Source organism: Chiloscyllium plagiosum, unplaced genomic scaffold (genome assembly GCF_037043375.1).
Source record: "Chiloscyllium plagiosum isolate Xiang-an unplaced genomic scaffold, Cpla_swu_hap1 HiC_scaffold_36, whole genome shotgun sequence".
Classification (NCBI taxonomy): domain Eukaryota; kingdom Metazoa; phylum Chordata; class Chondrichthyes; order Orectolobiformes; family Hemiscylliidae; genus Chiloscyllium; species Chiloscyllium plagiosum.
Window position 1 is genome coordinate 22,090,870 of NW_028270174.1, and position 136,521 is coordinate 22,227,390.

Sequence of the window (136,521 nt, forward strand, 5' to 3'; positions counted from 1 at the left end):
TACCTTACCTACATATGCTGCCACCTTCAGCGATCTGTGGACCTGCACACTCCGATCCCTCTGCATATCAATACTCCTTCGGGTTCTGCCATTCGCTGTATGATTTTCACCTGTACTTGACCTTCCAAAATGCATCACTTCATATTTGTCTGGATTAAATGCCATCTGCCATTTTTCTGCCCATGCCTCTAACTGATTTATGTCCTGTGACAATCCTTCTCATTATCCGCAACTCCACCAATCTTTGTATTGTCTGCAAACTAACTCATTAGACCAGCTATATTTTCCTCCAAATCATTTATGTAGATCACGAATAGCAGAGGTCCCAGTACTGATCCCTGTGGAACACCACTAGTCACAGCCCTCCATTCTGAAAAGCGTCCTTCCACCGATCCCCTCCGTCTGCTAGGCCTAAGCCAGTTCTGTATCCATCTTGCCAGCAAATCTGCCATGAAGGACCTTGTGAAAAGCTTTACTGAAGTCCATGTAGACATCAGTGTTTTTTCTTTATCGATCATCTTCGTCACCTCCTCAAACCACTCCACCAAGTTAGTGAAGCACGACCTACCCTGCACAAAACCATGCCGGCTATCGCCATTAGGTCCATTTGCTTCGAAATGTGTAGAGGTCTTGTCGCCTATTTTCTAAGGATCTGTATCCCTCTGCTTCCTGCCCATTCATGTATCCGTCTAGATATATCTTAAATGATGCTATCATTACCATCTCTACCACCTCCACTGTTCCAAGCCCCCACCACCCTTTGTGTAAAGAGCTTTCCACACATATCTCCCCTAAACCTTTCCCCTCTCTCTTTGAACACATGACCCCTAGTAATTGAGTCCCCACTCTGGGGGAAAAAGCTTCTTGCTATCCATCAAGTCTATAACCCCTCATCATTTTGTTGACCCCAATCAGGTCCCCCCCTCAACCTCCATCTTTCTAATGAAAATAATCCTATTCAACCTCTCTTCATAGCTAGCGCCCTCCATACTAGGCAACATCCTGGTGAACCTCCTCTGCACCCTCTCCAAAGCATCCACATACCTTTAGTAATGTGACAACCAGAACTGTACGCAGTACTCCAAATGCGGCTGAACCAAAGTCTTATACAACTGTAACATGACGTGCTAACTCTTGTACTCAATACCCCATCAAATGAAGGAAAGCATGCCATATGCCTTCCTGGCCACTTTACTGATCTGCGTTACCACCGTCAGGGGACAATGGACCAGAACAACCAGATCTCTCTATGTCAATTTTCCCCACTATTTACTGTACAGTTCACTCTTGAATTGGATCTTCAAAAATGCATCACCTCGCATTTGCCTGGATTGAACTCCATCTGCCATTTCTCTGCCCATCTCTCCAATCTATCTGTATTCTTTGACAGTCCCCTTCACTATCTGCTATTCCATCATTCTTAATGTCATCTGCAAACTTGCTAATAGGAAAACGATACCTTGCTCCAAATCATATATATATTTACAAACAACAGTGGCCCAGCATAGATCCCTGTGGAACACCACTGGTCACAGGTCTCTAGTTGCTCAGCCAGTTGTCTTTCCATTGAGCTAGAACATGCTGGACCCCATGCAACTTCACCTTCTCTGTCAGTCTACTATTGGAGACCTTATCAAACACCTTAAAGTCCATGTATATGACATCTACAGCCCTTCCCCCATCAATCAACTTTGTCACCTCCTCAAAGAATTCTATTAGGTTTGTAAGACATGACCTTCCCCACACAAAACCATGCTGTCTATTACTGATAAGCCCATTTTCTTCCAAGTGGGAATAGATTATACCCCTCAGTATCTTCTCCAGCAGCTTCCCTACCACTGACGTCAGGCTCACTGGTCTATAATTACCTGCAGTATCCCTACTATCCTTCTTAAATAAAGGGACAACATTAGCAATTCTCCAGTATTCCAGGACTGCACCCATGATCAAGGTTGCTGGAAAGATGTCTGTTAAAGCCCCAGCTATTTCCTCTCTTGTTTCTGTCAGTAACCTGGGTAGATCCCATCTGGACCTGGAGACGTGTCTACCTTAATGCCTTTTAGAACACCCAAAACTACCTGCCTCTTTATGCCGACTTGACCTAGAGTATTCAAAGATCTATCCCTAACCTCAACATCTGTCAGGCCCCTCTCCTTCGTGAATATCGATGCAAAGTACTCGTTAAGAGTCTCACCCATTTTCTCTGACTCCAGGCATAACTTTTCTCCTTTGTCCTTGAGTGAGCCAACCCTTTCTCTAGTTACCCTCTTGCTCCTTATATATGAATAAAAGATTTTGGATTTTCCTTAACCCTGTTTGCTAAAGATATCTCATGACCCCTTTTAGCCCTCTTAATTCCTCGTTTCAAATTAGTCCGACATTCCTGATATTCTTCCAAAGCTTTGTCTGTCTTCAGTCGCCTCGGCCTTATGTATGCATCCTTTTTCCTCTTAGCTAGTCTCTCAATTTCACCTGTTATCCATAGTTCCCTAACCTTGCCATTTCGATCGCTGATTTTCACAGGAACGTACCTTTCCTGAACTCTAATCAACCTCTCTTTCGAAGCCTCCCACATATCGAATGTGGATTTACCTTCAAACAGCTGCTCCGAATCTACATTCCCCAGCTCCTGCCAAATTTTGGTATAATTGGCCTTCCTCCATTTTAGCACTCTTCTTTTAGGACCACTCTTGTATTTGTCCATGAGTCTTCTATAACTTATGGAATTGAGATCACTATTCCCAAAGTAATCCCCTACTGAAACATCAACCATCTGGCTGGGCTTATTTCCCAAAACGAGGTCCAGTATGGCCCCTTCCTGAGTTGGACTATTTACATACTGCTCTAGAAAACCCTCCTGGATGCTGCTTATAAATTCTGCTCCATCTAGACCTCTAACACAAAGTGAATCCCAGTCAATGTTGGGAAAATTAAAATCTCACATCGCCTCCACTCTGTTGCTCATACATCTTTCCAAGATCTGTTTACATATTTGCACCTGTATCTCGCTGTTGAGAGGTTTGTAGTACAGACCCAACATTTTTGCTGCATCCTTCCTATTTCTGAGCTCTGTCCATATTGCTTCACTGCTCGAGTCTTCCATAGTGCCCTCCTTCAGGCACAACTGTGATATTTTCTTTGACCAGGAATGCAATTCCTGCACCCCTTTTATCTCCCATGCTATCCTGCCTGAAGCATCAATATACTAGGATGTTTAGCTGCCAATTGTACCCTTCCCTCAACCAAGTCTCAGTAATAGCAATAACATCATGCTCCCAGGTACTAATCCAAGCCCTAAGTTCATCCACCTTACCTACTACACTTCTTGCATTAAAACAAATGCACCTCAGACCACCAGTCCCTTTGCATTCATCATATGCCCCTGCCTCTTCTTCCACTTCTTTCCCTTAGTTACGCTAACTTCAGTATCGAGTTCCTTACAGGCTTTAGTTACTGCTTCCTTACTGTCCTCTCATCTCATTTGGTTCCCAACCCCCTGCCACATTAGTTTAAATCCTCCCCCAACAGAATTAGCATAAGCGCCCCCCAAGGACATTGGTTCCAGTCCAGCCCAGGTGTAGACCATCAATTTGTAATAGTCCCACCTCCCCAGAACCAGTCCCAATGTCCCAAAGGTCTGGACCCCTCCCTCCTGCACCATCTCTTAGGCCATGCATTCATCCTACTTGTTCTATCATTCCTACTCTGATTAGTGCATGACACTGTTAACAGTCCTGAGCTTACTACCTCTGAGGTCCTACTTTTTAACTTAGCTCCTAACTCTGCTTGTAGGACTTCATCCCATTTTTTTACCTATATCGTTTGTGCCTATGTGCATCACGACAACTGGCTGTTAACCCTCCCCCTTGAGAATGTTCTGCAGCTAATCCAAGACATCCCTGACCCATGCACCTGGGAGGCAACATACCATTCGGGAATCTTGTTTTCGACCAGAGAACTGCCTAACTACTCCTCTTACAATTGAATTCCATATGACTATAGCCCTTCCACTCTTTTTCCCGCCCTTCTGTACAGCAGAGTCAGCTACAGTGCCAGAATACCCTTCACACCCACACTGACTATGAAATCCACTTCCAGAATGCCAAACAGTGACAACTCAGCACCCAGTGATTGGATGAAATTGAACAATATCCAGGTATGAGCTGGTAAGTGGCAAGTAACATTTCTGTCTAACAAGGGCTGGCCAATGACCATCTCTGACAAAAAAATAATCTAACTATCGCCCTTGCAATCCCATTGCTGAATTCCCTATTGTCCAACAGCTAGGAGATTACTATAGACCAGAAACTGAACGAGATGAGCCAAAACTGTGACTAAAATACTGGATCAGAGGCTAGGAATTATACTGTGATTAACTCATTATCTGTCTCCATTACATCTATTCCCCATCTCCAAGTCAGGAATATATTGGAAAAGTGCAGGCCCAACAACACTCAAGTAGCCTGACATCATCCAGGTCAAAACAGCCCAGTTGATGGGCATCCTATTCACCACCTTCAATATTCACTTCCTTCACCATTGATGCAGTGGCAAAGTCTGTAATATCTACAAAATGCACTGCAGTAACTCACCAATTATTCTCCAACAGTACATTCAAACCTGCTGCTGCCCTCACCACTGAGACTCATTAGGGCTGTATTTGCATAGGAATACCACTACCTGCAAATTTCACCCCCCTCCTGCCCAACCCCAGTCACACACCATCCTGTCTTGGAACTATAACTCTCTTCCTTAACTGCCACTGGATCAAAATCGTGGAAGTCAATTCCCAACAACACTGTGGATGTACCTATACCCCAAAGATTGCAGTGATTCACGAAGGTAGCTCTCCACCATCTTCTCCAATTTACGATTGGCAATAAATTGGTGGCCTAGTCTGTGATGCCCAAATCCCATCAATGAATTAAAAAACGTTTTGCCATGTTCAATGATTTATGCGTGGCTACATTCAGGTCCCTCTCCTGCTGCATCCTTTTTAGAGTTATGCCCTTTTGCTTCGAGTGATGTGTGTATGGAGTTTGCACATTCTCCCTGTGTCTGCATGGGTTTCCTCTGGGTGCTGTGGTTTCTTCCCACAGTCCAAAGTTGTGCAGGTTGGGCGGATTGACCGTGCTAAATTGCCCATAGTGTCCAGGGTTGTGCAGATGCAGGATTACTGTGATAGGGTAAGGGGTGGGGGGGATTCTGGGTGGGATGCTCTTTGGAGGGTCAGTGTTAAGTGGATGGGATTATGACTTGCTTCCACACCGTAGGAATTCTATGATTTTATACTGTCTTTCTGCACACTTCCAACCAAAATTAATAATTTCATGCTTCTCCGCATTTCAACACAGTGCAAAGCTTCAAAATGACAATCTGCTGAGACTGTACCAACCATCTGATGACAACTTCCAACTGTGCATGCTCACCTCCAATTTTTAAAAAATGTACATGTGCATGCACAATATAAAGCTAATTTTTAAAAATTAAAAGAAAAATTCTACTTTACAGTTTTTCTCACCTTATTTCTCACATTCTGGGCGGCACGGTGGCACAGTGGTTAGCACTGCTGCCTCACAGCGCCAGAGTCCTGGGTTCAATTCCTGCCTCAGGCGACTGACTGTGTGGAGTTTGCACATTCTCCCCGTGTCTGCGTGGGTTTCCTCTGGGTGCTCCGGTTTCCTCCCACAGTCCAAAGATGTGCAGGTCAGGTGAATTGGCCCTGCTAAATTGCCTGTAGTGTTAGGTTAGGGGTAAATGTAGGGGTATGGGTGGGTTGCGCTTCGGCGGGTCGGTGTGGACTTGTTGGGCGGAAGGGCCTGTTTCCACACTAAGTAATCTAATCTAATCTAATCTAATTTTCAAGTGTTGGGTTTTTAATCATTCCTCATTTCAATTGATTTCAGAGATTTTGCTGCTGCAACTTTGGCAGTAAATGCTTTGACAGCCATCTGCTTAACAGTTCACAATACTTCCAGGCTTTGCATCCACAAATTTTGAACTTGTTTCCCTGAATCTGACGAAGCAACTGAAAGGACAGTATTGACTGCCTGAGACGGAGTCTCCTAACTGTCCTTTGGCCCAAGCATAAGACTCTAAACTAGAAACATTTTAAAAAGGATTGGTGGGGAGTAAAATTTTCAGAAAGAAGATGTAATTAGCAAGAAAGCAAGGAAAACAATGTGTTGTCTAACATCAAGTGTTTGAAAGAAATAGCTGCATTAAATATGGAGTTGTCAAGATTTGATTCCAAGTGTTGTTAATATTTTGTGTATTAGCAACATCAAGTGGTACAAAATTGTCACTACAGCATTTTCTTTTTCTATTCCAATTTTTTAAAAAGGCCTTGGATTTTTTTTCTTTCAGTTCAATTTTAAATAGTTTCTGTGAAAAGATGGTAAAAGTATTGAAAATTGCTTAGGAATGGATATTTAGCATTTCACCCACAGGTACAGAGAAATACTGGTTCCTTTTCAGCAGGACTTGTACACTCAATGGTAAGGTCCTAGAGGGTGTTGCTGCACAAAGAGACCTTGGAGTGCAGGGTCATAGCTCCTCGAAAGTGGAGTTGCAGGTCGATAGGATAGTGAAGAAGGCGTTTGGTATGCTTTCGTTTATTGGTCAGAGTACTGAGTATAGGAGTTGGGAGGTCATGTTGCGGCTGTACAGAACATTGGCTAGGCCACTGTTGGAATATTGCGTGCAATTCTGGTGTCCTTCCTATTGGAAAGATGATGTGAAACTTGAAAGGGTTCAGAAAAGATTTACAAGGATGTTGCCAGGGTTGGAGGATTTGAGATATAGGGAGAGGCTGAACAGGCTGGGTCTGTTTTCCCTGGTGCGTCGGAAGTTGAGGGGTGATCTTATAGAGGTTTACAAAATTATGAGAGGCATGAATAGGATAAATAGGCAAAGTCTTTTCCCTGGGGTGGGGGAGTCCAGAACTAGAGGGCATAGGTTTAGGGTGAGAGGGGAAAGATATAAAAGAGACCTAAGGGGCAACGTTTTCACACAGAGAGTGGTACATGAATGGAATGAGCTACCAGAGGAAGTGGTGGAGGCTGGTACAATTGCAACATTTAAAAGGCATTTGATAGGGTTTATGAATAGGAAGGATTTGGAGGGATATGGGCCAGGTGCTGGCAGGTGGGACTAGATTGGGTTCGGATACTTGGTCGGCGTAGATAGGTTGGACCAAAAGGTCTGTTTCCATGCTGTATATCTCTATGACTCTATGTAAAAAAACAGGCACGATTGAATTTACACATCTGAGTAATCATAACTTGGTGTTTTGTTGCAAGGATCCAACTTGGTTATGAATGATCCTTTCAATTGTCCTTATAGCTGTGACTGATAGCTTGGTAAAGGTAGACACACGAAATAATCAGGATGTTTTGCAGTGAAGATACAAAGAGTGATTTGCAGATGAAGCAAAATCTTCTGATAATCTTCATTCTATGTTAGCGAATATTTAATCTTGTGGATTAACCTTCAGAAAAACAAATGAATTCTTGCTAAAATTCAGTCCAGCTGCATAGTTAGTCTTTGCTTCTTGTAGTGTGCTTTCAATTTGCATATCCCAATCTAAACTGCTTTCCAAAAGCAGTGAGGGTAGACACAGTGTGTCTACATATTCTTTCTGCCTGCCAAGAACATGGCCTTTTATATTAATATATGTAGGTTCCTGTACATGCAAGTACATGCTACTGTGCAAGCCCAACTGACAATCCTAAATTTGTTGTCAGCACTGTTACTTACACATTCACAGTTATCCAACAAATGTTGTCCTTGCATCACACCAGCACTGAAACTCAGGATGCCAGGTCTGTAAGCCATACATCCCAATGACTGATGGATCATATCAAAGAGCATGTCCCTTTGGCTGTTTGTAACAAGCAAGGAACTGACTGCTCAATCAGCCTGTGCTGGTAAAACTCTCAACAGTTTCTAAGATGAGATGTAATTCTGCAATTGGACATTTGCAGTTGTACATGTACACACAATGAATCTGGTTCAATTTAACAAATTGGTGACAGCTATTTGTTGATTCATTTTTCAGGACTATGCCCACTTGATTAATCAGTATCAATCTGCCTGGTTTAAGATTAAAACAAAATTTGCTGTTCATGGTAAATCAGCATTATTGAATGCATTCTCCATGCCAATGTCTCTACCAATCAGAATCTACTTGCCACCTACTCAACACTCTCTTTTCATAGAGTAACAGTCATACAGCAAGGAAACAGACCAGTCCATGCCAAACCTAGTCCCACCTGCCTGTTCTTGGCCCATATCCCTCTAAACCATTCCTTTTCATGTACGTATCCAAATGTCTTCAAAATGTTGTAAGGTACCCACATCAACCACTTCCTCAGGAAGTTCATTCCACACATGAATTACCCTCATGTAAAACAAATTGCCCCTCATGTCTGTTCAAATCTTTCTTCTCTACTTTAAAAATGTGCCCCCTAGTCTTAAAATTCCCTCATCCTGGAGAAAAGACAATTACCATTAACCCTGTCTATTCCCCTCATAATTTTATAAATGTCTGTAAGGCCATCTCTCAACCTCCTAGTGAGAAAGGTCCCAGCCTATTCAACCTCTCCATAGAACCCAAGCCTTGCATACCTGGCCACATGCTGGTAAATCTCTTCTGAACCCTCTCCAGCTTAATATCCTTCCTATAACTGGGTGACCAAAACTGGACACAGTATTCCAGAAGAAGCCTTTCTCAGACAATGAGACTAAAAACTGCACACACTATACAAGGTGTGGCCTCACCAAAACCTGTATAACTACAGCAAGACACCCCAACTCCTATACTCCTCTTGCTATGAAAGCCAGCATGCCATAGCTTTCCTCATTACCTGCTGCACCTGCATATCAACCTTCAGCAACTATTCCACCAGTGAGGGTGTAGTCCTCAAAGGAGGAAAGCAAGGACATTCTTGCATGTTGAGGGAGTCCAGCTAAAGTGCACCAGACTGATTCCAGAGATGGCAGAACTGACATATGAAGAAAGTCTGGATTAACTGGGCTTATACTCACTGGAATTTAGATGAATGAGTGGGGATCTCATAGAAGCATGTAAAATCCTGATGGGACTGGACAATCTAGATGCAGGAAGAATGTTCCCGATGTTAGGGAAGCCGAGACCTGGGACTCAAAGTCTAAGAATAAGGGGTAAGCCATTCAGAACTGAGATGAGGAACAATGTCTTCACTCAGAGTTGTGAACCTGTGGAATTCTCTCCCACAGGAAGTGATTGGGGCCAGTTCATTAGATATATTCAAGGGGGAGCTGTATGTGGGCCTTGTGGCTAAAGAGACCAAGGTGTATGGAGAGAAAACAGGAGTGGGATACTGAGATTGCATCAGCCATGATCATATTGAATAATGGTGCAATGTCAAAGGGCCGAATGGCCTACTCCTGCTCCTATTTTCTTTGTTTCTATCTAATGTAGAAAACAAGTTAAGAATTAAGTTCAACTCTGTGGGCTCTTGCACATAGGCCTGGTTTTTTTGGACTGCTTGGCTGTCATTCATCCCCTCTCTGCCTGCACATTCCGAAACTGTGGTGTGACCACCTTTCTAAACATGTGGTCTATGCAGGTCTGTGTCTTTTGGATCGACCACAGTGAGTCCAGCTGCCAATTGAGTTCTGAAACCCAGGGCTCAAACTTATGCAGTTGCCGACACTGCCTGCTGATATATTTGTCAAGGATACAAGATTTGTCCTTGATTTCCCCTGGATTACTCACTCCAACTGCCCTCCTTTACCTTAATTTTACAAACTATTTAATATAACAAAACTCAAGTTTTGTTGACAAAATACATGTTGTTGAAGCTTTTCATCTGCTCTCATCAGGAGATAAATTCATACAGTATAGACGAAGCCCATCAAACCTATACCACCAAAATACATTACTAGCCAAACTTTCCTGCAATAAGTGTATAGCCTTGAATGCCATGATACTTCAACTGCTCACCCAAGTACTTTTTAAAACTTGCGATGTTTCCCACCTCAACTACCCTTACAGACATTCCAGACCCCCACCAATCCCTGGGTGAAAAAACATCCTCTCCAAACCTCCTACCTTTCACTTTAAAAGCATTTAGATGTCTTAGTAAGAATAGAGAAAATGGTAAAAGAGGGGGTGGTGCGGCACTATTAGTCAAGGACAGTATTACCATTGCAGAAAGGACATTTGAGGACTCAACTACTGAGGTAGTATGGGCTGAGATTAGAAACCGGAAAGGAGAGGTTATCCTGTTAGGAGTTTTCTATAGGCCTTCAAAAAGTTCCAGAGATATAGAGGAAAGGATAGCAAAGATGATGATCAATAGAAGTGAGACTGACAGGGTAGTTGTTAAGGCCCCCCATAACAACTTTCCAAATATTGACTGGAAATACTATAGTTCAAGTACTTTAGATGGTCAGGTTTTGTCCAATGTGTGCAGGAGGGTTTCCTGACACAGTATGTAGACAGGCCAACAAGGGGTGAGCCACATTAGATTTCGTACTGGGTAATGAACCCAGGCAGGTGTTAGATTTGGGAGGGAGGTGAGCACTTTGGTGATAGTGACCACAATTCAGTCATGTTTACTTTAGTAATGGAAAGGGCAAAAGTTATAGCTGGGGTAAAGGCAATCACGATGCAATTAGACAAGATTTAGGATGCATAGCATGGGGAAGGGAACTGCAGGGGATGGGCACAGTTGAAGTGTTGAGCTTACTCAAGGACAAGCTAGGCAGGGAGGACATTGTCAAGCGTGAGAGCCATGGTTTACTAAGGAGGTTAAATCTCTTGTCAAGAGGAAGCCTTCTTGGCTTATGTTAGGATGAGATGTGATGGCTTAGCTGGGGCGCTTGAGAGGTACAACTTAGCCAGGGAGTCCTAAAGAAAGAGCTAAGAAGAGCCAGGAGGGGACATGAGAAGTCATTGGCGGATAGGATCAAGGAAAACCCTAAGGCTCTATAGGTATATTATGAATAAAACAATGACATAGGGCCAATAAAGCATAGTAGTGGGAAGTTGTGCGTGGAGTCAGAGGAGATAGGGGAAGTGCTAAATGAATACTTTTGTCGGTATTCACACTAGAAAAAGGCAATGTGGTCAAAGAGAATACTGAGATACAGGCTACTAGACGAGATGGGATTGAGGTGCATAATTCTGGAAAGTGTAAAATATAGATAAGTCCCCTGGGCCGGATGGGATTTATCTCCGGTTTCTCTGGGAAGCCAGGGAGGAGATTGCTGAGCCTTTGGCTTCGATCTTTATGTCGTCACTGTCTCCAGGAATAGTGCCAGAAAAGTGTACAGCAAATGTTCCAGAAGGGGAGTAGAGACAACCCTGGAAATTATAGACCATTCAGCCTTACTTCAGTTGTGGATAATGTGTTGGAAAGGTTTATAAGAGATAAGATTCATAATCATCAAGAAAGGAATAAGTTGATTAGGGATTGTCAACACGGTTTTGTCAAGGGTAGGTTGTGCCTCATAAACCTTATTGAGTTCTTTGAGAAGGTGACCAAACAGGTGGATGAGGGTAAAGCAGTTGATGTGGTGTATATGGATTTCAGTAAGGCTTTTGATAAGGTTGCCCACAATAGGCTATTGCAGGATATACGGAGGCATGGGATTGAGGGTGATTTAGCTGTTTGGATCAGAACTTGGCTAGCTGAAAGAAGACAGAGGGTGGTGGTTGATGGGAAATATTCATCTTGGAGTTCAGTTACCAGTGGGGTACCGCAAGGATCTGTTTTGGGTCCACTGTTGTTTGTCACTTTTATAAATGACCTGATAAGGGCATAGAAGGATGGGTTAGTAAATTTGCAGATGACACAAAGGTCGGTAGAGTTGTGGATAGTAACGAAGGATGTTGTAGGTTACAGAGGGACATAGATAAGCTGCACAGCTGGGCTGAGAGGTGGCAAATGGAGTTTAATGCTAAAAAGTGTGAGGTGATTCACTTTGGAAGGAGTAACAGGAAGCACAGTACTGGGCTAATGGTAAGATTCTTGGTAGTGTAGATGAGCAGAGGGTCTCGGTGTCCAGGTACATAGATCCTTGAAAGTTGCCACCCAGGTCGATAGGGTTGTTAAGAAGGCATACGATGTGTTAGGTTTTATTGGTAGAGGGATTGAGTTTCGGAACCATGAGATCATGCTCCAGCTGTACAAAACTCGAGTGAGGCACATTTGGAGTATTGTGTACAGTTCTGGTCACCGCATTATTGGAAGGATGTGGAAGCTTTGGAAAGGGTTCAGAGGAGACTTACGATGATGTTGCCTGGTAGGAAGGGAAGGTCTTACAAGGAAAGGCTGAGGGACTTGAGGCTATTTTCGTTAGAGAGAAGAAGGTTGAGAGATGACATAATTGAGACATATAAGATAACCACAAGGTTAGTTAGGTTGGACAGTGAGAGCATTTTTTCCTCGGATGGTGATGGCTAGCATGAGGGGACATATCTATCACCCCTCAATTTAAAGCTAAAAGGACAGACGTCAGAGGTAGTTTCTTTACTCAGAGTAGTAGGGACGTGAAACACACTGTCTGCAACTGTCGTCAACTCGCCAACTTTAAGGGCATTTAAATGGTCATTGGATAGGCATATGGATGAGAATGGAATAGTGTAGGTTAGATGGGCTTCAGACAGGTTCCACAGATTGGTGCAATATCAAGTGCCATAGGGCCTGTAATGCGCTGTAATGTTCTATGTTCTATGTAACTTGAAGCTCAGGGTCATTTTTGCAGGCAACTTAGGTGTTCCACAAAGTGATTGTTTAGTCTGATCTTCATGTCCTCAATGTAGAGGAAACTACATTGTGAGCAGCGAATATAGTAGATCAGATTGAGTGAAGTGCAGGTCAATTGCCGTTTCACCTAGTTAGTGTGCCTGGGACTGCTGATAGTGAGGAGGGAGGATATAAACAGGAAGGTGTTACACCTTTTGCAATTGCGTGGGAAGGTGGTGTGGGGATGGGTTAAGAATGGAGGAGAAAGGACTAAAGTGTACCAGTGGTAATGGTTCCTACAGAAGGTTAATAGGGAAGGGAAGGGAATATCTATTTGGTGGTAGCATCCTGTTGAGAAGTTAAGTGAGGACCGGGGGACTGTATCACTGTTGTGAGGGGGAAGAGAACGGGTGAGAGAGTGCAGGAAATGGGTCAGACACGATTGAGGACCTTGTCCACGATGAGAGTAGGAAATCCTCAGTTGAGGAAGAAGGTGGATATTTTGGAGGCCCCCTTGGAGATGGTGGCATCATTGGAACAGATGAGACAGAGGCAGACTCTTTATGGGAAGCAGGGTGAGAGTGGTAGAGTCGTAGAGTCATACAACATAGAAACGGACCCCTCACAGTGCCAGGGACCCAGGTTCGATTCCAGCCTCGGATGACTGTGTGGAGTTTGCACATTCTCCCTCCCCTGTCTGCGTGGGTTTTCTCCAGGTGCTCCAGTTTCCTCCCACAGTCCAAAGATGTGCAGGTCAGGCGAACTGGCCATGCTAAATTGTCCATAGTGTTAGGTGCTTTAGTCAGAGGGAAATGGGATTGGGTGGGTTACTCTTCGGAGGGTCGGTGTGGACTTGTTGGGCCTATTTCCACACTGTAGGGAATCTAATCTAATCATAATCCCAAACTAAACTAGTCTCCCCACCTGCTTCTGGCACATATCCCTCCAAACCTTTCCTATTCATGTAATTACCAAAATGTCTCTGAATGTTGTTATTGTACCCACATTCATCACTTCCTCAGGAGATTCATTCCACATGCGAACCACCTCTGCATAAACAAATTGCCAACAAGAGTGTGGTGGTGGTAAAGCACAGCAGGGCAGGCAGCATCCGAGGAGCAGGAGAATCAACATTTTGGGCATAAGCGCTTCAGCAGATTGGAATACTGCCTTCGAATACTGCCTGACCTGCTGTGCTTTTTCCAGCACCACACTCTTGACTCTGGTCTCCAGTATCTGCAGTCCTCACTTTCTACATTAAAAAAAAGCCCCTTGGCTTTTTAAAATCTCTCTCCTCTTACCTTAATGTGTCTCCTCGTCTTGAAATCCCCCATCCGAGGCAAAAGACAATGACCATTAACCTTGTCTATACACCTCATTATTTTATAAACTTATATCAAGTCGCCTCTCAACTTTCAAACCTTTCTTCACTGGAGTGTCGGAGGTTGTAGAGATGTTGTTCTTCTTCTTCTCTTCACAGGTTGGGAGTGTAAGAAGAAACCTCTACAAAGTCTTTGCCAAGAACAGATATCCCTGCAACTTTATCCACAGATGCTTAGCAGACAAACAAAGTGACGAGGAGATGCCACAACCTAACTCACTAGCCACGCTATCGTATATAAAAAACATCTCAGAACTAACAGCCAGACTCCTCCAACCACTGGGGTTCATGATAGCCTATAAACTGACAGCCACACTCAGATGACAATCCACCAGAACAAAAGACCCAATACCCATCATGTGCAAGACAAATGTGGTTAACAAGATTCCATGCAAAGACTGCATGAAATACTATATCGGACAAACAGGCAGACAATTAGCAATCCGCATCCACAAACTAGATATAAACGCTACGACCTAGTAGCCATACATACAGATGACAAGGACTTCAAATTTGACTGGGACAACACTAGGATAATAGAACAAGCCAAACAGAGGACAACCAGGGAATTTCAAGAAGCATGACACTCAGCCATGGGCTTCAACATTAAACACATTGACCTAAATCCAATATATCGAACATTGCAATGAAAACTGGAACTGACAACCGGAAGCAGCAGGAACAGAACCAAATAAATTCCAAACAGACAGTACAGCAGTGCTTCAGAGGAGGCTCCACAGCACTGAAGATGTCACCTCGTCAGGGGACGAAATGTCTGCAAATCAACTTCCCAGCATAGCGAACATACCCACAACTACAACAGCCGGCACCCAAGCTACAAATCTTTACACAAATCTTGAACCCCTAGGTCCCTCTGTTTTACAACACTACCCCAAGGCCCTACCATGAATTGTATAAACCTTACTCTTGTTTGTTGTACCAAATTGCAATACCTCACATTTTTCCAGATTGAACTCATCTGTCATTTTTCAGCCTATTGACCCATTTGATCAAGATCCCTTTGTAACCTTAGAAAACCTTCTTCACTGTCGACTATGCCACCAATTCTTGTGTCATCCACAAATTTACTAACCATGCCTCCTAGATTCTCATCGAAATCATTTAAATAAATCACAAACAAAAGAGGACCCAGAACCAATCCCTGAGGAACACCGCTGGTCACAGGCCTCCTGTCTCCTGCCATTAAGCCAATGTATCCAACTGGCAAGCTTACCCTGAATACCATGTGACCTAACTTTACTAATTAGTCTACCATGAAGAACCTTGTTGAAGGCTTTACTAAAATTCAAATCAACAACATCTACTGATCTGTCATCATTAATCTTTTTGGTTAGTTCTGCAAAAACAATCAAGTTTGTCAGACACAATTTTCCTCACACAAAACCATGCTGACTATCCCTAATCAATTTCTGCCTCTCTAAATGTCCATATATCCTACCTTATAAATTTTTAAATCATCTCCAACAATTTACCCACCACTGAAGTCAGACTCACAGCGCTATAGTTCCCTGGTTTCTCCTTACAACCTTTCTTAAACAAAGGTACCACATTAGCTCCCTCCAGTCTTCAGGCATCTCACCCGTAGTGATAGATGATGCAAATATTTCTTGATTCGAGGTAACTGTGGGATTCGTTGGATTTGTAGTAATTATTGGTGGCCAGCCAGTCCTCCGAAATGGAAACAGAGATGTCGAGAAAGGGATGGGAGGAGTCAGAGATGGACCAGGCAAAAGTGACAGCGAGGGGAAGTTAGAAGCGAAACTGATAAACTTTTCTAATTCTGAGTGAAAGAAGGAAGTAGCACCGATAATGTCATCATTGTACCAGAGAAAAAGTTGTGGGTGGGAGCCCGAGTCAAAATGGAACAAAGAATGTTCCACCTCCCCACAAAGAAACAAGCATAACTGGGGTGCCCATGGTGACACCATTGGCCTGAAGAAAGTGAGAAAAGTTAAAAGAGAAGTTTCCTTATGTTCAATGGTGTTGCCATCACTGAGCTCCATACTGTCAACACTGTGGAGGGGTTACCATCCAAAAGCTTAACTGATTCAGCTACATATATACTGTCTCTACAACAGCACGCTCGGCATTCAGTGGCGTGTAACTCTATTTTAGCAATGTTGCCCAGCATCTACAAGGTGTAAGTCAGGAGCACGAAGGAGAATTCCGCTCTTGCTTAGATAAGTGCAGCTCCAACACCACTCAAGAATCTGGATTCCATTTAGCACACAGCAGCTGTTTGATTGGCACCCCATTTACCATCTTCCACATTCACTACTCGTGGAGAGTGGCAGCAGTGGCAGCCACCAACAAGATTATCTGCCTTGTCTCACCAAGGCTCCTCCACCAGCACTTTCCAAGCCTATGACCACTACCAGCTAGAAAGACATGGGCAAAAGACAAATGGGAACAGTACATCCTGTAAGTTCCCCTCCAAGTCACACATTACCCTGACTTGAAACTGTTCCTTCATTGTCACTGGGTCATGGTCCTAGAATTCCCTTCTTAACACCATTCTATTTGTCACTGCACTACAGTGATTCTTATTTTTAAACCCATGATTTAAAAGAATGAAAAAATAGGCTGGGTTTGTTGTCCTCAGTGCAGAGAAAGGTGAGGGAGAACCTGATTGAGGTACACAAAGTTGAGGGGCGTAGACAGGGAGAAGCATTTCTCCTTAATAGAGAAGTCAATCAGCACAACTTTAAAGTAAGGAACCTTCCTCTTATCCCCTTCTCCTGCCTTCCCTTATCCCCTACCCCTGCCTCAATGACCTCCTTCCCCTGCCATCCCTTACTTCCTTCCCATGCCTTCCATTACCCCTTGCCCAGCCTTCCCTTACTCCTGTGCCTATCTTCCTCTGTACCCACCTTCCCCCACCCATCTTCTCTTCACCACTTCCCTTGTCTTTCTTGTGATCCCCCATGTCCGCCTTGCCCTACCCTCACCCTTGTCCTCACATTTGTGCCCTTCCCTGCCCTCTCCTATGCCCTCCCTCCCTCCCTCTTGTCCCCCTTTTTTCTCTGGTCTTCCCCGCTATTACTGTGCTTGGCATCTCTGACCTTGCGCCCTTTCCTCTTGACCTCTTTTACCTTTTCCCCTTAGTAGAGGAGTCAATAACCTGGAATGCAGTAAGGAGTTTAAAGTAAGAAGCAACAGATTTAGATGGATTTGAAGAAACATTTTTCACTCAGAGGATGGTGGGTATCTGGAACTCATGCCTAAAAGATGGTTGAGGCAGGAATTATCAAAACATTTCAAAACTATTTAGATGAACACTTAAAACACCAGAGCATACAAGGCTACAGGCCAAGTGCTGGAAAATGGGGTTAGATCAGAGAGACAGATGCTTTATGACTGTTTGCAGTCAAAAAGGGCCAAGGGGCCTTTTTCCATGAATTAAAAACTCTATGAGAATAGGACAGGAGAATGAAAAAAAAGCTATGGCCAGCAGGTTTGGAGTAGTGTCATGTAGTAGAAACTGGTACCCAGAAAGGCTTCAACTTAATGAAGAGAGGTAAAAGTGGCTAAGTGGCTCCAGTTGAATTGCTATTTGCACACAGTCAGCAGCTGTCACTATTATGTTTTTTTTAATCAGGTAAAAACAATGACTGCAGATGCTGGAAACCAGATTCTGGATTAGTGGTGCTGGAAGAGCACAGCAGTTCAGGCAGCATCCGAGGAGCAGTAAAATCAACGTTTCGGGCAAAAGCCCTTTATCAGGAATAAAGGCAGAGAGCCTGAAGCGTGGAGAGATAAGCTAGAGGAGGGTGGGGGTGGGGAGAAAGTAGCATAGAGTACAATAGGTGAGTGGGGGAGGGGATGAAGGTGATAGGTCAGGGAGGAGGGTGGAGTGATAGGTGGAAAAGAAGATAGGCAGGTAGGGCAAGTCATGGGGACAGTGCTGAGCTGGAAGTTTGGAACTAGGGTGAGTTGGGGGAAGGGGAAATGAGAAAACACATTGATGCCCTGGGGCTGAAGTGTTCCGAGGTGGAAGATGAGGCGTTCTTCCTCCAGGCATCTGGTGGTGAGGGAGCGGCGGTGAAGGAGGCCCAGGATCTCCATGTCCTCGGCAGAGTGGGAGGGGGAGTTGAAATGTTGGGCCACAGGGCGGTGTGGTTGATTGGTGCGGGTATCCTGGAGATGTTCCCTAAAGCGCTCTGCTAGGGATACCGCATCGGGAGCAACGGATACAATAAATGATATTAGTGGATGTGCAGGTAAAACTTTGATGGATGTGGAAGGCTCCTTTACGGCCTTGGACAGAGGTGAGAGAGGAGGTGTGGGCGCAAGTTTTGCAGTTCCTGCGATGGCAGGGGAAGGTGCCAGGATGGGAGGGTGGGTCGTAGGGGGGCGTGGACCTGACCAGGTAGTACGGAGGGAAAGGTCTTTGCGGAAGGCGGAGAGGGGTGGGGAGGGAAATATATCCCTGGTGGTGGGATCTTTTTGGAGGTGGCGGAAATGTCGGCGGATGATTTGGTTTATGCGAAGGTTGGTAGGGTGGAAGGTGAGCACCAGGTGCGTTCTGTCCTTGTTACGGTTGGAGGGCTGGGGTCTGAGGGCGGAGGTGCAGGATGTGGACGAGATGCGTTGGACGGCATCTTTAACCACGTGGGAAGGGAAATTGCGGTCTCTAAAGAAGGAGGCCATCTGGTGTGTTCTGTGGTGGAACTGGTCCTCCTGGGAGTAGATACGGCGGAGGCAGAAGAATTGGGAATACGGGATGGCATTTTTGCAAGAGGTAGGGTGGGAAGAGGTGTAATCCAGGTAGTTGTGGGAGTAGGTGGGTTTGTAAAAAATGTCAGTGTCAAGTCGGTCGTCATTAATGGAGATGGAGAGGTCCAGGAAGGGGAGGGAGGTGTAATGAACCTGTTCAGATGTGCGACCACACACCTTTGGAGCTGGATACAGTGGACATGGAGGAGATGCTTCTATTAGTAAGAAAAACCACAATACAAAGGCACAGCCTCAAAATTACAGGACAACCCTTTAGAAATGAGATACAGAGGCATTTCTTCAGCCAGAAGGGAGTGAATGTGTCGTGCTCAATGCTACAGAATTCATAACCTTGAAGGCAGAAATAGATAGATTCTTGAATAGTGACAGAATTGTGGATGAGGGCAGGAAAATGGCATTGAGAAACACATCAACCATTATCCAGTGGTGGTGCAGACCTGATGGGCTGAATGGCCTAAATCTGTCCCTCTATCTTAATGTTATCTTTAGCTGGTGGTAGCTGAACCTGGGACTTGTGGTTCAGAGGTAGGGCAACTACCACTGTACCACAACTGCCTCCACATTATGAGTGAGGGAATTACTGAAGATTTCTGTTGTGAATAGTTTTGAACAACCCCTTTCTAACACGTTGTGATACTGCTCTGGGAGTGGTGGGATTCCTATCTTGGATATATGGACATTACTACGAAAGCCCCAGCTGTCACAATTTGTAAAGGAGATTAAAAACAAACCGTTGCTCCAAATAGTGGACAGCGAAGAGGGTTACCTCAGATTACAACAGGATCTTGACCAGATGGGCAAATGGGCTGAGAAGTGGCAGATGGAGTTTAATTCAGATAAATGTGAGGTGCTGCATTTTGGGAAAGCAAATCTTAGCAGGACTTATACACTTAATGGTAAGGTCCTAGGGAGTGTTGCTGAACAAAGAGACCTTGGAATGCAGGTTCATAGCTCCTTGAAAGTGGAGTCGCAGGTAGATAGGATAGTGAAGAAGGCATTTGGTATGCTTTCCTTTATTGGTCAGAGTATGGAGTACAGGAGTTGGGAGGACATGTTGCGGCTATACAGGACATTGGTTAGGCCACTGTTGGAATATTGTGTGCAATTCTGGTCTCCTTCCTATCGAAAAGATGTTGTGAAACTTGAAAGGGTTCAGAAAAGATTTACAAGTATGTTGCCAGAGTTGGAGGATTTAAGCTATAGGGAGAGGCTGAACAGGCTGGGGCTATTTTCCCTGGAGCATCGGAGGCTGAGGGGTGACCTTACAGAGGTTTACAAAATTATGAGGGGCATGGATAAGGTAAATAGGCAAAGTCTTTTCCCTGGGGTAGGGGAGTCCAGAACTAGAGGGCATAGGTTTAGTGTGAGAGGGGAAAGATATAAAAGAGACCTAAGGGGCAACTTTTTCACACAGAGGGTGGTATGTTTATAGATTGAGCTGCCAGAAGATGTGGTGGAGGCTGGTACAATTGCAACATTTAAGAGGCATTTGGATGGGTATATGAATAGGAAGGGTTTGGAGAGATATGAGCCGGTTGCTGGCAAGTAGGAGTAGATTGGGTTGGGCTATCTAGTCAACATGGACGTGTTGGACTGAAGGGTCTGTTTCCGTGCTGCACATCTCTATGACTCTATGGTCAGTATGGACGGGTTGGACCGAAGGGTCTGTTTCCGTGCTGGACATCTCTATGACTCTATGGTCAGTATGGACGGGTTGGACCGAAGGGTCTGTTTCCGTGCTGCACATCTCTATGACTCTATGGTCAGTATGGACGGGTTGGACCGAAGGGTCTGTTTCCGTGCTGGACATCTCTATGACTCTATGGTCAGTATGGACGGGTTGGACCGAAGGGTCTGTTTCCGTGCTGCACATCTCTATGACTCTATGGTCAGTATGGACGGGTTGGACCGAAGGGTCTGTTTCCGTGCTGCACATCTCTATGACTCTATGGTCAGTATGGAGGGGTTGGACCGAAGGGTCTGTTTCCGTGCTGCACATCTCTATGACTCTATGGTCAGTATGGACGGGTTGGACCGAAGGGTCTGTTTCTGTGCTGCACATCTCTATGACTCGATGGTCAGTATGGACGGGTTGGACCGAAGGGTCTGTTTCCGTGCTGCACATCTCTATGACTCTATGGTCAGTATGGACGGGTTGGACCGAAGGGTCTGTTTCCGTGCTGCACATCTCTATGACTCTATGGTCAGTATGGACGGGTTGGACCGAAGGGTCTGTTTCCGTGCTGCACATCTCTATGACTCGATGGTCAGTATGGACGGGTTGGACCGAAGGGTCTGTTTCCGTGCTGGACATCTCTATGACTCTATGGTCAGTATGGACGGGTTGGACCGAAGGGTCTGTTTCCGTGCTGCACATCTCTATGACTCGATGGTCAGTATGGACGGGTTGGACCGAAGGGTCTGTTTCCGTGCTGCACATCTCTATGACTCTATGGTCAGTATGGACGGGTTGGACCGAAGGGTCTGTTTCCGTGCTGCACATCTCTATGACTCTATGGTCAGTATGGACGGGTTGGACCGAAGGGTCTGTTTCCGTGCTGTACATCTCTATGGTCAGTATGGACGGGTTGGACCGAAGGGTCTGTTTCCGAGCTGCACATCTCTATGGTCAGTATGGAGGGGTTGGACCGAAGGGTCTGTTTCCGTGCTGCACATCTCTATGGTCAGTATGGACGGGTTGGACCGAAGGGTCTGTTTCCGTGCTGCACATCTCTATGGTCAGTATGGACGGGTTGGACCGAAGGGTCTGTTTCCGTGCTGCACATCTCTATGGTCAGTATGGACGGGTTGGACCGAAGGGTCTGTTTCCGTGCTGCACATCTCTATGGTCAGTATGGACGGGTTGGACCGAAGGGTCTGTTTCCGTGCTGCACATCTCTATGGTCAGTATGGACGGGTTGGACCGAAGGGTCTGTTTCCGTGCTGCACATCTCTATGGTCAGTATGGACGGGTTGGACCGAAGGGTCTGTTTCCGTGCTGCACATCTCTATGGTCAGTATGGACGGGTTGGACCGAAGGGTCTGTTTCCGTGCTGCACATCTCTATGGTCAGTATGGACGGGTTGGACCGAAGGGTCTGTTTCCGTGCTGCACATCTCTATGGTCAGTATGGACGGGTTGGACCGAAGGGTCTGTTTCCGTGCTGCACATCTCTATGGTCAGTATGGACGGGTTGGACCGAAGGGTCTGTTTCCGTGCTGCACATCTCTATGGTCAGTATGGACGGGTTGGACCGAAGGGTCTGTTTCCGTGCTGCACATCTCTATGGTCAGTATGGACGGGTTGGACCGAAGGGTCTGTTTCCGTGCTGCACATCTCTATGGTCAGTATGGACGGGTTGGACCGAAGGGTCTGTTTCCGTGCTGTACATCTCTATGGTCAGTATGGACGGGTTGGACCGAAGGGTCTGTTTCCGTGCTGCACATCTCTATGGTCAGTATGGACGGGTTGGACCGAAGGGTCTGTTTCCGTGCTGCACATCTCTATGGTCAGTATGGACGGGTTGGACCGAAGGGTCTGTTTCCGTGCTGCACATCTCTATGACTCTATGGTCAGTATGGACGGGTTGGACCGAAGGGTCTGTTTCCGTGCTGTACATCTCTATGGTCAGTATGGACGGGTTGGACCGAAGGGTCTGTTTCCGAGCTGCACATCTCTATGGTCAGTATGGAGGGGTTGGACCGAAGGGTCTGTTTCCGTGCTGCACATCTCTATGGTCAGTATGGACGGGTTGGACCGAAGGGTCTGTTTCCGTGCTGCACATCTCTATGGTCAGTATGGACGGGTTGGACCGAAGGGTCTGTTTCCGTGCTGCACATCTCTATGGTCAGTATGGACGGGTTGGACCGAAGGGTCTGTTTCCGTGCTGCACATCTCTATGACTCTAAATGGTTTGCGCCGTCGATTGTCTGACGATGAGAACGGGCGGCCCCACCGCGCAGGCGCAGCTGGTGATCGTCTCTCGATTGCTTCAGTTTGGGCCGGCCGATTGACTCTGAGATCGATACATTGACCTCTCGCCGTAACGTCCACCGCTTTCAATATGGCGGCAGCGGCGGAGACAGCGGCGGCAGCAGTGACAGAGATCGCACTCGGAAGAAACTTCCGGAGAGCGGCTCGGAGTTGAGCACCGCGGCCCTGCCTACCCGAGGCTGATGGATGGGTCGCGACCTGAGCAAATAAGCGGCGCCCCAGGCGGGACCCAGCCAACTGGCACTCGGCTTAATGGCGACCCGAGCGATGCCCCGGGTCCCTCTCCGTCCCGGAAGGTTCGACTCCAGGCCCAGGACCGGGCGGCAGGTGAGAGCTCAGGGCGCCGCCATCTGGCTGTAGTTTTGCGGTTAATAACCGGAGTTGGCTTACTAACCTTCCCCCCCCCCCCTCCCCCTGTGACCCCCCTATCCTCCTGTGACCCCCCTATCCCCGTGTGACCCCCCTATCCCCGTGTGACCCCCCTATCCCCCTGTGACCCCCCCTTCCCCCTTCCCCCTGTGACCCCCCCTTCCCCCTTCCCCCTGTGACCCCCCCTTCCCCCTTCCCCCTGTGACCCCCCCCTTCCCCCTGTGACCCCCCCTTCCCCCTGTGACCCCCCCTTCCCCCTGTGACCCCCCCTTCCCCCTGTGACCCCCCCTTCCCCCTGTGACCCCCCCTTCCCCCTTCCCCCTGTGACCCCCCCTTCCCCCTTCCCCCTGTGACCCCCCCCTTCCCCCTGTGACCCCCCCTTCCCCCTGTGACCCCCCCTTCCCCCTGTGACCCCCCCTTCCCCCTGTGACCCCCCCTTCCCCCTGTGACCCCCCCTTCCCCCTGTGACCCCCCCTTCCCCCTGTGACCCCCCCTTCCCCCTGTGACCCCCCCCTTCCCCCTGTGACCCCCCCCTTCCCCCTGTGACCCCCCCTTCCCCCTGTGACCCCCCCTTCCCCCTGTGACCCCCCCTTCCCCCTGTGACCCCCCCTTCCCCCTGTGACCCCCCCTTCCCCCTGTGACCCCCCCTTCCCCCTGTGACCCCCCCTTCCCCCTGTGACCCCCCCTTCCCCCTGTGACCCCCCCTTCCCCCTGTGACCCCCCCTTCCCCCTGTGACCCCCCCTTCCCCCTGTGACCCCCCCTTCCCCCTGTGACCCCCCCTTCCCCCTGTGACCCCCCCTTCCCCCTGTGACCCCCCCTTCCCCCTGTGACCCCCCCTTCCCCCTGTGACCCCCCCTTCCCCCTGTGACCCCCCCTTCCCCCTGTGACCCCCCCTTCCCCCTGTGACCCCCCCTTCCCCCTGTGACCCCCCCTTCCCCCTGTGACCCCCCCTTCCCCCTGTGACCCCCCCTTCCCCCTGTGACCCCCCCTTCCCCCTGTGACCCCCCCTTCCCTTCCCCCCCTTCCCCTGTGACCCCCCCCTTCCCCCTGTGACCCCCCCTTCCCCCTGTGACCCCCCCCTTCCCCCTGTGACCCCCCCTTCCCCCTGTGACCCCCCCTTCCCCCTGTGACCCCCCCCTTCCCCCTGTGACCCCCCCTTCCCCCTGTGACCCCCCTTCCCCCTGTGACCCCCCTTCCCCCTGTGACCCCCCCTTCCCCTGTGACCCCCCCTTCCCCCTGTGACCCCCCCTTCCCCCTGTGACCCCCCTGTCCCCCTGTGACCCCCCCTTCCCCCTGTGACCCCCCCTTCCCCCCTGTGACCCCCCCTTCCCCCTGTGACCCCCCCTTCCCCTGTGACCCCCCTTCCCCCTGTGACCCCCCCTTCCCCCTGTGACCCCCCCTTCCCCCTGTGATCCCCCCTTCCCCCTGTGACCCCCCCTTCCCCCTGTGACCCCCCCTTCCCCCTGTGACCCCCCTTCCCCCTGTGACCCCCCCTTCCCCCTGTGACCCCCCTTCCCCCCTGTACCCCCCTTCCCCCCTGTGACCCCCTTCCCCCCTGTGACCCCCCTTCCCCCCTGTGACCCCCCTTCCCCCCTGTGACCCCCCTTCCCCCTGTGACCCCCCCTTCCCCCTGTGACCCCCCCTTCCCCCGTGACCCCCCTTCCCCCCCTTCCCCCTGTGACCCCCCTTCCCCCTCCCCCTGTGACCCCCCTTCCCCCTCCCCCTGTGACCCCCCTTGCCCCTCCCCCTGTGACCCCCCTTGCCCCTCCCCCTGTGATTCCCCCCTTCCCCCTTGCCCCTCCCTCTGTAATTCCCCCCTCCCGCTCCCCCTGTGATTACCCCCTCCCGCTGCCCCTGTGATCCCCCCTCCCGCTGCCCCTGTGATCCCCCCTCCCGCTGCCCCTGTGATCCCCCCTCCCGCTGCCCCTGTGATCCCCCCTCCCGCTGCCCCTGTGATCCCCCCTCCCGCTGCCCCTGTGATCCCCCCTCCCGCTGCCCCTGTGATCCCCCCTCCCGCTGCCCCTGTGATCCCCCCTCCCGCTGCCCCTGTGATCCCCCCTCCCGCTGCCCCTGTGATCCCCCCTCCCGCTGCCCCTGTGATCCCCCCTCCCGCTGCCCCTGTGATCCCCCCTCCCGCTGCCCCTGTGATCCCCCCTCCCGCTGCCCCTGTGATCCCCCCTCCCGCTCCCCCTGTGATCCCCCCTCCCGCTCCCCCTGTGATCCCCCCTCCCGCTCCCCCTGTGACCCCCCCTTGCCCCTCCCCCTGTGACCCCCCTTGCCCCTCCCCCTGTGATTCCCCCCTTCCCCCTTGCCCCTCCCTCTGTAATTCCCCCCTCCCGCTCCCCCTGTGATTACCCCCTCCCGCTCCCCCTGTGATCCCCCCTCCCGCTCCCCCTGTGATCCCCCCTCCCGCTCCCCCTGTGATCCCCCCTCCCGCTCCCCCTGTGATCCCCCCTCCCGCTCCCCCTGTGATCCCCCCTCCCGCTCCCCCTGTGATCCCCCCTCCCGCTCCCCCTGTGATCCCCCCTCCCGCTCCCCCTGTGATCCCCCCTCCCGCTCCCCCTGTGATCCCCCCTCCCGCTCCCCCTGTGATCCCCCCTCCCGCTCCCCCTGTGATCCCCCCTCCCGCTCCCCCTGTGATCCCCCCTCCCGCTCCCCCTGTGATCCCCCCTCCCGCTCCCCCTGTGATCCCCCCTCCCGCTCCCCCTGTGATCCCCCCTCCCGCTCCCCCTGTGATCCCCCCTCCCGCTCCCCCTGTGATCCCCCCTCCCGCTCCCCCTGTGATCCCCCCTCCCGCTCCCCCTGTGATCCCCCCTCCCGCTCCCCCTGTGATCCCCCCTCCCGCTCCCCCTGTGATCCCCCCTCCCGCTCCCCCTGTGATCCCCCCTCCCGCTCCCCCTGTGATCCCCCCTCCCGCTCCCCCTGTGATCCCCCCTCCCGCTCCCCCTGTGATCCCCCCTCCCGCTCCCCCTGTGATCCCCCCTCCCGCTCCCCCTGTGATCCCCCCTCCCGCTCCCCCTGTGATCCCCCCTCCCGCTCCCCCTGTGATCCCCCCTCCCGCTCCCCCTGTGATCCCCCCTCCCGCTCCCCCTGTGATCCCCCCTCCCGCTCCCCCTGTGATCCCCCCTCCCGCTCCCCCTGTGATCCCCCCTCCCGCTCCCCCTGTGATCCCCCCTCCCGCTCCCCCTGTGATCCCCCCTCCCGCTCCCCCTGTGATCCCCCCTCCCGCTCCCCCTGTGATCCCCCCTCCCGCTCCCCCTGTGATCCCCCCTCCCGCTCCCCCTGTGATCCCCCCTCCCGCTCCCCCTGTGATCCCCCCTCCCGCTCCCCCTGTGATCCCCCCTCCCGCTCCCCCTGTGATCCCCCCTCCCGCTCCCCCTGTGATCCCCCCTCCCGCTCCCCCTGTGATCCCCCCTCCCGCTCCCCCTGTGATCCCCCCTCCCGCTCCCCCTGTGATCCCCCCTCCCGCTCCCCCTGTGATCCCCCCTCCCGCTCCCCCTGTGATCCCCCCTCCCGCTCCCCCTGTGATCCCCCCTCCCGCTCCCCCTGTGATCCCCCCTCCCGCTCCCCCTGTGATCCCCCCTCCCGCTCCCCCTGTGATCCCCCCTCCCGCTCCCCCTGTGATCCCCCCTCCCGCTCCCCCTGTGATCCCCCCTCCCGCTCCCCCTGTGATCCCCCCTCCCGCTCCCCCTGTGATCCCCCCTCCCGCTCCCCCTGTGATCCCCCCTCCCGCTCCCCCTGTGATCCCCCCTCCCGCTCCCCCTGTGATCCCCCCTCCCGCTCCCCCTGTGATCCCCCCTCCCGCTCCCCCTGTGATCCCCCCTCCCGCTCCCCCTGTGATCCCCCCTCCCGCTCCCCCTGTGATCCCCCCTCCCGCTCCCCCTGTGATCCCCCCTCCCGCTCCCCCTGTGATCCCCCCTCCCGCTCCCCCTGTGATCCCCCCTCCCGCTCCCCCTGTGATCCCCCCTCCCGCTCCCCCTGTGATCCCCCCTCCCGCTCCCCCTGTGATCCCCCCTCCCGCTCCCCCTGTGATCCCCCCTCCCGCTCCCCCTGTGATCCCCCCTTCCCCCCTCCCCCTGTGATCCCCCCCTTCCCCCCTCCCCCTGTGAACCCCCCCTTCCCCCCTCCCCCTGTGAACCCCCCCTTCCCCCCTCCCCCTGTGAACCCCCCCTTCCCCCCTCCCCCTGTGAACCCCCCCTTCCCCCCTCCCCCTGTGAACCCCCCCTTCCCCCCTCCCCCTGTGAACCCCCCCTTCCCCCCTCCCCCTGTGAACCCCCCCTTCCCCCCTCCCCCTGTGAACCCCCCCTTCCCCCCTCCCCCTGTGAACCCCCCCTTCCCCCCTCCCCCTGTGAACCCCCCCTTCCCCCCTCCCCCTGTGAACCCCCCCTTCCCCCCTCCCCCTGTGAACCCCCCCTTCCCCCCTCCCCCTGTGAACCCCCCCTTCCCCCCCTCCCCTGTGATCCCCCCCTTCCCCCCCCTCCCCCTGTGATCCCCCCCTTCCCCCCTCCCCCTGTGATCCCCCCCTTCCCCCCTCCCCCTGTGAACCCCCCCTTCCCCCCTCCCCCTGTGAACCCCCCCTTCCCCCCTCCCCCTGTGAACCCCCCCTTCCCCCCCCTCCCCCTGTGAACTCCCCCTTCCCCCCTCCCCCTGTGAACCCCCCCTCCCCCTGTGAATCCCCCCTTCCCCCCTCCCCCTGTGAACCCCCCCTCCCCCTGTGAATCCCCCCTTCCCCCCTCCCCCTGTGAACCCCCCCTCCCCCTGTGAATCCCCCAATCCCCCCTCCCCCTGTGATCCCCCCTTCCCCCCTCCCTGCCTCCCCCCCTTCCCCCCTCCCCGCCTCCCCCCCCTTTTCCCCCCTCCCCCACCCCCTGTGTTTCCCCCCTCCCCCACCCCCTGTGATTCCCCCCACCCCCACCCCCTGTGATTCCCCCCACCCCCACCCCCTGTGATTCCCCCCACCCCCACCCCCTGTGATTCCCCCCACCCCCTGTGATTCCCCCCACCCCCTGTGATTCCCCCCACCCCCTGTGATTCCCCCCACCCCCTGTGATTCCCCCCACCCCCTGTGATTCCCCCCACCCCCTGTGATTCCCCCTCCCCCCTCCCCCTGATCCCACCTTCCCCCGCTCCCCCTTCCCCCCTGTGAAGCCCCTTCCCCCCATGGACCCCCCCCCCCCGTGGACCCCCCCCCCCCCCCCCCCCCCCCCGTGGACCCCCCTTACCCCCCCCCCCCGGTGGACCCCCCCTTACCCCCCCCCCCCCCGTCTCCCCCTCCCCCCGTCTCCCCTCCCCCCCCCCCCGTCTCCCCTCCCCCCCCCCCCGTCTCCCCTCCCCCCCCCCCCCCCGTCTCCCCTCGCCCCCCCCCCCCGTCTCCCCTCCCCCCCCCGTCTCCCCTCCTCCCCCCCCCCCGTCTCCCCTCCCCCCCCGTCTCCCCTCCCCCCCCGTCTCCCCTCCCCCCCCCGTCTCCCCTCCCCCCCCGTCTCCCCTCCCCCCCCGTCTCCCCTCCCCCCCCGTCTCCCCTCCCCCCCCCGTCTCCCCTCCCCCCCGTCTCCCCTCCCCCCCGTCTCCCCTCCCCCCCCGTCTCCCCTCCCCCCCGTCTCCCCTCCCCCCCGTCTCCCCTCCCCCCCGTCTCCCCTCCCCCCCGTCTCCCCTCCCCCCCGTCTCCCCTCCCCCCCGTCTCCCCTCCCCCCCGTCTCCCCTCCCCCCCGTCTCCCCTCCCCCCCGTCTCCCCTCCCCCCCGTCTCCCCTCCCCCCCGTCTCCCCTCCCCCCCGTCTCCCCTCCCCCCCGTCTCCCCTCCCCCCCGTCTCCCCTCCCCCCCGTCTCCCCTCCCCCCCGTCTCCCCTCCCCCCCCCGTCTCCCCTCCCCCCCCGTCTCCCCTCCCCCCCCGTCTCCCCTCCCCCCCCCGTCTCCCCTCCCCCCCCCGTCTCCCCTCCCCCCCCCGTCTCCCCTCCCCCCCCGTCTCCCCTCCCCCCCCGTCTCCCCTCCCCCCCCGTCTCCCCTCCCCCCCCGTCTCCCCTCCCCCCCCGTCTCCCCTCCCCCCCCGTCTCCCCTCCCCCCCCGTCTCCCCTCCCCCCCCGTCTCCCCTCCCCCCCCGTCTCCCCTCCCCCCCCGTCTCCCCTCCCCCCCCGTCTCCCCTCCCCCCCCGTCTCCCCTCCCCCCCCGTCTCCCCTCCCCCCCCCGTCTCCCCTCCCCCCCCGTCTCCCCTCCCCCCCCGTCTCCCCTCCCCCCCCGTCTCCCCTCCCCCCCCGTCTCCCCTCCCCCCCCGTCTCCCCTCCCCCCCCGTCTCCCCTCCCCCCCCGTCTCCCCTCCCCCCCCGTCTCCCCTCCCCCCCCGTCTCCCCTCCCCCCCCGTCTCCCCTCCCCCCCCGTCTCCCCTCCCCCCCCGTCTCCCCTCCCCCCCCGTCTCCCCTCCCCCCCCGTCTCCCCTCCCCCCCCGTCTCCCCTCCCCCCCCGTCTCCCCTCCCCCCCCGTCTCCCCTCCCCCCCCGTCTCCCCTCCCCCCCCGTCTCCCCTCCCCCCCCGTCTCCCCTCCCCCCCCGTCTCCCCTCCCCCCCCGTCTCCCCTCCCCCCCCCCGTCTCCCCTCCCCCCCCCCGTCTCCCCTCCCCCCCCCCGTCTCCCCCCCCCGTCTCCCCTCCCCCCCGTCCCCTCCCCTCCCCTCCCCCCCGTCTCCCCCTCCCCCCGTCTCCCCTCCCCCCCCGTCTCCCCTCCCCCCCGTCTCCCCTCCCCTCCCCCCCGTCTCCCCTCCCCTCCCCCCCGTCTCCCCTCCCCTCCCCCCCGTCTCCCCCCGTCTCCCCCTTCCCCCCCCCCCCGTCTCCCCCCTCCCCCCCCCGTCTCCCCCTCCCCCCCCGTCTCCCCCCCCCCCCCGTCTCCCTCCTCTCCCCCCCCCGTCTCCCTCCTCTCCCCCCCCCGTCTCCCTCCTCTCCCCCCCCCGTCTCCCTCCTCTCCCCCCCCCGTCTCCCTCCTCTCCCCCCCCCGTCTCCCTCCTCTCCCCCCCCCGTCTCCCTCCTCTCCCCCCCCCGTCTCCCTCCTCTCCCCCCCCCGTCTCCCTCCTCTCCCCCCCCCGTCTCCCTCCTCTCCCCCCCCCGTCTCCCTCCTCTCCCCACCCCCGTCTAGCTCCTCTCCCCACCCCCGTCTAGCTCCTCTCCCCACCCCCGTCTAGCTCCTCTCCCCACCCCCGTCTCCCTCCTCTCCCCACCCCCGTCTCCCTCCTCTCCCCACCCCCGTCTCCCTCCTCTCTCCCCCCCCCCCGTCTCCCTCCTCTCCCCACCCCCGTCTCCCTCCTCTCCCCCCCCCCCGTCTCCCTCCTCCCCCCCCCGTCTCCCTCCTCCCCCCCCCGTCTCCCTCCTCCCCCCCCCGTCTCCCTCCTCCCCCCCCGTCTCCCCCCCCGTCTCCCCCCTCCCCCCCCGTCTCCCCCCTCCCCCCCCCCCCCGTCTCCCCCCTCCCCCGTCTCCCCCCTCCCCCCCCCCCCGTCTCCCCCCTCCCTCCCCCCCCGTCTCCCTCCCCCCCCCCCCCGTCTCCCTCCCCCCCCCCCCGTCTCCCTCCTCCCCCCCCGTCTCCCTCCTCCCCCCCCGTCTCCCTCCTCCCCCCCCGTCTCCCTCCTCCCCCCCGCCTCCCTCCTCCCCCCCCCCGTCTCCCTCCTCCCCCCCCGTCTCCCTCCTCCCCCCCCGTCTCCCTCCTCCCCCCCCGTCTCCCTCCTCCCCCCCCCGTCTCCCTCCTCCCCCCCCCGTCTCCCTCCTCCCCCCCCCGTCTCCCTCCTCCCCCCCCCGTCTCCCTCCTCCCCCCCCCGTCTCCCTCCTCCCCCCCCCGTCTCCCTCCTCCCCCCCCCGTCTCCCTCCTCCCCCCCCCGTCTCCCTCCTCCCCCCCCCGTCTCCCTCCTCCCCCCCCCGTCTCCCTCCTCCCCCCCCCGTCTCCCTCCTCCCCCCCCCGTCTCCCTCCTCCCCCCCCCGTCTCCCTCCTCCCCCCCCCGTCTCCCTCCTCCCCCCCCCGTCTCCCTCCTCCCCCCCCCGTCTCCCTCCTCCCCCCCCCGTCTCCCTCCTCCCCCCCCCGTCTCCCTCCTCCCCCCCCCGTCTCCCTCCTCCCCCCCCCGTCTCCCTCCTCCCCCCCCCGTCTCCCTCCTCCCCCCCCCGTCTCCCTCCTCCCCCCCCCCGTCTCCCTCCTCCCCCCCCCGTCTCCCTCCTCCCCCCCCCGTCTCCCTCCTCCCCCCCCCGTCTCCCTCCTCCCCCCCCCGTCTCCCTCCTCCCCCCCCCGTCTCCCTCCTCCCCCCCCCGTCTCCCTCCTCCCCCCCCCGTCTCCCTCCTCCCCCCCCCGTCTCCCTCCTCCCCCCCCCGTCTCCCTCCTCCCCCCCCCGTCTCCCTCCTCCCCCCCCCGTCTCCCTCCTCCCCCCCCCGTCTCCCTCCTCCCCCCCCCGTCTCCCTCCTCCCCCCCCCGTCTCCCTCCTCCCCCCCCCGTCTCCCTCCTCCCCCCCCCGTCTCCCTCCTCCCCCCCCCGTCTCCCTCCTCCCCCCCCCGTCTCCCTCCTCCCCCCCCCGTCTCCCTCCTCCCCCCCCCGTCTCCCTCCTCCCCCCCCCGTCTCCCTCCTCCCCCCCCCGTCTCCCTCCTCCCCCCCCCGTCTCCCTCCTCCCCCCCCCGTCTCCCTCCTCCCCCCCCCGTCTCCCTCCTCCCCCCCCCGTCTCCCTCCTCCCCCCCCCGTCTCCCTCCTCCCCCCCCCGTCTCCCTCCTCCCCCCCCCCCGTCTCCCTCCTCCCCCCCCCGTCTCCCTCCTCCCCCCCCCGTCTCCCTCCTCCCCCCCCCGTCTCCCTCCTCCCCCCCCCGTCTCCCTCCTCCCCCCCCCCGTCTCCCTCCTCCTCCCCCCGTCTCCCTCCTCCTCCCCCCGTCTCCCTCCTCCCCCCCCGTCTCCCTCCTCCCCCCCCGTCTCCCTCCTCCCCCCCCCGTCTCCCTCCTCCCCCCCTCCCCCCCGTCTCCCTCCTCCCCTCCCCCCCGTCTCCCTCCTCCCCTCCCCCCCGTCTCCCTCCTCCCCTCCCCCCCGTCTCCCTCCTCCCCTCCCCCCCGTCTCCCTCCTCCCCTCCCCCCCGTCTCCCTCCTCCCCTCCCCCCCGTCTCCCTCCTCCCCTCCCCCCCGTCTCCCTCCTCCCCTCCCCCCCGTCTCCCTCCTCCCCTCCCCCCCGTCTCCCTCCTCCCCTCCCCCCCGTCTCCCTCCTCCCCTCCCCCCCGTCTCCCTCCTCCCCTCCCCCCCGTCTCCCTCCTCCCCCCCCCGTCTCCCTCCCTTCCCCCCCCCCGTCTCCCTCCCTCCCCCCCCCCCCCCCCCAATCTCCCTCCCGCCCCCCCCATGTGCTCACCCCTCACCTCCCCTCCCCTCCCCCGCCTTGCGCTACCCTGTTCCCTTGCCCCAACCCCCTTTGCTTCCTTCCCCACATTGTGCTTGGCACCTCTGCCTTGTATCCTTCCCTCCTCTTCTCCCCCCCCCCCCCCCCCCCCCCCCCCCCCCCAACCCCTTGACCTCTTCCACCTTGCTCTAGTCCATATTTGACCAGTAAGCCTTAGTGAGTGAATTTACTGTGTTGCAAATTTAGATGCATGTATGCAAATGGTAGTGGCAAATATTTATCTGAAAAATGTAAATTAATTCTTGATAAGCAGCTAATAAGAGGAAGTTGTGCAGTGTTCTGCTTCAATGTGAATGTTATTTTGACATTTAATTTGTGTAAAAATGCTCTGAAACTCATTGGACAATAAATCGATTCTGTTATTTGTCGATCGTGTCAGTGTATGACAAGTGTTATGACTGGGTGAAGCCAAAATGATTTGGCTCTCTTTTTAAGGTCTTTGGTCAGTGACAACAAATACTTTTTCACACAGCTCCTGCACTTCATTTAAAAAGTAGCATTAGTCAAAATTAAAGAGCCAATTATAAAGTTTTCTAGAATTAAAGCAAGTGAAATGTTATTATCTGCTGACTGGATTAATGGTAAACCTCAACATTATACATACGCGCAGACTTAGGTAATAAATTTAAAAGAGATACTGGATATAGATGGGAAAAATGAAGATGCTTAGAATTCTTGAGGGGTTAGATTTTTAATCTTACACCGCAGTTGTTGAATTGTTAACTCATCCTCAGTAGTGGCAAAATTTGCAGATGCCTTTGAAGTCTTGTCAAATGTTTGTTTCCCCAATTTGATTTTCTTCTGAGAGGCTGATAGACTTTCAGTTCTTTTTGCAAATTCTTTCTTTATTTCTGTACTGTTGCTCAGAAAAATGTAAAATATGATATTTCCATGTATGGTTCAATTGTTTTCACAAGTTGAACCGTTGTGGGCAGCCTTTGTCTTGTACATGCACTTATCTAATTAAACTGACTATTACATGATGTGAATTTCTTGATGCTGATGAGTTACTTGGTCTCCATGTCTTGAGGTAAAATGTTAATTTCTGGGCAGACAATTTATTCTATTCTGGTTTCTTGAACTTGTCTCAGTCCGTGATCAGGTAATCATAGAAACCACTTTAGGTCAGTATGTATCTTTTTAAAAATATTTGCCCACTAAAAAGTTTTGGTATTATAATCAGATGATTTAAATTAAAATTTGATAGTCCACGTTTTCTGCTATAATTTATCACCAAGTTATAACTTTTAAAAAATAAATCCAAATTCCTTAATTATTGAGAAATTCCTTCTTGAAGTTTTACTGATTATCCTGAAACCTTTGTCAAGTGATGAATTTAAAATGGCTGTTTAAAAAATCTGGAAAAGTTGATATTCAAGGTCCGGTGACTGTATAGATGTGAAAGTTCGCTGACACAGAGTATAAAGTTCATTCCAGTTTGACACTTAACCATTAACTGTCTGCCAAGAATCAGTATTATATGCATGATATGGGCTTGGGTGTGAAGTGTATAATTTGTAAGTCTGCAAATGGTTCACAGTTTGAAAAATAAATCAACAATAAATTAGATAGCATGAGTTATTGACTGGTTAAAGGACAGATAATGTGACAAATAACAACAATTTAATACAGAGGTGTAAAGTGACATAATTGGGAATGGCAATGAGGAAAAGCAGTACAAAACAATGATCAACTTTTTAAAATATGGGAACAGGCACATGAGCAGCTTAGAAACGCAAATGTTGAAATGTGATGAGACAAAATAAAAAAGTTCTTAAGCTTTTGTTGTCTGTAAGTATAACATATCCCTTGGTGTTTATAAAGCTGTAGAATGCAAGGAAGTTGTACTAAAGATTTACAATTTTTTTTCTCATCAATTCTGCATTAGAAATCTCAGAGGATGTTTTTACCAAATTATATCAATGGCATGGAGCAGCTAAATGGAGAGAGGGGAGAAGTAAGACCTCAGTTATGCTGGAGAAAATATTTCCTCTTAGGGTTGTCTATCAATAAAACCTGCAGCTAGTTTTGTAACCACCTCAGGTTATGCCCTTCAAGAAGTTCTCCTTCAAATAAAGACGATTTAATATCTATGCTTAAAATTGAGGTGTTTCGAGAGAGTTCTTAGGGCAAAACTGTTTGCACTGCCAGATGGATCATTAATCTGAGGATGTAGTTCTTAGGTCATTGGCACTGTAGCCAAGGTTTGAAGGGGGTATGGAAAGATAAAAGGTTTTCTTTTAATTCAGCCAGTTATGATCTAGATACATTGTCTGAAAGGATGCTGGATGTAGTTTCCATGTGACTTTCCAAAAGTAATCTTACCTACTATATTTGAAAGTAAATATTTGGAGTCTACGAAGAAAGTTCTGGGGGCCGGGACAGATTTGTAATTCTTTCAGAGAGATGGCTAATGTAAAATTGGTCAAGTGACTTAGTTCTGTGGCTCTTCTTACCCTGTGACATCCTGATTCAAATTTTGTGCTATAAAAACATGCTTTGCTCAACTAGTCTGTGCCAGTGTCTACGCTCCAATTGAGCATCCTTAATCTTTTATCATTTAAGTCTACAATTATATCTCTTTTTCTTTATCCCTCATGCTTGATAGCTTCCCCTTAAATGCATATTCACTATTCATTTCAAAAACTCTGTGATAACAGATTTGAATTTTTAGATTAGATTCCCATTGCTGCACAAGTCCACACTGACCCTCCAAAGAGTAACCCACCCAGACTCATTCCCCAATCCGATACATGCCCCTAATACCGGGCAAGTTAGCATGGCCCATTCACCTGACCTGCACATCTTTGGATTGTGAGAGGAAACCGGAGCATTCGGAGGGAACCCACACAGGCACGGGGAGAAAGTGCAAACTCCACACAGTTGTCCGAGCTGGGTATTGAACCTTGGTCCCTGGCACTGTGAGGGAACAATGCTAACCACTGTGCCACCATGCTTCCCCAAATTTTTTGATACCTATCATATATTCATAGCTCTAGTTATGCTGTTCCTCCCAGAAGAAAAATTCCCTCTTAGATATATGTATCAACAATAACTGCAACCATTTTCATATCCACCCCAGCTTTTGTCCTTCAATGGCAGAGAGTTCTATCTTTGTAAGTTCGACTTCAGTGTGAGACATTTTGAAAAATCCATATGTGTTCTGCTAACTGGCTACTTTTATTCTTAGTTTCTTCCAAACAAAATTAACTTTATTGGTGGAGGAGACCACTCATTGATACTAAAAATCTAAAAGCCTCTCATATTACCAGGTAGTTATCGAGCTATTTCAAATTTTCTTTTCATGTTATCAAGCATTTTTCCTATTGCTCAAGGCAAGTTTGATTCTATAAATTTGATGTGTTGCCATTTTTGGCTATTGTTGTATTAACATCTTATCAGTCTATGAAAAGAAACTCTTGTGACATCATTAAACTGTTAAATGAATAAAGAGTTCAATTTGCAGATCTGACAAATTAGAATGTCCTCATCTTCTGTCTAAGGTTATACCTGCATCCATATTTACAAAAATTAAGGGTCTAAATTTGAGTACATAGCATCCAAGGACAGGGTCAGGGAAGATTGGTGAAAAGCAGATATTTGAAACCTGAATCCGTATTGTTTCTTGTACATGAAGTGCAGTTCTTATTGGGGGAGATGGGAAGTGCTGATCACAAGTTTAACTTCCTCATTGACAGATAAGATAATGGAGGATGTAGTTTGCAGTTGTGACCCACTGTACAGGAAAAGGAGTTTGAGAAGAATCTGTTTAGAAAATAACATTTTTGTAACTTTTGAAATTGAATGAAAAATTCTAGTTGTTGAATTGGCACTGATGAACAGGAGCTCATATCAGGGTTAACTTTAAAACAGATTTGAGCAAAAACCATGTTTGCATCAACTATCTGTTTAAAATGAGGATTTTTGAGAAAGTATACTATGTTCGTCATCTCACTCTTCAAGAATATTGCTGGGCAAATGGGACACTTTCTGCTTCAGTATTCTTGGCCTGATGCAAAGTGTCCTCACTTTCTATTCTTTTCAATACTACTGTGAGCATTTTTGTTTTCCAAAACTTTACCAAATTCATTTAAATTTTGGCAATTTTACACTTGGACTGCATCTTGTAAACACTGCATTCAGATATTTCCAGCAGGCTCCATCTATAATTGTCATTGTTCAGTTTGATTTTTTCCATTATACTGGGCTGGATCTGAAAGAACTGGCATTTGGTGTTATCATATAGTCTTGCTCAGCTTATTTCAAATCAAATGTCTTTCTTTCTCTAACTTAATTACTGTCAAAAATGATAGGAATTCCTTGCTGATCTGCAGTGAATGTTGTTTTGATGTTTATTAATATTTGTTTCCTAATTATATATTCAGAAGGGAAGTATGCCAAACATTTTTGCAGTTTAGCAAGACAAAAGAAAAGCAGCTGCTTTGCAATAGCTATTTTTAACTTGCTTTAAAGATATTTTTTGCAGCCCTTGGAGGATTACCAGAGGAGCTAATTGTGTACATTTTAGCATCACCTTTAATTTTTTTGACTTCTTTCATATCTATGATTCTCTTTATAATTCAAAATATTATTTATTTTTCTAGGAACTTATAGAAACCCACCTAGGATACTGGAAGGAAGAATTTGCACGGACTTCACGACCCCTGCTGGGCAGTGTGTCAACAATTGTGAAGTTGTGAATTTACAGAACTGTGATGTAAAGGCAATGTGGTCTTTATCTGTACCAAAATACAAGCACAATTTGCACTGCTCTAGGTATGAAGACAGTAATAGCCTTAATTCTGAAGACTCTGGCATTCCCACGTTAGAAATTGGAAATCCAGAACCCATCCATTGTGGTGTATTGAATGTTAGAACAAACCATGCTGATTCATCCCAGACATCTGGATTGGCACCTGACAAACATGGACAAGGTTCAGGAAGTCTACCACCTGGCATGTGTTCACCGGCTGTACGTCTTGAGACTGACAGCGCATTGCGAAAATCTTCAACATTTCCGCGATCTGGTTATGATAATGTGAAGCTTTGCAGTCTTTCAAACAGAGGAGCAAACAAGGCGGATGAGATATCTGTAAGCAGCGTTTCAAGCTTGAGCACGGAACTGTCCACAACTCTGTCTGTTAGCAATGAGGATATTCTAGATAGTTTGGTTACCAGTGACTCGAGTGCAATTGTAAATCTGGAAACTGATGAGGCACAGTTCACTGACATCAGTTTAAATTCTTCCAGAGACAGCTACAATCAAGCTGACAGTCCTTTGGAACAAGAGACCAAATATAAAAGACTGGGCACACTTGCCAACTTTTTTACCAGGTATCGTGTGTTCCAATTAAGTATATTTTTGAACGTTTTTCTTCTTTTCTGGAAACAGAAGGAGGGGTGGGGCTGGTGTGTTTGCTGTCGATATATTTTTGTTAACATAGTTGCCAGAGAAGGGTAATGGCTTTTCTTCTTGAGCTACTGCAGTCTCTGTAATGGAAGTTTGCCCACAAAGCTCTATTTTTATTCTTTGTTAATATGCATAATATTTCTGTATTTGTTTTGTTTTTGTTCTTTTTGTGGGATATGGGTGTTACTGGCTAATTCCTTGTGAGAAGATGGTAGTATGTTTCCTCCTTTTAACCACTGCAGTCAATGTGTAGGTGTACATAGTGGTATTAGGAAGAGAATTCCATGTTTCTGACAGAATGAAGGAATAACAATGTTGTTCCAAATTACAATAGTGTACCACGTGAAGGAGAACTGAAGTGGTGTTCCCATGAATTTAGTACCCTTGTTCTTCTGTGTGATAAAGATGGTGGATTTGAAAGGTGCTGTTTTAAGGCAAGGTTGGCAAATTGCTGCAGTTCATTTTGTATATGATCTTGATCGTGGATAGAGTGAATATTTAAATGGTGGGCGAGATGCTGCATGTCTCATTAGGGAAAGATAACTGGTGGTGGTTTAACCTGAAAGTCACCACGTCTCCGTGAGGGGGAAGGTTGAGAAGGAGTGTTCTTCATGATGACTTCAACAGGTGCAGGAATTGAACCCACTCTGTTTCACACCGCGTTGCTCACTGGTTGCCTAACTAGAATTAAAAACACAAACAGATCAGCCATTATCTTATTGAAGGTTTGAGGGGTCAAATGGCCAATTCCTACTCCTAATTGTATGTAAAAGTAATGGTAAATGTAACTTCTGGGTGTAGTCTAGATCTTTCTGTTGGCACAAACTGTTTCATTATTTAAAGAATTACAACTGTGTAGTGTTCTGATCTTGTGATCAAAAATAATTCCCCTTTTGACCTTATGTTGCAGAAAAGTTTATTGGGAATTCATTTGGTCCCAGAGCACTGTTCGAAGGAGCCTCCCACAGCATTGTTCTAGGGCGAAGATCATTGATTTCCAAAAATTGCAATTTTGTGAGACATGACTCATGAATTCCAAAGGTTTACAGGACTTTAAGTCAAGAAATCTCTCCTTGTCTTAGTCTTGAAGGAGTCATTGACCCCTTTATCCAAGACCCCAAGTTCCAGAGCACTGATAGCAAAGACATCTCTTGGTGTTTGCTGAATACTTAAGAATTTTCAATTTTGAACTCCGGGGCGATGTACCTAGAGCATGCTGCTTTCTTAATGAATTCATTTACAGGGAGGAGCATCCAGATAAGGCAACATATATATTGATTGGGTGTCTATTACAATCAGCGAGTGTCAATAGCAAAGATTAAACCATCTGCAGTTACACAATGAATGTTCTTAATTTTAACTGGCTTCACATAATACTTTTCACCTTGTTAAACTGACCTTACGTACTGAATGCTTCCAATATTGTTAAATGGCTCCACATAATTAATGCTTTTCCACCTTGTTAACCTATTACCCTTGCCTCCAGCACACCATTGTTAACTGCTAGTTCTTATCTGATCTGAGTCATGCTCAGCTGAACCTCTTGTTTCACAAAACTCAGAACTTAACTCTTTCCCTACCTGCTCATACCCTATACACATTCTCAATTGTTTTTGTATTAATTGTATTAAGTATAATGTTGTTCCAGTGCTTGCAATTAGTAGCATACCCCATAAATAGTAGAATTACATCAGGAAAGTTAATGCAATTTTAGCATTCATTTTGAGTTCTAGAACCTAAGAGCAAGGATGTACTGCTGAGGCTGTATAAGGCTCTGGCCGGACCACATTTGGAATATTGTGAGCAGATTTGGACTCTGCATCTGAGGAAGATGTGCTGAACTTGAAGAGGCCCAGAGGAAGTTCACGAATGATCCTGGGAATGAAGGGCATGTCACATGAGGAAAGGTTCAGGGCTTTGGGTCTGTACTCAATGGAATTTAGAAGGATGAGAGGTTTCTCATTGAAACCCTGAGGATACTGAGAGGCCTGGACAAAGTGGATGCGGAGAAGATGTTTCCACAAGTAGGAGACTATGACCGAAGGGAACAACTCAGTGAAGGACAACCCTTTAGAACTGAGATGAGGAATTTCTTCAACCAGAGGATGGCAAATCCATGGAACTCAGAAGGTTGTGGAGGCCAAGTCATTGAGTCTATTTAAGGCATAGATTCTTGATTAAGAAAAGTATAAGGTTATGGAGGGAAGGCAGGAGAATGTAGCTGAGAAACATTGATTGAATCTGTTCCATGATTTGATGGGCCAAATGACCCAATTCTGCTCCTACTTTCTAAGGTCTAAACCAGTTTGCTGCTTAGCAACTTTGAAGTTGCAAAATGTTTGCATTGCACAACTTATGCAAATTCATCTCTTGATCCAAGAGGTTATAGGCTCAAATCTCTTTTGTGCTGTGTTTTTGCTGCATTATAAGAGATACCATTGATGCAATATGGTTACCGTATCTCATCACAAAGCAGTAACTGCATAATAGTTTGGTGATTATTTTCCAGAGTTCAATAGATTCGGGGTCGGTTCCCGAGGATTGGAGGGTGGCTCATGTTATACCACTTTTTAAGAAAGGTGGGCGAGAGAAAGCAGGTAATTATAGACCAGTTAGTCTGACCTCAGTGGTGGGAAAGATGCTGGAGTCTGTTATAAAGGATGAAATTATTGCACATCTGGATAGTAGTAACAGGATAGGACAGAGTGAGCATGGATTTATGAATGGGAAATCATGCTTGACTCATCTTCTGGAATTTTTTGAGGATGTAACTATGAAGTTGGACGAGGGAAATCCAGTAGATGTAGTGTACCTGGACTTTCAGAAAGCTTTTGATAAAGTCCCACACAGGAGGTTAGTGAGTAAAATTAGGGTGCATGGTATTGGGGGCAAAGTACTAGATTGGATTGAAAATTGGTTGGCTAATAGGAAACAAAGGGTAGTGATAAACGGCTCCATTTCGGAATGGCAGGCAGTGACCAGTGGGGTACCGCAGGGATCCGTGCTGGGACCACAGCTTTTTACAATATATGTTAATGATATAGAAGATGGTATCAGCAATAACATTAGCAAATATGCTGATGATACTAAGCTGGGTGGCAGGGTGAAAAGTGATGATGTTAGGAGATTACAGGGTGACCTGGACAAGTTAGGTGAGTGGGCAGATGCAGTTTAATGTGGATAAATGTATGGTTATCCACTTTGGTAGCAAGACCAGGAAGGCAGACTACTACCTCAATGGAATCAATTTATATAAAGGGCCAGTACAGAGAGATCTGGGTGTTCTTGTACACCAGTCAATGAAGGCAAGCATGCAGGTACAGCAGGTAGTGAAGAAGGCTAATAGCATACTGGCCTTCATAACAAGAGGAATTGAGTATAGAAGCAAAGAGGTGCTTCTGCAGCTGTACAGGGCCCTGGTGAGTCCACACCTGGAGTACTGTGTGCAGTTCTGGTTTCCAAATTTGAGAAAAGACATTCTGGCTATTGAGGGAGTGCAGCATAGGTTCACGAGGTCAATTCCTGGAATGGCAGGATTACCTTACACTGAAAGACTGAAGCGACTGGGCTTGTATACCCTTGAGTTTCGAAGATTGAGAGGGGATCTGATTGAGACGTATAAGATTATGAAAGGATTGGACACTCTGGCAGTAGGAAACATATTTCCACTGATGGGTGAGTGCCGAACCAGAGGACACAGCTTAAAAATACGGGGTAGACCATTTAGGACAGAGCTCAGGAGAAACCTCTTCACCCAGAGAGTGGTGGCTGTGTGGAATGCTCTGCCCCAGAGGGCAGTGGAGGCCCACTCTCTGGATTCATTTAAGAAGGAGTTGGATAGAGCTCTCAAAGATAGTGGAATCAAGGGTTATGGAGATAAGGCAGGAACAGGATACTGATTAGGAATGATCAGCCATGATTATATTGAATGGCGGTGCAGGCTTGAAGGGCTGAATGGCCTACTCCTGCACCTATTGTCTAAGTACTTGGGGCATTTCTTAGCATTGTGATAAGTTATCCAAAAATGTGCAGGTTAGGTGAATTGGCCATGCTAAATTGCTTATAGTGTTAGGTGAAGGGGTAAATGTAGGGGAATGGGTCTGGGTGGGTTGCTCTTCGGCGGGTCGGTGTGGACTTGTTGGGCTGAAGGGCCTGTTTCCACACTAAGTAATTTAATCTAATCTAATAAATGCAATGTCTTTTCTAATGGCAGCTGCAATTTATCCTCCTTTCATCCCCAAGTCTAGGATCAGTCTGTTCATGATTCTTCATAAATAAGAATTTTATTTTTTCCTCCTGATAAAACTAGGGTCAAAGGATATTTTGGTGGTTGGATATTTTATTTGCAGCTAAATTTGCTGATTCAACTGCTATTCTAAAAGCAACCACATATCAAGTAGTGCATTAACAAGTGTGTGCATTACATGGAGTAATATTTCAGATGTGGTCTTGTCTCATGGAGCTTAGAAAGTCTTATCTGCAGCTACGGGTTCTTTTCGAAACATTGTTTGGGCCAGACGTGTTTCAGGTCCATCTAAGTAGGTAGTAATGTAAGTGGAAGCTGAAATTCATAAGGAATCCTCTTGGACTATCATGCTACTGTGCTAAGTTTATTTCTGGCTTGAATTCAAATAGTTCGCCTGAAACGCCAATGCTTTATGCACATGTTTATCCTGCTGCAGCTTATTAAACTGCTGGCAAATATGTGTGCACTGCAAAAGTTGGCATATTTGTGGAAGTGTTTTGAACTTAACCTAAAGTGAGGACTTAAGCATAAAGGTATGAGGTCACTACTTGTGCTTTGTTTCTCAGCTATCATCTGTATTGTTTACTGTACTGTCAAATGCAGGCGTGGTTAGATTTACATAGAGATCTGAGATGTGGTTGGTTAATTTGTATCATTCGAGGTGAAAGTGAGGTCTGCAGACGCTGGAGATCAAAGCTGAAACTTTATTGCTGGAACAGCACAGCAGGTCAGGCAGCATCTAGGGAACAGAAGATTCGACGTTTCGGGCACATGCCCTTCTTCAGGAATGAGCAGAGAGTGTTCAGCAGGAGAAGATAAAAGGTAGGGAGGAGGGACTTGGAGGAGGGGCGTTGGAAATGTGATAGGTGGAAAGAGATCAAGGTGAGGGTGATAGGTCGGAGTAGGGTGGAGGCGGAGAGGTCAAGAAGAAGACTGCAGGTCAGGAAGGCGGTGCCGGGCTGGAGGGATTCGGCTGAGACAAGGTGGGGGGAGGGGGGATGAAGAAACTGGTGAAGTCCAAGTTCATCCCCTGTGGTTGGAGGGTTCCCAGTCGGAAGATAAGACGCTCCTCCTCCGACCGTCGCGTTGTTGTGGCCTGGCGGTGGATGAGTCCAACGACCTGCATATCCTCGGTGGAGTGGGAGGGGGAGTTGAAATGCTGTGCTGCAGGGTGATTGGGTTGGTTCGTCCGGGTGGCCCAGAGGTGCTCTCTGAATCGCTCCGCAAGTAGGCGGCCTGTCTCCCCAATATAGAGGAGGCCACACCGGCTGCAGCGGATGCAGTAGATAATGTGGGTGGAGGTGCAGGTGAATCTGTGGCGGATATGGAAGTTTCCTTTGGGGCCTTGGAGAGAAGTGAGGGGGGAGGTGTCGGCGTAGGGTATGTGGAACTTTCTCCAAACAAAAGGAGTAGCCATGGGCACCCGCATGGGCCCCAGCTATGCCTGCCTCTTCGTAGGGTATGTGGAACACCTCCATCCCCCATCACGAAGGACTCAAAGCACTCCGCTTCTTCCTTTCCCGCCGTACCACCCAGTACCCTACCACCGACACCCTCCTTCGACTGACTGAACTGGTCCTCACCCTGAACAACTTTTCTTTCCAATCCTCCCACTTTCTCCAAACAAAAGGAGTAGCCATGGGCACCCGCATGGGCCCCAGCTATGCCTGCCTCTTCGTAGGGTATGTGGAACAATCCATCTTCCGCAACTACACTGGCCCCACCCCCCATCTTTTCCTCCGCTACATTGATGACTGTATCGGCGCTACCTCGTGCTCCCACGAGGAGGTTGAACAGTTCATCCACTACACTAACACCTTCCACCCCGACCTCAAATTCACGTGGACAGTCTCGGACTCCTCCCTCCCCTTCCTAGACCTTTCTGTTTCTATCTCAGACGACCGAATCAACACGGACATCTACTACAAACCGACCGACTCCCACAGCTACCTGGACTACACCTCCTCCCACCCCGCCCCCTGTAAAAACGCCATCCCATTCTCCCAATTCCTTCGTCTCCGCCGCATCTGCTCCCAGGAGGACCAGTTCAAAATACGCACAACACAGACGGCCTCCTTCTTCAAGGACCGCAATTTCCCCCCCGACGTGATCGACGATGCCCTCCACCGCATCTCCTCCACTTCCCGCTCCTCCGCCCTTGAGCCCCGCCCCTCCAACCGCCACCAGGACAGAACCCCACTGGTCCTCACCTACCACCCCACCAATCTCCATGTACAGCGCATCATCCGCCGTCACTTCCGCCACCTCCAAACGGACCCCACCACCAAGGATATATTTCCCTCCCCTCCTCTATCAGCTTTCCGTAGAGACCACTCCCTCCGCGACTCCCTTGTCAGATCCATACCCCCCACCAACCCAACCTCCACTCCCGGCACCTTCCCTTGCAACCGCAGGAGGTGCAACACTTGCGCCCACACCTCCCCCCTCACTTCTCTCCAAGGCCCCAAAGGAAACTTCCATATCCGCCACAGATTCACCTGCACCTCCACCCACATTATCTACTGCAGCCGGTGTGGCCTCCTCTATATTGGGGAGACAGGCCGCCTACTTGCGGAGCGATTCAGAGAGCACCTCTGGGCCACCCGGACGAACCAACCCAATCACCCTGTAGCACAGCATTTCAACTCCCCCTCCCACTCCACCGAGGATATGCAGGTCGTTGGACTCATCCACCGCCAGGCCACAACAACGCGACGGTCGGAGGAGGAGCGTCTTATCTTCCGACTGGGAACCCTCCAACCACAGGGGATGAACTTGGACTTCACCAGTTTCTTCATCCCCCCTCCCCCCACCTTGTCTCAGCCGAATCCCTCCAGCCCGGCACCGCCTTCCTGACCTGCAGTCTTCTTCTTGACCTCTCCGCCTCCACCCTACTCCGACCTATCACCCTCACCTTGACCTCTTTCCACCTATCACATTTCCAACGCCCCTCCTCCAAGTCCCTCCTCCCTACCTTTTATCTTCTCCTGCTGAACACTCTCTGCTCATTCCTGAAGAAGGGCATGTGCCCGAAACGTCGAATCTTCTGTTCCCTAGATGCTGCCTGACCTGCTGTGCTGTTCCAGCAATAAAGTTTCAGCTAATTTGTATCATTATCAAATAGTGTTGTTCATAGTAATTATTCGCCATTCCTCCGTTTTATTTACTTTCCTTCCAAATACAACCCTTTTCAGCTGAATATTTTTCATGTAATTATGACTAGAGAACCTGAGTGTTGCTTTGTCAAAATATAACTTTAAATTTCATTATCCAGGAACTTCGATCCTAACAGCATTGTGGGTGTATCTACACCAAATACATTGCAGTGGTTTGAAATGATAGCCACTACCTTCTCATGGGTAAGGGGAGATAAAAAAAAAAATCATGGCCCAGCCAGCAAAGTCCACTTCCCGTGAATGAATTTTTTAAAAATTAGAAACCCTAAAATCAACAACACAATGTCTCTTGATAATATCGACTGTAGGGTCCTTGGACGGCATGGTGTCTCAGTGGTTAGTACTGCTGCCTCACCACGCCAGGGACCAGGGTTTGCCTCCAGCCTTCGACGATTGTGTGAATTTTGCACATTCTCCGTGTCTGCATGGGTTACCTCCAGGTGCTCTGGTTTCCCCCCTCAGTCCAGAAATGTGCAGGTTAGGTGGATTGGGCATGCTAAATTGTTGATGGTGTGCAGGCTAGGTGGGTTACCTGTGGGGGATGCAGGGTTACAGAGATAAGGTAGTTGCGTAGGTCTGGGTGGTGTGCTGTTTGGAGCATCGGTGAGGACTCAATGGGCCAAAAGGCCTGTTTATTCACTTTAGGGATCCTTTAGGATTATAGGATGGGGCACTTGCCTTGCCAGCCCCTTACCTATATTTTTTTGGATGCCAAATTAGTCGTAATCATTGAGTCATAGAGATGTAAAGCACGGAAACAGACCCTTTGGTCCAATTCATCCATGCTGACCAGATATCCTAACCTTATGTAGTCCTGTTTGCCAGCACTTAGCCCATATCCCTCTAAACCCTTCCGATTCATATACCCATCCAGATGGCTTTTAAATGCTGTAATTGTACCAGCCTCCATCACTTCTTCTCATTACATACACTCATCCTCTACGTGAAAAAGTTGCCCTTTGGGTCCCTTTTAAATGTTTCCCTCCTCAGCCTAAACCTATGCTCACTAGTTCTGGACTCCAACTCCACCCCTTCCCCCCCCCCCCCCCCCCCCCCTTCAAACCCAGGGAAAATGCCTTGTTTCTTTACAATATCCATGTCCCTCATGATTTTATAAACCTATCAGTTCACGCTTCAGTTTCCAATGCTCCAGGGAAAATAGCTTCAGCCTCTCCCTATAGCTAAAATCCTCCAACCTTAGCAACATTCTTGTAAATCTTTTTTGAACACTTTCAAGTTTCACAACATCGATCTGATGAGAGAGAGACCAGAATTAAATCCAGTATTTCAAAAGTGACCTAACCAATGTCCTGCAACGTAACCTCCCAACCTTTTCTAGGAGGTTTCCCTTTAAACTGAAAGGCAATTAATGCACTGTCCATTATTTTGTTTTTAAAATACGTAACTGATCCAGATAACTCGCATACTGATTAGATTGAAGTTAGCATTAAAGGAGTCACTTAAAGAAATAATGATGGATGGCATTTATGACTCATTTGATTGAGCAGGACATTTCAATGTGGTTTCAAGAAAACTTCGTTCTTGCGTATTATTTGAAGAACTCACCATGACGTTAAGGAAACCTCAGTTGAGTTTCAAAAGGATTTTGACAAGTTACCTCTTGAATCTTTTGTCTAATTAGCATACTTGGTCCCTCAAAGTTTGTATCTCACCTAAAGGTCCCAAGTCAGAATTGTGATGAATGCTCACCCTGTATAAATCTAACGAGCAATGCTCGAGGCTTAATGTTAACCATGATAAAGAAGTTGATAAATAGCCCAGCCACTGGACTAGTGCGGCTGCAGTAAGTGCAATGTTCATTATTGTGAAAATAGAATCTGACAAAGTTTAATTGAATCAACTAAAGTATTAGATTTTGAATGTTCTGCAGACCATAAGAACCGGTATTCTAAACTGAAAAAGAAGCTTAGTTGTATCATTGTGGCCATTGGGAATAGAGAAAGTGAAAGACTGATGGAACCAATAGCATTGTAACAATATGCTAGGGTTACTTCTACAATCTACCATCACAAACAAGTCATCCATCTGCCTTTCAAAACTGTTGCAATATCTATGAGGTACAAGTCAGGGAAATATTCTCCTCCGTTCCAACAATGCTCAAGAAGCTGCTCATCATCCAGAAATTGATTGGGATCCCATCTATCTTTAAAGATTCACCCAGTCTACCACTGGTGCACCCTGCCTGCACTGTACCATCTGATGCACTGTAACAATTCAAGAATTCTGAACAGCATCTCCCAAACTTGGGGCCTTCACCACTAGCAGGGGAAAGGTAGCAGATGCATGGGCATAAAATCACCTGCAAGGTCCCCCCTCAAGTCGCACAACATTGTGACTGGGAAATAATCATAAAATTCTTGCTGTGTAGATAGGGGCTTTTCGGCCCATTTAAGTCTCTACCGATCCCCAATCCCCCCCAAAGCACCTAACTGAGATCTCTTCCCTTCCTATCCCTGTAATCCCGCATTTAGCCTGGCTGATCCACGTAACCTGCGCATCTCTGGACACTACGGGACAGTTTAGCATGGCCAGTCCACCTAACTTGCACATCTCTGTATTGTACTATTATTCTTTCATTGTTGGAGTGTCAATAATAAAATACCCTCCCAAACAACAGTAGGAGTACCTTCACTGCATGGACTGTACCATTTCAAGATGGCTCCCCACCACCTCAAAAATATTTAAGAGCGTAAGACCAAGACCAGGTATGTGCAATTCAGCCTCTTGAGTCTTCTCCGCATTTGATATGATCACGGCTGATCTCCTCTTGGCCTCAACTCCACTTTCCTGGCAACTCTCAGCCCTTCAACCCATTTCTAACTCATCAAATTTACTTGGGGAAAGGCAAATAAATGCTGGGCTTGTCAGTATTCTGATTCCAATGAATCAATTTTACAAAAATGTAGTGTGCGTAGATGATAAGTTCTATTCCATCATAACTTGAACATGCAAGTTCATTCCATCATTGCTGGGTTAGAATCCTGGCATTATTATGTAAATTGTACCATCAAAATTGCTGCAACAGTTCAAAAAGAAAGCCCACCATTGTTTTATGTCCCATGAATAAGTGAAAAGAAAATGTGACATTAGCAACAGGAAGCCACATCCAGTTTTTAATATATATAAAGTTAATGACTTCTGGAAACCAGTCAGATAGCTTTGCATGTTTCTTATGTATTAGGAACTTTGACAAAAGCCTTCTCTTCGTTGAAGGAATTAAAATACGTACTTTAATCACATGATGCATCAGAGTCCAGAAGTGTGCATCAAAGTTATGAGAAATCTTGATTTTCACTTCTGATATGTTTATACAGCTTTTGAAAAAATCTTTGTCTGAAGAAAATATCAACAACATTTGAGAAATATCTACAATTGCTCGTCTCTCGTGGGAACTCAGAATTGATTGCAACATTAGAAGTTTAATTTTCGACAGATTTATGCATGATCGCAGACTATTTTAAGAAAGTGTTAAGTTCAGTTTAAATTGCTGAACAGATGTTTAAAAGCAATGCAAAGAATAATTCTGATCTGTTAACGTGCACTGGGAATTAAATCCCTCACTATATGAAAATAAGTGATACACACTTAGAATAAACACTCAAGCCATCCTGAAGAGGGTGCAGAAGTACCTCAAGATCTCTTTCCTAACTGTATAGCCTCCCTTGACTGCACATGTTTGTTCAGGAACTCAGTAAAGACATTGAGTAAAAATGCTTGAGTATCATTGAAAATGTTATTTCTTCCAATTCTCTGTTCTTTATTAATTTTTTTCACTTTCTGCCTCAAACCTGGGCTATTGTGATGGAAATAAAACCACCTTTATGTTTACAAAAAACTTCCAAATGGATTGTAAAGTCATTTCAAGAAGTTAGTCAAAGTCATAGAGATGTACACCATGGAAACAGACTGCCAAGTAACTCTTGTTTGTAATTTTGGAAAAAAAATTACATGCCAGACCTGTCTGCTTTCAATATTAAATATTTGAGCATAACAGAAGAAATATGTGCAGGCATAGATGAGGTGACCTGCCTATTGCAGAATTCCATGCATTCATGTCTCCAGTCTCAACTTCACAGCATGAAACATGCCAAGTTGTAGCTGTACAGTACGTTGGTTAGGCCAGTGTTGGAATATTGTGTGCACTTCTGCTCTCCTTCCTATCGGAATGATGTTATGAAACTTGAAAGGGTTCAAAAGGATTTACAAGGATGTTGCCAGGTTTGAAGGATTTGAGCTAGAGGGAGAGGCTGAATAGGCTGGGGCTGTTTTCCCTGGAGCATCGAAGGCGATGTGGTTCATAAAATCATGAGGGGCATGGATAGGATAAATAGACAATTTTTTCTCTGGGGTGGGGGAGTCGAAAACTAGAGGGCATAGGTTTAGGGTGAGGGGGGAAAGATATCTACAAGGTGCCGAAGGGGCAACTTTTTCACGCAGAGGGTGGTGCAGGTATGGAATGAGCTGCCAGAGGAAGTGGTGGAAGGCATCTGGATGGGTATATGAACAGGAAGGGTTTAGAGGACTGTGGGCCAAGTGCTGGCAAATGGGACTAGATTAGGTTAGGATATCTGATTGGCATGGACGAGTTGGACTGAACAGTCTGTTTCTGTGCTGTACATTCCTGTGATTCTGACTGTATTGGGCTGGGTAAATCATTTAAGCAGAAAAGCTGTGAAGGATGTGTTTGAGGAGCTGTCTTACTGTTTTCTAGACCAGCAAGTTGAAATGCTTACTAGAGGGCAGGCTTTTTTGGATCCAGTAATAAGTAATGAAAAAAGGGCAAATTATTTATATTTAATCATGCACATTACATTTTTAACCTTTGGAGATGTGTGACCACAATATGTAGTGGAAGTGCTGGTGCTGGATTGGACTGAGCAAAGTCAAAACACTGGTTATAGACCAACAGGTTTATTTGAAACCACAATGTCGGAATTGTACATTGAATTTGAAAATGAGGTCGTTCAATTTGAATAAGGGAAATAATTAAAGCCTGAAGCACAAGTTGGCTGAGCTGGGTTGGGCAAATATATTAAATCACGATACTGCATATAAGCAATGGATAGTCATTAAAGTACTATTACATGGCTTACAGCAATTACACATTTCCTTCAATGTGCAAAAGCCCAAAGGTTAGTCAACCATTGCTGACAGAGGAAGTGAAGGATTTTATAAGATTAAAAGAAAAACCTTACCAAATGACCAGATTAATAATAAATCTAAGGGTTGTAAAGATGTTATAATAGGCAAAAGAGGGCCAATAAACTGATAAGGAGGAACATGCAACCTAGCAAATGGGGTCATGGAATTTAAAAGCCTTTACAGGCAGGGGAAAAAAATTGAAGGTGAATGAGGATAAATTAAAAGCACAGAGCAGGGAGAATTTATGAAGTGAATTAGAAATAACAGAGAACCTAAATGGTGACTTATTTGCTTTTACTGAGCCAGGTACAGCTCCCAGAATTAGAAATCTAAGTGACTCAGGAGAACCAACATTTGAAGGAAGTTGGTATCAGGAAGAAAGTTGTACTGGAGAAACTAATAGAACTGAAACTTGATGAGTCCTCAGGACCTAATATATACAACCCAGACACTTGAAGGAGGTGGCTATGGAGATGATCAATGCAATGGTAATCATATTCCAAAATTCCATAGATTCTGGAATGATTCCAGCACGTTGGATGTGTGCAAATGACACCCGTTTATTTAAGAACAAGAAAGGAAAAAAATTGTGATCTGACCCTACAGCCGTAGATCTATAGGAGGGAAAATACTAGAATTGTTAAAAAGAACATGGCAAATGGACATTTGGACTAAATACAGTGATTGGGTATAGCTTGATTTGTGAATTGTAAAACCATGTTGTAACAAACTTGAGTTTTTAGGATATTACTAACAAAATTGACAAAGATGGGGGCATTAGATGTAATATATTCAGAAGGCTTTTGATAAGGTTCCCCACTGGAGGTTGATTATCAGAATTTTTTAAAATGCTCAAGGAGATAACGTACTTGGAGTAAGGAGTGGTTACCCTATAGAAAACAACAGGAACAAATGAGTCAATGTCACATTGACAAACCGTGACTATTGGGTTATCGCAGCTGTTCACAATATAGATCAATGTACATTAGGGACCAAATGTAATATATCTAATTAACAGAAATTAATGTTGTGAGGAAGATGTAAAACGTTTTCTAGAGGATTTGGGTAGGCATAATGATTAGGCGTGGATATGATAAATGATGTAAAATAAGAGTTTTCCTCTTTGGTATGAAGAACAGATGTGCAGAGTATTTTTAAATGGTGAGAGGTTGGAAAAGTATAGATGTACAAAGGTGTACTTAAGTCAATAAGTCACTGAAGGTTAACATGCGGATATAGCAAGCTATTAGGCATATGGAATATTAACCGATATCACAAGAGAATTTGACTACAAGAGTAGTGAGTCTTGGCTCCAATTGTATAGTTTAGTTAGCTAAAGTTTGGAGCTTAGTTAGCATGCATTTAGAATACTGTGTGCAGTTTGGTCATTATGTATCAAGAAAGATATTTTTGCCATGGAGGGAGTGCAATGAGTGTTTATCAGATTGTTTCCAGAATGGCAGGACTGTTCTATGAAGAAAGATTGGACAAATTGGACCTGTATTTTTAAAGTTATGATGAATGAAAGTGATCTCATTCAAAGCTGTAAAATATCTTTTAGGGAGAGACAGGATAAAATGCAGAGAGCGCATTTCCCCGTCTTGGAGTCTTGCACGAGTGGGCATTATGTAAAAGCAAAGCGGACCAAGATGAGTCCTTTTGAATCAGAGGGTTGTGGATCTTTGAAATTCTCTATGCCAGAGGGCTGTGGAAGTTTAGTTTATTTAAAGTAGAGGTTTTCTTATTACAAAGGCAAAAAGGATTGAGGCGATAGTGAAAGTAAAAGGGTTTGATCAACCAGTGATGTTGTACATTTCTATGACTATGATTAAGTAGTGGAACTGGTTTGATAGGCTAAAAGACCTTCTCCTGTTCCTGCATTCATGTATACTTAGAAGTTAAACAGACTTATTTTCAGTGAAACCAGAACCTACTTTTTCCCCTTGAGTTTTTTGAGCTGTCCCAAATCCAATAAACTGCAGAAACAAAAACAAGTTGCTGGAAAAACTCAGCAGCATCTGTGCAGAGAAATCAAAGTTCACATTCTGGGTCCCATGACCCTTCCTTGGAACCAGTTCTGAGGAAAGTCACTGGACCTGAAAGGTTAACTTTAGTTTCTCTTCACAGATGCTGCCAGACCTGCTGAGCTTTTTCAGCAACTTATCCCTTTGTCACTGATTTACGGCATGTGCAGTTTTTTCACTTTCCATTAAATTGCAGGGCCACCATGGTACTAAATGGAAATGTCAGCATCTGATTAAAAGGGATCATAATGTCTTCACACATTGCAGATTTTTTTTAATCAACCTGTCCAGTGATGTTGTTACTTATCTGAGGAGCAGATGGGACTTGAACACAAGCCTCCTGGACCAGAGGTCTGGATACTACCACTGCACCACAAGAGTCCATCATACTGTGGATACTCCATCTATATTTCTAATCACAACATTAGCAGGAAAGTAACACTGAAAGATGTGTCTGGCAGTATGCTCCAAAACTAGATTTTCTTAGCAAATCAAAAGCACAATTGCAACTATGAGTAAGTTGTCTTCCCAACTCTTTCCATTGTATTTTTTTCAAACGGAAAAGGGATCCGGAGCCAGTTTGTTGCACTATAAATAAGTTACAGTGGATCCTTGGTAAATTATCAATGCGCTGCTGTATTATTTTAATTTCTATGCAAGTTTTTTTATTAGACCATCTTTAATAAGGAAAGAATAACATGAGACTTGTGTAACAACATTAAATATTATAACGAGACAACTGTTAGCTCTTTCCTTTCCCCATCCTCCATGTTTACCATTCAGCTCCATGTCACCTCTGGTTACAGATTACAAATCTTGAAGATCCCTGGCTCAAGCTACTCTGACAGATCTGTACAAATACTTACAAGGCACAAAATATTAACTATAAAGTTAGTTTAACTGCTTTGGTAATGATTGTCAAGAAAGTAATGTTATGCCTGAACTGATCTGTGAGTAAACTTAAACTTTCCTTGTCATTAAAAGCCAGTGAAGAAATTGCAGTTTGTTCTTTGCTACATAAAGTACTTAATTGCCATAAAGAAGGAAGTTTTATTTGTGTTCGAACCAACATTCATCTTGCCACATAATGATAAGCAGATCAAATATTTTGTCTGCAGGGTCAGGTTCAATGTAGAATTATGATTGAACTTCAAAAGTAATTTAGCCGCGTGCAGCATTCTGAAATATCCTGAGGACATGGTTCAAGTTCCCAATTCATTCTGTTTTAATTTGGACTTTCAGGGAAGTAGGTTCTCCAAGGCAAAATCTAGAGTTATTGAACTTTGTGGTTGAAGATTGCCAAATTTGTGTTAGACACTGGAAATTAAAACATAGAAGCAGTGCATTCCCTCTAGTTTACCATCTACCTGAGCAAGCAGTTTTTATTTTTCTACATAATTCTTGTACTATTTTATTCCATTTTTCCTTTCACCAAAGTATTCTAATCACGAATGCTGGCACAGTTTTTGTAACAGTCCCAACCCTGGAAGTTAATATCTCAAGATCAAGAGTGTCTGTCTTGGTGGCAGAAAAAAAAAAGTACTGTTCTCTGTCCTAAATCTTGTGTTTAATCTTTATGGATGTGACATTATATTCTAAGCATCTGTCCACATATCTACAATGTCACATCCTTGAATAGTGTTTAAACTGTTAAACATATTATAGTCTTGTATTCCCACCACAGCCCCTCTCCCCATGCCTCCCAATCTGAGATTTTGTATTTCCTCATAGCAGGTATTGGTAAGTAGAGGTAGCCTTTTCAAAGATGAGAAGAAGAATATGCAAAACTGGTTAAACGTAATTATATTGTAACTGCTGACATCTGAAACAAAAACAATGCTAGAATCTCTGTACCTCAGGCAGTAGCCACAACGAGAACAGTTTTCAGGCATGTTTTCTTCAGGGCTTCCTAAACATGTTGTCCCTGAAGGCTCACTGAGTCATTACAAGTTACTCTTGCTTTCCTTTGTTTAGCTGATCTTTAGGGAAATTTTACTCTTTATATGACTGCAGTATCATGGTTCAGAATTATCAGGAAGATAGTTTAATATAAAACTTCCTCATTCAGGACTTGTTTTGGCAGGTATCTGCCATCCCCATCTTTATGTCCAAGGATTTGGGAATGTTTTGGTCTGCAGTATATCTAAATTTCCCTACAATCAGTCGTTCAAGAATGCTGTCTCTCCATTCTTCTTGAAACTGACTAAGTGTTGAAGGTTTCTGGATAAATGCAGAATCATTGATTGTAATCTGACACCTGTGAACAGCTTCATTTGAAAATGAGTTTCAGTGGAATTGTATTGCAATTAGCCACACCCAAAGGCATGATACAATTTTGCCCTGTCTTGAAAGACAGCGCTGGCTGCTTTGAAGGTATTGACTAAGCTTAATATTATTTTCTATATTGGAGTTCATGAATGTGTACCAGATCACCAGTGGGCTGAGATTCTACAGTTTTCCATACATAATATTTAGGAGAATGATAACAATCAACAGGATTGATTTTACTAACAAAAACTTGGCTGCATTTTCTCTACTCTTACAAATTGACAGGTACAAAGTCTCCGTGGATGTATAATACCCTACGCATTATTGAGTTTGAGTACGTTTGTTAATGCATGACCTAAATTGTATCATTGGATCTGATATAAGCGCAGTAGGTATGGTTCTAGTAACGAACGATATTAATGTTTGCGAATTCTGGAGTTGAGTTTCTCCAAACTAATTTAATTTTTTTTTATTATTGCACAAATGTTAGCATAGGAGATAAGTATTTCAATATAGGTAGTTTCAATGAAAATTAAGGTGGTGCCGTAGTGCTATTGTTACCCAGAGACACCGGTTTAAAACCTGCCACAGCAAATGGTGGAATTTGAGTTCAGTTTTTAAAAAAACATTTATAGCTCTTAACCATGTAGGATAAATGGGCCCGATGGATTACTGAACAATTACTGGATTTGGATTCTTTGCATGATTTGAATCATTATAATAAAAGCAAAATTCTAGCAATACCCAAATCCAACAGAATTTGTAGTGAGTAAGATTTCAGTTGTAACCTGAACATGAGTTGTATTTGCTTAATTTCTTTGAAAAATGAAATAATCTTATCTTTGATATCTATAATTTTTCAATAACCTTAGTATAATATTCAGCAGTTTTTAAGATCCAAAAATTAAAATTTGAGAACAAATTGTGTAAAATTGTCAAAGCAATAAAAAAATTGGATTTAATGAATAGGGGCATATAAAAAAGAAATTAGCACATCGGTTTTACTTCAGTAGTATCCCACTAAAGGGCAAATTTAAGCCGTACATTGCCTTTATCTTACGTTTTGTTCTGGGCATGCACTTTTAAAAAATTTTTACATCTGTATTGGGTGTTGTGTCTTTATAATTTGTCACTGGGTTAGCAAGTAATAAGATTGCTCTTTCTTTCACTCGAGCCTTTCGACTCCTGATTTGATTCCGGTCAACTAACAAACCACATTTTTGTTGGAGTGGTATATGGCTGTACGTTGAGGAAAATCAAAATGTTGTGGCGAACCAAAGATAGAAGAGAGGATCTGATTCACCCCTCTTCACCTGATCTTAACAGTGTTAATGGAAATCACTTAAATTCAGTATGAACCTCAGTTCAAAGTTGAAATTAGATTGCTGTGTCCATTTTCAGACCCACTGGTAAAATTGATTGAATGTTTTTGCAAGTGTTGACTAAACTTTTGACGCAAATTAGAGCAGAATCTATACATCTAATGGTCCGGTTTTGTGGAGTGTTGCTGAACTAAGAGACCTTGGAGTGCTAAGTTCATTTCTTGAAAGTGGAGTCGCAGGTAAAAAGAATAGTGAAGGTGGTGTTTGGTAAAAACAATGACTGCAGATGCTGGAAACCAGATTCTGGATTAGTGGTGCTGGAAGAGCACAGCAGTTTGGTATGCTATCCTTTATTGGTCAGTGCATTGAGTATTGGAGTTGGGAAGTCATGTTATGGCTGTACAGACATTGGATTGGCCACTTTTTGGAATATTGCACATAATTCTGGTCTCCCTCCTATCAGAAGGATGTTGTGAAACTTGAAAGTGTTCAGAAAAGATTTACAAAGATGTTGCCAAGCTTGGGTGATTTTAGCTAGAGGGAGAGGCAGAATAGACTGGTTTAGGGTGAGGGGGAAAATTTAAAAGGGACCTAAGGGGTAACCTTTGCATACAGAGGGTGATGTGTGTATGGGATGAGCTGCAAATGTTGGAAGCTGGTACAATTATAACATTTAAAAGGCATCTGGATGGGTATATGAATAGGAAGGGTTTAGAGGGACATGGGCCAAGTGCTGGCAAATGGCACGAAATTAGACTGGAATGTCTGGTCAACATGGATGAGTCAGACCAAAGGGTCTGTTTCTCATCTCTGACTTTGTACAAGTCTGTACCCATCCTCTTGTGACTCAACCACCAACACCACCTCTTCCAAAAAATAAGGTCATGGGAATATACAATCTGTCGCTTCTATGCTCCACACATCAGATTGTTAGTTTGCAATGTCAGTTGACATTTGTTTGCATTATTTCAAGTTTATATTTATTTTCCTTCTTGTATACATCTCGTAGCTTGATAGCTCAGCCTTTAAATGTATGCCCTTCTGAATAGCTTGTAATGCAACAGAGTTAGAACACATATACATTGAAATAATTCCACACACAACAAGTCTTCTAGTGCTTCACTCAAACAGCCATATGATATAGCTCGGTTTTTACTATCATGGAATGGTGAGAGAATTTTTCTTGCTTTGCAGAGCCAAGCATGTACTTGCAGCAGAGAACACAGATAATGGTGAGAACCTTGCCCAGAAGCCATGAGGCCAACATAGACTTGTGTTGAGACTGACACTTAATTTGAATATTTTTAACCTGGATTGGTATTGGGTGCAACATTTAATGTGAATGCTCCAAACTGATGAAATTACACCAAAAAGATCAATTTTTGTGGGTCCTTAAGAAGGCAGCTGAATACCAAGTCTTTGGTATTTAGCTGTAAATCCCTTCTGGTTCAGAAGGGTCTAGGTTTAAGTCCCATTCCGGAAACTTGAGTGCAAATTCTGTGGTGATGCTCCTATATTATACTGGAAAACTCTATCAGAGTGCCTTCTTTTAAATAAGGTATGAAACGGGGGACTGATCTGCCCTTCAGTGGATCGAAAAAGTACCACGAAACTATTGAGAAGGGTTTTCTTGCTGGTGTTCAGGCCAACATTTATATGATTTCAGTATGACCTAGATATATTGTCTACCAGTTCTCACATTGCTGGTTCTGGGATCCAAGTTGGCTGGTATATTTCCTGCATTATATATAATCTTGAAATGCTTTAGACTGTAATGGTTTTACTTTGTGCTTGGGTGAGTGTTTGTGAGTGTGAGTGTGTGAGTGTGTGTCTGTAAGTATTTTTCAATCTATAGGTAAAAATGCATTGTAGATTGTGGATTTGGATGACTGATATATTGGCCTACCCTTCATATAATTTGTGTAAGATGATGTCATGCAGTCACAATTCACTCTGTTTTGCACAATCTCTAATTAGTATAGCTATCAGTAGCAATTTGAATTAGAGGTGGAGGTTTATAAAAACCATATGTGTTCATTTGAATTCTGCTTTACTGGACTCAAATTGTTACTTGGATCAATGGAGCATTTACATTTTTTTTATTAACTTGTTTTTACTAACAATATGTTGCAGCTACAATCGTAACATTTCTCAATGTAAAAAAAGTTGCTGTCAACATTTCAACACTTTAAGAATGTTGGTGTTTTATGATAATTTGAATCTTTCAATTGAACTATCTTTGTCTTCACTAATAGTCATAGAACAGTTCACAAAGGTGTTTCCAATAAATCATAAAATTTCACTGAGCTGTGAAAAGATTATTATAATCAGTGATCTGTTCTTTGTTCAGATGTGACTTGAGATGGATGTAAGATGTCAGCCTGTATAAAAAGTACAAAAGTCCTCATTGTAAAGCCAGACCTGTTCTGTAATGTTAGCACACTACTTTCAAATCTACAGTATTTATTTTGTAGTGAGATTAGTTCCAGAGCGTGCACAACAGAAGAGTTGTTTGTGTGTAAATTCAATGTATTAGTTCTGATTGTGAACCTTTCCTGATGTTTAGAAAAAGGTCTACACTGGTTAGAAAATGTATAGAGTTAGTACAGGCACACTGGACTGCCTTGTCTACCCACAGTCTGTGTAATAGAACAGTCAGTAGCACCGAAAAGGCCAAGTTGAATTTCAGCAATTGAAGTTTCTTCTCTTAGAATATTCCAAATTGGTGTTCTGCTTCTCTTCACATTATGGTTTAATTTGTCTCCTCTTTACCAATTGATGAACCTGTTGTGTATGACTGACACATTCTGACTATTGCTTTTAGCTTTTCATCATTCGCAGTCCAGAGATGTGGAAGTTAAGCGGATTGGCCATTGTGAATTACCCCATAGTGTTCAGGGATGTGCAGGCTTCGTGGACTAGCCATGGTAAATGCAGGGTTATAGAGATGGGGGTTAGGGGTTATGGGAGGGTTGGTGCAGACTCGGTGGGCTGAATGGCCTCTATCTGCACTGTAGGAATTCTGTTATGCTTATTCACATGTATTTGCAGCATTTGTGCCATAGACCAAGCAGGGAAACTGTCTTTTGAATTGGTTTTCAACTGCATCAGAGTTTTTATTGCATCTTACACTGTTGAAGTTAAGTGTAATGCAAATATAAATTTTTGTTTATTTTATGTTGTTGTTCAGATACGAGTCATCAATTTGCAAATCGGGTAATTCTAACTAATATCTGTTTGCTCCCATTTTACAGGAGTTTGTTTACAAAGAAGCTTAAAGATTCCATACCATTAGAGCAGAATGTTCAAGGTTGGAAATTATTTGGGAGGATGCCTGCCAAGGAAAGCCCTCTAAAAGAGTCCAAGAAAGTTCAACAGGTAGATAGTGATAATACACAAAACTAAGCTTGCTTGCCTTTTTTAAAGTAAATTGTACTTCAAAATGCTATTAGTCATTAGTAAGAAAGATCATCTTTTAGAAAGACAGTTTTAAACAAAGCATATACTGATCTTGGTTACGTGTGTTAATTGTAATACGCCAACTTGCTTACAAGAGCAAAGAGTAATCTACGTTATGGTGCGGTGGAAAGAACTTTTCATTCTGGAGGGAGGAATCTTAAATTCTAATGAAAAAACAGCAAAGTTTGCCTGCCTTCTGTAACTCTAAGTAGTGTAAATGTCAACAAACATAAATAAGAGACTGATAAGAGCGTAACTTACCATAGAAGTTTGTTTTTGGAGTATGAAGCCAGTTCTGTAGTGAAATTGACCCAATAGTTATTTTAGGTTTTAACAAACTTAATGAAATTTTAATTCTACCTGGACTAAGTACTGTTTCAAAATTATATTCATTGACAGTTTTAAGTTTCAAGCCCAATTTCCTAAAGTTGTATGTGCGCTTTAAAATAAATTAATCTGTAATCTGCTTATAATAATACTGTGTAATGGGGCAAATCAAAATTGCTGAAACAGTGACTTTATAAGTTTTTTTCTGGAAACCATACTAGTATAAGCACTGTAGATTTTTGAGTCTGTTTTGTAATCTGACTCTGACTTGCTGAAAGAGCTCAGATTCCAAAGGAGGTTGTAAGTATGCATTAAATTTGGAAATCTTATCGTAAGTGTTTGAAGATTTTGATATAGGTGTTACCCACTCTGAGATTACTTTACTTTTCCTCAGTCATCATGCCCATTATTTATTTTGTAGTCCCTTTCCAGACCTTGAGAGCTCCTTAGGTAAACTGTACATGATTAAAAGGAATTAAAATCAAGTCTGCTAACGTAAATGAGTTTTGTAGTGTTATGTCAATATGTTTCCACTGAAAATGTGTAATTTACTCTTCCTGTGGAGAAAAATAAGGGGAAAAAAATAGCTTGAGCTCTACCGAACTAAATCTACACTTAAGCTCTCATAGGTACTTTCACCATAGAGATTACTAAAAATTGTTGGTATTTACAGTTTAAAACATAAAATAGCCTTTTTTTGGTCATGATTGTCTCTTCTATGTGCATAGGTTTAAAAATATAAGTTTTAAAATGGAATGATTATTACAAAAAATTCTGGGAATGCAGTTTATTTCTCCCCTCGTAATGTTCACTCAAACAATAAAGTTTGAGTTTGTTTCCTGGAAAGTAAGAATTATGAACTGGGCATAAAATGGTTAAAGTCTGCTCCTCCTGCAAGGAGCACATGTTGCTAAGTTGAAGAGTAGAGCAATTTAAAAAAAAATAAACCAATATATTTTTATATTTTAGAAACTTGAATTTTTAAAATTGACAACAGCAGTTTTGAGCTCCAGACATTTTGTCCAGTGTGTCTGAAGTGATATGAAGAGGAGGAAAAATGAGGATGTACTTTTTGTTTTGTGACCCTGTTTAGAGTTGGTAGTTTTCTTTCTTGCAAGAAGAAATGGACTTTAAACACAAGTAAAATGTTTTAGTTGGGGAGGGGAAGGATCAGCCTTCAAGTGCAAATTTTAGATTGACCCAGAGAATTGCCTTTGGTGTTTGTTGGCTAGTGCCTCATGATGAAACGTTCAGACTCTTGAGATGGATTATTAAGTAAATTACTACAAAGTACGAGCAGAAATTGAGGTTACCAACCACTGACCTGCTAACATTTATTTTTACGGAATGTTGTTTACATAATTGAAAGCAATTGATTGCACCCTGTGCTACGGAGGCAAATTAAACAGCAATATTTGAAATGTGAATAATATGCATATATATGTTTAAACAAAGCAAATAGTGCAAGGATAGGCATCAAATTTCCATTCTCTCGCTTTGTGTTGTAGTTTTCGTTTCAAGGGAGGGGAAAATCATAAAGTAGTTGATGGCAAACTTAAAATAAAATTTTCTTGTAAAATGTAAGTTTCTTTTTAAAATAAAGTGAATACATTGCTAACAACTCTAACCAGTTCTGAAAAATGGAACACGTTTCAACATTAAACCTAATGGTCAGATGCAAACTGTATTTTAATCAATTCAATGACTTTGTACTGCAGTCAGGATATTTTCTTAACAAAACTATCCCGAATGGATTTGCAATTATGCAATGAGGTCAGAATGGTTCTTGGTAAGGGACCAACTTTTGTAGCTGGAGATTTGAACTTAACAAAAAATTCTGGGGAGAAAGTGAGGTCTGCAGATGCTGGAGATCAGAGCTGAAAATGTGTTGCTGGAAAAGCGCAGCAGGTCAGGCAGCATCCAGGGAACAAGAGAATCGACGTTTCGGGCATAAGCCCTTCTTCAGGAAATTCTGGGACAATGCAAAGCCACACAGGATTTTTGCAGTTAATAGAAGACTGCTTAATAGAATAGAATAGAAATTTATTGTCACGTGTACTGATACATGAAAAATATAGTGAAAAGTTTTATGTTGCCTGACCACAACACCAATTTTAAGTCAGAAGTCATTCACAATAATATATATTTTTAAAAATTCAGATAAAGTTCATCACCGTTCAGTCAACAGGTCCTGGACCTGACAGTTTTGTACCATGAAAGAACTGTCAATATGGAAGTACGGCCCTGCATTTCTGAGGAAATCCTGAGCAGAGTCTTCTCACGTATTGCAGAGCTCCCTTGTTTCGTAAAAATTAAGGGCTGGATTGGTATTGCCACTCCTTTAGAATATCTGACCCGGTGAAGATAGTAACCAGGATGCTGAAGGGTAGATTTTGGATTATAAAGAGCATTTATGTAAACTGGCATATTCTCAATGGGTATAGAAATACTTGGGAGTTGGTATGAATGGCCTTTTTAAGTTCTGAATGGATTTGGTTATATAATTTGAGAATCTATTTTATCTTGTCTGGATCAGTAAAATCACCTAACATAAGGCCCTCAAGGGTAGGTGAATTTCAAGCTAATCTGCAGAAATAATATTACAATTAACAGTTTAACTATGGAATAGACTTGTCAGAAAGGTACTGGAAACAGTTGTACTGTTTTATTCAAATATGAATTAAATAGAATATTTCAGAAACATCTTGGTGTTTCAGACATGTCAAACATGAGGAGTAGCAAGCTTTTGCAGGAGTAGGTAATCTTTGCTGTTTCTCAAACTGGCATTGTGTCTGGGTCCAATGTGGATTGATCAACTACGGTTGTTAGTCTACATTCTGTTATTGTATCGTGTTACTAGAAGATAAGCAAGATAAAATGTTGTGATTTTATGTTTACTAATTTGTATGGACATCACTCTCCCTTACCGCCTTTGGACTGAACTGTTTCTATTGCATTCAAACGTCTTTTGATAAACAATTCGGTCATTTTATGGCTTGAAGTAAACCATGCATATACTCTTTCAGGATTGACTTGATTTAAATGTGGATTTCAAAGTTAACAATAAAATTCTGCCATGCTAATACACTTTGTAAGCAAGTTGTTTGTTTAAAAGATTTTGGCCATGTATCGTATTAACATAGGAGTGCCAGATGACATTATAGGGACAAACTACATTTTTACCTAGTCATGCCTCGCTTTGCATTGTCAAAAACTGCATAACAAACTGATTACTGGAAGATAAAGAAATCATTGTGTCTATTTTCAGCTGCTGCATTTGTTGCTGACACCAACAGCAAAACATAATAGTAAGAAAAGTAACATATATCCAAATACATCAGAATAACAAGGTGTGAAGTAATGCAACCCCCAATCAGCCATGTATATGTAACCCCTCAATTTAGATATTCTCCCTTGAAGTGTGATATTTAATGTTTGTAATGTCTTTATTCTGATTATTTTGCTGGACCTTAATATCAAACCTGTGTGCCTTTCTCAAAATCCCTTTTTAATTTCTTCCAGATGTTCCTTTTGCAAGGCAAAGTGGATCTCATATTTTGCTAATGACATAGCCATTTCTCTGACACATGAAGAGTCATAGATTTTCTCTTGCGGATAGTAACCAATTCCATTGTTCCTACGTGCATGAACATTTGAGCTTCAATGCAATGTGTCGAATCAGTGATGAGATAAGACAGGTTATGATCTTTTAGGGACTTTGTGATACAATATTCTCCTCCACGTGCATATCCAACTCTGATTATGTTTTCCTGAGTGGTGCTTAAAATTTCAGGCGTGCAGTTCACTGTTTTATTACCACTGGAATCAAAACCACATGTAACTTGTTCAGTTGTGTAGATGGGGTAAGGATGAACAATAGTTTTATCAATCATTTGCATTCCTTAAGTGTTGTCCCTGCAAGTCGGAAAAATTTAAAAGGGACCTAAGGGGCAACTTCATACAGATCGTGGTACGTGTTTGGAATAAGCTGCCAGAGGAAGTGGTGGAGGCTGGTACAATTATAGCATTTAAAAGGCATCTGGATGGATATATGAATAGAAAGGGTTTAGAGGGATATGAGTCAAGTGCTGGCAAATGGGACTAGATTAGGTTAGGATATCTGGTCAGCATAGATGAGTTGGACCGAAGGGTATATTTCTGTGCTGTAAGTCTCTACGACTCTGACTCTTAAATCTTCCCTCCCTTTTCTATTGCATAAAATAGAACCACCTTAACTCTTATTCATCTAGTGTTTGGATCACTGCAATATTTTGAACTATTGTAACATTTAACGATTTTTTTTATCTTCGAACATAGCCAGTATCCTTAACCCATGAATTTATTCTGCTCCCTCTCTTGCATAAATCACTAATCAACGGTTTGTTAATCAGCTTGATTTTACTTAGTTCCTGCCTGACTACTTAGTTTAATGTAATTATTTATTGTATCTAGTATACCTTCAACTTGAGAAAATAATTGATCACTTACAGCATTGATGTAAGTGTAGAAACTCCTGAACCGTAAATGCCTGTAGAATCTCCTATTAAACCTCAGTGCTTCCTGTTCTTTCTCTCAATTTTGTAACCATCTTGATTATACAGCACCTTGACCAGTTCCTTTTAACTGTTGGGTAGATGTTTTGGGTGCCATATTGGAAACTGAATACCTGAGAGATTGAGCATTACTGATACCAATTAATGTTGGATATCTTCATATAATATTTTACCCGTGCTTCACTTGACAATCCAACCTAAGTGTCCTTTTGTTTCCTATATGACTCTCTACAGGGGTTTCAGTCTGTTACGATGTAATTCTGAGTGATCTGAAGTTCTGTGAACATCGTTAGGGAAAAATGGTCTTGACTTACATAATGTATGCAGAGTGCATGAAATTGCGCGTGCAAATGTTTCCGAATGCTGCCAGTCCCTCATGGTTTGGTTATTTGTAGAATAACGTATGCATTTTTTACATCCCAAATCTCTGCATAAGAACATGAAATTTCCATCAGCCTGTGTTCTTTGGCTGCGTGCTTTCCCAAGAGCTTGCTCATTGACACTAGCAACAGTTTGGTGCACGAGGACACACAATGTCACAAACTTCAGAATACTCTATCCACTTAGATTTCTCTTTCAAATATTCCTTAACCTCCCATTCAGGTCAATTTGTTTGTCATGACTTCACAACCAAGTTTCAATGCCAAATTCAAGATTACAAAAATTCCGATGAAATCTGAAAGAAGATGTTGGCATCCCTGGAGTTAGGATCAATTGTTGCCTGTATCTTCATCCATCCACTTGAATCCTGGCTGACAAGTGGGGCAGCTGTCGTCTTAATCAGGCTCAAGGTTGATATTTTGAATACAAGTCTGGCGGGTTCTGTTTAGAGCAATGTAGGGCCACTTCCTGAAGGCCAACACAAGGACATCAGTTGTCGTGTGTGAATTGCCCCAAGCTACCTTTAATTTTGCCACTTTGTCTGTGAAATTTCTGAACATCAATTACTAAAACAATTAAAGTTTATTGCACATAACAACCAAATAAAACCCCTTCAGCAGCAGGTTAAGCCTCACAACTCAACTTTGCTATTTCCTGATTAATGGTGGACTTTAGCTACGCTTCCAACCAATAGCATGTGTCTCTGGTTGTCTGGGGTTCTATCCTCGTGCAGCGTGATTCTTTGAGGTTCTGCTGAAGAGTCTGGAAGACTAATTCTTGTAAGGTTTTGTATTGATTAAGCATGTGGTGTGACATGATTTATGACACTTCTGAAATCATCAAGTCTGTAGCTTGCTTTCTCATCAGGAGCAGCTTCTGTTTCTTGTTACATTCAATGTTCATTGTTTGTGTGAAATGTACTCTGTTACACCATTAACTCTTTAAATTTTTATGCAGGGAATCTTAATTGCCCATTTGTCACAAGCTACTTGTTATAACCCTTTGTTTATATTGCTTCAGCTCCTTTTTCCCAGGAGTGGTTAATCGGCATATTGCTTTTAATTTCTTGTCCCTTTATCTCAGGAAACATTATTCCAGAAAGCTAATGCATATGCTTTCAAACCATGAGCTATTAATCAATTTTAAAGTTTACTTGTCATTGGTATGCCTTAGTAAACAAATATAATATTGCATTGTGAAAAACAGAATTAAATTGTCATTAAAGGATGCAACAAATGCAATAGTTCCGAAACACTCTTTTAAAATATTTTTTGCATTTCCTTAATGCATTCTTCGTCATTCCTTGATCAGAAAGTTTGCCAGTAATCAGTAAATGGTGGTGTGTCTGGGTTATATGGCATGGCAGAGTTTTTTTTCTTCTGTAGCTATTTGGACAGCCTTTGAAGCTAATCATGGAGGTCAAACACCTATAAATTCATTTTCATAATTTTAACTTTTTTTTGTATTAGGTTTAAATGGCTCCAATTTAAAGTGTCTACAATAGGGAACTTGTTCCGGCATTGACCATAGCATACAAAAAGTAGGAGGGTGCAGGTTAAAGTTGTCCTTTGTTCGGTTTCCATATTCTCCAGCTAAAAAGAGAAATCAGTGAAATGATGCAGCATAATGGAGCCTTGATTGCAATTTAGAAGGTCCTCGTATTTTACTGAAGTCGAATTCAGTAAATGCAGTTGCCCATCCTCTTCTCAGAAATGGGAAACTCAAACAATCTGAGAAACAAGACTTGGTAAAGTGAAAAGTAATGCTAGTCCCTGTAAAATTTTATTTAATGAAGAAATGTGCTTCCATTTCTGAAAATGTACAAATGAAATCCATTGGTGAACGCCTGTGAACTTTGTCTTTTCATTACCTGCGGTGGGGCTTGTTTGTTACAGAACGTTTTAAAATAATTTCAAAGCATTTCTGAACATTTGAAAATATTTCCAGTAGAATGATTGAGCTTCTGTAATATTTGAAATGATTCACAATCGTCTCCTAGACCTTCGATCCTGCTGCTGTTTCTATTCTTGTCCAAGATCTTTCGATGGTTGTGTCTGAAATAATGAGATGAGTGGGAGTTGCTTAGCTGTATGCACTGCATGTTGATTCTGGCATTTCAGTTGTTTGGTAGTGTCTTCTAACTCCTGCAGAAATCATGCCAAGTACTAAGCGGGCAGAATAATTTTGATGGCCCCCTTCTCTCTCTCTCTTTGTCCAATTCCCATCCTTAAAAAATATAGAATGCGCTTCCTCGAAAGTGCAGCAATCGTTCGTTGGCTGAAAATACTTTCTTCTTAGTCAAGCGTTCAAAAACAGATATGTTAACCCCTTCTCAGAAAGTAAGGGGTAACAAACCTGTAGAAGTATAGAAAACAGGCCACACGATTCAGCACCTGGAGCCAGTGAGATCATGGCTAATTACCCTATTCAGTATCCTGTCCTTGCTTTTTACCCATACCCTTCAATCTCATTAACTCTGGGAACTATATCTAATTCCTTGAAATTGACGTTTTGTTATCAACCACTTTCAGGCAGAGCAATGTACAGGCTCATGACTCTGGTGAAGAAATTTCTCCTCATCATGGTCCTAAATGCCCCACCCCATCCCCCATATCCTTAAACTATGACCCTGGGCCTGGATTCCCGGGCCATTGGGAACATCTTTGCTACTGTTGGAATTTTATAGGCTTCTCCAACATTCCCTCAAGCCCATTCTTCTAAACTCCAGTGAATATGATTCTAACTGATCATGCATCAGTCCTACATTTCCATTAATCATTTTGATAAATCGTTGTCGCACCACCTCCAGAACATTCATCCTCCAATAAGGAGACTGAAACTGCAAACAGTACACCAGTTATGGTCTCCTGAAGACCCTGTATAATTGCAGCAAGACATCCCTGCTCTTGTATATGAATCCACTCAATATGAAGACCAACATAATATGTCCTTCACTGCCTATTGCACCTGGATATATAATTTCAAAGACTGGTGTACAAGGGCACCCAGGTCTTGTTGCACCTCCCCCTCTCCCAATCTATTGCCATTCAGGTATTCTGACTTCTGTTTATGCTATCAGTGTGGACAATCACTCATTTATTCGCATTATCTTTGAACTGGTATCCATTTGCTACTTACTCAAACTGTCCAAATCACTGAGGTATCTCCACATCTTCCTCACCCTCCCACCTACCTTTAGGGTATCTGCAAACTTGTAGGCATTACAATTAGTTCCCTCATTTAAATCATGAATATAAATTGTGACTATGAAATCCAAGCAATGATCCCTGTGGTACCGCACTAGACATTAACTGCCAGTCAGAAAAAGACCCACCTTATACATACTGTTTCCTGTCTGCCGACCTGTTCTCATTCAATATCCGTACACTACCCCCAATCCCATGCACTTTAATTTTTCATGCTAATATTTTTTGTGGGACGTTATCAAAAGCTTTCTGAACATCTAAATAGACTGCATCCACTGGCTCCCCTTCTTCAATTCGCTTCGTTAGAATCATCAAAATTCCAGATTCGTTCAAGCATAATTTCCCTTTCATAAATCCATGACAACTGTGTCACTGTTTTCCACGTAATGTGCTATTAAATCTTTTAGTATTTTCCCCACTACCGATATCAGGCTAACCAGTCTGTACTTCCTGGTTTACCCAACATTTTTGGGATGTTATTTGTGTCCTCATTTGTGAAAATAGAACAAATAAGTCTGCCATCTCTTTCCTCCCTTATATCTGACTAAAAGAGACCTGCGTTCAATTTCACTAATCCATTTTCTCTTCATGCACTTATACAAGTTTTTATCATTTGGTTTGTTTTTGCAAGTTTACACTCAGTGTTTTTCCCTTACTAATCCTTTTCTCTTCCTCTGCTTGTTCTTGTCTGATTTTTTTTTTGCATGGCCAATTTGTCTGCCCGCTTCATGGATCGAATACAATCCCTACTTTCCCTCGTTAGTATGGTCAGATCACATTTTCTGTTTTACTTTTGTGCTGGGCACAGTGTGCAAAGTTAAGAGTATGTAAAAAGAATGTGGAAAAGTCACAGATGAAGATAGACTTAAAAAGCAACACTTCTTTAAGCCCAGGGAGTGGCAAGCTATTCTAAAGTTTGGAGAGAAATCTGCTTAAGGTTCAGGATAATTTTAAGTAACTGAAAATGAAAGTACACTCTTAAAGCTTGAGATTTGTGACTTCTGTGAGCATGATCTAAAATTCAAAGGCAAACCTCGATAAGGAGTGGTTAGAAATGAGAGAGTGCTAACTTGGTGCTTGATGCGGTGATGCCAAATTACTGAAAGTTATTGATTGTGTCATGACTGAAATACTGAATACAATTATGGCGTGTTATTGGAATTTTCCTAAACCTATCTTGAAGTTTCAGTAGTACGCTCAAAATAAGAGGTGGGTTTGAGGCCACAAATAGATTAGCCATGATCTTATTGAGTGGTGGACAAGGCTTATGGGCTCTATTGGTCTACTCCTTCAAATCTGTATATTCATATGTATTACATTGTGAACCATGATTAACATTATGTCCATTTCTTCCAATACATGCCCTGTGCAAAGTGTAGAACAAGCACAGTGTACCATCAGTTTCATTATAGATCTATTTCAGTGAAAAAGATGATAATGATAAATGTAGAACTTTTTCATAGTTTTTCATTTTTGAAGTTCATTTTCAGAAGTTAATTGTTGGAATGAGGCACAAGGCTGAAGCTTCCCCTTGGGAATAAATTACCGTGCCAAACTGGACTATATTTTGACTCTTAATTCCAAAGAAGCTATATTACCGGGTGCGGATCATAAGCTATCAATCATAATTTTACACAGTAGACTTCTAAATCTGTGGCAGATATATCTTAGCATTCTGGACAATTAGTTTTTCCTGCTGTACTTTCCTTGGTACAAAATCTCAAGATACATTCTCTTCCTCTGGAAAAATCAATATGCATAAGAACATGAGAGAAAGTGATGACTGCTGATGCTGGAGAGTCAAGAGTCGAAAAGTGTGGCACTAGAAAAGCACAGCAGGTCAGGCAGCAGCTGAGGAGCAGTAGAGTCGACATTTCAGGCATAAGCATTCCTGATGAAGGGCTTATGCCTGATACGTCAACTCTTCTCCTCTGCTGCTACCTGACCTGTGCTTTTCCATCGCCACACTTTTTGACTATGCGTAAGAACACGAATGGAAGTAAGTTCAGACTGTTTAGCCTTTTGAATCCATTTTAGTAAGATCTCAGTTGATTTTATAAGTCAATTTCACCTTCCTTCACCTTATCCACAGATCTCTGAATTCTTTTAATATCCAAAATTGTATTTATTCTGTGTCTTTCTTAATGATCAAGCATTCGTACCTCTCTGTAATAATAAATTCAAGAGAGAGAGACAATCCTCTAAATGAAGAAATTTCTTTGTTTCAGACCTAGATCATTCGCCCCTACTTTGAGACTGTGAACCCAGTTCTGTGGCATTGAATGACCTTCTATTATTTAATGTGCTGAGCCTCTAAGGAAAGCTGTGCTTTAAATGCATTACTTCACAGTATCTTAAGTTTAGGAAAAATAGGCTCAACCTACTCAATCTCTCCAGACAAGGCAATCTTCCAAGCCCAGAAGATAGTGTTGTGGTCTTTTATTGTATACCCAGGAAAACTAGTGGACTCTTCCTTGTGGAAGGAGACCCGAACTGTACAGAATATTTCTGAAATGGTCTCAACATGGTCCTATATACTGTAGTTGTAGTAAATATCTTCATTGATGTGCCCCAATTCCTTTGTAATGAAAGCTAAAATACTATTTGTATTTGAAATTGCTTGCTGTGTCTGCTTATTAACTTTTGAGATTTATTATATGCAACGTGCCCTGAAATCCTGAACAACATTTTTTAGTCTCTACCATTAAAAAAAAATCTAATTTTCTCTTTTCCAATGAAAGTGAATGAACTCACATTCTTGCACATTATATAATCCACCTGTCATGTTCTTGCCCACTCCCCAAATCTGACTATATCTCTTTGCATCCTCCTTGCTCCTTTGTTTTCATCTAATTTTTGATTGTAGACAAAATTTGATACATTCACTTGGTTCCCTCATTTGAGTGATTGATACAGATTATAAATAACTGAAATGTTTCAGTACCCAGCTAGTTACAGCCTACCAACCAAAAATGAATGTCTACTATCTGTTTATTAATTTTCAATTCATTCCATATCCCATGAGCCTAATTGCCCAATCAATTTTGAACAAGAAATTTCATCTATTTTGTGCAATTAATAATGAAATTACCTAAGTGTCTAAATCTTTCTTGAAGGAACACTTTTTTTTTCTTTTGTTTCTCTTTCTGTAGAAAGGAAATCATGTATTATACCAAGGTGAAACTGCAAATGAAAATACAATTTTAGTTTCATTGTCTTTTTGGTCAGATATTTGTATGATCAGTTAAAGAAACTGCTGGTTTGAATGCACTTTAGATTAGATTAGATTAGATTACTTACAGTGTGGAAACAGGCCCTTTGGCCCAACAAGTCCACACCGACCCGCCGAAGCGCAACCCACCCATACCCCTACATGTACCCCTTACCTAACACTACGGGCAATTTAGCATGGCCAATTCACCTGACCTGCACATCTTTGGACTGTGGGAGGAAACCGGAGCACCCGGAGGAAACCCACGCAGACACGGGGAGAACGTGCAAACTCCACACAGTCAGTCGCCTGAGCCGGGAATTGAACCCGGGTCTCTGGCGCTGTGAGGCAGCAGTGCTAACCACTGTGCCACCGTGCCGCCCACGGATTTTTGAAATCCAGGATTCAGTCACAAACATCCACTTTAGGATAGAGATAAAATGTTGATATAGTTCTGGAAAATTTAACTTTTTTTTTGTGCATTACAACCATTGGTGAGTGAGTTGATGCCTCCCAATCCAATGAAAATTTTTGAAATCCAGGATTCAGTCACAAACATCCACTTGAATATGAGATACATTGAAATTATCCATAACAAAAAGTTTTCTCAATGTACAAGTAGGAATCCAAAATAATTGCAAATGCAAACATGAACACCAAACATGCATTCAAGTTTATGACCACGCTGCTGTTCAGGGCTCAGTTTTAATTTTAATGCAGTAACTATTTCTCTCATGTGATGAGTTAAATATTTGTTGTTCTTGTGCTCTACCCAAAAGCTGGTCCATGGTTTATGGTCTGCTGATGCTTCATCTTGAGCTGGTTTCTTGATAGTTGGCTTGAGTGGTGGAGTTTTGGTCTTATCTATTCATAATTTCAGTTTAATGTTTCGGATTATTATAGTCCTCTATATACTGCATAAATCAAGATGATACCCTTTCCCCATCCACTAACTATTCTTTCTCCCTGTCTCTGACAAATGAGATGACATTTAGTCTCCAGCAGATTAGTAACATTGCTATCAGTTTATCTTTCTTTATCTGCATTGGCCCAGGTATTCTAAGGTTTGGCAATCACAGTCAGTGGCTGCACCACTTACTATTTTATGTTACTGCTGAGTTCAGCATTTCTAGCTGAGAATTGTGATTCCAGTTTTTCAGAAATGCATAGTGTACCCAGGACAGCCATACACTTTGACAGCTCTGGTTGTAGGTTTGCTCGCTGAGCTGGAAGGTTTGTTTTCAGATGTTTCTTCACCATACTAGGTAACATAAACAGTGAGCCACTGGAGGAAGCACTGATGGTATGGCCTGCTTTCTATTTGTGTTTAGGTTTCTGTGGGCTGGTGATGTCATTTCCAGTGGTGATGTAATTTCCTGTTCTTCTTCTCAGGGGGTGGTAAATGGGATCCAAGTCAATGTATTTGATGAGTGTGTTCCAGTTGAAGTGCCCTGCTTTTAGGATTTCTCGTGCGTGTCTCTGTTTGGCTTCTCCTAGGATGGATGTGTTATGCCAGTCGAAGTGATGTCCTACCTCATCTGTATGTAAGGATACTAGTGAGAGTGGGTCATGTTTTTTTTTACGGCTAGTTGATGTTCATGTATCCTGGTGGCTAGTTTTATGCCTGTTTGTCCAATGTAGTGTTTGTTACAGTTTTTGCAAGGTAGAAAACTAGCCACTGGGATACATGAACATCAACTAGCCACAAAAAGACATAACCCACTCTCACTAGTATCCTGATATACAGATGACGAAGGACACCACTTCGACTGGGATAACACATCCATTCTAGGAGAAGCCAAACAGAGACACGCACGAGAAATCCTAAAAGCATGGCACTTCAACTGGAACACGCTCAACAAACACATTGATTTGGATCCCATTTACCATCCCCTGAGAAAAAGAACAGGAAATTACATCATCACAGGAAATGACATCACCAGCCCACGGAAACCTCAACACAGAAATAGAAAGCAGGTCATACCACCAGTGCTTCCTCCAGTGGCTCACTGTTTATGTTACCTAGTATGGTGAAGAAACGTCTGAAAACAAACTTTCCAGTTCAGCGAGCAAACCTACAACCAGAACCTCAACCTGAGCTACGGATCTTCTCAAAACTCACTAACTTTGACAGCTGTTGTGAAACTATAAATGAGTAAGTACAATGTTAATATGCCAGTTGCTTCAATATGCCAGGTGGGTGATGGAGGTCTGAGGGTAGCTAGGGCCAGTGGAGTGGAGGATGTTGTTCTTTTGATTCAGGTGGGTTGGGGAGAGTCGGATCTTGGGGTTCAGTCACGGTTGGGTATGAGTGGAGAAGAGAGGTGATGTTGGAATTATTCTGGGTTGTAAAGATTGTTATCAGATATACGGGATGGAGCAAAGTGCAGCATTTGGTGGATTTGGGTTGGCACATTGGTGGGTTCAGCTTAATGGGAGATTAATTAAGTTTTTAATTGTCTAACCTTTCCTGGGTAACTATTTACCTAATGGAAGCAGGGCCCTCTAAATTCTCTGACATTAAGGGTTTTTATGAGAGGGGTCCAGATCTAGGGATATGACCTATCAGAGTATTCAGTTTCTTGGGTTGTTCCCATAAAGTGCATTACATCTGAGATTCTGCAGGGTCCTTGCAAGTAACTCCAGTCTATGCAGCTCTATGACTGCCATCTGAGCCAGTGTTAGCATGTAGAGAGCTTTGCAGCTTTTTGTGATTTATCTTAATTGTACAATTCTATGTTGTCAGTTAAAGGCATAAATTTGATTAGAAATTACACGTGTATAGGTGCTTGATTGAAATTTAATGAGCAAGTTTGGGACTCCTTTTTTGATTTAGTTAACTATACTTTAGGGTTGCTATAGTTTTTCAAGGAGACATTTACGTTGATTAAGTATTTTCTGTCTGAAATCGGCTGTAATGACTCTGCAGTCAGGATTTTAGTTTAATCTTCTGATATGCTGCAATGGTACATCAGTAAATGCCGTTAAGCATCGGAGACCTGAACGCTTTCTGAATCACATCACTGATACAAGACTAAGGCATTAGAGTAGAAATCTGAGAGAACTGATTGGATGCTTCCTCTCTGCAGATGATTAATATGGCTGCAGCCTTTTTCCTCACTGACGGTGGTTAACTGCAGACCTCAGTGATTTTATGTTTGCAGTTAGATGAACTTGGGGAGAGAAGGTCACAACAGATGAGTTAACTAGCCTGATCTGCTGTAGAGTCCTTTGCAAAAAAAGAAGTTAGAGCTTGAAGGCACATAATGAAGGCTTTTCATTATTGCTTTCCCCTGGATTGTTTTGAGGCCAGCTTTCATGGTAAGTACACACCTTTTAAAGCTGTGACATTAGAGTGCCTTTTTTTTAAAAAATGAAAGACCATCTTTAGTTACAGTCTGTAGTTGTTAAATTGATTAGCAATAACTTCTTTTTGACACTAGTTTTCTTTCAGATCTGCTGTGCACATATCGGAACAATGCTGATGAATCATTCTGTAGTTGGCGCTGTGCTTTCAGCTTCATTTTATAAAGATCTCCTCTTCCTGCCTGCTTTGGGGCGGGAGTCTTTGTGATGCTGATAGAATAACACTGCTAGAATGTGTGACAAAAATTCATGAGCTGGATAATTACTTCATCAAATTTCATAAGTATTAATGTTTGAATTTATTAGCAGAGTACGTGATGTATTTTCTTTAAGATGAATTTGGTGCCGAATGATTTGAAGTATATGTTCACTTCTTCAATACTTATTTAGTACTGTATTTTCAAATTAAATTTGCATTTTTCTTCGAACAGCTGCAAAGGGAGAAGCTATAAAATTAGTTGGTTTGTGTGCTAGGTATATATCAAATCTGTATAATGACCATAGTTTAATAATTTGTTTGTATTTCCATGCTTCAGTATATGAAAAGTTTGAAGTCTAATTAAAAGGGAAATCTGATCAATCTACTGGTACTGCTAACATGCACTGTTTACTAACCGTGTGCAGTCTTGCATAGACGTGAGTGTAAAGGGTTATAATGCAATAGGACACAGTTATTTATGGAAATTAATACACCTTAAATAAGGCTCAAAATCACATTTACAGAATGAATAGATTTGTTTCTTAGGTGCCATTGTAAATAATGGAGCACTGTGCGAGATAGTGGACTGAATACATTTTAATTACATTTGCAGCTAGTGCATGTATTAAGAAACTACATTTTGTCTTAAAACTGTTTGATTTTAAAACTATTGAATGCAATACATCTATTAAGAAAGTGTACATTAGACTTAATGTTTGTGACGAGAAAAATAATTGAGTAAAGCAAAATGCCAAGATTACATTGAAATCTTGATATTTAATTTAGCTAATTCTGATCCAAGTGCATTATTATTTAATTAGCACAGATTTTATTTGGACTAGTACTTTTGGTTATGCTGAGTAGACAACATTGGATTAATTTCTTATTTTGCAAACTGTCTAGGATAATTTCAGCTTTTAAAACAGATTGGCTGTGATTGTTAGGTTTTGCTTTAATGACTCAGTTGGTGTCTTGGGAACAATTTTAGAAATGAAAAGACTGTGCCTAATTTGATTAACCATGCCAGAAAGGTATTAAGATTAGGAACAGGAGAATAAAAGTTGGCTGTATCTACTGACTACTTCAAAACTACTTGGATAGCACTAGTGAAATGTGAACATTTGAAGGTTTTGAAGGAAACATGATCAACACAGGCATTTTCTATTTTGAGTTCCTTTGCTTTAAGTATCAGGAAGGTTGGAGAATGGCAGTTTATCTGCCTAAACAGTTCAGTTAGCAGCTCATCGTGTAATGAGACATAGAAAATTCTAGATTCTTGTGTTCACTTGAATATCCTTGACCAGGCAACGATGGCAGCACAATTGTCTTCATTATCACCTGAATTAAAGAAAAGTAAAATTCAGTTTGGGTTTCTGCTCCTTATAATCTCAGAATTGTTACTGTGCAGTAGGAGGCATTTGGCCCATTTGCACTTTTGTCTTTTGGGCTTCGGCTTTGTGCTCTCAATAAATACATACACGTAATTGCTCAACGTTCAGACCACTGCTACTGTTATAGGAATTTTCCTAATTTGTAAGACTGGAAACAGCTTCAGTATTGGAGTTCACCTTGCTACATCTTTTTAAAATGTTAATAATAAGCAGTTAAACACTGAGCATTATCACATGGAATCTTTTGGTGTAGTATGAATTGCTGTCCCTTACTAAAGTCCACATTTCTGCTTTAGCTAAAAAAAAATTAACATTTCAATTTAAACATTTAGATGTAAATTGTAAATCATTATCTAAAAAATGATTTAAATTCTGTTCAAATTTGCTTCGTTAAGATCTAAATAGCAAAAGTTATTCATCTCTCATGAAATGTGTGATCAGCTGCAATCTGAAGATACAACCACTTATTTTAGGTGGGAATAATTTAAATTACTGGTAAAATGACCACTTTGCTAATTCTGTATACATATTTGAATGTAAATATGTTGATATATTCAGCCTAAGCAATATTACCATGTAATGTTAGCATGCAAGCATAGCAAATAGGATGAATGGAATTTTGGCCTTTATTGAGAGGTTGTTGGCGAGGCCACATCGGGAGTATTGTATAAAGTTTCGTTCTTGTAATTTAAGAAAAAGATATGTTGGCGTTGAAGGCAGTTCAAAAGCGATTCAATAGGCTGATTTCTGAGATAGAGGTTGATCTATCACCACTAGTGAAATTGTTTAGGCCTTTATATATTGGAAGTTAGTAGAATGAGGGGTGATCTTAATAAAACATACAAGTTTCTGAGGGGCCTTAACAAGTAGATGTTGAGAAGGTGTTTCTACTAGTGGAGGAGTCTTGAACCAAAGAAGTAAGAGGATACTCATTTAAAACTGACATGCAAAGGATTTTTTTTCTGACGGTAGTGCATGTTTGGAATTTGCTCCCCAGACAGTTGTGGTGGCTAGAGCATTGAAAGTATTTAGATAGAGTTTTGAATGATCAAGGAGTTAGAGAAATATGAGAAGCTGGCCCAAAAATGGAATTGAGGCCCAGGGCAGATCAACCATGCTTAGCTTGGCATCACTCCTATTTATATTGTATTTCATTGTGAGGTGGATACAATGGATTTAACTGTTTCTCAATTAATTCTAATTAATTTTTGAAATCAAACAATCAATTTGTCAGTAACAGTAAAGGTGCAGGAGGACCTAGATGGAAAAATTAATAATTAGCAGAGATATTTAATACTTTGCATCCATCTTTTCTGGAAAATGGGATATCCGAAAGAAGACCTTGATGTAGTTATTGCTGAGGTGATTAATATTGTGAAGTATTAAGGATAAATTTCAGTTGTCTTAGTTTGTGTAAGGGATAACAAAATACCTGAACAAGATGATGTGGGATCTTGAAGCAGTTCATGCATGAATTTTTAGAAATTATATTTCAAGATACAGTTGGGTTTAGATATCTGAATGACAAGTAAACAAAATAGTATCTGTTTTTAAAAGGAAGTTAGGAGTAATCGAAGTAATTTCGGGCTTGATATTGAGAGCACTTTTAGAGACTTTAAGGCTGCACTTAGCACATATCAGAAGAAGAATCTCTACAGTATGGAGACAGGCCATTTGGCCATACAAGTCCACACTGACCCTCTGAAGAGTAATCCTCCCAGACCCATTCCCCTACCCAATACTCTATCGCCTAACCTACACATCCCTGAACACTATGGACAATTTAGCATGGCCAATTCACCTAACCTGTACGTCTTTGGATTTGGGAGGAAACTGGACGTCACTCGCGCAGACACTGGGAGAATGTGCAAACTCAACAGACAGTTGCCGGAGGCTGGAATCAAGTGCAGGTCACTGGCGTTGTGAGGCTGCACTGCTAAACACTGAGCCACCATACCACCCTAGATAAAAGAAAAATAGTTTAGCTATCACACACCTGGAACAACCCTCCTTGGTTAATAGAATTTCATGGAAAAATTACAGGTATTGTACATGAGCTAAATGCACTGGATTTGTTGCATACAGATTTAAGCAGTCTTTGCCATGATGTCACATAGCATTATTGGAGAAGACCAAAAAGTCTGAGTTTAAGAGGATGCAAGAAAACTGGGCTAGAAGTTATTTAGAAGGATGAAAATGATCGTGCTGTCAACTGAAGCTCAAATTTTAAGTTTCAGAGCTGATGTGAATAGTTCATCCTAACACACTCTGCCTCGTCCCTTTACACTACCTAATGGTTTCATGTCTATTCAACTGTGTGTGATATATAAAAGCATAACTAGAAGCTGGAGTAGGCAATTCAGCCCTTCGAGCCTGTTCCACCATTTGATTTGATCATGGTCGATCTCATCTCTGCTTCAACTCTTTTTTTTCCTGCACCGCTCCATAACCCTTAAACCCATTTCTAATTTAAAAAAATCCTCAAATTTACTCAATGTATCAGCATCTGCAGCATTTTGACATAGTGAATTCCACAGATTTGAGAAATAATTTCCTTAAACAATGTCTTCTCATTCTAGATCGCTGCAAATGAGGGAATATCCTTCCTATGTCTATTTTGCCAATCCCTTCTAGTACCTTCCAAATCTTAATTAAATCTCCCCTCATTCTTCTAAACTTCGAACATTACAGCGCAGTACAGGCCCTTCGGCCCTCGCTGTTGCGCCGACCTGTCATACCAATCTGAAGCCCATCTAACCTACACTATTCCATGTGTGTCCATATGCTTGTCCAATGATGACTTAAATGTACTTAAAGTTGGTGAATCTACTAGCGTTGCAGGCAAAGCATTCCATACCCTTACTACTCTAAGTAAAGAATCTACCTCTGACATCTGTCCTATATCTATCACTGCAAGTATAGGCCTGAACTGCTCATAAGACAAACCCATCATCTCTAGAATCAAAATGCCTCCAGTACAACTATATCCCTCAAGTAATAGAACCAAAATTGTATGCAATACTGCAGGTGTGGTCTCAGTAATGCTGGTTACAGTTGCAGCAACACTACCTACTTTTACACTCTAATCTTATAGCAGTAAATGCTAAAATGCCGTGCTCATGGAGAGTCCGTTTCTTAGTGTTGGTAAGTGCTGACAAAATATCGTAAATTGACTTGATTATAAATATGATCTATCTGCACTTATGATCTTGATCTATGAGTTTTACTGTTCTCAATTAATCTAGGCACTGTATTAAGACCAATCATCTTTGTAATTTGTACTGATAATTCTCAAACCATTGTCTTTATAATGACTAAATCTCAGTTGCTTGACCACACAATGACTTTCAGTTATTAGTTTTGTTTCTCATGTTGCATTAATTCTGGTCACCACCGAGATTTTTGAACAAGCTACACCTGCATTTCACTTGTTCCCATTTGTTATTATTTGAGTAATCAAACAAATCGTGCAACATTTAAACTTCTCCATTGCTGACACCAGTGGAGCGTGAGTACGTTGATGAACCTATAGAGAACTATAACATCCTGGAATTTAGGCATTTCCAATCACACTCTGTGGAAAATCTCCTTACAACAAGTTCTACCTACCAGATATTTTAAGTTTGCTATCCAAGAAGATGCTTTTTATATATTAAAAAAAGATTGGCTTGTTCTAATGGGTTACTAAACATTGACAGAATTTGTGTTTTAGGCATCATCAGTGATTCTGGTGCAAGTTTCACTCTGAAGTCTGTTGCGCATTTTTGCTTTCGTTTGGCTCTGTGAAGACTAATTGATAGTAGTTAACTGGAGAGCATGTTTATATTATGACTGATAAACTTTGATATTAATTCTTATTTTTGGTGATGCAAATAAATTACTTACTTTGTGCAGGAATATGAAGAAAGATCTAGGAGAGCCCAGAAGTCCCCCTCTCCTAATCAGAGATTGAGGAAAAACCTAGACTTCGAACCTCTCTCCACAACAGCACTTATCCTTGAGGATAGGCCAGCGTGAGTCCCTAACCTTTTATCTCACTTCAGTAGTAACAAGGGTGTATATCTGAAAGTACTTTGTTTTTCTGCAGTGTGACGTATGAAATCGTACAAATAGAGCTATGATTACATTGAGCTTGTACTTCTGACTACATTGGTAAATTGGCATGTTGGTGCATTTTCTATTTATATATTTCATGTGTGAAGAGCCAAAAAGCAAAATATAGAGTTGACACAAAAGTATTTCTAGATCTCCTCTTTTGAACAGGGAGGTACAGTAAGTTCCAAAGTTGAAACTTGGATTATTAAACCATTAAATGGAAGAGAATATTTGCCACAGATAAACAAAACTAGTGGCAGTGTTCTAGTTTGCTATATTGTACATAGTGATTATTGAGAATGAGTTGATAGAATCCCTTTGCAAAAACCAGTTATTATAATAATCCAAAGCTTTTAGATTACACTGTATAGATTTGGAATAATAATGAATTGGCTATCATGCCCCCTTGATTTAATCATATAGATCTAGTCATTCTAACAGACAGATGATAAGCCATTTGTTTAAGACTGACTTCATTTGAAGCCATATCTCAGGAGGAGTCAGTATCACCAATCACAATAATAAGAAAAAAGCACGCAGAAGAAATAGCCATGGCAAACCAAAGTGCTTATCATGTTACTCTAAATAACTCAGTAATTCATTAGTCAGTATAGTGTAGAACCATACTGTAGAATAATGGAATTTCACCATATCTTGTATGCAAAGTTCACTAAACTTTGATTCACTGTTCAGACACTGGATAATTTCAATGCAGTTGATTTAAATGGGAGGCAATAAATATGTAGGATTGCTGCTGCTCATTTGGTACTCCATTTTTTTTGATAGGTGCAGTTTAAGACTGAAATTGGGCTTGCTTTGATGCTATAGTGGTCAAATAGCCTATTGATATGCTTTGTTTATGCCAGTATATAATGGGTGTCATGGTGTAGTACCTGTGATGCTACTACTCTCTATGGCGATATGCCTCAGTGAGTGATGCCTTTGTGAAGATAGGTAGGGAACTGGAAGATGACCGATATGTAAATATAACTTGCAAATCATTAGTTCCTTGCATTCAGTCTTATTAGGGCAAAGTAACATTTGTGGAATACTTTTGTACTGATTCAGAATTAATTTGAAACAGAAGTTTCTAAATGCAATCAAGGGATGCCATCGAAAGTATTTACAGCACAAATGTTCAGTAGAATTGAGAAGCTTTCCTGCCTCCCTCTCGTTCAATTACTGCACCAAAAGAAATACGTAGCTTCCTTAAATGTTAAATAAATTAGAGCACTCTAATAATATTCCAAAGTTCTCAGTTTTATCAATGTATGTGGGGATTGATGAACAGATGATGCAATTCTGCAGAATCATTTGTCAAGGAGATGGTTTCTTATGCTAGTCATTTCAAAACGATTGCTTGTTGACTACTGCAGTACTATAGCCTTCAGTTTTAATTTGGAAAGAGTATGGTAGTTTAGATGGAAAACTGATTGCAGGACTACAAATGACACTAACCATATTGATCTGTTTATATGTTTGCCATTTCTCTAAAGGCTGAGCAGATAATCATGGTTGTTATTTTAGTCTACTGAGAGAGTGGTGCTTTGCTGAATTCATATTGAATGACATGATAAAATAAAGCTCGTTCACCATTAGTGAATTTAAAAGATCCCATCACACTATTGCAAGAATAGCAGACGTGTAGTCGTGTCTCTTCAGCTAGCACCAGCCTTCAAATTAGGGTTTATCTTGTGATCATTCATGAGCCTTTTGTGTAGAAAATTTTCCTGCACAAGTGCTGCCCTTCAAAATTGTCACTGGTGTGAAGTACTTGGAACATCCCAGGAAGATGTCATTTGCTGTTCAAATCCATCTGTATTACTTTCAAGTAAGGAAGAGTGGGGTCTTGAATAGTTGATCAACAACAATAAAGAGGTAGTGAGTATTTGATTTTCATGCCGCAACCCCCAGGCAATAAGGCCATGTCCTCATGTTTTGTTTTGTTGGTTGAATATAAGTCTTGTATCTTTGCTAAGTTATTGAGGATCTTAAACTGAAATTTAGTTTTGGCTATTTTATAATTTTCTTACCACCTCATGGTTTTGGTTCAACGTTGCATGTTCCAAATACTCAAACTTAAGTTTAATTCGTATAGAAAGTCTGGTCAAGAGGAATTTCGTATACTCATACGCAAATACTCACCAGTGATTGAATTTGTTGTACCTTTTCAGAAGATGCATTTTATAACTTAGATGCCCATTATATCTCTCTTCTATTCTGAGCTGTTGCAATAGTTGGGGGGAGAAAAATCAAGTAATGATTAAGGACTGTTATTCCTCCTTAGGAATCTCCCTGCAAAACCTGCAGAAGAAGCTCAGAAACACAGGCAACAGTATGAGGAGATGGTGGCTCAAGTGAAAAAACGAGGTTAACTGCAAGTTTTTTCATTGGTTATATGAGTATATTTTTGTGAAAGCTTAAAATTTTGACTAAATCATATGAGGCAGCACTCTTAATTCAGGTTTCTTTTCAATATGTTTTGGTTTTTGCACCTTTTTTTTATTTGCAATTCAACTCCTCTTGCATTTCAACCTGAACTGTAGGAAGATGCTGGGATTGTATCCATTTTATACCTTGCTCCATGTTATTTTCAATTGACCAATGAAAAGTTAAATAAGAGGGTGCAAAATGATCAACAGATGAAATCCTATCAATTTTCAACTTGGTGGGCTAAGTTAATATTACTCCTAAAACCTTGTGTTGTGTGCTAATTTTCTGCAGTTAAAGATGTATTCACAGTTGATTGTTTGTGAATGAAAAATGGATGGCAGTTTTGGGCGTCATGTTGATCAGGTTTGTGCAGATCATCCATTAATGTTGGGATACATTTTTTTGCTACATTTGTTCTGAACCAAAGACCTGAATTTTTAATCTAAATGTCATTGTTCTTGATGTGTTTGTGTAAGAGAGTACCATCATATTACAGAATTTTACATTAAGCTTTTATTGTTCCTTCCAGAGCAAAAGGATGCTCAGAGGCGAAGGAAGCTACTGGAAGATCGGTGTAAACTTGAAGAAAGCATTGGTAATGCTGTCATTACCTGGAACCATGAAATCCTGCCCAACTGGGAGGCAATGTGAGTAAGGGAAGCAAAGAAAATGCATTGCAATGTTAGGATGATTTCTGCAAATATTTGCTAGATTCTTAATATTGTTGCATGTAATAGGAGTTGGAATTAGATTTTATTGTCACATGTAATTCGAGTACAGTGAAAAGTGTACAAAGTCACCATCTTAAAATACAAAACCAGATTTAAAAAAAAATAAAAGAAACAGCCAAAAGAAAAAGAAGAACGTCCAGACCTTAAAGACTTTATCCAAAAGAAAAAGTCCAGATTTTAAAGTTTTATCTCCCCAGGCCGAGCCCTGGCCAGGAGTTTCAATCAGCCTCCTTTTGGAACATATTCCACCAATCACCTTTGCTGCTGCTGCTACTAATCACTGGACCAAGCCACTGCTGCCTCCAATCGCTGGGAGGAGTCTCCTGTGTAGCTGTCTTACGTACTCAGGAATCTAGACCAGTCTTGCCCTGTTGAAGACACCGAGTGAGGCTTTTACACTGGTGGAAAAAGAAAATGAACAAAAGTAAAAAAAATTATTAAAAGCAGATGGAAGTGTAAAAGCCCTGGGCCAGGAGACCGAAAACAGTGCTGCTCCTCCGCCACCAACTTGAACCTCAATTGCTTATTTTTTTATAAGAGCATGTCTTGAAAGTCAGCTGACTTTGGTCTGGTTCAGTAAAGGTAGTAAGAGTGAAATTACACTCAGTACCTCCCTTGTGTAATCACTTCCACTGGCTCTATATCCTGACTGTCTGCCAGCAAAGTTCTGGCTGACGAAATAATAATTTTTTCCAAGTCTTTGTTCTCTTGCAATTATTATTATAGGTGGGGGAGAGAGAGAGAGTTATAGTTCTGAACTTTAAACTCTCAGTTGCTTTCTCTAGGTGTCTTAGTTGCCATTTTAGTAGTACATGTGTTGCATTCCTGATATTTTCTTGCTCAACTTTGCTTTAAGTGCTAACCTAAGGTAGTTTAATATCTGACTTGGCCTTCAAACTGTATGATGTTTTGAGTATTTGAATGAGGGAGAGGGCATCACAGTGAGTCATATCTCAACACTGCCAAATGGCCATAGAGTCATACAATACACTTTACAGAAAATACTTAAACTCTACATTCTAAATACATTTGCTAATTGTACCATGATATGAGGTTTAGGTATATAGAACATAGAAGAATACAGCGCAGTACAGGCCCTTTGGCCCTCGATGTTGCGCCGATCCAAGCCCACCTAACCTACACTAGCCCACTATCCTTCATATACCTATCCAATGCCCGCTTAAATGCCCATAAAGAGGGAGTGTCCACCACTGCTACTGGCAGGGCATTCCATGAACTTACGACTCGCTGAGTGAAGAACCTACCCCTAACATCTCTCCTATACCTACCACCCCTTAATTTAAAGCTATGCCCCCTCGTAATAGCTGACTCCATATGTCGAAAAAGGTTCTCACGGTCAACCCTATCTAAACCCCTAATCATCTTGTACACCTCTATCAAGTCACCCCTAAACCTTCTTTTCTCCAATGAAAACAACCCCAAGTGCCTCAGCCTTTCCTCATACGATCTTCCTACCATACCAGGCAGCATCCTGGTAAACCTCCTCTGCACCCGTTCCAGTGCCTCCACATCCTTCCTATAGTATGGCGACCAAAACTGCACGCAATACTCCAGATGCGGCCGCACCAGAGTCTTTTACAACTGCAACATGATCTCAGGACTCCGGAACTCAATTCCTCTACCAATAAAAGCCAGTACGCCATATGCCTTCTTCACTGCACTATTTACCTGGGTGGCAACTTTCAAAGATCTGTGTACATGGACACCAAGATCCCTCTGCTCATCCACACTACCAAGTATCCGACCATTAGCCCAGTACCCCATCTTTTTGTTACTCTTACCAAAGTGAATCACCTCACACTTAGCTACATTGAACTCCATTTGCCACCTTTCTGCCCAGTTCTGCAGCTTATCTATATCCCGCTGTAACCTGCCACATCCTTCCTCACTGTCAACAACTCCTCCGACTTTCGTATCATCCGCAAACTTGCTCACCCAACCTTCTAGCCCCTCCTCCAGGTCATTTATAAAAATGACAGATCCTTGCGGAACACTGCTAGTAATGGCACTCCAAGATGAACCTTTACCATCAACTACTACCCTCTGTCTTCTTCCAGCCAGCCAATTCCTAATCCAAACCTCCAACTCACCCTCAATGCCATACCTCCGTATTTTTTGAAGTAGCCTACCATGGGGAACCTTATCAAGCGCCTTACGAAAATCCATATACACCACATCTACTGCTTTCCCCTCGTCCACCTCCTTAGTCACCTTCTCAAAGAATTCAATAAGGTTTGTGAGGCACGACCTGCCCTTCACAAAACCATGCTGACTATCCTTGATCACATTATTCCTATCCAGATATTCATAAATCCTATCCCTTACAATTCTCTCTAAGACTTTGCCCACAACAGAAGTGAGACTCACCGGCCTATAGTTACTAGGGTTATCCCTACTCCCCTTCTTGAACAAGGGAACCACATTTGCTAGCCTCCAGTCTTCTGGCACTACTCCTGTAGACAACGAGGACATAAAAATCAAGGCCAATGGCTCTGCAATCTCCTCCCTTGCTTCCCAGAGAATCCTAGGATAAATGCCATCAGGCCCAGGGGACTTATCTATTTTCACCCTTTCCAGAATTTCCAACACCTCTTCCCTACATACCTCAAAGCCATTCATTCTACTTAATTGTGACTCAGTATTCACATCGGCAATAATGTCCTGTTCCTGATTGAATACTGACGAAAAGTATTCATTCAGTGTCTCCCCAATCTCTTCAGCCTCCACACGCAACTTCCCACTACTAACCTTGACTGGACCTATTCCTACCTTGGTCATTCTTTTATTCCTGACATACCTATAGAAAGCCTTAGGGTTTTCCCTAATCCTACCAACTAAGGACTTTTCATGTCCCCTCCTTGCTGCTCTTAGCTCTCTCTTCAGGTCCTTCCTGGCTACCTTATAACTCTCAATCGCCCCAATTGAACCTTCACGCCTCATCTTTACATAGGCCGCCCTCTTCCATTTAACAAGGGATTCCAATTCCTTATTAAACCACAGCTCCCTCACACGACCCTTTCCTCCCTGCCTGACGGGTACATACTTATCAAGGACACTCGATATTGCTCCTTGAACAAGCTCCACATATCAATTACGCCCTTGCCTTGAAGCCTACTTTTCCAAGCCACGCATCCTAAGTCATGCCTCACCGCATCATAATTTCCCTGCCCCCAGCTATACCTCTTGCCCTGCAGTGCACACTTATCCCTCTCCATCACTAGAGTAAAAGTCACCGAATTGTGGTCACTGTCCCCAAAGTGCTCACCTACCTCCAATTCTAACACCTGGCCTGGTTCGTTACCCAGAACCAAATCCAGTATGGCCTCACCTCTTGTTGTCCTGTCTACATATTGTGTCAGGAAACCCTCCTGCACACATTGGACAAACACCGACCCATCTAACGAACTAGAGCTATAGCTTTCCCAGTCAATATCTGGAAAGTTAAAGTCCCCCATAACAACCACCCTATTACTTTCACTCTTCTCCTGAATCATCCTCGCAATCCTTTCTTCTACATTTCTAGGACTATTAGGAGGCCTGTAAAAAAAACTCCTAACAGGGTGACCTCACCTTTCCTATTCCTAACCTCAGCCCAAACTACCTCAGATGGCGAGTCTTCATCCATCATCCTTTCCACAGCTGTAATACTATCTTTGACAAGCAATTCCACACCTCCCCCTCTTTTACCCCCACCTCTGACCCTACTAAAACATTTAAACCCTGGAACCTGCAACAGCCAATCCTGTCCCTGTTCTACCCATGTCTCCGTAATAGCCACAACACAGTATATGCTGTACTTTGTCTTGTTCCTTTAATTTGAGATGGAAACATGCGGAAGTAAATAGCGTACAGTGGAAGGCGAGTAAACTGTTGAAGACTATCCTTTGAGTTTCAATCTGCAGATGTATAGTTTCCTCTTATCCAACCCTTTTATTTTTCCCCTTAGTTTGGCTTGGAGCTTTTTTAAAATCTCTTAGTGCAAAAGCGTCTCTGCTTTTCCTATTATTTGGTCTTAACACCATCTCATCTGGTCACAGAAGTGAAAGTTCATGAGAAAATTTTGCTCTCCAAGTAGTGGGAAATAATCATGAAAGATGCAAAAACACAGTGAAAAAGCAGTCACCTAGAGATTTTCTTGAATGGAATGGTTTAACTGTTGAGATTGGAATTCTTTCAGCCATTGTTTCCCGTAATAACCTGAACTGCTTAATATCAGCATTTCTTTTTGCTAAATGACAGTGACTTTGATTATTTTTAAAAAAGTTGCTCGAGAGAATGTTTGAAAAATATCAAAGACTTTATAGTTTGTAAATAAATTTATGAAATTTGTGGGCGGCACGGTGGCACAGTGGTTAGCACTGCTGTCTCACAGCGCCAGAGACCCGGGTTCAATTCCCGCCTCAGGCGACTGACTGTGGAGTTTGCACGTTCTCCCCGTGTCTGCGTGGGTTTCCTCCGGGTGCTCCGGTTTCCTTCGACAGTCCAAAGATGTGCAGGCACAGTCCAAAGATGTGCAGGTCAGGTGAATTGGCCATTCTAAATTGACTGTAGTGTTAGGTAAGGGGTAAATGTAGGGGTATGGCTGGGTTGCGCTTCGGCGGGTCGGTGTGGACTTCGGCAGGTCGAAGGGCCTGTTTCCACACTGTAATGTAATCTAATCTAAAATCTAATCTAATCTAAAAAAAACGATTTATAGCTGTAATTGCAATAGTTTTCCTTGAAAATTCCTGAAGGCGTCATTCTTATAAAATTTGTGATATCTGGTGGCAAGGTATGTATGTTTATGGTAACAGATTTATGAGCCATAATCGCAATAGACCTTTTAAATCCCTGAAGGCATCATTCTCGTAAAGTTCGTGATCTCTGGTGGCAAGGTATTCCTCCAAGCGTAAGAGGGAAGGTGTGGAGCTTGGCAATTGGCAATGAATTAAACATTACTCATGGTGAGTGTTGTATAAGCTTTGAACTATAATTGTCTTGGTAAATGTAAAATGTGCCTCCTTGTCTTCCACTGAATGAAATTTAGTCTCTTCGCTTTGACTTCAATGAAGCCAGAAATGTATATTTTATCATGGTTTCATATAGCTGCTGATAGGACAAGCCTTGTGAAAAGTGCTAGAATGCTGGAAGGGCTGAGGAAGATGATGCATCTAAATAAAACTAGAAGGTGCTGAAGAAACTCAATAGATCTGGAAGCATCAGTGGAGAGAAAGAGTACATTAACTCTGTTTGACTCTGCAAATGCTGCTAAACCTGTTGAGTTTCTCTTATGCTTTGTTTTTATTTCAGATTTCTAGCATGTGCAGCATTTTATTTTTAATTTAGGTGATGTACTTGATCTATTATGCAAATCATAGTTGAGTCCAAGGGAGCTGCTGTCTATTTTTAATCTCTGTATCTTTTGCATATGCACGTTCTGCGATAATCCTGATATTGGTTAAAAGTTAAGATCAGTTACTGAGGAATACTACAACGTCATTATAGATCAGATTATAGTTGTACAAGATACGCAAAACTAATAAGCTATGATGTGATTTTGATTGTTTTATGAGAATTATATGGTTATTTTGTTTTTAATCCTACTAACTGTGATGTGTTTATTCTTCTTCTTACATATCCTGTTACAAGATTTGTTTTTAGGCTTATGTTCAAATTTAGAGAATGAGAGAAGGCTGTATGACAAAGGGCTATCCCTAATCCCTCTTTCCAATTCTTGACCTACCCGTATAAAGAGGTTATGGAACTTGAACTATGTGCTTGTGACTTTTTTTTTCAAATTTGAGGAAGGGTTCTGCTTTTACTATGCTTTCAGGTGAAGTTGCACGTTCTGGCCTTTAAATGAATTGAAAGATTCTCCACAACTTCCAGTGATCCATTTGCCAGTTAATTTAAATCTGCACCATCTGTTTATTGAACTCTTTGCTATCCACTCTATCTTGGCCCCTAAATTTTATGTATCACAGTTAAATCTCCACTGTTTGTTCCAATAAAAAATCCTTTGTCTGTGCATTCTATTCTAATAGCTAAAATTCTCTATTCCTGGAAATGTTCTCGTGATTTCTGTATCTCTATGCATTTAGACCAGGATTTAATGTTTTCTAGTTTTGACTTCATGGTGGCTTGTGCTGTTCTATTATAACTTCCTTACTTTTAAATTCTTGGCCTTGACAAATGAAAGGAAATTACATTTATTCTTCTACCTTGTTTGTTCCTACCAAATGCACTACCTTACAGCTATTGAAATTTGATTGAATTTGCCACTTTACACCTGACCAGTCTATTGGTATCTTCTGAAGTCCACAGCTGTCAACTTCACTTGTAACTGTAAGGCTAGTTTTTGTTATATGCCAACTTAATAATCTTCCGACATTGAAGTCCAAATTATTTATGTGCCAGGGAAGTAGAACTGAATCCTGCAGAGCCCTACTGGAAGCAGCCTGCCAGTCTCAAAACATCTGGATGACTCTCAATTGTGCTTTCTGCTGCTGAGCCAATTTTTGATCTAACTTGCTTTTCCTTTAATTTCTGATCTACCTGCTATGTCGGATCTTGTCAAATCCTTGTTAATGTCATGTAAATTTGATTTTATTCATTTGTGGGATGATGCCGAGGCCAGCATTTAATTTCCATTCTCAACTATCCTCTGAAAGCTGATTTGAGTTGCTGTCTTGAACTGCTACAGTAGGGAGTTCCTGGATTTTGTCCTCACAGTTATGAGCAAATTGAGATATTGGTCCAAGTCTGGATAGTGAGAGATTTGATGGGGAACCTGCAATAATGGTATTGCCATGCATCTGCCCATCTAGATGGTAGTGATCACACCATCAGAGAAGTCAGGATCAGTTGATGCAGTGCACCTTGTAAAAGAAACATACTGCTGCTACTGTGCATCGGTACTGAAGGTTAATGTTGATAAATGGACAGCTGATCAAGTAGTGTTAAATTATGATATGTGCATTTGTCTGCCTTAACCTATCGTATAAGCTCTTTGACAAATCTGAGCTCAAGATTTGAATTCCATCCACTTCCTTTTTTCTGAACATTGCATATTTCCTTGAATGGTTTCACTGCTCTGGTACTTAGCCCTTGCGTAGCAGAATTCCAGTCTGCTTTTGTCAAATCAGATTTCAGCTTAACAAACGAGCCCTCCTTCAATTCATCATGTCTGTCGTGTCCTTCTCCGTATCTAACCTAAATCTGACTGAAATAATGATCATAACCATCTGCCCGTCTTCATTCTGAAAAACTGAAGCTAGAACTGCTCCTTTAATTGGGATAGCTGCCTACTAGCTATAGCAGGGTTCTGAATTCAGTATTTTTAACACTGAAATTTTTTTTCTATCAATTTATAGCATCGGTCTACTTTGCAAACAGAGTTATGCTGTTTAAATGACAATTGTGTTTAATTCTTAGAATCGTGAAAAGCATTGACATGGACAAGACAAAAAAAACTGAAAACTCAGAATGCTAGTAGAATGAAATTAGAATATAAATGGCTGTAAATATTTTGGGTTAGCAGTATTTGGAGAGACAAACACAATTAAGATGTCATGTCTGTAGCAGACCTTTAATGTTAACCCTATTGTTCTCACCAAAGATGCTGCTTGACCATCATGGCTTTGGCATTTCTTTTGGTGGTGTGTACATCTTGCAAAGATCAAACTGGTTTCTTCTCTTTCAGAACTCTTAAACGTTTGAAACATCTGTAATTTCTACTTCTCCTGTTCTTTTAAGAGCCATTCATTATGGCAGCCAGCTTCTTTGAGTGTATAGTGATGCAGCAACTAAAAACAAATCAGTTTGATTATCAAGCACATTATAAATTTTTGGCACTGTTCATGACATTCACAGTGGATGTGACTTTCATCTACTTGACACAAATTAGCTTCACAAACTGTTTATAATTTGAATTTAATTAGCTTTTGTACTTGAATTTCTTCTTTAGATATGTAATACATTGACTTTACAAATTGTTTTGTCTTTCAGAACTGTATGATATTTGCTTAACTCGGGCTAAAGACAAATGTAGATCTCTCAGTACAGCGCACACTGATGTTGACAGTGAAGGTACTTGTTTTGAGAGTTTAACTGGTGCTTGTGGATGGGTTTGAGTAGAATTTACAGTTTAGTTTTGCATTTGTTAACATTGGAAGTATTGCATTTCTGCAAACACTTGATGGTCATGTCAATTTAGCATTTTCCATTTGTGGCCAATATTAAGGGAAGGATCAATTCTTAGGTGTGTTTGGAGGTCTTTATTCATTAATGGGTGAGGGAGAAGTGTTAAAAGTCGAAGAGAAACTGAGCAGATTTAAATTATTAATTGGACATTAGTTGACAGAATGCAATGTATAATCAGAGCTTGGTGATGCACTCAAAGCTCTTTTTTATCTTCGTCAGTTAACAATCTCATTGTTTTTCATACAGTTTTTCAATATACATCTTGCTATGAAATCAGGATAATCTGATTACCCATCCTCACATACTTTGGTGATTTAATTGAGAATTTTATGTAACAAATCTGTAACTGCCTGGTGGTAGGATCGCCCAATAAACTCTAATTCTGGCCTTCTGGTTTGATTGGATTTAGTATCCTGCCACTTTTATTGCTGAACTGTATTTTAAACATAGTGTAGTGTGAAAACTGCCCTCTTTTTAATGCTGTCCAGATGCCTGCAGCAAAGACGTTTCATTCTTTTTAACGCACGCATTTTATTTCAATTGTAACATGATACTAGCTGAAATTAAGGAGCCAATTGCATGTTTTTTTGAGTGAAAGAGAGATTTTATTATTTCCTAACACCAAGAAAAGTAATAAATCAAACACAGGTGTAAAGTTTAAAATGGGGTGTATCTGGTACCAAAAAAGGGGACTCAAGAGTTAAAGTCCTGCAAATCCTTGAGATATTAGGATTTTACCTGACACCGTGGTGATTTAATTGATGTCCGATATCCTCAACAGGTTATAGATAAAATCATAGAACTTTCCAGTGCAGAAGGAGGCCATTCAACCCATCATATCTGTACTGGCTCCCAAAGGAGCTACCCAGGTAATCCCATTCTCCAGCTTGATCTCCATATCCCTGTAAATCAATCATTTGCAAATATATGTCCAGCCCTCTTTTGAAAACTCATGAAATCTACCTCGACTCTCTGTGCATTCCAAATCCTTACAATTTCAAATAAGTTCTCTTCATCTCACTCCTTGCTCTCTTGCAGACAATCTTGATATTGTAACCCTTTGTTACTGACAAACCAGTGAATTTACTCCTTTTCCTTGACAAAAGGAGGTGATGACCTAGGGCTATTATAGCTAGATTTTAAACGGGGGACCCAGGTCATGGCAGATAGTAGAATTTTAATTTGGTCAAAATCTGGAATGAAAATTCTAATGACCATGAAACCAATATTGATTGTCACGAAAAACCCTTCAGACTCATGAGTGTCCTTTAGGGAAAGAAACTGCCTATATAAAACTCCAAGTGAAAGTGAGGACCGCAGATGCTGGAGATTAGACCCAAGACTGTGGTGCTGGAAAAGCACAGCCGGTCAGGCAGCATCGAAGGAGCAGGAAAATTGATGTTTTGGGCAAAAGCCCTTCATCAGGAATATAATTCCAGACCCACAGCAATGTGGTTGACTCTCACTTAGGGATGGGTAACAAATGCTGGCCTAGCCAGTGGCAACCACACCCTGTGAATAATTTTTTAAAAATTGTTAATCGCTTTGAACACCTCAATAAGGTCACCTCTTAAAGAATAAGCCAAATTTCTCTAATATTTTCTTGTATTCAAAATCCCTCATTCCTGGCATTATGCTAATAAATTTCCCTAGCACAGCTTCCAGGGCTTTAACATCCTTCCTTAAATTAGGTGCCCAGAACTGAACACAATTGTTCAAATGTGGTCTGACCAATGATTTGCGGAGGTATAATATCACTTCTTTGCTTTTATATTCTATGCTTCTACTTGTAAACCCAAGGATCCTATAAGCCAACTTAATAGCTATTTCAATTTGCCTGGTCACCTTCAGAGAATTAGGCACTTGAGCCCCAAAGTCCCTCTGCTTCTGCACTCCCCTCAAATTTATACCATTTGAGCCTATATTTTTGTCTCCATGTTGCTTCTACGAAAATGCATTGCCTCTCATTTCTCTACATTTGAAATTCAGGTGTCTGCCGATTTGGCCAACTTGTCCACATCCTCTCAATTCACTGTTCTTCTTAGCTAGGTATCATCTGCAAATTTGAGATATTGCTCTCTGCACCCATCTCCAAATCTTCAGAAAAGGCAAAGGTCTCAACTTTGATCCTTGGTGAACGTCACTTTCAACTTGTCTCCAGTCTGAGAAATACCCATCTATACCTACTCTCTTCTCTTTTCTTATCTTTTAGCCAACTTCTAATCCGTGGTACCAAGGCTTTATCAATCCCAAGCATTACTAATTTGCTAACCAACCTGCCATTTGGCACTGTATCAAATACTTTCTGTAAGTCCAAATATACAACATCAGCACAATCATCATCCATTGCCTCATTGTGAAAGAAGTCAGTTAAGTTTTTCAGGCATGACCTGCCCCTGACAAAGGCATGTTGACTGTCTTATTTTTCTGTAAGTGTATATTTACCTTATCACATTATGCCTTCATCAATTTTCCCTCTATTGATGTCAAGATGACAGGCCTATATTATCCTATGTACACTTTCTTAAAGAGTGGTGTCACATTTGCAGTCCTCCAGGATGAATCCTGTGTACATAGAGGCCTGGAAAAATTCCGTCAATGGCTCTGCAATTTGCTCCCTTATCTCTCTCGGCAATGGAGGATGTATACCGTCCTGATGACTTGTCGACCTGAAGTGCTACAAACCTTTTCAACACTACTTTATCTATCACTATACTGTTCAATTGCTCAACACTCATGTTTTTAATTTAACCATTTGGCATCATTTTCTAATTTGGTAAAGACTAGCAAAGTACTCATTTTGTACTTCTGCTGTACCCTTTGCTTCTTTGAGCACCTTACCCAGCTTGTTCCTAATGGGCCGCACTTCATCTTTCACTAATCTTTCATGGTTGGTATGTTTGAAGAACATTTCACTGTTTTAGTGCAGCCTGTCATCCTATCCTAATGATTCCTCTTAGTTGTCTTTATTCTAGTGTTGGCTCCTCTTCTGCATTTGAGGTGCTCATCCTGATTTCTATTGTTGTTATTATTCTGGTATAAATCATATGCCTTCTTTTCCTTTGTCTATTTATCCTCTCTGTGCCCCTCATGATTTTATAAACCTCTATAAGGTCACCGCTCAGCCTCCAACACGCCAGGGAAAACAGACCCAGCCTGTTCAGTCTCTCCCCATAGCTCAAATCCTCCAACCCTGGCAACATCCTTGTAAATCTTTTCTGAATCCTTTCAAGTTTCACAACATCTTTTCAATAGGAAGGAGACCAGAATTGCACGCAATATTCCAACAGTGGCCTAACCAATGTCCTGTATAGCCGCAACATGACGTCCCAATTCCTGTACTCAATACTCTGACCAATAAAAGAAAGCATAACAAACGCCTTCTTCACTATCCTATTTACCTGTGACTCCACTTTCAAGGAGCTATGAACTTGCACTCCAAGGTCTCTTTGTTCAGCAACACTCCTTAGGACCTTCCCATAAAGTATAGAAGTCCTGCTAAGATTTGCTTTCCCGAAATGCAGCACCTCGCACTTGTCTGAATTAAACTCCATCTGCCACTTCTCTGCCCATCTGGTCAATATCCTGCTGTAATCTGAGGTAACCTTCTTCACTGTCCATGACACCTCCAATTTTGGTGTCATCTGCAAACTTACTAACTGTACCTCTTATGCTCACATCCAAATCATTTATGTAAATGACAAAAAGTAGAGGGCCCAGTACTGATCCTTGTGGCACTCCACTGGTCACAGGCCTCCAGTCTGAAAAACAACCCTCCCACTACCACCCTCTGTCTTCTACCTTCGAGCCAGTTCTCCATGTTGCTTCTACCAAAATGGCTAGTTCTCCCTGTATTCAGTGAGATCTAACCTTGCTAACCAGTCTCACCTGGTGAACCTTGTCGAACACCTTATTGGAGTCCATATAGATCACATTGACCGCTCTGCCCTCATCAGTCCTCTTTGTTACTTCAAAAAACTCAATCAAGTTTGTGAGACATGATTTCCCACGCACAAAACCATGTTGATTATCCCTAATCAGTCCTTGCCTTTCCCTCAGGATTCCCTTCAACAACTTGCCCGCACCGACGTCAGGTTCACTGGTCTATAATTCCCTGGCTTGTCCTTACTACCCTTCTTAAACAGTGGCACCACATTAGCCAACCTCTAGTCTTCCGGCACCTCACCTGTGACTATCGATGATGTAAATATCTCAGCAAGGGGCCCAGCAATCACTTCTCTAGCTTCCCACAGAATTCTCGGGTACACCTGATCAGGTTCTGGGGATTTATTCACCTTTATGCGTTTCAAGATATCCAGCACTTCCTCCTCTGTAATATGGACATTTTGCAAGGTGCTACCATCTGTTTCCCTACAGTCTTCCATATCCTTTTCCACAGAAAATTCTGATGCAAAATACTCGTTTAGTATCTCCCCCATCTCCTGTGCTCCGCATGAAGGCTGCCTTGCTGATCTTTGAGGGGCCCTGTTCTCTCCCTAGTTATCCTTTGTCCTTAATGTATTTGTAAAAACCCTTTGGATTCTCCTTAACTCTCTTTGCCAAAGCTATCTCATGTCCCCTTTTTGCCCTCCTGATTTCCCTCTTAAGTATACTCCTACTTCCTTTGTACTCTTCTAAGGATTCACTTGATCTATCCTGTCTATACCTGACATATGCTGCTTCTTTTTCTTAACAAAACCCTCAATTTCATCCAGCATATCCTATACCTACCAGCCTTTCCTTTCACCCTAACAGGAGTACACTTTCTCTGGATTCTTGTTATTTCATTTCTGAAGGCTTCCCTTTTTCCAGCCATCCCTTTACCTGAGAACATCTGCCCCCAATCAGCTTTTGAAAGTTCTTGCCTTTCTCCAATTTAGAACTTCAACTTTTAGATCTAGTCTATCCTTTCTCAACACTATTTTAAATCTAATAGAATTATGGTCGCTGGCCCCAAAGTCCTCCCCCACTGACACTTCAGTCACCTGTCCTGCCTTATTTCCCAAGAGTAGGTCAAGTTTTGCACCTTGTCTAGTAGGTACATCCACAAACTGAATCAGAAAGTTTTCTTGTACACACTTTACAAATTCCTCTGCATCTGAACCCTTAACACTGTGGCAGTCCCAGTCTATGTTTGCAAAGTTAAAATCCCCTACCATAACCACGCTATTATTCTTGCAAATAGCTGAGATCTCCTTCCAAGTTTGTTTCTCAATTTTCCTCTGACTATTATTGGGATTGTATTATAGATCCCCTAAGGTGATCATCCCCTTCTTCTTTCTCAGTTCCACCGAAATAACTTCCCTAGATGTATTTTCAGGAATATCCTCCCTCAGCACAGCTGTAATGCAATCCCGTATCAAAAACGCCACTCCCCCTCCTCTCTTGCCTCCCTTTCTATCCTTCCTGTAGCATTTGTATCCTGGAACATTAAGCTGCCAGTCCTGCCCATCCTTTCTGTAATTGCAATGATTATCCCAGTCCCATGTTTTCCTAACCATGCTGTCATCTCTTTTTTATTTGAAAGTCTCCCAATTTTCACCCACCGCTATATCCACCAACATTCATTTCCAGTCAACCTGCTCCAGTTCAATTTTTAGACCCTTAAAATCTGTCCTTTTCCAGTCTGAGATCTTAATCCTTGACTTCATTTTATCCTCTTCCAACTTTGTATTGAACCTTATATCGTAATCACATCCCCAAATGCTCCCCTCCTTTGACATTCTCCACTTGGCCTGGGAGAAGGCCTAGGACAGATCCAGCTCCGCTTCCTCCCTTGGATGACTGGAAAGGTACTGTTCCAGAAAGGTCTTCTAAATGCATTGCAGACATTTCTCCCCCTTCCCTCGCACATTGTATCTTTTTCGCAATCTACCCTAGAGTAATTGAAATCACCAACTGCCACAGCCCTGCTTGTCCTGTAGGTTTCCACAATCTGCCTATAAATGCTATCTTCTACTTCCTCCCCACTATTTGGAGGTCTAAAATAAATACCCAATATTGTTCCTCACCTCCAACCATGTAGATTCTGATTCAGGAACTACATCTCATTCAAGAGCTGTGATCAATCTTTAACCAAGGCTGCTATGTAGAAAATGAGGACTGCAGGTGCTGGGGATCAGAGTTAAGAGTGTGGTGCTGGAAAAGCATGGGAAGTCAGGCAGCGACCGAGGAGCAGGAGAATCAACGGTTCGGGCATAAGCCCTTCAGCAGGATGATGAAGGGCTTATGCCCGAAACATTGATTCTCCTGCTCCTTGGGTGCTGCCCTGACCTTTGCTTTTCCAGCACCACACACTCGACCCCAAGGCTGCTATGACCAATCTATGATCACCTTCCTTTTTGCCCACCCTGTTTTTACTAAAAACCTTATAATCTGCGATTTTAAATATCCAGTCCTGTTCTGGCTTGAGCCACTTTTCTGACAATGTCATTCTTTGACAGTGGGTCCTCAGCAATTCCCTTCTCATTTGTGGTGAGTGAAGCAACTTCTCCCAGAATCCTCCTTTGTAATTTCTGACTGCCACCTTCTCTTTGAGTTCTCACTGGTTGATTTAACAAATTGGTTTTACAATGGATGTTGTTTCTGTGAGACTGAAAGGAACAGGGAGGGAGAGAGAGAACCTTCCTGTTCTGTTTCCAATCCAATTTCCTTCTCTCCTGCCCAAAAGCTGACATACAACTTGTATGTATTCCCATGTCTAGCATCATTGTTTTCTCAATGATGGATAAGCTGGATAATCAGGTAACTTGCATCCCCAATACGTGAAACTTCCAAAAGAGTGTGAAATGGGGATACAAATCTGAATTGCAGCAGTTTTAATTTCAGTTCAGATTGATACTTGTTTGGTGGTTTCACTAACCTGGCTTACCATGGTCAGGTGTTCGCTGTAGCCATTGTAAATTCATGTGTTTTATGTTTTTAAAATCATTTGAATCCATGAAAGGGAAAGCTGTTTTATATATTAAAAAAAAAGTTGCTGTCAGTTCAAAATCGATGGATCCAATTTTATGACGTAACAACCTGAAAACTGGAGTGCAGTTGTTCAATTTCCTCTTCAAAAATCAAACTCTGACATTTAACTACTCCTATTTTCCAAATAGGGAAATATAGTCCAAAATTGTGCTTGATCATCTTTTTAATATTCAGTGAGGAGAAAGTGAGGTCTGCAGATGCTGGAGATCAGAGCTGAAAATGTGTTGCTGGAAAAGCGCAGCAGGTCAGGCAGCATCCAGGGAACAGGGGAATCGACGTTTCGGGCATAAGTCCTTCTTCAGGAATGAGGAAAGTTTGTCCAGCAGGCTAAGATAAAAGGTAGGGAGGAGGGACTTGGGGGAGGGGCGTCGGAAATGTGATAGGTGGAAAGAGGTCAAGGTGAGGGTGATAGGTCAGACTGGGGTGGGGGCGGAGAGGTCGGGAAGAAGATTGCAGGTTAGGAAGGCGGTGCTGAATTCGATGGATTAGACTGAGACAAGGTGGGGGGAGGGGAAATGAGGAAACTGGTGAAATCCGAGTTCATCCCTTGTGGTTGGAGGGTTCCTAGGCAGAAGATGAGGCGTTCTTCCTCCAACCGTCGTTTTGTTGTGGTCTGGCGATGGAGGAGTCCAAAGACCTGCATATCCTTGGTGGAGTGGGAGGGGGAATTGAAATGTTGAGCCACAGGGTGATTGGGTTGGTTGGTCCGGGTGTCCCAGAGGTGTTCTCTGAAACGCTCTGCAAGTAGCCGGCCTGTCTCCCCAATATAGAGGAGGCCACATCGGGTGCAAAGGATGCAATAGATGATGTGTGTGGAGGTGCAGGTGAATCTGTGGCGGATATGGAAGTTTCCTTTGGGGCCTTGGAGGGAGGTGAGGGGGGAGGTGTGGGCGCAAGTCCTGCACCTCCTGCGGTTGCAGGGGAAGGTGCCGGGAGTGGAGGTTGGGTTGGTGGGGGGTGTGGATCTGACGAGGGAGTGGTCTTTACGGAATGCTGATAGGGGAGGGGAGGGAAATATATCCTTGGTGGTGGGGTCCGTTTGGAGGTGGCGGAAATGACGGCGGATGATGCGCTGAACATGGAGTTTGGTGGGGTGGTAGGTGAGGACCAGTGGGGTTCTGTCCTGGTGGCGGTTGGAGGGGCGGGGCTCAAGGGCGGAGGAGCGGGAAGTGGAAGAGAAGCGGTGGAGGGCATCGTCGACCACGTTGGGGGGGGGAAATTGCGGTCCTTGAAGAAGGAGGCCATATGGGTTGTGCGTCCAAAAACGGCGCATCATCCGCCGTCATTTCCGCCACCTCCAAACGGATCCCACCACCAAGGATATATTTCCCTCCCCTCCCCTATCAGCATTCCGTAAAGACCACTCCCTCCGTGACTCCCTCGTCAGGTCCACACCCCCCACCAACCCAACCTCCACTCCCGGCACCTTCCCCTGCAACCGCAGGAGGTGCAAGACTTGCGCCCACACCTCCCCCCTCACCTCCCTCCAAGGCCCCAAAGGAAACTTCCATATCCGCCACAGATTCACCTGCACCCCCACACACATCATCTATTGCATCCTCTGCACCCAATGTGGCCTCCTCTATATTGGGGAGACAGGCCGGCTACTTGCGGAGCGTTTCAGAGAACACCTCTGGGACACCCGGACCAACCAACCCAACCGCCCTGTGGCTCAACATTTCAACTCCCCCTCCCACTCCACCAAGGATATGCAGGTCTTTGGACTCCTCCATCGCCAGACCACAACAAAACGACGGTTGGAGGAAGAGCGCCTCATCTTCCGCTAGGAACCCTCCAACCACAAGGGATGAACTCGGATTTCACCAGTTTCCTCATTTCCCCTCCCCCCACCTTGTCTCAGTCTAATCCATCGAATTCAGCACCGCCTTCCTAACCTGCAATCTTCTTCCCGACCTCTCCGCCCCCACCCTAGTCTGACCTATCACCCTCACCTTGACCTCTTTCCACCTATCACATTTCTGACGCCCCTCCCCCAAGTCCCTCCTCCCTACCTTTTATCTTAGCCTGCTGGACAAACTTTCCTCATTCCTGAAGAAGGGCTTATGCCCGAAACGTCGATTCTCCTGTTCCCTGGATGCGGCCTGACCTGCGCTTTTCCAGCAACACATTTTCAGTTTTAATATTCAGTATCATGTTATTGATGAATGAGTTATTAAAAGGTTATCCATTTTGATAATTCAAAAGTTTGATATTTGACTGCTTATTGAAGATTCTCATTTTGTAGCACCACAAAACAAGCTGGTGACCAATATGTTATGGGACTCAGAATGATTGCATATTTTGTTACATTCCAGATCTAGAATTATCTGTTGCAGACCGAGAAGCCAGTCTGGAGCTTATAAAGTTGGACATATCTCGCACCTTTCCTAACCTTTGTATATTTCAGCAGGTAAATGTTTTGAGCCTTTTGATCTGTGAAACTGTTTTGCACACAATTGGGTAGAAGTCTCATGGAAAATATGCATACACAATGTACTGCAAAGTAGTTTGTCTGTGTGATGGATTGATTCTGAAAGTATCTGTAGTGAATCACGATATGTCCAAATAACTGTCCAGTTGTAAAGTACACTGGCAACTGAACTTGTCAGCTTGATTTTCAACTTGTGTTTCACACAAGTAGTCCCACCTCAACCTTCCTACCCCAAAATAAAGAAAATCATGATTTTCAGGATTGAAATAAAAACGTTCCCAATTTCCAATCAATAAAATTCACTATGGCAACTTTTCATCTAATAAAGCTAGTTTTCTATCATTACAGAATTACCAAGTGGGAAAGAAAACTTAGACTTGAATAAGTGAAGGCAGTTATTTTTAGCTTGAATAAAACATATATCTTTAAGAGGCTTTCAATTCTACTGAATTCTAATAAACTGAAGTTTTAACATTTGCAATGCTGTTGTCCAGTTCTTTAGGACCAGTCAATAATTGTCATCTGCTATGATTCCTGAAGGGAACTAATTAATTAATATAAACAAATTTACTAATCAACCACTAGAAAATATTTACCAACAAGATTTCACTTTTTATAACTTCAACATGAATTGAAATCAACACACATGAGTTAATGTTACTTTAAATAAAAAGGTAAATTTCACTGAAATTATTAATACAATGAAGATCTTGGATAGCTGCAAACCTCTCCTGTAGCACATATAATGTAGTTAGGCAGTAATACAACATGCCTTTTATTTTTAAATTAATGCAGGGGAAGTCAGGTGTTCCACAACAGCTTTCATCCCTAAATTTCATGGTCCTGTTTATTAATAATGAGGCAGACTTCAATGAAGCCATTCTCCGTCTGATCACAATACTCCTAATTTGTAGCTTTGGAATTCCTTTTCAACCAACAACATCTTGTTCAAGATATGACTGTTTCTGAGAAAATGTCTCTTTTACATCTCCAGGTTATTCCTCCTGCTTTTTGGGTTTGGATCTGTTTTAGCTAGTTTTTATTGTATCTTTAAGAGCTTCAATCTCCTTTTCTGCCACACAGAAAAAACTGACCCTTCCTGAGAGTGATTTGCTACTTGTGCAAGAATTCATTATATTTCTTTTTGTTTCTCTGTCTATGTTTTCTGTGTGTCTGCCTCTGGGTCATTACTTTCAACTTCATCTGCTTAGCAGCTCTCATTTACAATCTGGTGGCACTTAACTTCCTTCCTGTTAGTGATGCTTCCAGGTCATAGATTGTTCAGTGAAATGGGCACTTATTTCTTATTATGCTAGGATAGTACTATTAATCCTTTTACAATTGATTCAAATGGTTCAAGTTTATTTACAACTACCATATATACTAGTGTAAAAGTCAAATTTTGTAGACATTTGTTAGGGTTAAATTAATGGGGTCGACTATTACATGGATACTACTATTGAGGGTCTGAAATTCATGCACAGCGAATTACGGTAATACAATGAATGCTACAGGGGAACTGAGCTCAGCTGAGCTGCAGACAAAGGGAGATTGTCACCTGACTCTGACCTGATGCATCCTAAACATTTGCACCAAATTCTTCCATTTCCCTCTATTTTCTTTTGTCCACTGTTGTTTTAGTTTTTCAAGCTAAAATTTTTAGTTTTTATTTCAGATTGGAAAAGGTTACCAAAAGTTTTGACTCTCATACAGTTTCACCAGTCATTGTAACTGTGAGAAATTGTCAACAGTTGCATGGTAATTATAGTGAAATAAATGCATCTCGGCCTATCTTGTGTTGGAAATGATAGTGTGGTAAACTTTCTATCATGCTGATCATACTAATTGTAGTGCTTGTTAGATAATGAACTTGAGAAATCCGTAGCCTAACATTGGTGTGAATTGTACATCAAAACACATAATAGGACCAAACAAAATTCATTTCCTTATCGTAACATTTATGTACAGGATAACACCTTGACACTCAAATGTTGATCTATTATCTGTGAAGAACTAGGGCTGATTTTTACATGAGATATATGGAAAATTCCAGATTTTTGGTCACAAAGGATCAACTTTTACTCAAGTATATATGGTATTCTTATAAACAATAGGATTCTGCAGACATTTTAACAAAATTACAAATTTTCCTTGACTGTTTCTGGGTCAATGGTTGTCATTTCATTTTAAAATTGGAAGCATGATGAATACTTTTGTAGAGTCTATTGCTGCTTGAAAGCAGATTCTAATTTTTAAAATAGTATATTTTGGAAACTTCATAGCAGTTTGAAGTTAGACCTGTCACAGCAGGGTTTATTCACTGTTACATTTGTATTATCATTTTCTGAGTATTGAGTTTAAAATTTGCACTAGCGTAAAACTGATAATTCCTTATTTTCACAGGGAGGTCCTTATTATGATATACTGCACAGCATTCTAGGTGCATATACCTGTTACAGACCTGATGTAGGATATGTAAGTTTTTGCATATTTGTCATGTTTCCAGCTCGTTCCTACTTTCTTCAATTTTTAAGACATGACTTAAAACCCACCTTTTAGCAAATATTTTAACTCACTTCAGCGTTAAGTTTTGTTTGATGATGATAACAAGCTGTCAAGTGCATTTGAATATTTTTGCCAACAACTATATAATTGGAAGTTGCGTTATAAGTAAATGAACTACAATGATTAAGAGATTTCTCTTTATGATTTTAAGACTATATTGAGCTTAGAAATATATGCATTAACTCTGGAAGAAGGATGAGAGTGCTTTCACGTGGTAACATAGTTGAATTCCATGTTTAATCCGAGACACTGTAGGACAAGGAGAAATTGAATAAAGAACCAGTCAATCAATGTAATTCATTCATATGTCTTTGTGACATTGACAGTGCTCTGACTGCAGGGTTACCCAATTGATCTCTCTAATTTGGAAGGATCATGGTAAAGAAATCAGCAGCTAGGAAAATGTGGAGATAATGGAGTAACAGCATGTTGCTTACATTAGAAAAACTACAAATGCTCAAACTGAAGTAAACCACAACTGCTGAAAATTCACAAAGACTTGTTGATGAGACAAAGCATCAATTAATTCAAAGTTTGGGAGAAGATTTGTAGCTTGGGTGCTTGTTGTGGTTCTGTTCGCCAAGCTGGGAATTTGTGTTGCAGACATTCCATACCCTGTATAGGTGACATCCTCAGTGCTTGGGAGCCTCCTGTGAAACGCTTCTGTGTTGGGGGTCAGTTAGCTCAGTTGACTTTACAGCTGGTTTTTGATGCAGTGTGATAGCAACAGCTCAGGTTCAATTTCCTCACCAGCTGGAGTTACCATGAAGGTGTCTCCTTCTCAACCTTGCCTTTGCTTGAGGTGTGGTGACCCTGATGTTAGACCAACACCAGTTACCACACTCTCTGGGACTATGGTGACTTAACCCCATCTCACTGGGGTAAAAACAATGACTGCAGATGCTGGAAACCAGATTCTGGATTAGTGGTGCTGGAAGAGCACAGCAGTTCAGGCAGCATCCAAGGAGCTTCGAAATCGACATTTCGGGCAAAAGCCCTTCATCAGGAATAAAGGCAGTGAGCCTGGAGCGTGGAGAGATAAGCTAGAGGAGGGTGGGGGTGGAGAAAGTAGCATAGAGTACAATGGGTGAGTGGGGGAGGGGATGAAGGTGATAGGTCAGGGAGGAGAGGGTGGAGTGGATAGGTGGAAAAGGAGTTAGGCAGGTCGGACAAGTCCAGACAAGTCATGGGGACAGTGCTGAGCTGGAAGTTTGGAACTAGGGTGAGGTGGGGGAAGGGGAAATGCGGAAACTGTTGAAGTCCACATTGATGCCCTGGGGTTGAAGTGTTCCGAGGTGGAAGATGAGGCGTTCTTCCTCCAGGCGTCTGGTGGTGAGGGAGCGGCGGTGAAGGAGGCCCAGGACCTCCATGTCCTCGGCAGAGTGGGAGGGGGAGTTGAAATGTTGGGCCACGGGGCGGTGTGGTTGATTGGTGCGGGTGTCCCGGAGATGTTCCCTAAAGCGCTCTGTGAGGAGGCGCCCAGTCTCCCCAATGTAGAGGAGACCGCATCGGGAGCAACGGGTACAATAAATGATATTAGTGGATGTGCAAGTAAAACTTTGGATGTGGAAGGCTCCTTTAGGGCCTTGGATAGAGGTGAGGAAGGAGGTGTGGGTGCAGGTTTTACAGTTCCTGCAGTGGCAGGGGAAAGTGCCAGGGTGGGAGGGTGGGTTGTAGGGGGGCGAGGACCTGACCAGGTAGTTACGGTCTTTGCGGAAGGCGGAAAGGGGTGGGGAGGGAAATATATACCTGGTGGGGGGTCTGTTTGGAGGTGGCGGAAATGTCGGCAGATGATTTGGTTTGTCCCATCTCGCTGTATAACGTTGCAGTGTAACTTTGAATTAGCTCATCTGAAGGCTACACTTACACTCCTTTGCATCTTGACTAACATTGGTTTCTGAGCCATAATGTTGGCTTATGTGAGAGTTGGTCTTACTCCATTATTAGCTTAGTCTCGCCAAATATTGAATAATTAGATAAAAAATGTGCTTTACCTGCTCTAACGGGATCGTATTGCTTCTGAATTTCAGCAGTTCTGCAATATGTGTGAGGAAGGCTCAAGCTGTAATTTTCTGGTGCTGGTAATAGGTGGAGAATATGATGTTTTAATGCTGTATTGTTTTAATACTTGCCTTTTAGTTTGAAGTTAAAATATAGGACAGTATTCTGAAATATATACATTTGAACTATTAACATTCAAATGTAAGGTAACAATAATTCGCAGTGAGAGTCACCCAAAAATTATTCTCTGAAGGGGATGCTAACGAGTTCTATCTTTGGGTTTAGGGTGCATTTTGTAACTTTGTGTTTAGTTTTGAAATCATCATCTGATTTTGCTGACATCTATAATGTTTGTGGATGAAAGCTATTCAGTTGATTAAATTTCATCCACTTTATATTCACTCTGAATTTTCTCTCAAAAGGTGCAGGGAATGTCATTCATTGCAGCTGTGTTAATTCTAAATCTGGATACTGCTGATGCCTTCATTGCCTTTGCTAACTTATTGAACAAACCATGTCAAATGGCATTTTTCCGTGTGGACCATGGCCTTGTGAGTATTTTCATGTTTTAGTTTTGTCATTATGAATATTCCTTGGTGTAGAGGAAAAATGAAATGTTCATGGATTTCAATCGTTTAATGAAATGACAGAACTAGAATTTAAGTAATATTCTGCACAGAGAAGGCAGTTCGTCACCACTTTCTGATGGCCATGAAATGCTAGCTTTGCCCCTGACATCCTCAACCCATGAACAAAAAACAATTTTTTTTCTCATTCTAAGCTAGTCTTTTTTAAACTAAGAGTGGGAAAGTAGAAGAAAGGATAACTTCCTCTGTATTTAGTTCTGTTGAGACTTTCTCTGTAATGCAGACTGGTACTGTTGAGCAGAAGTCATACCTGCTCTGCAAACACTAGCAACGTGAAAGCATTTTTGGTAATATTAGTTTGTATCAGAGAGAAATGATGCAACAGATTAAGAAAACATTGTTGTGGTTCTGTTCGCCGAGCTGGAAGTTTTTGTTGCAAACGTTTCATCCCCTGGCTAGGCGACATCATCAGTGCTTGGGAGCCTCCTGCGAAGCGCTTCTTTGATGTTTCCTCCGGTGTTTATAGTGGTCTGTCCCTGCCGCTTCCGGTTGTCAGTTTCAGCTGTCCGCTGTAGTGGTTGGTATATTGGGTCCAGGTCGATGTGTTTGTTGATGGAATTTGTGGATGAATGCCATGCCTCTAGGAATTCCCTGGCTGTTCTCTGTCTGGCTTCCCCACGATAGTAGTGTTGTCCCAGTCGAATTCATGTTGCTTGTTGTCTGCGTGTGTGGCTACTAAGGATAGCGGGTCGTGCCGTTTCGTGGCTAGTTGATGTTCATGTATGCAGATTGCTAGCTGTCTTCCTGTTGTCCTTTATAGTGTTTTGTGCAGTCCTTGCATGGTATTTTGTACACTACATTAGTTTTGCTCATGTTGAGTATCGGGTCCTTCGTTCTGGTGAGTTGTTGTCTGAGCGTGGCTGTTGGTTTGTGAGCCATTATGAGTCCTAAGGGTCGCAGTAGTCTGGCTGTCAGTTCCGAGATGCGCCTGATGTATGGTAGTGTGGCTAGTCCTTTTGGTTGTGATATGTCCTCGTTCCGTGGTCTTTCTCTTAGGCATCTGTTGATGAAGTTGCGCGGGTATCCGTTTTTGGCGAATACCTTGTATAGGTGTTCGTCTTCTTCTTTTTGCAGTTCTGGTGTACTGCAGTGTGTTGTGGCCCTTTTGAATAGTGTCCTGATGCAGCTTCGTTTGTGTGTGTTGGGGTGGTTACTTTCATAGTTTAGGACCTGGTCTGTGTGTGTGGCTTTCCTGTAAACCCTTGTAATGAATTCTCCGTTTGGTGTTCTCTGTACCATCACGTCTAGGAATGGGAGTTGGTTGTCCTTTTCTTCTTCTCTTGTGAATCTGATTCCTGTGAGTGTGGCGTTGATGATCCGGTGTGTTTTTTCTATTGCCGTGTTTTTAATGATTGCAAACGTGTCATCAACATATCTGACCCAGAGTTTGGGTTGAATTTGTGGTAGGACTGTTTGTTCTAACCTTTGCATAACTGCCTCTGCTATGAGTCCCGAGATTGGTGATCCCATGGGTGTTCCGTTGATTTGTTCGTATATCTGGTTGTTGAATGTGAAGTGTGTTGTGAGGCACAAGTCCAGTAGTTTAAGTATGCCGTCTTTGTTGATAGGTTCAGCGTCCTGTTTTCTGTTCTGTATGTCCAGTAGGTTGGCTATTGTATCTCTGGCTAGGCTTTTGTCAATCGAAGTGAACAGTGCCGTCACGTCGAATGATATCATGGTTTCTTCTTTGTCTATGTGTATATTTCTGATGATGTCCAAGAATTCCTGTGTTGATTGTATATAGTGTTTGGATCCGCTGACCAGGTGTTTCAGTTTCTGTTGTAGTTCTTTGGCCTGTTTGTATGATGGTGTCCCTGGTAGTGATACTATGGGTCTGAGTGGGATGTCTGGTTTGTGTACTTTAGGTAATCCATAGAATCTGGGGGTGTTGTTGCTTTCCAGTTTCATTCTTTGTAGGTCAGCTCTGGTTATCTGTCTGTTTTTTGTAGATTCCTTAGTGTGTTATTTATCCTATTGGTGAGTTGTGGTGTGGGGTCAAATTCCTTCATTTGGTAGGTGTTGATAAGTAGTTGTTGTGCTTTTTGGATGTAATCAGATTTGTCTAGGATGACCATCATTCTGCCTTTATCTGCTGGTAGTATGATTATGTTCTTATCGTTTCTTAGTGATTTCAGTGCTTCCCTCCCCTTGGGTTTGAGGTTATGTGTTTGTCTTTTCCTTATTATCATAGATACGACAGTTTGTCTCACTGTTTGTTGTGTCTCTTCTGTCAGTCCATTGTTCCTGAGTGTGCATTCTAGTGCTGCTAGGAAGTCTGCTGTCTTGGCGTCCCTGTGGTTGTAGTTGAGTCCCTTGGCCAGTATTGTTCTTTCCGTGTCTGCCCTTGGCCAGTATTGTGCTTTCCGTGTCACAGACACGGAAAGAACAATACTGGCCAAGGGACTCAACTACAACCACAGGGACGCCAAGACAGCAGACTTCCTAGCAGCACTAGAATGCACACTCAGGAACAATGGACTGACAGAAGAGACACAACAAACAGTGAGACACAACAAACAGTGAGACAAACTGTCGTATCTATGATAATAAGGAAAAGACAAACACATAACCTCAAACCCAAGGGGAGGGAAGCACTGAAATCACTAAGAAACGATAAGAACATAATCATACTACCAGCAGATAAAGGCAGAATGATGGTCATCCTAGACAAATCTGATTACATCCAAAAAGCACAACAACTACTTATCAACACCTACCAAATGAAGGAATTTGACCCCACACCACAACTCACCAATAGGATAAATAACACACTAAGGAATCTACAAAAAAACAGACAGATAACCAGAGCTGACCTACAAAGAATGAAACCGGAAAGCAACAACACCCCCAGATTCTATGGATTACCTAAAGTACACAAACCAGACATCCCACTCAGACCCATAGTATCACTACCAGGGACACCATCATACAAACTGGCCAAAGAACTACAACAGAAACTGAAACACCTGGTCAGCGGATCCAAACACTATATACAATCAACACAGGAATTCTTGGACATCATCAGAAATATACACATAGATAAAGAAGAAACCATGATATCATTCGACGTGACGGCACTGTTCACTTCGATTGACAAAAGCCTAGCCAGAGATATAATAGCCAACCTACTGGACATACAGAACAGAAAACAGGACGCTGAACCTATCAACAAAGACGGCATACTTAAACTACTGGACTTGTGCCTCACAACACACTTCACATTCAACAACCAGATATACGAACAAATCAACGGAACACCCATGGGATCACCAATCTCGGGACTCATAGCAGAGGCAGTTATGCAAAGGTTAGAACAAACAGTCCTACCACAAATTCAACCCAAACTCTGGGTCAGATATGTTGATGACACGTTTGCAATCATTAAAAACATGGAAATAGAAAAAACACACCGGATCATCAAGGCCACACTCACAGGAATCCGATTCACGAGAGAAGAAGAAAAGGATAGCCAACTCCCATTCTTAGACGTGATGGTACAGAGAACACCAAACGGAGAATTCACTACAAGGGTTTACAGGAAAGCCACACACACAGACCAGGTCCTAAACTATGAAAGTAACCACCCCAACACACACAAACGAAGCTGCATCAGGACACTATTCAAAAGGGCCACAACACACTGCAGTACACCAGAACTGCAAAAAGAAGAGGAACACCTATAGAAGGTATTCGCCAAAAAGGGATACCCGCGCAACTTCATCAACAGATGCCTAAGAGAAAGACCACGGAACGAGGACATATCACAACCAAAAGGACTAGCCACACTACCATACATCAGGCGCATCTCAGAACTGACAGCCAGACTACTGCGACCCCTAGGACTCATAATGGCTCACAAACCAACAGCCACGCTCAGACAACAACTCACCAGAACGAAGGACCCGATACCCAACATGAGCAAAACTAATGTAGTGTACAAAATACCATGCAAGGACTGCACAAAACACTATAAAGGACAAACAGGAAGACAGCTAACAATCCACATACATGAACATCAACTAGTCACGAAACGACACGACCAGCTATCCTTAGTAGCCACACACGCAGACAACAAGCAACATGAATTCGACTGGGACAACACTACTATCATAGGGCAAGCCAGACAGAGAACAGCCAGGGAATTCCTAGAGGCATGGCATTCATCCACAAACTCCATCCACAAACTCCATCAACAAACACATCGACCTGGACCCAATATACCAACCACTACAGCGGACAGCTGAAACTGACAACCGGAAGCGGCAGGGACAGACCACTATAAACACCGGAGGAAACATCAAAGAAGCGCTTCGCAGGCGGCTCCCAAGCACTGATGATGTCGCCTAACCAGGGGACGAAACGTTTGCAACAAAAACTTCCAGCTCGGCGAACAGAACCACAACAACGAGCACCCGAGCTACAAATCTTCGCACAAACCATTAAGAAAACATTTTAGTAGTCACGTGTAAATAGGAATGGGAATATTTCATCGATAATTTTACCACTTGAATTACTGAATTGCTTGGTATAAAAGAATTTGTTTCAATAATGTAAAGCATTAAACATCATATTTTTACGACATTGTCAAGTTCCTGCTTAATGTACTAAATTGCTACAAGTAAACCTTGTACCTACTCTAACTCTAACAAATTAACTGTCCTTCAGTCACTGCTATCATGTTTGCAGGATTAAACCAAGGCTCCTTCTGGTGTATAAAACTTTTCACTGGGTAAACTTGCTGAAATTCAAGTGATTGTAGCAATTATTTTGAAGCTAAGTGCATTGTGCTGTTGTTTTTCATAAAAATATTAAATATCAAGGCACAGATTGTTGTGAATCTTAATCTATTCTAACAGAAATATCTTGCCTGTTTGCTAATGTTGCACAATTAACTTTGTTAAAGAACTGCAACTTGAAGCACCTGTGTTTAAATTGGACAGCCATTTGCACTTAACAAAAAGCAACAGTTTTTATCCTTTTGCAATGAGGTCCATTTCAAAGAAGCTACTCCAAAAGTATATTAAGTTTATGGGGTCAGAGGGGTGTCAGGAGGAAGAGAGATCTAGCTCTGCTTATTTTACATCTCTAGAGGGTCAAAGATGGGGTAAAATGATCAAAAGTCTGGTGACCACATGAGCACTATATAATCTTGAAAGCTGAATTTGCCAAGCTTTTCAAAAAAGTCATGGATGGTTTATTGGATCAAAACGTCTCTCTGAAACTTTATAGATGACAGCAAGTATATTCAAAAGACCTAAATTAATAAAATGCGCATGGGAACTGTTGTTCCTATGTAGTGTTTTTATGAAAATAATTTTATTGTTAAGTTCATTTTAAAAGGTACTAGGAGGCGGTACGAGAATGGGTTTGAGAAATATATCAGCCATTGTGAAATAGCAGAGCAGACCCATTGGGCTGAATGGTCTAATACAACTCTTATGTCTTATGGTCTTAAAAGACTTTAGTAATTATCGTAAGTTTTATAACCACTGCTTAGTAATCTGAAATTGTGAATTAAAATCGTTGTAAGCTAAGTATTCTTAGTTTTTTTTTAATTGTAACTAAATATTGTTCCTAACAGAAAAAAGGACTTGGTTATTTGTTATTGCGTTTTATATTGATGTTCACTTTCTCCCCCTCTATAGATGTTGAAATATTTTGCAGCCTTTGAGGTATTCTTTGAAGAAAACCTACCAAGGTTATTTGCACATTTCAAGAGAAACAACCTTACCCCAGATATTTATTTAATTGACTGGTAAGCAATGTTCTACTGTTGTCTATATTTGCGTGGTGTCATGAAGTTTTTGGCTTTTAACTAATTTATTAATCCGAGAGCCAGTTATTACTAATATTCTCGCACAGTATTAGAAGGTGAAGTATAATTGAACATCTTTCCCATTACAGTGTACTTCCTCACTGAGAGTGGGAAAAGATAATGGGAAACCTCCATTTTCATAAGCCAAAAAAAAAGTTATGTAACATTTGTTTATTTAAATCAATGGAAACTCTAGCTCAATATTTAGCACACTTTGATTTTGTTTTCCACCATGGTTTAAATCGCTTGATAACTACAAAGTCAAGATAAAGTGGCATTCGAGAATATCAAATAGCTAGACTAACATACATCAATATGTGTTGTGTTGTTCTATTTTTGTTTTTAGATTTCTCTAATAAAGTAAAATGTTTATATTAATATGGAAGCTACCTGCATCACATGCACTGTTAATGCCTTGTACAATACGTTGTCTATAGAGCTAAATGATGCTAACCATTTTCTAGCCCCATAAAAGTCCATTCCGAAGCTGCCACTTATAGCAATAATTGTAGCAAGGAAGTGATTGCCCCTCAGGTAACAATCTATAGGCTGTGTTGATTTTATCCAAACTCTGGTCTTCACACAGTTTCAATGAGCTCTTCACATTTTAATGATGATATTCTGGATACAGCTGCTTACAACTCTAAGTGAAATTTTCTGTTTTTTGTGGAACAGAAGTTCTTGTTACTTCTAGTTTCCATCATGTATTACAAGCAAACCCCATGAACACCAATATACATGATATAAATGAGCAAGGCGATTTATATTTGCTATACTACAATTATATTGTTTGGCTGATAGTTGTACTACAGATTCACTGAGGGAAGGATGTAATTACAGTATGACATTTTCTGCAGGCACTTTCTGGTATAAATATGGACATTAACAGTTTTTACCAAAAAGATTAAGATATGGTACACAGAAATGTAACACTAATAGCACAAGCAGATTGCTTCACACATTTGTATTTGTACTGTTACGAAACATTGGTAATATGCTTATTATTAATTTATCATAGATTTATAAAGATTACAAGGTGAAGTGTCAGGACCAGGGCAAATGCTAGCCTTTCCTGGCTAGGGAGTCCTGGTAAAATGAAAGATGCATGTTTGTATTTCAGATTTTAAAATAAAACAAAGCTGTATTTCTTATATGGCTTTACTTATAACTTGCATAAATAGGTCCATTAAACTTACAAGGAGCTGAAATTCCCCCATGTTCAAGTTTGGTCCTTCAGTTGGAATAGGGCTTCCTCCCATTAAGTAGAGTTTTGTATTTACAAGAAATATGTTTAAACTACCATGAATTTACTACATGCTGAGGATAAACTTTTTCCACACAGCATGGTGCGTGTCTGAAATGAGCTGCCAGAGGATGTAGTGGAGGCGGATACAGTTACACCATTTACAAGGCATTTGGATTGGTATATGGATAGGAAGGGTTTCAAGGGATATAGGCCAAATGCTGGGAAAGAGGACCAGATCAGTTTATTTGGTCGGCATGGACAAGCTGGAACGAGAGGTCTGTTTCCAAGCTCTGTGATTCTGATTCTAAATAGCAAGGTCCCCATCTGGATTGACTTGAACAATATGTTTTTAATAGTAAAATCATTTTTTATAGATCTTGGTTGTCAGGTGTTTGTTATTTTTGAAATAAATATATTTCATTGCTATTGTAATTCTTCAGTTATACTCAAGGCATAATGGTTGCATTTAATTCCCTTCAGGATCTTTACTCTGTACAGTAAATCTTTCCCACTGGACCTTGCATGCCGTGTCTGGGATGTGTTCTGCCGTGATGGAGAGGAGTTTCTCTTTAGAACTGCTCTGGGAATCCTAAAATTATATGAGGATGTTTTGACCCAGTTGGATTTTATCCACATGGCACAATTTCTGACCAAACTTCCTGAAGATATGTCATCTGAGGACCTTTTTGGAGCCATTGGAGCCATTAATTTGCAGAGTAGAAATAAAAAGTGGGCTCAGGTAAGAATGGCATAAATCTCTATGGGAGAAAGATACTGCAGTGTATTGATTTTGTTCAATATTTAAATTATTGCAAAAAATCAAAGCTAATTGTGATTAACTTCCATCAGTCAAATTTATGATTTAAATTTTAGAACTGGGCTGAATTTTATTGTGGTTTTTGGAACATGTGCAGCTGACTTGACAATTTTGCTTGTCGATCCATCCCAGGGCCAGCCTACTTGTAATTTCTACTGTCGATCAGAGATATTTCCGACACTAGCTTGTTCCAGTATTTATCTAATTAATCTGTGAATGTAAGCCATGGAGATCTCTGTTCTGCCATGTGAATTTTTCCACTTGTAAAAAATGTAACACACTACAACCAGTTAAGTCCCTGAGACAGGTATCCATCGAGTACTTATCCTTCCAGCAGAAAATGTGTTCTTGAACCACTCTTATTTCGTTGCTATGATGTGGAGGAGCTGGTGTTGGACTGAGGTGGACCAAGTTAAAAATCTCTCAATACCAGGTTATAGTCCAACAGTTTTTAGAGTGATGCTCTTTCATCAGGTACCTGTCTTTCAAATCACTTCTGGAAACCAAATATATTTCATCTGGTTCCTCTACTACCATCCTTGTTGCATCCTCAATAATTTCTAATAATTTTGTCAGATGACATTTCTCCTGATGTGAATCATGTTGATTTGTTTCGATTATGTCATGCTGTTCTAAATATGGATTTCCGACTAATTGTCCTGTAGTTCTTGTTTTCTGTATCTAACCTTTCTTGAATACCGATGTTACATTTCCCAGTTTCCAAACACCTGTGATCATTCCAGAATCTAGGGAATTTTGGAAAATCATTGTCAGTACAACCACTATTTCTGTAGCCATCTCTTCTCTAACTTTACGATGTAGGCCATCGTGTCCTGGGGATTTCAGATTTTACTCCCTTGATTTTCTCCAGTACTTTTTCTTTCCTGGTGTTAGTTACTTCCAATTCCTCACTCATATCAATCTCTGTTTTATACTTTATTTCTTGTATAAATGTTGGCGTTGTGAATACAGGCCGAAACTATTTATTCATGTATCTGCCAATTCTTGCCTCTAATTCCAAAAGATCAACATTAGCTACTTTCTTCCTTTTTGGATGCTTGTAAAAGCATTATGTTAACAGTTTTATTATATTCTTGGCTAGTTTAGTTTCCTTCTACTTTCTTCCTTTCTATTAAGTTTTTAATAACCTTTTGCAGAATTTCAGGACATCTCAGCACTCAAACTTACCACAATTTGCAACATTGTAAGCTGCTCCTTCTAATCTATACTTAGGTTCAACATTTTGAATTTTTAAAAATGTTTCCTGCTATATATTACTGACATTCCTATATTTTCCATTCAACTGTAGGCAGTTGTAATTTCTTATCTCTTTTATTGGCATTAAGTTGAAGATTTTTAATATTGTATAAAGTATGTTGTTTACAAACAACAAATTCAGTTGTTTTGTGATTCATATTTCCTTGTAAATCTTTTACTAACACATTACTGATTAATCCTGCCTCATTACATACCATTAGATGTAAAATTGTTGTAATGCTAGTTGGTTCCACAGTACCTTGCTTTCGGAGACAATTCCAATACTATTCTATAAAGTCGTCTTCCAACTCACCTTTGCCAATTTATTTAGTCTAGTCTACGTGATGATTTAGCTCATCAATGGGGCTGTTGTATTGCCTTTGTAGTAACCTTCAATAATTTCTTGTTTTTTGGCTTTGCCCAGTGGTATAATTAATATCAAGTAACTTATAAACTACTGCAAGCATTTGGTTTATGATGCTTGCTATTCCAAATGATCACTCATATTTATTTTTCCAAATATTTGTGGCAAAAATCCTTCATCAATATTGTCCTTACGTCATCCCTTATTGTCAGGACTACCATTTCTGCTTGTCTTTTCAAAATGTTCTGTACCCCGGAACATTTCTTATGTATCTTGGTAACCTTATTGCCATGTTTTTGGCAGTGAAGCTGGGCTTCTTTATTTGTGCCATTAGTTTATCAACTTTATTTCAAATGCTCTGCACTTTCACGTGAAGTGACTTTTTTTATACTACCATTCCCTGCATAAACGTTACTCTGTTACTTTTAAACTCTGCCCTTTCTATCCAACTCAGCTTGTCTTTGCTCATATCAATATACTTTTCTATTGCATCAACTTTTTTCTTTGGATATCGAGATCTCTAATCACCTGAACCTTCCTCTCCATCCGTTAGTTTGATATTCCTCTATCCTGGCCCTATTTCTTGATGCACTAATGTCTGTACACCTGTGCCTTATGGACACTCACTGGTCACCATGTCTGCGGTCTTTGTTTGTTCTTGGTCTTTAATTTGCCAAATTTCCCCATATGATGTGAGCCTTCCATGTCCACCATTCAGTTTAAAACCCGCTCCACAGCTTTGTAATGATTCACCAAGACGCTGGTTGCAGTGGTGTTTTGCTGAAATCTGACCTGACCATTCCATACACACAGTTTCTTCAGTATTGGTGCCAATGGCCCACTGATGAAAATACATTTCTCTCCACCAGCCACATCATTCCTGGAGTCTTGTATTTAAAACTTCTGACCTTAATGTTCCCAAGGCCAGTTTGCGTGTAACTCAGGTAGTATTCCAGAGGTTAGATGTTTCCTTTTGTGAGTCTGGTATTTATTTCAGATCCTAGCTGCTAAGACTCCCTTGAGACTCTCCTCCTTGGCCCTACCTATGTTGTTAATACTCTGGAGAACCTTGCCAACTGGATTCTTCTCCTCCATTGCCATGTTCTTCTCCTCTACTTTCCCCTCCAGCCCAGAGGAGAGATCATTGACTCTTGTACTGGGTAGGCAGTACAGCCTTTGGGACTTGCTACATGTTGTAGAGAATAGCAAGTATCCAAATCTCTGCCATCCCTTAGTACAGCTGCATACCCTTTTACTATTCCCAGTTGAATGGCTGTCTGCACCACATGGTGTGCTCAGTTTTCTATCTGAAGCAACTCCATTTATCAAGATTTAACTCCAAGTAATAATCTAAAATGTTGCAGTGGTTTCAGGATTCTTTAATTTTCAAAACATTTTGCACACTCAGGTATTATCAGCACTGCAGAAAGATACAAAGGAAGTGGATAAAGGAAGCCCAGCCCTGAAACGATGATTGGCATCATGGCGCATTTGGTGTTATATTCAAAGCAGATCAGACTTTGTGAGTTGCAGAATTGGGGTTCTTACTGTCTTTATGATGCTCAAGTTACCTGATACACTGAGGTTAGCCTTAAAAGAATATATGGGTATAATTGAAATCATGGATGTAACTTTCAGAATTTTGAATAGCTGCACCCAGTGTATCATATGACTTTTAGCTGAACAATTTTTAAATTTCATAGTACAACAGAAGTACTAAATTTGGTTGCTTTTGATCAACTTTTGCATAAAGCATTTTATTTTCATACCACTGCCTGTGAGGTCATAACTCTGATCAGTATGTGATCTAACAAATGCATCTGTCCAATCTCACATTACATGTAATGGAATGGAGTCATAAATTTGATAGCATGGTTTCCCTTTCATTTTGGCTGCCCTTATTTCACACAGCATCTTAGTAATGTTGAACTTAGACCACAAATCCATGTTTCCAATTATTTTATAGGGTTTTGTAGTTGGAAGCATCAGACTTCAGCTCCATTTCAAAGATGTTGGTACTTCATCTTCCCACTTTTTTAATAGTTTTTTAAATGGGTACCTGCATTCCTAATCATTTAACACAAACCTTGTCTCACTTTGAGTTCAAGAAGGTGGCTAACTGTGGCTGTATCATTGCTGTTTGTCATACCACTGAATCTTTTCGTTGGAATGCAATTGTCATTTCACTGCTTAGACAAATAAGTATCAGTGTAACGTTAAACATATTGAATAATGTACAAAAATATGACTTTCAGGAGCAGTGTTTCTTTTTGCACGCTACACACCAGTCATTGTTATAATACTTACATATTCATTTGTGACCATTGCTACAATCACTTACTGTATCCATTGCAATTAGTAAAAGAGAAATTAGCTTCCACATGTAATTGAGTTTAATGTTATTTCATGGTACAGTGAGATGCCTTTGGTGCTTGTGCAATCAAATGTGTGGCGAACTGCTTGTCAATATCCAACTCAAGGCTGGGTTTTGTGATCAAACAATAAATGTCTTGATGTATACCACAATGTTAAAAAGGGAAGTTAATTAGCAGGGTTTTTTTTAACAGCTGTTCAAAACAGTTAGAAACAGTCTCATTTATCATTACTAAATTGTACCAGTAGCTTCATATTATCCTTTTAATATATTGAAAGTATGAATGTGGAAAAAAACAGTTGGATTCTGGTTCCCATCATAAATCATTCACTTGGTTCTAGTGACTCTGTGAAAAAGACAGATTTGTCTAACCCATAATGACCAATAGTAGTCGGTTCTGATCCTTAGACTGTCCATAGCAACTTTTACCTCCAATTTGTGATTAGAAATTCATACCAAGTCCCAGTTCCTAATTGCTATACATATTTCCATTGAGGGTCCACATATATGAACATCTGGTAGAAATAAAAAGGTTGGTCTCTAAGGCAACACAGTACCTGTGATGCAATTTAGTTGACACCTTCGAGAGATGGGAAGCTGAAAGCCTTGAGGAAAACACTGACTGCAGTTTGGCATTCCAAGCATGTTCCTAACTTAACTAATCATTCAGTTCATTATATCACTGAATTAAATTATCACTTTGTAATTGTTAGCTATTGGAAATGTATTTTAATTTGAAGTAGCAAAGGCCATGAATACAATAATTTTCAAAATGTATGCGCATTAATATTTCTGATCATTTCTGCATGAAATGATCAGTCCGTCCGTGGCTTTTGTCTGTTCTTAAGATAACTTGTTTGAGTAGACTTATGGTAGCACAGCCATGTGGCTCAAGTGCAGTTTGAGCTTAAACAGTGACTGTTGGTAAGCATTTTGAACACCGTATCATAATTGCTGTTCACCCTGCTCCCTCTCAACAGGTACATTCCAGCAGAAATAATTTAATATTGACAATGACCACTGACCATTGTTTTCTCTCATCAGCTATGAGAAATGAATTCTGTATCGAACTGTAGTAGCCCACCATCTGTAAGTTGCAAACAGCTGACTTGCAGAAAGCAATGAAAGTAGAACCTGCAACCTTAATGTCTGTTTAGCATAAACAAACGCCAAGGTACCTCTGATATTTTTGACATGCGAAGTTAACCAGCCCAGTTCTGAAGTGAAATCTAATTGCTATTTTTTTTTGTTATTGAGATTTGTTATGATACATGTTGGGATGAGTTACTGAATTAACAGGAATGTGTAACTTGTTCATCAGGACAGTCACTGACCAACAATATGCCCAGTAACATCCTGAGTGTGAGCTAACACCAAAAGTTTAAAACGGCAACATTTAGTTGCATCACTGGACTTGTGTTCCATGCTGTCAGGTTAATATATTTGCAGTTATCAGGTCAACTTCTGCTAAAATGCTTCCAAATTATTGCATTCTCAATTAACCTCAAACACTGCTTATATTTCACCTTTAAAATGCTTTATAGTCAATATGCAATCAAGGATGTGTATGTGTTTAAACTTAACATCATTATTTGCATCTCTAAAGATAAGGAAACTCGGGTTTATGAACAGAAAGATGTGATGACCTCTGAGTCTCAATGTCATTTTAGCTGTTGCACATGTGACCTAAGATTTCCTTTTGAGGAATGTTGATGTCACTATCAACTGTTTTACATTTATGTGATTATTATGCAAACTACTCAGTGAATTCATGTGTATTAGGACTTTAATCAGCAGAGATGAGGCAGCACTAAATCATTCCCAAATTGGAAAAAGAAAATCCAAAACTGATCCTATACTTGAAAACTCTGCTTGTAACCAAATACAGCAAAAGATTATATATTTTGCAGATTTAAAATTTAACTGAAACAAAATGTATGTGAGATTACCCAAAATAAATCACATTCCTGTATTATTGAGTAATGTGCAAAATCAGCTAGGTCAAAGTTAATTATTTATCTGGATTAAAACTTCTTTGAAAAACAGTACCGTTATCCCCATAGAAAAGGTAACAGTGAGCTATAAACTTAGCCACTACTTTCCCACTGACTGCAGTAAGAGATTTGAATGGAATGATATTGAAAGCCAGTTAGCAGAAGGTAAGTTATTTGCACTTGTGTAGTATGTTACAGAGTTTGTCTAACTTGTTAAGCTACGTTTTTCAGTTTTTGTGCATAGATGTGAGTCATCACATAAATGAAGATTTATTGTAGTAGTATGAAGAGTTAAATGCTGCAATAAGTAAATATTTGCACAAGTTTCTTTTTGAGAGAATTTATCATGAAATATCCCTCATTTGGGGTGCTATTGAGAATAACATTTTCTTTAATTTGATTAGATTTGAGGTACTTAATGACAGAACAATGCAATTGTGATGTGTATATAAATCTATAAATCTCAATCAAATTAATTGTTTCAAGTTGTACAGATTGAAATGTTTAAAGTCTACGTTTGTTCATATATTTTGGATGACCATGCACAGTACTTTTTCTTTTTTCCCAGCAGTGTGATTTATTTCTTACACTTTTGTTTGGGATGGGTGACACTCCTGATTTTTGGATTTTGTCGTTTCTGCAATTTTAACACTGGAAGTGATTTTCTCACATTTTAACTGCTTTAATTGTATAATCATTGGAATGTAATTGACATTGTTTCAACTTTACGAACTAATATTTAAAAAGGCGCACCTGCCATTTTTAATAATGGTACATACCCTATTATTCTTTGGTTGTAAATTGAGACTGGAGAGTGTTTGTTCAGCCAATTGTGAAATAAGCTAAAGTAATTACAGAATATAAAATTTTCCTTCAAATGTAAATAAGATGTTTTCCACAAGATCTCTAAATAAAGACATAGTGAAATGCTTGACATTGTACGTTTTTGATCTGATTCGGCAGCTCCACGACTGTGACTACATTTCCATATTATCAAGTTGAGATACTATTCAGAAAGGAGCTCATCAATATGCCCATATCCATAACATCAGGGCAGAACTTAACATTTAAAGATGGAATCAAATATCCTGGCACTGCCTTCAGCAAGGTTTTGGAAGCTTGAACTTAAAACATCACCATATGACTGGCCAAATGCAGCATAATATTCTTTTCAGTCTCCTGCTATATCGTCTACTTGAATTTTCATAGCATTACTTTACCATTTCTGTTTAAAATATTGCTGGACTGAAGCAAATGTTAAAATTGCAGTGTAAAAGTCTGAAGCTTAATTTTAATTAAATGCCTGTCTGGTGATAAAATTCCTTGTCATATTCTACAATGGAATTCAGTTTCCTTGGTCTGAGGGCAAATTAATCATTACAAAAAGCATTCGAGTGGAAGTAATTGAAAAATCAATTTGCCCATTTTCTCTTCTGTCTTTCCACAGTACGTTAGAATGAGTGTAGATTCATCGTATGATTTTTCTTTACCTTTAAGTCTCTTATCTTCTCAAGTCTCAAAGCATAATGTAGATAACTGGAAAAACTGACCTTTTCAAGATAGAACTTGGCATCTGACCTCAACTATTCAGAAGAGAATTTTCAGAGTGAATATATGACAGCTGGTCTGCCTTATTACTTTAGGGAAAACCTCAAATTAACTACAGCTCTTAAATTTTCACTTTTACTACAGTATTAAAAACAATATTAATTTACAATAAAACAGTATAAAATTTACTACAATTTTAAGTATCTTTTTTAAAATCAAGCTACAAGAAGCTAATTTAATTTCTGCCTATATCAGCTCAACCCGGGAGCTTCACTTCATTGTTTCTATTTGCAGGACAAACCACAGCCACCTTCAGTGATCCAATGTCACTGTGATACAAAGATGGTGGTAGTTAACTTACAAATGAGAATTCTGCCTTTGGCCTATTATTGTCAGCTCGGTGTTTCAAGCCCCACAGGATGTACACTTTGCTGTGACTTACTGATATTTCAGTGGAATACTAGGTGGTGTCATTCCCTGAATGCACTGTCATTTGCATGAAACACTAAACCAAGGCTTTATCTGCCCATTTATAACATTAATGGATTGAAGAATGAAAGGTGAAGGTGACTTTATCCTTAACCAACATTTATTCCTCAACAAACACCACTGAGAAACAGAATAATCTAGTCGCGTGTCTAACTGCTGTGTGGAAGGTGCTGCTCAACATTAGCCACTTTGTGTTTACTTGTATTTGATATAGTCCTTTATACTTAGTAATTAAGTGGCAAGGTTTGTGAAGGTTTGTAGCTCAGGTTGAGGTTTAGGGTGTAGGTTTGATATCCAGATGTTTCATTACCTTGCTAGGTAACATGATCAGTGGCGACTTCCAAGTGAAGCGAACAGGAAATGACATCACCACAAACCCTAGGAACCCCATCCAGGACAAACATATAAATAGAAAGCAGGAGACAACAGCTTTGCTTCACTTGGAGGTCGCCACTGATGTTACTTAGCAAGGTAATGAAACGTCTGGATATCAAACCTACAGCTCAGTGAGCAAACCTACACCCTAAATTAAGTGGCCTTGCAGCACTGCAGTTCTGGGTACATGCATGTACCTAAGCTCATATTTTTGCATAGAGGAGGAGAAAGGATGTATAGTGGGTGAGATTCCAGCACAGTGACTATTTTCACTTGTCACTAACCTCATTCTTTTCTGGACAAAATAGAAGTTAATTGGTCTTCAGTTCAGTAGAAATTTTGTTCAGTTGTCACATAATTTTGCACAATCCTAAGCCACAGAAATAAGCTATTTAATCTAGTCCGTTTTCTCTGACCTTTTTGAATAGCTATCCAGTTTGTCCAACTACTCTGCACTTACCTCATGACCCAACAAATTATTTCTCATGTCTCAAATTCCCTTTCTGAACATTCCTTTTAATGCTTCCAATACGATTCCAAGTCATATGTTGCGTACGTTTTGGTTTCATTTCAGGTAACACTAAAAAGTGATGTGATTTTTTTTAAAAAATTGCACAATATCTCCGTTCTCCTGTAAAGTTTGAATACAGTTGCCAAGTTGTGTGCTGGTCATACACTCGAGTCAGTCACCTGAGTACATTGTGGTAACATGGCTACAATCGCTTCTGATGTATTTTATCTAAAAGTTGGCTGTTTGAATGACGTCACAACCCAAATGATGTGATGTGACAACCCACTTTACACTACCAAAGAATTGTACAGTGCATGATCAAGCTATGGCAAGAATCTGCCAGCATGAGGACCAGATTGAGATGTGACATGAGTTTTGCTAGTCTTTTCAAGTCAAGGTGCAGATTAAGCTATTCAACATCTGTGACCCTTTGACTTTTGGCAACCTTTTGAGCCATGTAGAGCCAGAAGATTACATGCTATCCAATTTGGAAAATTTAATTGTGTTCGATCTAAAACCTATTTCAAATGCAAGGATGTCTTTTTGTAAGTTTTGTAGCTTTTCACTCTTGACCATTCATTGTTAATGAAAACCATCAAATTCTATCAAACCTTAACCCACCCATTCCATCATGTTTACTTTGAGTTTCAGAGCACTCTCACAAGATATTGGCCATGGTTCAATCAGTAGTTCCATTATCCTGTACTGGTGTAAGGACAGGCATAGAAGTGGCATGTTGGAGCCTGGCAGCTCTGAAAACACACTACAAATTTGTTTCTAATCACACATGCCTTCTCTTACCTCATTCTTGGTTCAGATAAAAATTCCCTTTCTTGCCAACACTATCGCTTTTCTATGCACTCTGGCAACTGTTTGAGGACAACTGCATTTTTATAATACAACTGCCACAGTGTGGACTACCACTGGATGGTAGTCGTTTCAGTTTCTCACTGGCAGTACTGAAGCATATGATGGATATCTAGTTTCAAGGTGTAGGTATGGATGCAGTTGTAAAACAATCTGCAATGCTACCTCCTTCACCCCGATGCATATCAGCTGTATGATTACAATCCACATATAGAGTCGTTGCTCGAGCAGACGATGGATGTGAAGAATGACAGTGGGATCATGCCAGAACAGCTTTCACAAAATCCTTTGTATCATGTCCATGTATAATTTACCATCTGATAGGACTAACTGTGGTGCACCTGGAGAACTACTGCAGTGGAGGAATAAGCTAGATGAGCAGATTTCAGGCGCAGACAGTTTCTTGATAGTCAGGATGTGATCTTTGATTGAAAGCTTGCTGTCTTTGTCATCAGACTACATGCAAGAGTGCCAAATTCCAAGGGAAGTTTATATTGCACGAGCAAAAGGTATTGATTGTCAGGTCAACTCTGATCAGGGATGACCTGAATGGAAATTGAAGAAAATTCAGGGTGAATTTCAGGGCCAAAAGAGAGATGAATGGAAACATGAGTTTGTTTATGCCAGCATCCCCAATGGTTAAAACTGTGATTTTTTTTTCTCTCTCGGTTGGTATGGATACTGCCATTCTTGCCAATGCCTGATCTGGTTGTTTCATTGTGAAGCCTCACCCTGTGCTGCTAATGAGATTTCTTTGTGACGCAGTTATATTCAGAATTCCCTTGCCAAGCTGAGTTTAAACCAGGAATGAAGTAGTGAAGCAAAGCAGCCATTTACAGCTCCTGTTTATATTTTACATTAAATGGCTAAAAGTAAGTCAGCAAAAATGCAGCATGTTTCTCAAAAATGAATTCCATTTCTGGAGAAACACATCCTACATAACTTTCACATGCAGGAGGAAGGAACAGTATTTGGAGTTTTTTCCACAGTTTGCATTTAATTTAATTCCAGTTCACGTGGGAGATCCCCTCTTTATGACTGGACAGAATCAAAGCTTTCATATTTATTACAGAAATCTTGATTTAAGGCATCATTGCTGATCTCTCTTATTTTTCTCTGGGTATCTGTCCCCAGAGTACTCGCTACAGTGTAACAGTAAACACAATGTGGCACTTGACTGTCAGGTAAACAAGGAGGTTGTGAAGCCGAGCCAGGGGAATAGTAACAGCATGTTTTCCTGTCATGAGAACACAGCTGAAAACTTTGGCCCTTGTATCAAGGTGATTGTAATACTCAAAAAGAAGAACTTTGCAGTTCTGCTCTTTGCCCACTCCCTGCCCCGCCCCTGCCCTCCACCACACACATGGATGGCACAATTCTTCTATAGGTGCATCACAGTACCTGTCAGTTGGATTGGAAACTCTGACACGTTACCTGTAGAGGCTGCTCACTGGAGAACTCCATCCACATCCTTTGGATTCCTCAAGCAATTGGTATGGTCCCAAACATACTATATTGTAAACTTCCAATTCTTAGTCTCTGATTGTTCTACATGGTGAATTTGATTCCCTATCATTTGCATTTTATTATAGGTCAAGTTGCATTAGTTTTTTTTTCTAATTCTGTAAACTGAACTGTTAACCAGTTCAAATTTTGCTTTATGTTGTCCCTTTTAATTTTACTCTGTCTCTTCAGATCATGTTCTATTTACTTGGTAGGTTTACATCAGTCTTACTGTCAGTGTGTCCCATCGTTTAGGATAAGCATTTTCACACTTGCAATCAGACGTTAACAATTCAAACAAAGAGGACTATTAATGTTGGGCTGAAATTTTCACGGGGCTTTTCATTGGGAAATCGGATTTACTATTCAGATTTAAATCATCTGTATAGATATTATAGACTGCAGCATATAAATTGACTATTCTCCATTTTTCAATGAATAATTGTATGATCAAGACTTTGCATTTGGGCTCAATTTTGCTGCTCATATACACATTTAGCGTTCCCAAAGATATGCAGGTTAGGTGAATTGGCTCTGGGCAATTGTCTGTAGTGTTCAGGGATATGTAGGTTAGGTACATTAGTCTGGAGTAAAAACAGGCTCATAGGGCAGGAGAATGGGTTTGAGTGGGTTACTCTTCGGAAGGTCTGTGTGGACTTGTTGGGCTGAAGGCCTTGTTACACTGTAAGGATTCTATGCACCTGTAAGTCAGTGCAGGCGATTGCGTAGGTAGTACAGGCCATGTTACCAAAAGATATATGGCTTTTAAAACACAAATAAACAGCAGACCAAGTGGGGCATCGAACAAATGGGTCCTCCAGTATCCACACTTATCATTCACATTTTATACTTTGCCCACCCAACAGCACCACAGTCTTTGGAAAGATGTTTTCAAGTTTCAAGAGTCGACTTGTCCCCCGTGATCAATGGTAAATATTGATCAGGGTAGTTAGAGAGATTTTCTCTGCGGAACTTAAAACTGGGACGGATGTAGAATTTAGATTTGCAGAGGAAAATCAGGAAGCATTTTTCATAATAAATTGTAGAAATCTGGGATTCTCTTCCCTAAAAGTCTGTGGTTGCTGGCTGACATTTGGAGATTTGAAGACCGAGATGGCTAGGTCATTGTTAGATCAGGGAATTGAGGATCTCTGGCTTAGATAAATAGAATTCTGGTGGGCTAATAGGATAAATAAGAGTTTGGTAATTTATTTGAATGGTGGAACGAATGCTAGGAGCTAATCCTGTGTCAATGTTGCTATAGAACCTCGGACAAATGAATAAGGACAATACTGCATTGACATGAATGTCTAGATTCTGTGCTCATGAGTAGGCATTGAACCTATAACCTGAGAATTGATACTAATACAACTGAACCAGGCAGTGTAAACCTTAAGTGTAATGCACTGAGTTATTTGTCGAAGCGTGAATAAACTTTGATTTTGATTTCCTCTGAGATATATTCCTCAAATGAGAGCACAAAACAAAACCTTTTTTACATTAAAATTGCTGGAAAGTGGAAACAAACTTGCCTTTATATGTTCATCTTCATGTTATGGGGCATTCAAAAGTGCCATTGAGTGCAATCTGCCAAACAGGCAACTGCAGCAGCCAGTTTGGACACAAGATCTCACAAACAGTAAGGAAGTGAAGGACCAGTTCATCTGTTTTGGTTGTGGGTGTGATAGCAAGTATTTATCTTAGAGATTTGGAAAATCCATTCTTCATACACTACTATTGGATCTTTCTCATCTATTGTCAGTAGAAGAAGGGAATTGGTTTAGCATTTCAATCAACCCACTGGCTCTGACAACAGTGCTCCCTTCGTAGTGCATTATAAGGTGCTTAAAGCCCTGTACAGAAGCTCTAACCTATGACCTTTTAATTCAGAACTGCAAGTGTGACAACTGAGCCAAGACAAACACTAATAAGCTGATTATAGTGCACTAATCTCAGCATGCATGATTCATCTTATTTCCCTGGCATCCATTGTATCCAGCCAACTTAAGTTATCCAATAGAAGCAGAGGTTGAAGTCCACTTGAAACTGATCGTTATCATTTGCTCATTACTTATAATTCCAATTTGAAAACAACTATTATTTCTAAAGATTTGTAGAGAAATGAACTGATCTTTCAAAGAACTGTAGGGATCCAAGCACGCAGGTTATGAAAGCTAGCTAGCTGGTGCATAAAGCGCTTACAAAGGTTAATGGAATAATAAGCTTTACCATAATAGATAATGAATGTCAAACCCAGCAATAGAAATGTACAGCATAGAAACAGACCCTTCGGTCCAACTGGTGCATGCTGACCAGATATCCTAAATTAATGTGGTCCAATTTGCCAGCATTTGGCTCATATACCTCCTAACCCTTCCTATTGTATACCTATCCAGATGCCTTTTAAATGATGTAATTCTACCAGCCTCCTCCACTTCCCCCAGCAGCTCATACCATACGTGCACCACTCTTTGCGTGAAAAAGTTGACCCTCAGGTCTCCTTTAAATCTTGCCCCTCTAGTTATAGATCCACCCAACTCAGGGAAAAGACCTTGTCTGTTTACTTTATCCATGCCCTTCATGATTTTATAAACTTCTACAAGATCACCCCTCCGTCTCCAATGCCCCAGGGAAAAGCAGCCCCAGTCTATTCAATCTCTCCATGTAGTTCGAACCCTCCAATGCTGGCAATATCCTTGTAAATCTTTTCTGAACCTTTCCAAGTTTCATAACATCCTTCCTGTAGGAGGGAGTCCAGAATTGCACACAATATTCCAAAAGTGACATAACCAATGTCCTGCACAGCCACAACATGATCTCCCAATGGTGTGGCCTCCCTGGTGCCAGAATCAAGACTATCTTGGAGACTGCAGAAAATTCTCAAAGGTAGTGGGACCAGCAGGCGGTCATTGTAGACATTAGCAACATAGGAAGGAAAAAGGATGAGATTCTGAAGGGAGAATATAGGATGATAGGCAGGAATTTAAAAAGAAAGTCCTCAAGGGTAGTAATATCTGGATTACTCCCAGTGGTACGAGTTAGTGAGGGTAGGAATAGGAGGATAGAACAGAGGAGCTAGTGCAGGGGCGAAGGGTTCACATTTTTGGGTCGTTGGAATTACTCCTGGGATAGAAGGATAGATAGCACCTGAATTGGAAGGGGATTAATATACTGGGGCGGGGCAATACTAAATGAATATTTTGCATCAGGGAACTGGGTATGGAAGAGAAAGAATGTGGGGAAATAAAAGGTGACATCTTGAAAAATGTCCATATTACAGAGAAGGTGGTGCTGGATGACTTAAAACACATAAAGGTGGATAAATCATAGAGTGTACCCTATCACAATCAATCGCTTGGAACCTGACGTACCCCTTGTTACATTAGAGCCAGTCTTGGTACTGGAAACTTGGCTGTTGTCTATCACCCCCTACTTTTTCCAAAACTGCAAATTTGTTTGAGAAGGGGATAGTTACAGGAGACTCCTGCACTACCTGACTCCCTCGCTTACCTTTCCTGGTGGTAACCCATCTACCTGACTGTATCTGCAGTTTTTCACCCTTCCCATAAGTGCCATCTATCACACCCTCTAGCTCCTGTAGATTCCTGATTGCTTCTAACTGCTGCTCCAACCGATCCATGTGATCTGAGAGGATTTGTAACCAAACATATTGCAGACATAATCATCAGTAACATGGAGATTTTCCTTAATCTCCCGTATCCAACAGGAAAAGCACATAATTCTACTAAAAGCCCCCTTTGCACTTTAACAATCTACAGAAGATAGAACAGTCTGATTGCTGTAAAAATCACTGCTCCATCCTAACTTAGTACCTATGTTTTAATTTAAAAATTTTAATTAAGAAATAGGTATCAATAAAACATATAACCAAAAAGAACCCACTCAACTCATTATTGAAAAAAGCCAGCAAGGTTACACTTTAAAACCATGCACTTATCTGCTCAAATGCTGTGAACTCTCCCACACAGGTTCTCAAACAATAGTGAATAAAAGTTGGGAAATCTTGCTAAAACTATGTAAGGTATTATTTACGCCACACCTGTACTAGTATGAATAGTTTTAATCCTTTTATCTAAAGAGAGATACATAAGCATTTGACCAGAGACGTTTCACAAGGTTCATCCTGGTACAAAGGGATTTTTCTTTAAATGAGGAGAGGTTGAACAGCTTGATCTTTTACTCACTGGAGTTTAAAAGAATGAGCAGTGACATATTGAAACATACAGGATTCTTAGGGGCTTGACGTGGTCGATGTAGAGAGTTTGCCTTTGTGGGAGAGTCTAGGACCAGAGGGCATAATCTCAGATTAAACGGTTGCTCATTTAAAACAGATGTTGAGGAATTGCCTCTCCCAGAGAATAGTGAATTGCTGAAGTTGTTTACCATGGAAAGCTGTCGAGGCAGGGATGTGAATCTATTCAAGAGTGAGATGGATAGATTTTTAATCAGTAAGGGAATCAAGGCTTATGCGTGTAAGGGAGGATAAGCTTATCAAGGTTTATGGATGTAAGGGAGGAAAGTGGTATTGAAGTTTATCAGATCAGCCATGATCTCATGAATGGTAGAGCGCAATCAATTCACCAAATGGTCTATTTCTGCTTCTGTGGCGTAACTGCAGATCGTGGAGATTAGAGCCAAGAATGTGGGGCTGGAAAAGCACAGCCGGTCAGGCAGCATCCGAGGAGCAGGAAAATCAATGTTTCGGGCAAAAGCCCGAAGGAGTTTGCACAGAAATAGCATCAACACTGACCTGGAGAGAAAACCTACTGAGGAAGATACAAAGAAAAGATTCGACAGCTGGCTGGTTTTGAAATTTGAGTTTTTTTTTGTAAATCTTAGTCGGGGGTTTTATTGGACCAGTGTTGTAGAGGGGAAGATAAAAGATAGGTTTCAAGAAAGAAGTTGTAAATAGTTGTCACTTAATGATTCTCTGTTAGATTTTAAAAAAATAAAGTTGTTTGTTCTTACTTAGTGACTTTTGGGATAGTTCTTTGCCTCTCGAATCTTAACAGATTGCAGCAGGAGATGAATCTTTTCTGTGTTGCTAGTTTAAATTAGCAGAGGGGTTTATCCCATGACATAACAGAAGCCTGTGGACTCGAGCCTCACTCCATATACACATAATTGACGCTGTCACTCCAGTGTGATACTGAGGGAATACTACATTATTGAATACTACATTAGTGTGCTTCCAATTAAACCTGTTGGACTATAACTTGGTGTTGTGTGATTTTTAACTTTGTACATTATTGAAAGTACTGTCTTTTGATGTAATTAATATATAGGACCCATCAAACCTTTACAATTCTTCATTTGCTTGCTAACGATCCCTTTCACATTATTCCAACATCAGCAGAAAATTTGTCTCAGCACCAACATATTAGGTTCATTGACCCTTTAACTCATTACTTTTGTGGCACCTTGCTGTTTGTAAATTGGCTGCAACGTTAACTAATAGAATAAGAGTGACAACATTTCAAAATGAGCAAGTAGTTGTGAAGTGCTTTGGGATGCATTCAGAATGTGTTAGCACTGTATAAATGCATGGTCAGCCCTCCTTCCTTCTTCCATCTTTCATTGGTGAGTCAGAAGTTAGAAATTGAGCAAATTTTTAACTTAGTTTTTCCACTCTACATCCAAGCTGCACTGAAACTTTGATCCATAATTCTGTGAGCCTCATTATGACCTCTGAGAACACTCACACAAGCTGCCAGGTCAGAGGTCACAAACAAAGTCAACGCGGATCAAACTGATATTCCTGTCCAGATAAACCAAAGAAAAATACATAGTGCATTTGAGGTAGCCATTCGCTTTTCTGTCACTTTCCTGAATTGTCCAGAGAAACTGCACTAACTGTAAGTAGAGTGGATTTCGTAGAGTCATAATGCATAGAAACAGACTGTTCGGCCCACCATGTCTATGCCGACAAATACCAAACTATATTAATCCCATTAAGTTGCACTTGGTCCATAGCCTCCTATGCTCTTTTTAAGGGCTCACCCAGATGCTTCTTAAATGTTGTAAAAGTACCTGCCTCTATCAGCCTCTAAGGTAGCATGTTCCATATTTCTACCACCCTCTAGGTGAAAGTTTCTTTCCTCTTCAGATCTCTTCTAAACCACTCACTCCTCACCTTAAGCTTGTGTCCTGTAAATATATTCCTTACTTTAAAAACAGAAGGCTGGCTGTGACTCTGGATGGATTCAGCACTCAAAACCCTGTGGTGACTCGTAACCCAAGCAGGGGGGCGGTGGTCACGTGACGTCCCCACCTCGCACCTGGAAGAGTGCGGGGCGGTCACGTGGCGTCCCGTTTCGCGCCCCAGAAGAGGGCGGGCGATCACGTGATGTTCCGTTTCGCGCCTCGGAAGTGGGTCGAGGTGCTCCATTTTGCGGACAAAAGAAGGTCACGTGGGGTCGGACAGCTAGGAATGCGAGGAGGCGGGGAATGGAGTCAGACTAACACCCAATCAGAAGATAATTCTACCTCAGTGTTTATATGACGTTTTTTATTGTATAAAAGATTGGGGCAGGGATAAAACGAGGTCTTACTATTTGAACTGATACACTTTGTAGTTTGTCAGGGACAAAGAGGTTTAGACCTAGAGCTCTGAATGCTTTGTTCACTTACTGTGTAAAATAAATTAAGAGTGTGAGACCGAATATCTTCTCCTATTGCTTCATTTAAAAGAACACGCAGGACTTGGCTCACACATAGAAGAAAGTAAATTTAAATTGGTAGATTGAGCCAAAGTCCAACAATTTGGTGACCCCGACGTGATGAAGACGGAGAATTGACGGAAAGAGAGAAAAATAGAAACAACGGACAACTGACGTTTGATGACAACAACAAGCGGCGCCGCATAAAAAAAGGTGAGCAGACGCCTGTTTACATCAAAGTTCTGCAATTGGAGATACTAAATTGATTGTTGTCATTATACTGCAAGTGTCCTAGTAATAGTAAGTGGACAAAGCATTGATAAGGTACGTATGGGTTTAAAGTCCCTTGGGGTTAGAGTCCCCATAAAAGCAACAAGGTACGTATGGGTTTAAAGTCCCTTGGGGTTAGAGTCCCATAAAAGCAACAAAGTTTGGTACGTACGGGTTTAAAGTCCCTTGGGGTTAGAGTCCCCATAAAAGCAACAAGGTACGTATGGGTTTAAAGTCCCTTGGGGTTAGAGTCCCCATAAAAGCAACAAGGTACGTAAATGTGAGGAGGTTTAAAGTCCATTGAGCAGGATCTCATAAAAGCAACGCTCACAAATTATGATTGATGTTTTGTAAGTTTTAGAAATTATATTGGGGAATGTACGGAGGGTGGAAGAAAAGCCAGTAGCGTTTTTGAAGACCAAGACCGTGGTGTTTCAGTGAGAGAGAGTTGGTAGTGGAAACCTAACGGTGACAACGAAACTGCTGATAAAGCTCGCTGAAAGGGTCAGTTGCTTGGGTGTATTTCATCCAAACTGACCAGCCACCGGCTTTGTCTTTGATTGGGTTGGTTGTTTGGTTATATTTATATCTAAACTAACTGACTACTGGACGGGAGGATTAAAATAAAAATACATAAAGTGGAAGGGGAGTTTGATAAAGAGTGTGAAGAATATGGAGGATGTTCTTCCGATTTAATGTTGCCTGTAAAACAGCAGTGCGGTAAAGCCAGAAGTCAGTTAGTCAGTGGGCTTGCCAAGAATAAACAAAAAACAATGCTGGAGAAATATGATAAGATTTGGGAGGAATTACAGAAACAAGGCAAAGTCCCTAAAGATGAGGAGAAGAAGAAATTGTCATTGTTTTTAGGAAAAGCAGAAGAGCAAGCTAAATTAGAAGGAGAAGAGCACATGAAGGGAAAGAAAGGTTCAATATTAGTTAGAAGAAAGTGGACAAAAGAAGGCGGGGAGAAAGAAGAGAGGAGGATTCATCTGCACAACATGACGTTAGCCTGTATGGCGGTAGAAACATTACAAAAGGGAGTAGGTGGTACCTTTACAACAGATTTGACAAAGGAGATAGAAAAGGCAGGACCATCTATGCCATTATGTCCTAAATTGCCTGTGGTACAATCACCACCTCCATATCCTGTAATACAAATGCCACTTATGTATGTTCAAGAAGGGGTGTTAGATATGCGAGAAGTAGGAACAAGAGAGTACAATGTAGTAAAACAGAGACTGGCGGAGGCTGTAGAAGAAAGCATTAGAAAAGTAGAAAAATTAACATTAGAAGTTGATCAGAGGGTTAAGGAAGCGGAGGAAGCAAATAGGGTGACAATGATGCACAGTAGGAATAAAGAACAGCTAAAACAGGGGAGATGTTTTCCAGTGCAGGAGCTAGATGCTCATTCAACACCATATAGTGCTGAGAGTGAAAAGAGGGGAAGATTACATGATTCAGGTCAGTTATTGGATGATGGGTTCTCAGACAGAAGAAGGAGAGATTTGAGGGAAGAACAGGATAGAGAGAAACTGGATGAGGAGGAGTCTAAAAATAGTATAGATATTGAGGACAAAGAATCCCTGACAGACGATGATCCAAACACTTACCCGGTCACCTTGAAAGGCTCACTCACAATGCATACTGAACATGGCCCTCCACTGAAGCCCCTCCCTGAACTAAGTTACAACTTGCGTCAAAGAGACACATTACGACAACCTATAAAGTATCAGCACCACCAAATGCCATTAATTTACAGAGGCTCTTATCTGGGGAATGTCTATCAGCCTTTTACATTTACTGACATGAACTGTATCCTAGATAAAATGCCCCCACCCATGGAGGGGGGTGGGCCCTGGATGGTAAAGTTTTCTCAATATATATAGGATGCAAGTTAGCCATGGGCGATTGGAGAGCATTGCTGGGTAAGCAATTGAATATGTGGGAAATACAGCAGATTGAAGCGTCTGCGGGGACCACCTTATTACCTGACTCAGACCCGTTTGCACAGCATGCCACCAGTGTGGGGAGGGCAATGAGGGAGAGATTCCCAATTCCACCGGGAGCGATGCACTCACTCACCTTCACAATGAAGGAGGGTGAGGATATGTCTGTCTTTTTGGCTAGGTGTAAGGACACGTGGGCAGATACTGCGGGGAGCCATCCAGGGTCAGGTCAGTTACAGACCACGTTATTTAGGAATGCCGTCATGACAGGGATGCCAAAGGAAGTAAAAGAGGCAATGGAGAGTAATCCTGATATCCCAGGTTGTACTACAGAACAGTGGGAAAAACATTTGACGCATCACATGAAGCGTTACAGGACAAAACAGGATGAGGATAAACAGAGTAATGAGTCAGCTAAAGTGCAGTTGCTGAAATTACAGCTCGATGAGGCTAGAAGGAAGGCTAATGACACAAAGAAGGCCTCCCAAAAGACGACTAATCAGATGGTTCAGCGGCCGTTGCCACAAAACAATCCGCCAAGTTTAGATCCAACACCTGATTGGATGCCACCCTACCCCCAATATGGGGGCAGACCAATAGGTGTACCGGGAGGAATGCGTGGTAGAGGAAGGGGCCGCGGAGGATTTAGAGGTCAGCCACTCAACACCTGTTTTGAATGTGGCCAACCCGGGCATTGGAGAAGGGATTGTCCCATGTTGTGGGGAACCCAGGGAGGCCAGGGATTGATCCGAGGACGGTATCTCCGTGCAAGTCAGCCTCCTTTTCAACAGGCTGTTCAGCCCTATCAAGTCCCAAATGCAGCTGCAACCCCGGGGCAAGGACAGTACCCCCAAACTATGCTGGAAGAGCAGGGGTATGAAGATTGATGGGGCCCGAGAACCCAGGGGCATGTGGGGTTGGCAGACCCCTATATGCAAACGAGGGTAATGGACAAGAATCTGTCTTTTTTGTTTGACACGGGTGCAAGATTTTCTACCATCACTTGTGATATACCTCGGTCAAACATGTCATCCTCTAGTGTCCAGTTAGTAGGGTTCTCGGGTAAACCAGAAAATCTGCCTTTGACATCGCCACTGATCACATCAGTGGCCGGACAGACCTTTCGTCACCAGTATATTTCATCACCCGCATGCCCCGTGAATTTGATGGGACGTGACCTGCTGGTGAGATACGGGGTTTCGGTTTTGTGCGGACCAGACGGACTGGTGGTGACCTTTCCAAATGGCCATTCTGTCAACTGTTCTATGACAATGATTCACTCTGGATCCCAAATGATGTTATCACCTGACACATCACCAATGGCAGAAGGGCAGTGGGCAGATATATACTGGGGACTTCTCGAACCCGAAAACAGGCAAAACAACAGCATACAGTCTTTATACAGTCAATGGCGACCATGGGTTCAGATGTTGCATCCCTATGCTCCTCCTGCAGATCCCCTTCATGTTACTTTATATTATGATAGATATGATAATGAAATTTATCAGCATGCATTCTATCAGTACTTAGAAGGGACTCAATGGGATATTTCTTCCAGTTGCATTCTGCTTGGAAACTAAGGTGTGGCGGGTGTTGTTGAATTAACTGCAGAACAGTTGGAATGGTATGAGATGTCTGAAGAAGCTATACCTCTTGTCACATTGGCCGTGCATGCTGAATATCAGGCCAAGGATCTGGGACCTATGTCCAAACGCTTGATGGTGTTAACGGACTGGGTGTGGACTCACTTACCCCGTTTACAATATTCACCATCGGAGGAAGCCTATAGAATTATGTACAGGACAACTGACAAAGTACTGCTGGAACATAGGCAGATTGAACGGTTTCATGGTAGGGAGAAAACAGACCATCCACAGGCTGCGGCGATGTTTGACCCTCTACCAGATACCTTGTGGTCAGCAAGTTCAACGGACGTTGGGTACTGCAAACAAGTCACACCAATCACATTTGATTTAATAGACCACACACCGATTTGGCAGAGACAATATTCACACAAACCAGAGGCTGAAGCCGGCATTGCCGACACAATCGAAGGATTGTTAG

General features: G+C 43.1%; 1 protein-coding gene across 2 annotated transcripts; it reads left to right on the forward strand.

The window, feature by feature from the left end:
- Positions 1-22,894: 22,894 nt before the first annotated feature.
- On the forward strand, positions 22,895-121,199 carry LOC122539404 (TBC1 domain family member 14-like). Of its 2 annotated transcripts, XM_087980042.1 has the most exons (14): positions 22,895-23,196; positions 37,224-37,953; positions 59,483-59,606; positions 80,216-80,334; positions 82,704-82,786; positions 83,379-83,496; positions 88,438-88,544; positions 91,588-91,668; positions 101,073-101,167; positions 103,592-103,663; positions 106,177-106,305; positions 112,047-112,156; positions 113,943-114,201; positions 117,309-121,199. In XM_087980042.1, exons 1-14 carry the CDS (start codon positions 23,052-23,054, stop codon positions 117,372-117,374), a joined length of 2,238 nt encoding a protein of 745 aa, XP_087836168.1. In that variant the 5' UTR covers positions 22,895-23,051; the 3' UTR covers positions 117,375-121,199. The 2 variants fall into 2 exon arrangements, with proteins under 2 accessions (XP_087836168.1, XP_043530142.1); XM_043674207.2 differs by lacking the exons at positions 22,895-23,196; positions 37,224-37,953; positions 59,483-59,606 and adding an exon at positions 74,530-74,686.
- Positions 121,200-136,521: the final 15,322 nt, after the last annotated feature.

Coding starts and splice junctions, on each gene's coding strand:
- LOC122539404 (XM_087980042.1), top strand. CDS start 23,052: ATGGATGGGTCGCGACCTGAGCAAATAAGCGGCGCCCCAGGCGGGACC. Junction 103,664..106,176: donor ACAGACCTGATGTAGGATAT/GTAAGTTTTTGC, acceptor TTCTCTCAAAAG/GTGCAGGGAATGTCATTCAT. Junction 114,202..117,308: donor GAAATAAAAAGTGGGCTCAG/GTAAGAATGGCA, acceptor TTGCACACTCAG/GTATTATCAGCACTGCAGAA.